The 138,179-nt window shown below is 41.3% G+C and overlaps 2 protein-coding genes across 3 annotated transcripts; both read left to right on the top strand.

Annotated features, from left to right (window-relative positions):
* Nucleotides 1-20,781: 20,781 nt before the first annotated feature.
* On the top strand, nucleotides 20,782-64,717 carry atp6v1ba (ATPase, H+ transporting, lysosomal, V1 subunit B, member a). The gene is given in 14 exon segments (NM_001141746.1): nucleotides 20,782-20,942; nucleotides 41,345-41,400; nucleotides 41,888-41,986; nucleotides 42,071-42,164; nucleotides 42,749-42,826; nucleotides 44,087-44,226; nucleotides 46,894-46,995; nucleotides 54,145-54,242; nucleotides 54,465-54,588; nucleotides 60,571-60,721; nucleotides 61,226-61,308; nucleotides 61,486-61,590; nucleotides 61,757-61,886; nucleotides 63,729-64,717. Coding segments are annotated over 14 exon segments (1,509 nt in total). The 5' UTR covers nucleotides 20,782-20,836; the 3' UTR covers nucleotides 63,872-64,717.
* A 1,535-nt stretch (nucleotides 64,718-66,252) lies between these two features.
* shtn1 (shootin 1) lies at nucleotides 66,253-110,184 on the top strand. Of its 2 annotated transcripts, XM_045700773.1 has the most exons (18): nucleotides 66,463-66,481; nucleotides 70,763-70,815; nucleotides 71,654-71,714; nucleotides 76,085-76,179; nucleotides 90,407-90,481; nucleotides 92,768-92,936; nucleotides 93,649-93,746; nucleotides 94,156-94,237; nucleotides 95,093-95,187; nucleotides 98,070-98,216; nucleotides 99,004-99,157; nucleotides 99,682-99,799; nucleotides 99,980-100,062; nucleotides 103,285-103,391; nucleotides 104,245-104,295; nucleotides 104,518-104,638; nucleotides 105,366-105,524; nucleotides 109,165-110,184. In XM_045700773.1, the coding sequence occupies exons 6-17, from the start codon at nucleotides 92,804-92,806 to the stop codon at nucleotides 105,473-105,475; spliced, it is 1,299 nt and encodes a 432-aa protein (XP_045556729.1). In that variant the 5' UTR covers nucleotides 66,463-66,481; nucleotides 70,763-70,815; nucleotides 71,654-71,714; nucleotides 76,085-76,179; nucleotides 90,407-90,481; nucleotides 92,768-92,803; the 3' UTR covers nucleotides 105,476-105,524; nucleotides 109,165-110,184. The 2 variants fall into 2 exon arrangements, with proteins under 2 accessions (XP_014009948.1, XP_045556729.1); XM_014154473.2 differs by lacking the exon at nucleotides 90,407-90,481 and having other exon boundaries at nucleotides 66,253-66,481.
* Nucleotides 110,185-138,179: the final 27,995 nt, after the last annotated feature.

Below are 138,179 nucleotides of genomic sequence, written 5' to 3'. Positions count from 1 at the left end.
CTAGGCCAATTGAGGAAAGCCGTGAGTGATCAACAGTATCGAAAGCCTTTGACAGGTCAATGAAGAGGGCAGCGCAATGTTGCCTTTTATCCATAGTTAACCACTTCGTTTATAACTAGGGATGCAACAGATATAGTGCTATGACCTGGTCTAAAATCCGACTGATGGGTTAGGTTAGTGTTGTGGTTAGGTTAATATTGTGGAGTAACTACAATTTTGTTGACGAATCCTCAGTTTTCTCCTATCACAGCCATTAAACACTGTAACTGTTTTATAGTCACCAATGGCCTCATGGTGAAATCCCTGAGTGGTTTCCTTCCTCTCTGGCAACTGAGTTAGGAAAGATGCCTGTATCTTTCTAGTGACTGGGTGTTTGATACACCATCCAAAGTGTAATTAATAATTTCACCATGCTCAAAGGGATATTGAATGTCTGCTTTTTATTTGTTTTACCTATCTACCTCCCTGGTCTTTGTGGCTGAATCTGTGTTCGAAATTCACTGCTCAACTGAGGGACTGTCACGATTCCCTCCGACGGTGTCGCCCCCTCCTGCTCGGGTGGCGCTCGGCGGTCGTCGTCACCGGCCTATTAGCTGCAACCGATTCCCTTTTGCTTTTCCCTTTTTTTATTTTAGACACCTGTGGTCAATTAGCCATTAGAGGAGCTATTTAGTTTAGCTGGCCCGCTCCTTGTCGTGCGGGATTAATTGTTGTATTCGACTGTCTAGTTCATGACGGCTTGGCATTGTCGTACCTTATATTTATTCCCCTGTGTTTGGGAACTTTGTTTTCTTCTCTCAAAGTGTTATTAAAAAACAACACTCCCTGTGCTCGTTGCTTCCTGCGCCTCATTCCTAACAACACGACTACCAACGCCGTTACAGAATCCCGCACCACTATAAAGGCATGGAATCAGCGGAAGCAGCGGGCACTCTGCCCTCGATGGAGGAACGCGTGCTCCACCACACGACAGTCCTACATCGCATCGGATCGGCAATGGACCAGATGATGGAGAGGATGGACCGATGGGAGAGAAGTGGTATCCTCTCTCCACCTCCACCTCCCCCGATACAGCCATCTTCGCCTCCCATGACGTCTGGCTCTGGCGCACTTCGTTTGGCGCTCCCGAGGGAGTACGATGGTGCGGCGGCTGGGTGCCAGGGGTTTTTGCTCCAGCTTGAGCTGTACCTGGCCACCGTCAGACCTGCTCCCACGGGGGAGGAGAGCGTGAGTGCCCTCGTTTCCTGCCTGACGGGCCGAGCTCTGGAGTGGGCTAATGCGGTCTGGAACGGTCCAGACTCGGCGAGGGACCACTACCCAGAGTTCACCCACCGCTTTCGGGCCGTGTTCGATCACCCTCCAGAAGGAAGAGCGGCGGGTGAATGGCTGTTCCACCTCAGGCAGGAGACGAGGAGTGCTCAGGACTTCGCGCTGGAGTTCAGGACCTTGGCTGCTGGGGCGGGGTGGAACGACAGGGCCCTCATAGACCACTACCGCTGCAGTCTCCGGGCGGACGTCCGCAGGGAGCTGGCCTGTCGGGACACAGCTCTGTCCCTGGACGAGCTGATAGATATGTCCATACGTCTGGACAATTTGCTGGCTGCCCGCGGGCGTTCGGAGAGGGTCCTGCCCGTTCCACCCCCGTGCACCCCCGCCCCAGCTGTGGTCAGAGAGGACACACGGCCGACCGGTGCTGGAGGAGCCAGTCTGGGAGTCGAGATGGCAGGCAGAACACTTCTCGGTCACCTCAGGTGAGTCAGCACCAGATTCACCCAGAACCCCCTGTTGGTCACGTGTTTTTACCTGTTTTGTTTACTAAATTTTTTCCCTCTTCCCAGCATAGGGCGCTAGTCGATTCAGGCGCAGCTGGGAATTTTATGGACCGTGGACTTGCCATTAAGCTGGGCATTCCGCGGGTGCCGATAGATTCCCCTTTCCCCGTGCACTCCCTAGATAGCCGACCATTAGGGTCAGGGCTAGTCAGGGAGTCTACGGTGCCACTGGACATGGTAACGCAGGGGAATCATATGGAACGCATTAGTTTTTTCCTTATTGATTCGCCTGCGTTTCCGGTGGTGCTGGGGGTCCCCTGGCTAGCTGGTCACAATCCCCGTATTTCGTGGAAACAGGGGGTTCTCCAGGGGTGGTCAGAGGAGTGTTCAGGGAGGTGTCTAGGAGTTTCCATAGGTGCCACGTCGGTGGAAAGTCCAGACCAGGCGTCCACCGTGCGCATTCCCCCTGAATACGCCGATTTGGCGATCGCTTTTTGTAAAAAGAGGGCGACTAAATTACCACCCCATCGACAGGGGGATTGTGGGATAGATCTCCAGGTTAACGCTGCGCTTCCCAGGAGTCACGTGTACCCCTTGTCACAGGAGGAGACGGCGGCTATGGAGACATATGTCACGGAATCCCTGGGACAGGGGTACATTCGGCCCTCCATCTCACCCGCTTCCTCGAGTTTCTTTTTTGTGAAGAAAAAGGAGGGAGGTCTGCGTCCGTGCATTGATTACCGAGGTCTAAACGCTATCACGGTGGGGTTTAGTTACCCACTACCTCTCATCGCTACGGCGGTGGAATCATTTCACGGAGCACAGTTCTTCACAAAACTGGATCTCAGGAGCGTGTATAATCTGGTGCGTATCAAGAAGGGAGACGAGTGGAAAACCGCCTTTAGTACCACATCAGGCCATTATGAGTACCTCGTCATGCCGTATGGGTTGAAAAATGCTCCAGCCGTCTTTCAATCCTTTGTTGACGAAATTCTCAGGGACCTGCACGGGCAGGGCGTGATTGTCTATATCGATGACATTCTGATATATTCCTCCACCCACTCCGCACATGTGTCCCTGGTGCGCAAGGTGCTTGGTAGACTGCTGGAGCATGACCTATACGTTAAGGCTGAGAAGTGTGAGTTTTCCAAACTAGCCGTCTCCTTTCTGGGTTATCGCATTTCCACCACGGGGGTGGTGATGGAGTGTGACCGCGTTAAGGCCGTGCGTAATTGGCCGACTCCAACCACGGTGAAGGAGGTGCAGCGGTTCTTAGGCTTTGCCAATTACTACCGGAGGTTTATCCGGGGTTTTGGCCAGGTAGCGGCTCCCATTACCTCACTGCTGAAGGGGGGGCCGGTGCGTTTGCGATGGTCGACGGAGGCGGACGGAGCCTTCAAGAAGTTGAAGACGCTGTTCACCGACGCACCCGTGTTGGCGCACCCGGACCCGTCTTTAGCGTTCGTAGTGGAGGTAGACGCATCCGAGGCTGGGTGGGTGCCGTGCTATCACAGCGCTCGGGTACGCCATCGAAACTCCGCCACTGCGCTTTCTTTTCGAAGAAGCTCAGTTCGGCGGAGCGTAACTACGATGTGGGGGACAGGGACTTGCTAGCGGTGGTCAAAGCTCTGAGGGTGTGGCGGCACTGGCTTGAGGGGGCTAAACACCCCTTTCTCATCTGGACCGACCACCGAAACCTGGAGTACATCCGGGCAGCGAGGAGACTGAATCCACGTCAGGCGAGGTGGGCCATGTTCTTCGCCCGGTTTAGGTTTACCATCTCCTATAGACCGGGTTCCCTGAATACTAAGGCCGACGCGCTGTCCCGTCTCTATGACACGGAGGACCGGCCCATCGATCCAACTCCCATCATTCCAGCGTCTAGGCTGGTGGCACCAGTGGTATGGGAAGTGGACGCGGACATCGAGCGGGCATTGGTGTTGGAACCTGCGCCTGCATCGACTTCTTGACAGATCTTCCCCCCTCTCAGGGGAACACGGCGATTCTGGTGGTTGTGGATCGGTTCTCTAAGTCCTGCCGTCTCCTCCCATTGCCCGGTCTCCCTACGGCCCTGCAGACTGCGGAGGCCCTATTTACCCACGTCTTCCGGCACTACGGGGTGCCGGAGGACATTGTCTCTGATCGAGGTTCCCAGTTCACATCCAGGGTCTGGAGAGCGTTTATGGAGCGGCTGGGGGTCTCGGTCAGTTTGACCTCCGGTTATCACCCCAAGAGCAATGGGCAGGCGGAGAGGGTGAACCAGGAGGTGGGCAGGTTCCTGAGGTCGTATTGCCAGGACCGGCCAGGGGAGTGGGCGAGGTATATTCCCTGGGCTGAATTAGCCCAGAACTCACTTCGCCACTCCTCTACTAACATATCATACCTTTCAGTGTGTGTTAGGTTACCAGCCGGTCCTGGCACCATGGCACCGGAGCCAGACCGAAGCTCCTGCGGTGGAGGACTGGGTCCAGCACTCCAAGGAGACCTGGAGAGCCGTCCAGGACTCACTAAAGGAGGCCAGTGCGCGGCAGAAGAGGAGTGCTGACCGCCACCGCAGTGAGGCGCCCGTGTTCGCACCGGGAGACAGGGTCTGGCTCTCGACCCGGAACCTGCCCCTCCGCGTGCCCTGCCGGAAGCTGGGGCCGCAGTGTGTGGGGCCCTTCAAAGTCCTGAGGAGCATAAACGAGGTGTGTTATCGGTTGCAACTCCCTTCCTATTACCGCATTAACCCCTCGTTTCATGTGTCTCTCCTCAGGCCGGTGGTAGCTGGTCCCCTTCACGAAGATGAGGTGCCGGAGGTCCCTCCGCCCCCTCTGGACATCGGGGGGTCCCCGGCGTACAGCATACGGGCCATTCTGGACTCGAGACGCCGGGCGAGGGGCCTGCAGTACCTCGTGGACTGGGAGGGGTACGGCCCGGAGGAGAGGTGCTGGGTGCCGGCGGAGGACGTCTTGGACCCATCCATGTTGAAGGATTTCCATCACCTCCGTCCGGATCGCCCTGCGCCTCGCCCTCCGGGTCGACCTCGAGGCCGGTGTCGGCGCGCTGCGGGAGCCGCGCGTCGGGAGGGGGGTACTGTCACGATTCCCACCGACGGTGGCGCCCCCTCCTGCTCGGGTGGCGCTCGGCAGACGTCGTCACCGGCCTATTAGCTGCCACCGATTCCCTTTTGCTTTTCCCTTTTTTTATTTTAGACACCTGTGGTCAATTAGCCATTAGAGGAGCTATTTAGTTTAGCTGGCCCGCTCCTTGTCGTGCGGGATTAATTGTTGTATTCGACTGTCTAGTTCATGTCGGCTTGGCATTGTCGTACCTTATATTTATTCCCCTGTGTTTGGGAACTTTGTTTTCTTCTCTCAAAGTGTTATTAAAAAACAACACTCCCTGTTCTCGTTGCTTCCTGCGCCTCATTCCTAACAACACGACTACCAACGCCGTTACATGGACCCACTTTACAGATAATTGTATGTGTGGGGTACAGATAAATAAATTGTGATAAACACTGTTATTGCACACAGTCCATGTAATTTATTATGTGACTTGTTAAGCACATTTTTACTCCTGAACTTATTTAGACTTGCCATAACAAAGGGGTAAATACTTACTGACTCAAGACATTTCAGCTTTTCATTTTAAATGATCTAGTAAAAATGTCTAAAAACATAATTTCACCTTGACATTATAGGGTATTGTGTGTAGGCCAGTGACATTTGTGTGTAGATGGGTGAGAACCATTTAATTCAGGCTGTAACACAACAAAATGTGGAAAATGTCAAGGGGTGTGAATACTTTCTGAAGGCACTGTATATGAAGGCCTCCACTCATAAGCAAGCTAGAACCACTGGGGTGGGCTATCAGCTGATCATACTAAATCTAATCAAATCAAATCAGAGTTTATTTGTCATGTGCACCGGATACAGCAGGTGTAAACAGTAAAGTGAAATGCTTTGCTGTAGCTCTTCCTCAACGTTGCAGTAATACTAAGTCATATAAAAGAAATACACCACTAAATATACACTATATACAAGTTCAACATCAGTACCAATTAGTGAAAGGGATACTGGTGAAAGTTGTGTAATCAGGGTTAAAGTTAAAGTGATTGAGCAGCAGGATAAATATAATAAATAGTAGCAGCAGCGAATAAGGTAATTGTGTGTAGACGTAAGAATACTTTTGGGGTGTTTATATTTGTTCTGTTACACACAAGTGTGTAATGGAAATGTGTTTCTTGTATATCCCAACTCTACCTGAGACACCTGCAGGGAGTGGGGTCACAGCCAGGGTCACTATTGTCCAGCACTCCTAGAGCAATTGGGGTTAAGTGCCTTGCTCAATTGCACAGCAACATATTTTTCATCATGTCGGCTCTGAGATTCGAACCAGCGACCTTTCGGTTACCGGCCCAACGCTCCAACCTCGAGGCTACCTGCCGTGTGGTTGTGTGTGTGTAGTGTGTGAGTGAATGTGTGTGTGTATGAACTTCAGTTTGTGAGTGTGCATGCGTGTGTGTGTGTATGTGTGGGGGGATGCGAGAGTGTCAGTGTATGTGCCTGTGAATGTGTGGGTAGAATCTATGAGTGCGTATAGCATACAGGAGGCTGCTGAGGGGAGGAAGGCTCAAATTACAGGTTGGAATGGAGCAAATGGAATGGCATCAAACACATGGAAACCATTAAGATGCCACCAACCTCCTGTGGTATAGCGCATATAAATCAATCAGCTAGTTAGCTCGTTAGATATGCTGTTGAAACAAGCTACCTAGTCTTTACTTGTTTTAAACTTGTTCTGCTGCTGACATCTGCCTCTTACTAATGAACAGTTGAACTGTCAATGCCCCCCTTCCCTTTCCCTGACCTTGAGATGACACATGAAACTCCCAAATGAACCTACTATTCAATTTTAAAAACGCTAGTGGTGTTGACATGCACACTAGGTGTCATATCTCATGGGTTTCATAACCACATCTTTATAGCAATTCAATAATGATGAGATGGGAGACAGGAATTCAGTTCAACTATTTATCTAGAACCTGATCATCTCAACACACATAATCCCCTTGATGCTCTGCGGCACAACCCCAATACATAACTCCTCCCCTCCTACACTCAGCAAAAAAAGAAACGTCCTCTCACTGTCAACTGCATTTACTTTCAGCAAACTTAACATGTGTAAATATTTGTATGAACATAACAAGATTCAACAACTGAGACATAAATTGAACAAGTTCCACAGACATACAGTGAGGGAAAAAAGTATTTGATCCCCTGCTGATTTTGTATGTTTGCCCACTGACAAAGAAATTATCGGTCTATAATTTTAATGGTAGGTTTATTTGAACAGTGAGAGACAGAACAACAACAACAAAAATCCAGAAAAACGCATGTAAAAAATGTTATAAATTGATTTGCATTTTAATGAGGGAAATAAGTATTTGACTCCCTCTCAATCAGAAAGATTTCTGGCTCCCAGGTGTCTTTTATACAGGTAACGAGCTGAGATTAGGAGTACACTCTTAAAAGGAATGCTCCTAATCTCAGTTTGTTACCTGTATAAAAGACACCTGTCCACAGAAGCAATCAATCAATCAGACTCCAAACTCTCCACCATGGCCAAGACCAAAGAGCTCTCCAAGGATGTCAGGGACAAGATTGTAGACCTACACAAGGCTGGAATGGGCTACAAGACCATCGCCAAGCAGCTTGGTGAGAAGGTGACAACAGTTGGTGCGATTATTCGCAAATGGAAGAAACACAAAAGAACTGTCAATCTCCCTCGGCCTGGGGCTCCATGCAAGATCTCACCTCGTGGAGTTGCAATGATCATGAGAACGGTGAGGAATCAGCCCAGAACTACACGGGAGGATCTTGTCAATGAACTCAAGGCAGCTGGGACCATAGTCACCAAGAAAATAATTGGTAACACATTACGCCGTGAAGGACTGAAAACCTGCAGCGCCCGCAAGGTCCCCCTGCTCAAGAAAGCACATATACATGCCCGTCTGAAGTTTGCCAATGAACATCTGAATGACTCAGAGGACAACTGGGTGAAGGTGTTGTGGTCAGATGAGACCAAAATGGAGCTCTTTGGCATCAACTCAACTCGCCGTGTTTGGAGGAGGAGGAATGCTGCCTATGACCACAAGAACCCCATCCCCACCATCAAACATGGAGGTGGAAACATTATGCTTTGGGCGTGTTTTTCTGCTAAGGGGACAGGACAACTTCACCGCATCAAAGGGACGATGGACGGGGCCAGTCTCCAGACCTTAATCCCATAGAAAATCTGTGGAGGGAGATGAAGGTTCTAGTTGCCAAACGTCAGCCTCAAAACCTTAATGACTTGGAGAAGATCTGCAAAGAGGAGTGGGACAAAATCCCTCCTGAGATGTGTGCAAACCTGGTGGCCAACTACAAGAAACCTCTGACCTCTGTGATTGCCAACAAGGGTTTTGCCACCAAGTACTAAGTCATGTTTTGCAGAGGGGTCAAATACTTATTTCCCTCATTAAAATGCAAATCATTTTATAACATTTTTGACATGCGTTTTTCAGGATTTTTGTTGTTGTTATTCTGTCTCTCACTGTTCAAATAAACCTACCATTAAAATTATAGACTGATCATTTCTTTGTCAGTGACATTCCTGTCTTGCAGGAAATCATGCACAGAATGAGCAGTATGTCTGGTGGCATTGTCATGCTGGAGGGTCATGTCAGGATGAGCCTGCAGGAAGGGTACTACATGAGGGAGGAGGATGTCTTCCCTGTAACGCACAGCGTTGAGATTGCCAACAATCTCAGTCCAATGATGCTCTGACACACCGCCCCAGACCATGATGGACCCTCCACCTCCAAATCGATCCCACTCCAGAGTACAGGCCTCCATGTAATGCTCATTCCTTCGACGATAAACGCGAATCCGACCATCACCCCTGGTGAGACAAAACCGCAACTCGTCAGAGAAGAGCAATTTTTGCCAGTCCTGTCTGGTCCAGCGACGGTGGGCTTGTGCCCATAGGCGACGTTGTTGCCGGTGATGTCTGGTGAGGACTTGCCTTACAACAGGCCTACAAGCCCTCAGTCCAGCCTCTCTCAGTCTGAGCACTGATGGAGGGATTGTGCGTTCCTGGTGTAACTCGGGCATTTGTTGTTGCCATCCTGTACCTGTCCAGCAGGTGTGATGTTCGGATGTACCAATTTCCGTGCAGGTGTTGTTACACATGGTCTGCCACTGCGAGGACGATCAGCTGTCCGTCCTGTCTCCCTGTAGCACTGTCTTAGGCGTCTCACAGTACGGACATTGCAATTTATTGCCCTGGCCACATCTGCAGTACTCATGCCTCCTTGCAGCATGCCTAAGGCACATTCATGCAGATGAGCAGGGACCCTGGGCATCTTTCTTTTGGTGTTTTTCAGAGTCAGTAAAAGGCCTCTTTAGTGTCCTAAGTTTTCATAACTGTGACCTTAATTGCCTACTGTCTGTAAGCTGTTAGTGTCTTAACCTCCCTGGGCAAGCGTCCCACCTTGTCAACAGCCAGTGGAATCGCGTGGAGCGAAATACAAATACCTCATAAATGCTATAACTTCAATTTCTCAAACATATGACTATTTTACACCATTTTAAAGACACGACTCTCGTTAATCTAACCACATTGTCCGATTTCAAAAAGGCTTTACAGCGTAAGCAAAACATTAGATTATGTCAGGAGAGTACCCTGCCAAAAATAATCACAAAGCCATTTTCAAAGCAAGCATATATGTCACAAAAACCAAAACCACAGCTAAATGCAGCACTAACCTTTGATGATCTTCATCAGATGACACTCCTAGGACATTATGTTATACAATACATGCATGTTTTGTTCAATCAAGTTCATATTTATATCAAAAACCAGCTTTTTACATTAGCATGTGATGTTCAGAACTAGCATACCCACCGCAAACTTCCGGTGAATTTACTAAATTACTCACGATTAACGTTCACAAAATACATAACAATTATTTTAAGAATTATAGATACAGAACTCCTTTATGCAATCGCGGTGTCAGATTTTAAAATAGCTTTTCGGCGAAAGCACATTTTGCAATATTCTGAGTAGATAGCCCGGCCATCACGGCTAGCTAATTTGACACCCACCAAGTTTGGCCCTCACCAAACTCAGATTTACTATAATAAAAATTGGATTACCTTTGCTGTTCTTCGTCAGAATGCACTCCCAGGACTTCTACTTCAACAACAAATGTTGTTTTGGTTCCAAATCTATCCATAGTTAAATCCAAATACTGCCGTTTTGTTCATGCGTTCAGGTAACTATCTGAAGGGTGACGCGCGAGCGCATTTCGTCACAAAAAAAATCAAAATATTCCATTACCGTACTTCGAAGCATGTCAAACGCTGTTTAAAATAAATTTTTATGCGGTTCTTCTCGTAAAATAGCGATAATATTCCAACCGGGCGACGTTGTATTCATTCAAAGGCTGAAAGAAAAAAATGGAGGATTCTCATGAACGCGCATCTCCAGTGTCACTGTCCCCAGCCTGACCAGTAACAAACAGAGCTGCTGTACTTCACCCAGCAACAGAAGGATAACAAATTGTCAGACAGGGCACTTCCTGTATGGAATCTTCTCAGGTTTTGGCCTGCCATATGAGTTCTGTTATACTCACAGACACCATTCAAACAGTTTTAGAAACTTTAGAGTGTTTTCTATCCAAATCTACTAATTATATGCATATTCTCGTTTCTGGGCAAGAGTAGTAACCAGTTTAAATCGGGTATGTTTTTTTATCCGGCCGTGCAAATACTGCCCCCTAGCCCCAACAGGTTAATGACTTTTGCACAGGTGCATGTTCATTAATTGTTTATGGTTCATTGAACAAACATGGGAAACAGTGTTTAAACCCTTTACAATGAAGATCTGTGAAGTTATTTGGATTTTTACGAACTATCTTTGAAAGACAGGGTCCTGAAAAAGGGAGGTTTCTTTTTTTTCTGAGTTTACACTAACTGTTGGGAGGGTCTGTCTACAAGTCCAAACATCTAGGTGCCCACCTATCTCTTGTAGGCGGTCAACGTGACTCTCAACAATGCCTTTAGACTGCGGCGTTGACACAGGTGTAGGCATGCGAGTTGCCTGTGTCACAGTCTCGCCACACACCTGTGTTGGTGCGTCTGAGCTGGTGTCCTGAAAAGGTGACTGTGAGCCACTAGATGACAACCGCTGGGTCAGGGCATCACCCAGCAACAGCTCCAGACCACTCACAACTGGTGGTCCTGTTGTGCATTTACTCAACAGTAACTGATCTGTGTGCCTTTTCCAGATGATGTCCTCTGCAGTTTGGACAGTGTCGGACACAGGACCAGTCTGAGCAATGACTGTAGCAGGAACCCACATTGGTCCTTTGAGGTAGTTCCTAGCTAAGACATTTTATCCAGGATTGAAAGCTCTATCCTTTGCTCTCAGTTCACAATGTTTGACTTGACTCTCCTGTTGACATCGCACTCCTTTGCATTCAGAGGTTTGAGTAGGTCGAAGCTTGTGCATAGCTCTCTCTTCATGAGTAGCGATGCAGGCAAAGCCTTGGTTGTAGTGTGAGGTATGATCCTATAGGATAGCAGGAAGCTGTTCAATCATTGGTGCAGTGTCCCTTGACCCTGAGACGCTTTTAAGGCATGTTTCATGGTCTGTAGAAACCTCTCCACCAGCCTGTTGGTAGAAGGAGGATATGGTGCGGACCTGATGTGTTGTATGCCATTCACCTGTAGGAAAGTGACCATTTCTTGGGACACTAGCTGCATTCCGTTGTAGCTAACGAGTTGGAGTGGCGATCCAAACCGACTTAACACTTCTCCAAGCTTCTCTGCAGTAGTAGACTTCCTGATGGCAACCTCTGGCCACTTGCTATGAGCATCCACAAGTTCGACAAACCCCTACTTTGTATTCTGCCTGCAGCAAGTGACTAAATCCCAGTATGCTGTCCAAAAATGCTCGTCAGTGGACGATGATCTGTAAGGAGGGGGAACTTCCTCCCGTACAGATACTGGTGAAACTTATGTACTCCAAAAAACGAAGCCTAGGTCTTCTCGTTCTATGTGTGCGTAGTTACTTTCTGCTTTGTTTAATGTCCTCGATGTGAAAGTAATAATCGTTTCTTCACCGGAATGTATGATATGGGACATGACTGCTCCCACACCATATGGACTAGCATCAGAAGAAGCTAGTTGGATGGGCAATGATGGGTTAAAGTGTGTAAGTGCCTCAGATTTGAGGAGTGTTTCCTTGGTTTTCACGAATGCTTCCTTGCATTGTTCTGTCCACTTCCATGTTTTGTCCTGACAAAGCAACTCATGCAGTAGCTTCAGCTTCGTTGCTAAGCTCGGGATAAAGCGTCCGTAGTAATTCAGTAACCCAGGAAAGAACGTAGTTGGCTGATGTTCTGAAGAGCTGGGACCGTCTAAGATAGCCTTGACCTTGGATGGAGCCTTGTGAAGGCCTGTGGCATTAATGACGTGTCCGAGGTATTCAACCGATGATTGGAAGGATGCACATTTGTCATTACGAACTCGAGTGCATAGTTGTTCAATCTCTTTAAGGTTGCATCCAGGTGGCTACTGCAACCTAAAATCGTCCCTTGCATTTCTAACACATCGGCCCATTCTTTGCTTTGAGGCCCCCACACTGGCCCCCATTATTAGCCAGATAATGATACTTTGTGAAAGAAAAAAAAAGTTAGACAGGCGCTCTGGACTAAAAATCAAATGGCCCTCTTAATCTTTTCCAGTAACTTGGATGTCATCCAGGTAGCAATGTACTCCTGGTAATCCATTCAAGATCTGGTCCATCACCCTCTGGAACAGTGCTGGCACACTTGTGATTCCAAACGGTAGACGACAGTACCTGAAAAGACATTTGTGTGTCACGATGGTCAGGAGCTCCTTTGACTTTTCATCCACATGCATCTGCAAGTAGGCTTGCAGAGGTTGTTTTTGTGGAACTTTTGACCCCCAGCTAAGCCCGCGAAAGGTTGTTGATGTGTGGTAGCAGATACTGCTCAGCCGACAACACAGGGTGACCTTAAAGTCCCCACATATCGTGATTCCACTATCCTTGTTAAGGACTTGTACGATCGGTGTTGCCCATTCACGCAAGCTGACCAGCTCTTTTTCTTTCATTGGAATGTCTCTTTCTTGTTTTCAGTCTTTGACGTTTTCTCTGACCTCTTTTTGTTTCTACAGGCTTGTTCAACGTGGCACTTTCTTACCACAGGCTTGGCAATCCATGTCCTTACACTAGCATGTAGACACCTGATCTCCCGCTATGCCACAGCAAAAAGCATGTACCTTGATTTCCCTGTGTCTGATTTTCAGTTGCAACTCTGTGCACTCGTCCTGATAAACTCAAATGCTGAGCCTCTTTAACAGCTAGTTTCATGGACACACTGACTTCAATAGCCCTTGCCAAGGTCAGATTACTTTCTGTCAATAGTCTCTTGTGTAGCTTCACTCTGTAGCCTACATATTAGTCTGTCTCTGGTGTCATTTAGTAGCCCCTGGATGTAACCTTAGAACAGTGCTCTGATAGTTTCTTTAATGTAGCAGCAAACATTGACACTGATTCTCCCTCTTCCTGATTCATTCTGTGGAACTTAAACCTTTCAGCAATAACTAGTGGTTTTGGTGAAAAGTGTCCTTTAAGTACACTACATGACCAAACCTGCTCGTCAAAAGTCAAAATTCCAAATTCATGGGCATTAATATGGAGTTGGTCCCCCCTTTGCTGCTATATCAGCCTCTACTCTTCTGGTAAGGCTTTCCACTAGATGTTGAAACATTACTGCAGCTATTTGCTTCCATTCAGCCACAAGAGTACAAGAGCACCACCATCGATAAGAAACAATACTGTGCAGCCGTATTCATTGACCTGACCAAGGCTTTCGACTCTGTCAATCACCACATCCTCATCGGCAGACTCAATAGTCTTGGTTTCTCAAATGATTGCCTCGCCTGGTTCACCAACTACTTCTCTGATAGAGTCCAGTGTGTCAAATCGGAGGGCCTGTTGTCCGGACCTCTGGCAGTCTCTATGGGGTGCCACAGGGTTCAATTCTTGGGCCGACTCTCTTCTCTGTATACATCAATGATGTCGCTCTTGCTGCTGGTGAGTCTCTGATCCACCTCTACGCAGACGACACCATTCTGTATATTTCTGGCCCTTCTTTGGACACTGTGTCAACAACCCTCCAGACGAGCTTCAATGCCATACAACTCTCCTTCCGAGGCCTCCAACTGCTCTTAAATACAAGTAAAACTAAATGCATGCTCTTCAACCGATCACTGCCTGCACCTGCCCGCCCGTCCAGCATCACTACTCTGGACGATTCTGACTTAGAATATGTGGACAACTACAAATACCTAGGTGTCTGGTTAGACTGTAAACTCTCCTTCCAGACTCACATCAATCATCTCCAATCCAAAGTTAAATCTAGAATTGGCTTCCTATTTCGCAACAAAGCATCCTTCACTCATGCTGCCAAACATACCCTTGTAAAACTGACCATCCTACCGATCCTTGACTTCGGCGATGTCATTTACAAAATAGCCTCCAATACCCTACTCAATAAATTGGATGCAGTCTATCACAGTGCCATCCGTTTTGTCACCAAAGCCCCATATACTACCCACCACTGCGACCTGTACACTCTCGTTGGCTGGCCCTCACTTCATACTCATCGCCAAACCCACTGGCTCCAGGTCATCTAGAAGACCCTGCTAGGTAAAGTCCCCCCTTATCTCAGCTCGCTGGTCACCATAGCAGCACCCACCTGTAGCACGCGCTCCAGCAGGTATATCTCACTGGTCACCCCCAAAGCCAATTCCTCCTTCAGCTGCCTCTCCTTCCAGTTCTCTGCTGCCAATGACTGGAACGAACTACAAAAATCTCTGAAACTGGAAACACTTATCTCCCTCACTAGCTTTAAGCACCAGCTGTCAGAGCAGCTCACAGATCACTGCACCTGTACATAGCCCATCTATAATTTAGCCCAAACAACTACCTTTTCCCCTACTGTATTTATTTATTTATTTAGCTCCTTTGCACCCCATTATTTCTATTTCTACTTTGCACTTTCTTCCACTGCAAATCTACCATTCCAGTGTTTTACTTGCTATATTGTATGTACTTCGCCACCATGGCCTTTTTTTGCCTTTACCTCCCTTATCTCACCTCATTTGCTCACATTGTATATAGACTTATTTTTCTACTGTATTATTGACTGTATGTTTGTTTTACTCCATGTGTAACTCTGTGTTGTTGTATGTGTCAAACTGCTTTGCTTTATCTTGGCCAGGTCGCAATTGTAAATGAGAACTTGTTCTCAACTTGCCTACCTGGTTAAATAAAGGTGAAATAAAATAAAATAAATAAATTAGTGAGGCCGGGCACTGATGTTGGGCGATTAGGCCTAACTCGCAGTTGGCATTCCAATTCATCCCAAAGGTGTTCGATGGGGTTGAGGTCAGGGCTCGTGCAAGCCAGTTAAGTTCTTCCACACCGATCTCGACAAACCATTTCTGTATGGACCTTGCTTTGTGCGCGGGGGCATTGTCATGCTGAAACAGGAAAGGGCCTTCCCCAAACTGTTGCTACAAAGTTGGAAGCACAGAATCGTCAAGAATGTCATTATGTGCCATAGTGTTAAGATTTCCCTTCACTGGAACTAAGGAGCCTAGCCCAGACCATTATTCCTTCTCAACCAAACTTTACAGTTGGCACTATGCATTTGGGCAGGTAGTGTTCTCCTGGCATCCGCCAAAGCCAGATTCATCCGCCGGACTGCCAGATTGTGAAGCGTGATTCATCACTCCAGAGAACGCATTTCCACTGCTCCAGAGTCCATTGGCAACAAGCTTTACACCACTACAGCCGACACTTGGCATTGCGCATGGTTATCTGAGGCTTGTGTGCGGCTGCTCGGCCATGGAAACCCATTTCATGATTCTCCCGAAGAACAGTTATTGTGCTGATGTTGCTTCCAGAGGTAGTTTGGAACTCGGTAGTGGGTGTTGCAATCGAGGACAGATGATTTTTACACGCTACGTGCTTCAGCACTCGGCGGTCCCATTCTGTGAGCTTGTGTGGCCTACCACTTCAGGCTTAGCCGCTGTTGCTCCTAGACGTTTCCACTTCACAATGACTGCACTTAGAGTTGACTGGGCGGGGCAACTCTAACAGGGCAGAAATTTGACAAACTGACTTGTTTGAAAGGTGGCATCCTATGACGGTGACACGGTGTGTTCATCTAGGTCACAACGATAGACAAACACAGTCTGCTTAAATGAATAACACACAAACAATTATACGTTTTCATGTCTTTATTGAACACACGTGTAAACATTCATAGTGCAGGGTGGAAAAAGTATGTGAACCCTTGGATTTAATAACTGGTTGACCCTCCTTTGGTAGTAATAACCTCAACCAAACATTTTCTGTAGTTGTGGATCTGACCTGTGGTCAGGAGGAATACACGATTGTTTCAGTTCAGCAATATTCTTGGGATTTCTGGTGTGAACTGCTCTCTTGAGGTCATGCCACAGCATCTCATTCAGGTTGAGGTCAGGACTCTGACTGGGCCACTAACATTCTCATACAAAATGTGTTGATAAACTTGGGAATTCATATTTCCTGTGATGATAGCAAGCTGTCCAGGCCCTGAGGCAGCAAAACAGCCCCAAACCATGATGCTCCGTCCACCATACTTTACAGTTGGGATGAGGATTTGATGTTGGCGTGCTGTGCCTTTTTTTCCTAAACACATAGTGTTGTGTGTTCCTTCCAACAACTCAACTGTAGTTTCATCTGTCCACAGAATATGTTGTCAGTAGCGCTGTGGAACATCCAGGTGCACTTTTGCAAACTTCAGATGTGCAGAAATGTTTGGGGGGACAGCAGTGCCTTCTTCCGTTCTTCCGTGGTGTCCTCCCATGAACACCATTCTTGTTTAGTGTATTACGTATCATAGACTCAACAACAGAGATGTTAGCATGTTCCAGAGATTTCTGTAAGTCTTTTGCTGACACTAGGATTCTTCTTAACCTCAAAGAGCATTCTGCGCTGTGCTTTTGCAGTCATCTCTGTAGGATGGCCCCTCCTAGGGAGCGTAGCAACAGTGCTGAACTTTCTCCACTTATAGACAATTTGTCTTACCGTGGACTGATGAACATCAAGGCTTTTAGAGATACTTTTGTAACCCTTTCCAGCTTTATGCAAGTCAACAATTCTAAATCTAAGGCTTCTGAGATCTCTTTTGTTCAAGGCATGGTTCACATCAGGCAATGCTTCTTGTGAATAGCAAACTCAAATTTTGTGAGTGTTTTTTATAGGGCAAGGCAGCTCTAACCAACATCTCCAATCTCGTCTCATTGATTGGACTCCAGGTTAGCTGACTCCTGACGGCAATTAGCTTTTTGAGAAGTCATTAGCCTAGGGGTTCACATACTTTTTCCAACCTACACTGTGAATGTTTAAATTATGTATTCAATATAGACCAAAAAAATTACAATAATTTGTGTGTTATTAGTTTAAGCACACTATGTTTGTCTATTGTTGTGACTTAGATGAAGATCAGATCAAATTTGATGACCAATTTATGCAGAAATCCAGGTAATTCCAAAGGGTTCACATACTTTTTCTTGCCACTGTATTTTTGTATATATATTGTATTTCCACAATATCCCCATACATCTTATTACATCTGGCCTGTCTGGGTGTAGCAGGCTGCGTAGTAAATTAAATGTCTTTTGTGCCATTACACTAAAACATGTTGGCACAATTTTGTCCTTATCAATGTTATTTGCAAGAAAATAATATTCAAAGTGTTCTGTATATGAGTTCAACAGCTCAATTCTTTCATCAAACTGTCCAATGTTTCCAACAATTCCAGCCATTTTTCGTTCCTCAAAAGGCTCCTGATTGTCACTCATTTCAATATTTTCCTCAACATGGTTACGTTCTGTTCTGCCACAGCAATATTTTCCTCAGTCACATGATCTTCATTCACTTCACTCACTTACGTTTAATCCTCAAAGGAATTCAGTTCAACCATTTATCTAGAATATGATCATCTACACACACATAACCCCCATGATGCTCTGCGGCACAATCCCAATACATAACACTAGCGTCGCTAGCAATCAGTCCGTGCAAAGCCAGCTGCAGCAGACCCACGTTTAGAAAGTTACAGCGACTGTCAACCCAATACCTTAGCCATTAGCCCTCCTGATGAGGTCGCTAGGTGATGGGTTAAGGTTGTTACAATATAACTAACACCTCACAAGCTTAGTTCAACTGTCTTACCCTATCAGAACCCATAATATAAGCTTGTTTTTACTATGATGTTTGTAAACAATGTAATTGTAAACAAACACTGTATAGCTTCAAAACGGTTTGCCGTTTTTACAATCCCGGATTGCCCCTTTAAGTGGCCTTACTTGAAACAATAACAATTGAATTGCAGTATTTACCAATATATGTACTGACAGTATGTCATTCTTATATAAAGGCATTCTGTAGGCATGATGACTCAACCTCAAGTAATGTGTTTCAAAGGGCTTTTACATTTTTCGAGGATGTGGGAAACGATCTAATTTCGTGTAGGTCAATTGTCCTTGAGATACAAGATTATAGAAATCTTTGTGTAGTCATATCAATACATTTTAGTCATATTAAATAATACAAATGTAGCCACTAACAGCCTGATAAAACAATAGGCCTTTATTATTTTATCCATTTGTTGGTGGATCTAACATATCAACGAACACCAAATGTTGTTGGACCTAACATATCAACTAACACCAAATGTTGGTGGACCTAACATATCAACTAACACCAAATGTTGGTGGACCTAACATATCAACTAACACCAAATGTTGGTGGACCTAACATATCAACTAACACCAAATGTTGGTTGACTTAACATATCAACTAACACCAAATGTTGGTGGACCTAACATATCAACTAACACCAAATGTTGGTGGACCTAACATATCAACTAACACCAAATGTTGGTGGATCTAACATATCAACTAACACCAAATGTTGGTGGACCTAACATATCAACTAACACCAAATGTTGGTTGATTTAACATAACAACTAACACCAAATGTTGGTGGACCTAACATATCAACTAACACCAAATGTTGGTTGATTTAACATATCAACTAACACCAAATGTTGGTGGACCTAACATATCAACTAACACCAAATGTTGGTTGATTTAACATATCAACTAACACCAAATGTTGGTGGACCTAACATATCAACTAACACCAAATGTTGGTTGATTTAACATATCAACTAACACCAAATGTTGGTTGATTTAACATATCAACTAACACCAAATGTACAATGGCCTCACCTTTACAGTAACACAATATTCCAAGTAGCTTAGGTAGGTAGTAACAAGGTGTTTGTGTGAAATCATATCCTTTGAACTCATTTGAAAATACTCAGGAAAAAAGCTGATATTTTTTAAATGAGGGCAGTGCTCCTGTGGGCGGGAGCCCTTCAGTAGCATCAATTTGCTATTTTTTGCATGCAGTCTGAAACGTTTGGATAGGCTCTCCAGGGACTACGGGAATGGGTTGTGTCGTCAGCTTCACCGCTGCAGTGCTTACCCACTTCAATCTGTAGTGCTTTTTCTGCCATCAGAGAGCTGGTGTGTATGTGTGTGTGTCAGTTGGGTAGGGGGCACCAGTTCAAAACCATCTTCAAACATTCGCTTACAACCTATTGTGCTGGACGTGCTGCTTCAAGTGAGACAGGATCAGTGCCGTTTTTTTTCCTGTCACTCAAAATAAGTGATAATGCACTCACCAGGACATTGTGTGAGTGTGAGGCACATGTGATTTCAGCAATCTGGAGCCAGTAGGCTACTACTGTAGCTCAAATGAAGGTCACGATGCACAAGCAGATCACCGATTGTGACAGATCACTATCTCGTACAGTATACCAATGTGATGTATTGCAGCAATAAGCTATGTGGAATACAATGTAATATTTCAGACAAAGCACCTCTCTTTTGCCAGAAATTCCATTAAACTAAATTATAAAGTGAGAAGTCATGATTTTCAGTTATGAGATTCCAGTGGGAATTGCATACTGCTGTTCTCTCATAATTTGCTAATAGTGTACCTGAAACCACACAACTTCATAAGTTCAAAAGTTCAAATAAAACACATTTTCTGCAATAATAGACACGGAAATAGATTTTTACCGGACCACTGGCAGTGTGAGAAGTCATCCAATTTGGGCCTTCTCTAGCCCTGTTCAGGTATTCTAACTGAAGTAGCCTACTTTCAAGGACCTTTAAAACTGTAGGCCCTCAATATACAAGTACCACTATAACCAAAAGGCGTACATACTGGGAGAATGTCCATCTCTAGATAGGCTACCGCCTGAAATGCAATCCCCACATGTGCTGTGAAAGACAATCTAGATAATCACATTTTCATTTGGCATTATGAAATCTATTAAGTGTGTGTGTGAAAATGTTCACCTATTTCCTCCATTTAATCGGTTGAGTGTCGTGTTAATATGATTACATAGCATAGGATCGGTCTTGTAGGCTATCCCATATTCACTGTACACTCAGAAAGATGATTGTGCTGAGGCGTGCGCATCTAATTGATAAACAGCGGCGTGCGCATCCAACTGAAGACCTTGTCTTCCTGTACATTCAAACATCCCGTCGTCACTAATTACCACAGCCACAAAGTCATAAACCCCGTCTATTTATACAATTCATCTTCATAACATCTGGATTTTAAACCTAACGACAATGATAAACCTTATGCATAAGCCTAACCTTAAATTTAGACCAATAAACCATTTATTTCATAAAATTTTTGCTATAGACAATTTTTACTTTGCGTTTGTAGTAACTAGTGGAATCCCAAACATCCGGTTTCCAAAGTCATATGACTAGCCGCCAGCGCAGTGTCATTTAATAGCATCACAGCTAGCAGCACACTGTAACGTAGCAGGTAACCAGTGAGTTTCGTTAATTTAACCATGGCAACATTGGTGGGAAACAGGACAATGGACATCAACGGACCTGCTGCGGCAAGGACACACACACAGGCTGTGACCAGAAACTACATCTCACAACCAAGGCTGAGTACGTACCTAGCCAGAACAAATGTTGATTTTTCCATAGCTTGGTAACGTTAGCGAGAAAACAAAAACTTAGTGTCTGAAATATCCAATATAAAACTTGGCCGACTATCACTGTAGGCGACATAAGTCAAATGCGAAAAGGAGTGAAATGACTAGTTAGCAAGCTAACATTAGCTTATGGGCCCAATTGTTAGCATTAGCAAACCTGTACAGTACGCGGAGCTGTTTTGCAAAAGTCTAAATCATCTTTGCTTGTATGTTATATGCAATTCTATAATCAGAGTTTAATAATCGTTACATGCATATGTTTAAAGCTATGTACTCTGGTGGACTAAATCAAGTGTCATGCGAACATTAGCTAGTTAGTTTAAGCAAATTCAACTATCGTCAGCTGACTGTTCCTGACTGAATAACCGTGAAACGGTAGCGAAATATATCGCGTCACACATTCAACGGCTTTAGCTACTTTTTTTTAATACGCTGCTGCATTTCTTGGAAATTGTAACTATCTAGGTAGCTAACTAATTGTATTGTGGTGTGGAAATGATAGGAAGACATGAATAGTAACAGATGGGTTGATTATCCCACTCATGTGACGTAATCACGTGAGCGGCTGCAGGAGAGGATGTGTCATGCATACAGTCATTTTTAATTGATTCATTCCCTATCCTAGCTATAATTTACATACATATCTTTAAACATGTTTGACTGACATTGCAAAGAGTAAAACTAATAGCCAGTCGGTGCCCCATTCTAAAATGTAAGGGTCTTTCCTAGTGTGCGGTGCCTTTCATGACCCCCTTATTTAGTGTAAAATGTGGAGTCTAAAAAGATTCAAATACAATTTCAGGTGTCCTTTACCTTAACACAAAAATATGGATCTTGAAAGTGAATTTTATGCATTTTGAACACTTTATTTGCTTTCATTGGATGTACGTGTTTGTTTTTTTCCATGTCCAAGGATGTTATTCATCAACTTCTACATGAAATAAAAGCCATCAAATAATACATTTAAAATCTCTCATCAAAAAACATTTTTTTTCATGAATATTGTATGAATACATGTTCTGAGTCCCTGATATCACTTTCCACCCTTTTAGTTTGTATTAATTCTCCTTTTAAGTAAACAGCCCCTTTCCACAATGACATCACATTCAGGAAGTGTCATTGTTTGTTGAGAAAACAATGGTGCAAAGCTAAATAAATATTAACACTCGGTTTTATGTTTTTACATGTTTCATGATGCTAGTCTGTCTCACTCATACATTTCCACCCTCTTAGGCTAAATTATAGAGAAAATTAATCAAATTCTAAAATGCATTTAATATAGAAGTTAAAATCCTCAAGTATTTACCATTATACTATCTTAATCTCAATCACCCACAGAGCTATGGATAATTTAGTCTCCACATTTCCACCTTGTTAGGTTCCACCATGTTGGGAATATGCAGTGACTGTATGCGATTATGCACCTTATGTACCTAACAGGGGTTTAACTGCCTGAGTGAGCCAATATGTTTTTCTGAAAGTCAAACATGTCCCTTTTTCTGATAGAATACAAAAAAGAAAAATTATATTATTTTTCCCTCCAGAAGTTGAGGTCCAAAAGGCACCGGATTGTAGGAATGAAATTGGCTCCCAAGATGTAGCCTAGCCATCAGCAGTTGGAAAATTTGACTAACGTTAGCATTATCAACGTACTCAGATTAATAATAACAAATTAAGACCAGCTTTATCAATTAAACTGGAGCTTGTAATGACTTTTGCTTGTCAGACAAAATACCTGTCTGCATAGAATTTAATGTTGCTAAATTTCTAATTAGCGTCCTTAGCTAATAGTCTCTTTTTGCAGCTCAGATTCATACATTTAAAGTAAAAACAATTTGTTTAAACACTTCAGCAGCGGCCAAAATAATTCATACAGGTTTATATGAAAGAGAACATGTAGAGAAATCATATCCCCATGTTATTATTTCAAGGAACAGTTAATGGAGTCACCATCCATCTGTGATATGCCTCCATCTCGGAGGCCTTTTAACAGTGGTGTATTGGGAAGAGGGTGCCTTTCAGCCATCTTTTCTTCACCAGGATGTGAAAATAGGCATGGCCAACATCCAGCTGTGGTGTGGAATCGGCTGTCTCTGATTCCGGCTAAAGGCAGGACTTTAGAACCATATTGTAGTCTGAATTCAGCCTCTATCTGCTCTTGGTGACATATGTGGAAGGACATTTGATGTAGGCATATATTGTATGTTTTGAGTTTGAACATAAAATGGTAGCCCATAGGCCTGCCTGTCAACATAACAAAGGAGTATACCTATGTACATCTCTGTAAAGGACAAGACGCAGCATAATGAGCAAAACGAGTGACCTAAGCGACTGAGTGTTGTATGATTGTCGGTGCCCGGCGCGCTGGATCCAGTATCTTAGAAACGGCCACCCTCCTGGGCTTTTCACACGCAGTGTCTAGAATTTACGAGGAACAAAAAACATCCATTCAGCGGCAGTCCTGTGAGTGAAAACAGCTCGTTGATAAGAGGTTGAAGGAGAATGGCAAGAATTTTGCCAGCTAACAGGCGGTCCAAAAACAGACAAATATTGGCGCAGAACGACATCTCGGAACGCACAACTCGTCAATCCTTGTCACGGATGGGCTATTGCAGCAGATGACCACACCGGGTTCCATCAGCTGAAAACAAGAAGATGCGGCTCCAGTGGGCACGCGATCAGCAACACTGGACAATTGAGGAGTGGAAAAACGTCGCCTGGAACATGAGTTAAGTTTACTTGAGTGGCATGAGCAGTTCCCAGACCTCAATTCTATAGAGCATCTTTGGGATGAGATGGAACGGGTTGTTAGCAGCATGAATGTACCGACGTCCAATCTGCAGCAACTGTGTGATGCCATCGTGTCAGCATAGACCAACATCCCTGTGGAACTTTCTGACACTTTGAAGAATGTCACAAAGAATTCAGGCTGTTCTGGAGGCAAAGGGGGGTCTGACCCGGTACTAGATGGGTGTACCTAATACACTGGCTAGTGAGTGTACATGTATGTTAGTTTATGATGGAAAGCGGCAATTGTTCATGATCCATTTTAAGTGGCACTTTCAGGGTGGGAAATGAACACCTTGTGCCATTCTTGTGATGTTGCTAATCATTGTAAATGTTTGTAGGCCTATGTAGCCAAATTGTATCTGATCGTATGCTATCCATTTGTGTTTTATATGTTCTATTTATATCTGTAAATTAACCAATGTTATCAAGCCACACCCGGCCATGATTATAGACACCTGTGTGTCCTTTGACACTATATAAACTAGTGACCCGTGTTTGTTATACCCTGATGAAGACAGCTTGTCTGTCAAAATGTTGGTCATTAGGTTATTAAATTATTGCGTGTGGCTCATTTTCTTTTTCAAGGGAAATGAACACCCGCCAAATGCAGGTAGATTTTGGCATTGGCAGGTAAGAATGTCCTTTTCACCAGTCACGTTGGCGGGTGGTCAAACAGAATTTGGGAACATTTGAAACACATTTTTTTAATCCAAAGCCCAAATGTTGGTTGACTTGACCTGAAAGACCTACTATCTGTCCTTGTGCTTCTTGGCTAGTTGCATCATTTTGTTCACATGCTAAGTTGTTTTCCAATATTAGTTAGTTTTCTACAACAGAGATTCCAGTCTCTGAAAGACACGGAGTGCCATTACCATAGTAAAGGCCCTCCCCTTAAAGGGGCAGCTGAAAATGTCTCACCTGACTGACTCATATTTTTGTGAGTACGTTGTGCTTGATTGACCGTGGAACACTCCAAAAACCTTTTATTCATGAACTTTTAGTCATTTCTTATCATTAAAACACGAAAATAATTTATTTGTGCTCATAAATGTACTTTTAAGCTTCAAGTAATAGCCCAGGCATTTATTTGCTTAAATCACTGAACAAAAGGCGCTTAGAAGACAGGCTTCCATTTGAGCCAGGTGTCCATTTCCTTAATGCACACAGCTTTTGCTCATTTTTTTTTTTTTAGTTAATTGTTTAATTCCTGCATTCACTACCAGCATTTCAATGTCTTTATTTCCTGCACTGTGTGATCATTTACACACTGTCATGTTTCTTTTGTCTTAGTATGCCTCTATTCAAAATAAAGCTTTTTGCCAGTTAACTAGAAGTTCTCAGTGGCCTATTTTTTTTTTTTACCAGTCATTACTGAGTTATTTAATGTAAATAAACCTTGTAAACATTCATGGTAACCTCGTAAGCAATTGATTTAGACCCAATGTTTATTTAAAACTGGTGTTTATTTGCTGAAATGTGTGCCGTTGCCTGGCTATTAAAAGGGACAGGCAGCTATTTCAGATTCGGCGTTTAATTTTATGGTATTTGTGCGCACCTAAATATCAACTTATGTACTCCTTGTAAAAAATGTCAGCATTTGAGCTGTGAAATAATAATAATAATAATAATAATAATAATAATAATAATTATAATAATAATAATAATAATAATAATAGCATTCACAGCATTTTGTGGCAGGGCAGGCAGTTGATTCTTGATGTTTAGTTTATCTGTTTTTACTATTGTCTAAATTATATCTTTTAGCATGTTGGTTATAAGATTTGGGTCACAAAAATGAAATTGAATTGAGCAATATACAACATTTACTTCTTACTAGTAATATATTTTTTATCTTAAACAAGCATGCTCATCCGGTACTTGTGATTTTTGGTGTAATTATGCCAAAAATATTTTGATTTTATAACCCTATTTCCCTCCCATCCTACTTTTCAAATGTCCCCTCTAATGTAGGCATGCCAGATTGAACCATTTTTCATCCAACATCATACTGAACAGCCGCCATTCAATGCATGCTTATAGTCCGGGCAGCAATTTCAACAAATAATATTTTAGAAAGCAGTTTAGCCTTCTCTCTGTTACTTTAATGGTGCATGAGCTGGCACATGTTTTTCATAAGAAGGCGTCCTGTTTTTCTTCTTTTTTTAAAATGTTTGAAACTGGTATGAAAATAGTGACAAACACCCTTTTCATGAATAATTTAAGATGGTACGCATTGAACATCTTGCGTTCCATCATAGTAATGAGTTGGCATCTTTGCAGTACCATGCGTGCCATAGACCCAACTTTATTGGGAGAGGTTGGTGAGTAGCCCATAACCTGTACTTTCAGAGACTTGGTTCAAAGAAACCATTTTCCTGGGGTAGCTATATGAATGCAACCTAGGCTATAGGATCACAATGTACCAATGCTTTGTGGTACATCAGTGAATCAACAGGCGTCTGAGTGAGGCAGTGAAAATATTCTATGAAATGGAGGAGAAATTAAGAGGTGTACAGCAAGTCTTTGACTTTAATTGTATAAAGGTCCTTTGTTGAAATTGACATGAGACAAAGGTAATTAACCCAGTGGATGGCTTCCCATTGTTTTAGTTGGACACAGTCAGTGTTGTAAAGGCATTGCACAAGGCAGACTATTTCTTTGTAATGATGTAGTAGGCTAATGATAAGCAAATGCCTCCAGATGGTACGTAGAAATCATTTTCAATGTACAAAACCCGTCCTAAACTTATTTCTTTGAACAATTCTATAGTGTTCATTATTTATCTCTGCAAGTATTTAAGCAACTGGCTTGTCAGAGAAATAAATACTTTCTGTGGACGTTTGTCTTAACATGAAAGAAAATGAACATGCCACATTTATTTTTGTATGAGGAGAAATCAATCCAAGTTGAGTTGAGACATTTCCTTAGCTTGGTGTTTTTCACATTTCTTCACGTCTTCCTTAGACTGTAGTGAGCCTTATGGAGAAGTGAGAGGCCAGTTTATTTTCCATGTCAAGAAATCTCCTCTGTTGCTCCATTGATCACTTCCTCCAAGATCAGAGTAGTGATTTCCCCTTTTCAGATACAACATACAGTAAGTGGCTACCCTTTTTAAATTACCCAGTGAATTACTAGAATTTGTTAAAATTGAAAGTACTATAATTTACTTAGCAAATATTCAGTGCATTTCATGACTGAAATTGAATTGAATTCAACCTTCCTTTGCTCCTGCCGACAATGAGGGACCCAAACTGAGCCATCTCTAGACAGGTTAGGCTACCAAGAGAATGACGAAATGCTTCTCGCCCCTGCAAATGGCTCTTAACTGTTGCTGTGGCATCCTTCTTGTTTCAATCTGTTATAAATGCACCACCTTTGCAGATGGGCTCTGGGGTTAACCAGCTGCCTCTCTGTATAGGTGTCCCCCATCAGTATGCTCCCCACCAGCAAAACTACCCCACAGATTAGTGTTCCCACCCTGCTAGCCAATTCTCCCCTGGTCCGAGCCTGATTACATGCTTCCCAATCAATGCAGTCAGGTGGGGAGTCCTTTTTCCATATTGGGGCCATCTACCTGCAATGTTAAAAGCATGCCCATTTGATGGGGTTGTCATCACTACGAGGAGCATTGTTAGAAGAGCTGTATGTTAGAAACAGTGGTGAGTAGGAGGTACTGGCAAATTGGACAGCATCCCCATTTTTTTGTCAATGCCCCTGTAAATAACTTTTATCAATGTAACCTATTTGTACTAATTGATACCTGTCTTTGAATCATGTGCGTGCTTACCTTTATGATCACTGTTGTAATATTTCAGACATGCATTTCCTCCCCCCCTCTATACATGTGACATTCTATTTGGTTTTAAATTTGGCTTCTCAGAAATGTGACACTTTTTTTTATATACATATTGAGTTTCTGCCATTTCAACAAATTATTTACGAAGTCTGTAACATACCAATGCCTGTATGCAGGCTTTTATAGCATTAACAGTGTTTTCAGGAAGCAGGCTGATTAGGCTATTCAATTCCTTATTCATCAAAAATAATCCTGCTCAGCTGTCCTTGTACCATAGTATATACACTATCGTTCAAAAGTTTGTGGTCACTTAGAAATGTCCTTGTTTTTGAAAGAAAAGCAAAAAAAAAAAGTATATTTAAAATAACATCAAATTGATCAGAAATACAGTGTAGACATTGTTAATGTTGTAAATTGTAGCTGAAACGGCAGATTTTTTTTATGGAATATCTACATAGGCGTACAGAGGCCCATTATCAGCAACCATCACTTCTGTTTCAAAGGCACGTTGTTTTAGCTAATCCAAAAGGGTTTTCTAATTGATCATTAGAAAACCCTTTTGTTAGCATAGCTGAAAACTGTTGTGCTGATTTAAAGAAGCAATAAAACTGGCCTTCTTTGGACTAGTTGAGTATCTGGAGCATCAGCATTTGTGTGTTCGATTACAGGCTCAAAATGGCCAGAAACATAACTTGCTTCTAAAACTCGTCAGTCTATTCTTGTTCTGAGACATGAAGGCTATTCCATGCGAGAAATTGCCAAGAAACTGAAGATCTCGTACAACGCTGTGTAGTACTCCCTTCACAGAACAGCGCAAACTGTCTCTAACCAGAATAGAATGAGTGGGAGGCCCCGGTGCACAACTGAGCAAGAGGACAAGTACGTTAGTGTCTAGTTACAGACTCCTCACAAGTCCTCAACTGGCAGCTTCATTAAATAGTACCCGCAAAACACCAGTCTCAATGTCAACAGTGAAGAGGTGACTCCGGGATGCTGGCCTTCTAGGCCTCTGTCCAGTGTCTGTGTTCTTTTGCCCATCTTAATATTTTATTTTTATTGGCCAGTCTGAGATGGCTTTTTCTTTGCAACTCTGCCTAGAAGGCCAGCATCCCAGAGTCGCCTCTTCACTGTTGACGTTGAGACTGGTGTTTTGCGGGTACTATTTAATGAAGCTGTCAGTTGAGGACTTGTGAGGCATCTGTTACTCAAACTAGACACTAATGTACTTGTCCTATTGCGCAGTTGTTCACCGGGGCCTCACACTCATTCTATTCTGGTTAAAGCCAGTTTTCGCTGTTCTGTGAAGGGAGTAGTACACAGCGTTGTACCAGATCTTCATTTTCATGGCAATTTCTCGCATGGAATATCTTTAATTTCTCAGAAGAAGAATAGACAGACGAGTTTCAAAAGAAAGTCTTTGTTTCTGGTCATTTTGAGCCTGTAATCGAACCCACAAATGCTGATGCTCCAGATACCCAACTAGTCCAAAGAAGGCCAGGTTTATTGCTTCTTTAATCAGGACTGCAGTTTTCAGCTGTGCTAACATGATTGCAAAAGGGTTTTCTAATGATCAATTAGCCTTTTAAAATGATAAACTTGGATTAGCTAACACAACGTGCCATTGGAACACAGGAGTGATGATTGCTGATAATGGGCCTCTGTACGCCTATGTAGATATTCCATTAAAAATCAGCCGTTTCCAGCTAAAATAGTCATTTACAACATTAACAATGTCTACACTGTATTTCTGATCAATTTGATGTTATTTTAATGGACAAAAAAAATTTGCTTTTCTTTCAACAAGGACATTTCTAAGTGACCCCAAACTTTTGAACGGTAGTGTATTTTTATAAATTGGTTTCCATTTGTGATCTCTCTTACACTGGTTTTAGAAGCAATTGAGATTTTATCTGAAGGTTGCTTTAATTCAGTTTAGCATTGTCCGTCTTATTTTATTTGCGCTGTGGTAGAAATAGGTTTATTTTCTACCACCAGCCTGAAGGTTTGAATAGTTAAACAATTAGGCCAACATCTTGTCGAAATGGCACCATTAGAAACAGTTAGCCTAATGAGGATAGTTAAGGTATTTTGACATCAGTATGGTAATGCCTGTCTACAGTACTTGGGCTAATCTTTGGAACTGTCATATTTGAACACCGCCATCATGATCCTTGTATGACTTAATCACCCCTACTATCCAGAGATCCAGCAGTATTCTGTTCTACCTGATAACTAATTGTATCTACCTGGTGTCCCAGGATTAAAGTAGCTGTTTCCAGATTTCTATGAAATATGATCTATAATGAATTACTATCGGTTTCCTTCTGAATTTATTTTTTATCAAGTACAGTTGAAGTGAGAAGTGTACATACACCTTAGCTAAATACATTTAAACTCAGTTTTTCACAATTCCTGACATTTAATCCTAGTAAAAATTCCCTGTTTTAGGTCAGTTAGGATCACCACTTTATATTAAGAATGTGAAATGTCAGAATTATAGTAGAGAATGATTTATTTCATCTTTTATTTCTTTCATCACATTCCCAGTGGGTCAGAAGTTTACATACACTCAATTCGTATTTGGTAGCATTGCCTTTTAATTGTTTAATTTGGGTCAAACGTTTCGGGTAGCCATCCACAAGCTTCCAACAATAAGTTGGGTGAATTTTGGCCCATTCCTCCTGACAGAGCTGGTGTAACTGAGTCAGGTTTGTAGGCCTCCTTGCTCGCACACGCCTTTTCAGTTCTGACCACACATTTTCTATGGGATTGAGGTCAGGGCTTTGTGATGGCCACTCCAATGCCTTGACTTTGTTGTCCTTAAGCCATTTTGCCACAACTTTGGAAGTATGCTTGGGGTCATTTTCCATTTGGAAGACCCATTTGCAACCAAGCTTTAACCTCTTACATCTAGACGTTCCGCTAGCGGAACACCTGCTCCAATATCCAATGATAGGCGTGGCGCGAATTACAAATTCCTCAAAAATCCCAAAACTTCCATTTTTCAAACATATTGACTATTTTACACCATTTTAAAGACAAGACTCTCCTTTATCTAACCACACTGTCCGATTTCAAAAAGGCTTTACAGCGAAAGCAAAACATTAGATTATGTCAGCAGAGTACCCAGCCAGAAATAATCAGACACCCATTTTTCAAGCTAGCATATGTCACAAAAAACAAAACCACAGCTAAATGCAGCACTAACCTTTGATCTTCATCAGATGACACTCCTAGGACATTATGTTATACAATACATGCATGTTTTGTTCAATCAAGTTCATATTTATATCAAAAACCAGCTTTTTACATTAGCATGTGACGTTCAGAACTAGCATTCCCACCGACCACTTACGGTGAATTTACTAAATTACTCACGATAAACGTTCACAAAAAACATAACAATTATTTTAAGAATTATAGATACAGAACTCCTTTATGCAATCGCGGTGTCCGATTTTAAAATAGCTTTTCGGTGAAAGCACATTTTGCAATATTCTGAGTAGATAGCCCGGCCATCATGGCTAGCTATTTTGACACCCACCAAGATTGGTACTCACCAAACTCAGATTTACTATAAGAAAAATTGTTTTACCTTTGCTGTTCTTCGTCAGAATGCACTCCCAGGACTTCTACTTCAATAACAAATGTTGGTTTGGTTCCAAATAATCCATAGTTATATCCAAATAGCGGCATTTTGTTTGCGCGTTCAAGACACTATCTGAAGGGTAAAGAAGGGTGACGCGCGTTTCGTGACAAAAAATGTCAAAATATTCCATTACCGTACTTCGAAGCATGTCAAACGCTGTTTAAAATCAATTATTATGCGATTTTTCTCGTAAAAAAGCGATAATATTCCGACCGGGAAACCCTGTTTTCGTTCAAAGACGAAAAAATAAAAACATGGAGTCGTCTCGTGCACGCGCCCCCAGTCTCATTGTTCTCAGATCGACCACTATCCAAATGCGTTACTGTTTTCCAGCCATGGCCTGCAAAGTCATCATTCAACGTTCTGGCACCTTCTGAGAGCCTATGGGAGCGTTAGAAAATGTCATGTTACAGCAGATATCCCCTGTTTTGGATAGAGATGATCAAGAAGGCCAAGAAATAGTCAGAGAGGGCGCTTCCTGTTTGGAATCTTCTCAGGTTTTGGCCTGCCAAATGAGTTCTGTTATACTCAGACACCATTCAAACAGTTTTAGAAACTTTGAAGTGTTTTCTATCCAAAGCTAATAATTATATGCATATTCTAGTTTCTGGGCAGGAGTAATAATCAGATTAAATCGGGTACGTTTTTTATCCGGCCGTGAAAATACTGCCCCCTATCCATAACAAGTTAACCTGTTAGGGCTAGGGGGCAGTATTGACACGGCTGGATAAAAAACATACCCGATTTAATCTGGTTACCACTCCTACCCAGTAACTAGAATATGCATATACTTATTACATATGGATAGAAAACACCCTAAATTTTCTAAAACTGTTTGAATGGTGTCTGTGAGTATAACAGAACTCAAATGGCAGGTCAAAACCTGAGAGATTCCTTTACAGGAAGTGGGCTGTCTGACCATTTCTTGAACTTCTTTTCCATCTCTATCATTTACTAAGGATCTCTGCTCTAACGTGACACTTCCCACGTCGTCCATAGGCGCTCAGAGCCCGGGAAAAAACAGAATGTCGTCATTCCAGCCCCAGGCTGAAACACATTATCGCCTTTCTCAAGTGGCCGATCAAGGGACACTGGCCTTATGCGCGTGACCCCGACCGCCCCGCCTTTGGGATTTTTTTCCTCTGTTTGCCGAAAAGGAGATTCCCTGTCGGAATATTATCGCTTTTCTACGAAAAAATGTCGTAAAAATTGATTTTAAACAGCGGTTGACATGCTTCAAGTACGGTAATGGAATATTTAGAATTTTATTGTCACGAATTGCGCCATGCGCGCGACACTTCTTTACTATTTCGGATAGTGTCTGGAACGCATCGAACAAAACGCCGCTATTCGGATATAACGATGGATTATTTTGGACCAAACCAACATTTGTTATTGAAGTAGCAGTCCTGGGTGTGCATTCTGACGAAGACAACAAAAGGTAATCAAACTTTTATAATAGTAAATATGATTATGGTGAGTGCTAAACTTGCCGGGTGTCTAAATAGCGAGCCCGTGATGCCTGGGCTATGTACTTAGAATATTGCAAAATGTGCTTTCACCAAAAAGCTATTTTAAAATCGGACATATCGAGTGCATAGAGGAGGTCTGTATCTATAATTCTTAAAATAATTGTTATGCTTTTTGTGAACGTTTATCGTGAGTAATTTAGTAAAATGTTAGCGAATTCCCCGGAAGTTTGCGGGGGTATGCTAGTTCTGAACGTCACATGCTAATGTAAAAAGCTGGTTTTTGATATAAATATGAACTTGATTGAACAAAACATGCATGTATTGTATAACATAATGTCCTAGGGTTGTCATCTGATGAAGATCATCAAAGGTGAGTGCTGCATTTAGCTGTCTTCTGGGTTTTGGTGACATTATATGCTGGCTTGAAAAATGGGTGTCTGATTATTTCTGGCTTGGTACTCTGCTGACATAATCTAATGTTTTGCTTTCGTTGTAAAGCCTTTTTGAAATCGGACAGTGTGGTTAGATTAACGAGAGTCTTGTCTTTAAATGGCTGTAAAATAGTCATATGTTTGGGAAATTGAAGTAATAGGATTTTTAAGGTTTTGAAAATCGCGCCACAGGCTGGCAGTGGCTGTTACGTAGGTGGGACGCTAGCCCATAGAGGTTAACTTCCTGACTGATGTCTTGATGTTGCTTCAATATATCCACATCATTTCTATTCCTCATGATGCCATCTATTTTGTGAAGTACACCAGACCCTCCTGCAGCAAAGCACCCCCACAACATGATGCTGCCACCCCTGTGCTTCACGGTTGGGGTGGTGTTCTTCGGATTGCAAGCCTCACCCTGTTTCCTCCAAACATAACGATGGTCATTATGGCCAAACAGTTCTATTTTTGTTTCATCAGACCAGAGGACATTTCTCCAAAAAGTATGATCTTTACCCCCATGTGGAGTTGTAAACCGTAGTCTGGCCTTTTTTTATGGCGGTTTTGGAACAGTGGCTTCTTCCTTGTTGAGCAGCCTTTCAGGTTATGTCGATATAGGACTAGTTTTACTGTGGCTATAGATACTTTTGTACCTGTTTCCTCCAGCATCTTCACAAGGTCCTTTGCTGTTGTTCTGGGATTGATTTGCACTTTTCGCACCAAAGTCCGTTCGTTCATCTCTAGGAGACAGAACGCGTCTCCTTCCTGAGCGGTATGACGGTTGCGTGGTCCCATGGTGTTTATACTTGCGTACTATTGTTTGTACAGATGACCATGGTACTTTCAGGCGTTTTGAAATTGCTCCCAAAGATGAACCAGACTTGTGGAGGCCTACAATTTTTTTCTGAGGTCTTGGCTGATTTTTCTTTTGATTTTTCCCATGATGTTATGCAATGATACACTGAGTTTGAAGGTAGGCCTTGAAATACATCCACAGGTACACCTCCAATTGACTCAAATGATGTCAATTAGCCTATCAGAAGCTTCTAAAGCCATGACATCATGTTCTGGAACTTTCCAAGCTCTTTAAAGGCACAGTCAACAGTGCATGTAAACTTCTGACCCACTGGAAATGTGATACAGTGAGTAATTGTTGGAAAAATTACTTGTCATGCACAAAGTAGATGTCCTAACCAACTTGCCAAAACTATAGTTTGTTAACAAGAAATTTGTGGAATGGTTGAAAACGAGTTTTAGTGAGTCCAACCTAAGTGTATGTAAACTTCCGACTTCAGCTGTGTTAAAAAGCAGATTTTCTGTCGTTTTTGAATGGTGTGGGCGTACCCAACAACAAAATGGTGTGGGCATAGCTGTCAATAAAAAATATTAATGACAAGTAAATAGCTGGTTTGCTAGCTCAGCCAATGAAACATCCTGGCCAAAAACATGACGTCATCCTCTGAGGAAATGGCAAGTGTTATTGAAATGGTCTGTTTGAGATGGGGTTTTTAAGTGTTTTTTTTGTTGTTGTGCGTTTAAAAAAAGATTTATGCTTTGGCCACAAATGCAAGTGTAGAACGAGTCAATAACATTATTTGGGTATGAGCTTTTAAAAGCGAGATTTTCACTGGACAGTTACTTAAGCAATAAGGCATGAGAACTCGGGGACAATCGGCTGATAACTCTGGGCTGTTCTTAGGCCCAAGGCGGGAGTTATTACACGATAATTCCCGAGGTCGAGGGCCTTTATGGGTTTTATAAAATGGTTGCCAATGTGTTTAAAAAAAAAAAAAAAAAATGATACCTTTTTTTTTATTATATTTTTTCACCCTTCCTTCCACCAGATGATATAGTCCAGGCAAAAGCCAATTAGTTCTGAAGTTGCAAACCAAACAGGCTGGTCTTTAATTCCTTTTTCATGTTTTGACCCAGTCGTTCATTCTATTCATTCCACGTTGCTATGCTAAACAAATCATTGGCATGTAACTAGCTAGCAGAGGTTCAATGATGACTAGAGACAACTTCATTAAATCATTATTTAATAGATAATGTCTAAATGGTCAACAACGAGCTGATTGTCGACTAAATAATATAGTTCTGGAGGATAGCTGGCTAACGTTACTTCACCATTGCTAGCCAACTAAACCTAACACACACACATCAAGCAGCTGAAAAAACAGCAAACTGTACTTTTTAGTTTGTTTTACCTTTGTTTCTATTGCCAATCCTTCGCATATATCCATTATAATGATCCTGGATAGCACAAAAAGGAACATCCCTACCCTAAACCTTTACCCAGGGCTCATGTTAATGCAGAATTATGCAACAACAAAAAATAACGCATAAACGGACATCTAAAATGCTTCTTATTGTAATTTCTGCTAGCCTCAGACTAATTTTGTGCTTGAGTTGCACTTCTCCTCCACTCGGATCAGAATTCACAAAGGGGCTTTCTATCAGCAGACAGCGCTCTGACTGATGTGTAGCTCCTTTTCTCTAGTACTTTTCTCTGGTTATATGCATGATTAACTTCATGCAAAACATTAGGAAATGTAGCTGGCTACATTCTTTCTATGATAAACATTAGAAATATGATGGCTGTAGCTTTTGTAAAGAAGACCTTGCTTTTTAATTGTAAGCACTAATGTGTATATATATATATATATTTTAAGGGGAACTATAGATGCACGCCCATGATCACTCTATTGAAGCAAAAAACAAGACTGACTTTCAATATACATTCAGGTGAAATGGTTTAAAATGCAGATTTCTGAACTCTAACGCAACCCTTGCCTTACCTACCATTACATTTACATTTTAGTAATTTAGCAGACGCTCTTATCCAGAGTGACTTACAGTAGTGAATGCATACATTTCATACATTTTCTTCCCCGTACTCCCTTACTCAACCCTAACACTAATCGTTTTAAATTTCAACTTCAATGGGGTGACGTCAGTTGGGACATCCCATGGAACCTGTTTAGACTTAATTTTTTTGGGGTGGAGTGGGTTTGTTGGCTAGTTGGATGTTTTAGTATGAGGAGGTTCCCTGGTTTCAGGCTTGGGCCAATTAGCATTCCCATCTCCTGGCAGCCTGTGAGAAGCCCCCTGTCCATGCTTGTGGTCGGGTAGAATGTGTGATTGTGAGCCGCACATCACTGTTACCACTGCTTTGTACCATTTTATTCAGCATTCAAATGATGATGCACCCCATCTCCATCCCAGCACCCCCCAGATCCCCCTCTTTCAGCAGGGAAATTGAATTGTGTTGGAATGCTCTGTACCTCTTTTCTCTGGTACTTGAATGGGCCCTTTAGTATTTCACACCAAGGTGTTCTTCAGGGTGCGAGGTCAGGCTACAAAAACAGCTTCTAGTGGCGGATTAGGACCAATTAACATCTTTGTACACAAAGGGCTCTGGCAGCTGAACAGGCCGGAGGGTGACCCACACTGCCGTTGCATGCCAAGCCAGGGGACCGCTGCACTTGAGCTCAAGTAGCAAAAGAGGTGCAGAAAGTTTTTCAAACCTAATGGGAAATGTTGCTACTTCACACCATATGAATGTATAGCCCATTGATTTAATCGTTATCTTGTGTAATAAGTGGCCTACTATATATTTTTTTTTTGTAGTGTGCAACTGTCCCAGAGGATGCCTTTGAATTGTTTTTCATTATTATAAGTTCTGGTGGGCCTTGTCTAAACCATAATTGCAACAATGCGTTTTATTTGTTTTGTTGGAATTACTTTTTGGGGGGTATTTTAGGAGAGCACCATCCACCAGATGCTGCAAGAATAATTTTCTTTCTCACAATAAATGCGTAGATGAAGTCTCTGAAAATAGGCCCGTCTTGAAATTGCGCTTACGTTCCCATTTGTTTTCATATATTTTCCATTAGAGCTTTGTGGACTTCTGAAAAGATTTTAAGAGGTTCATGTACAATTATACAGCTGCAATTTTCTTGCATCATAATTATAACCCTTCAGTAAATAGCCATATGAATCTCCTTTTTAGAAATATGGACGATTTGTAGGGTAAGTGTAGCTATTAACTCCATAATAGGTCTAAACACGACCAACCAATGTACATTCTGCAATTTGTCTGAGGGGGAAAAAGGGGTGAAAAAAATAAATAAATCTAAAGGGAATATCCAAGATTTGTTGGAGGCGAAAGCATAATCCTGTCAGTTATGAGGTTAATCTTTTATTTAGTGCAGCCATGATTGCAAAGACTGAGCTTGTGGGCTAATAGAAGTGACATATTTTTGTTGGCCTTCACTACACTCATTGTGGGGATATTTGCAGTGGTTCTGCATATTTCTGCATTCATATTATTGTATTTTTAGTTTTGGGAACCATTTCGAGTGGAAACTCAAGGGCTTTAGGCTATGAAAGGAGTCCTCAGAGAGGAAGTTGAATTTTGCCAGATTTTAGATGCGAGGTCAATTACAAGGTTTACATAAGGTTTTTGGTTTGAGGATATGCCATCAGTGACCCCTAACCTAAATAAGTAAATTCTAATAAAGATGGGCATATATTGTTTATCAACAGGGTAGAATGGAAACTCAAATGCTAGGCTATATTATGATGCACCATAGTTAATAATTTAGGCTAATATCTCGAGTCAAGATATCATCAAGGCTAGCCTAAATCATGATTATCGCCACCGCATGCTTATATTTAATTCATATAGGCCTACTTGCAGATTTGAGTAGTGACACGTTCTGAATTAAAGTTACGAAATAGAGAGAACCAGGATTCATAGCTAATTAGGGGATCATTTCATTAAGTGTTGAGACTGAGGCGATCGTGGGCTCGCACTGAGGCTTAGCAGTGTTAATTAATGCTAGACAACTCATTAGCCTACATACAAGGCCTGTGCCATAGGGTAGAGGGAGGCAAAACAGGGAATCAATCAGTGACTTTGTAATTTCCTTTGTATGGGTAGGCTCTGTATCTGGTTCAGATGAGGTGCTGCAGAATTGCATTGTGGATTTTAGAATCTTAAATAGTCTATTTTCGACTCGACAAATGTCTTTACTCCTGGTGCAGGGGGTTGATAGTCAGAGCAGAGGCAGTTTATTTGGTGAATGAAGGGCAACTAGCACCCCTCTGTTGTGGTGGTTCTTTTTATCACACTTGAGTGTGCCATCTGTCTCTCACACTCTTTCTCCCCCCCCCTCTCTCTTACGCTGGGTAATAGGGGTTGAAATGCAGGTGTGTGTGTGTGTGTGTGTGTGTGAGAGAAATGGCTATAGCGCATTGACAGGTTATTTGTTGGCCGCTGCCTAATTAGTGGCATAGTGGATGCACCCTGCCAGGCTTTAGTACTCAGTGTTAGAACCAGTCTGCTCTAATTTCCTTGCAGCTTTGATATTGGCCAAGAGATTGACGGTCCACACAAAAAAAAGAAACGAGGGCATGATGGAAGACCTGGTGGAAACAATGCCCCCCCCCGTACGGCCCTTCTCCTCGCCTTCACATGCTACAGATGTGCGAGAAGAAGCAGGCGGAGGCGCACGTTTTTACATACACTGACAAATTGGCTCCAATGTCAGCAGAGGTAATGTTTTCCCAAAGAAAGTAAGAGGACAAAGTTTGGACCACAGTCATGCTCTTCTGTTTGTCTCTACTTGGGCCTTTAATGACAGTCTCCAGGCCCGCCTCCACCTATTCATCCACCTGTATATTTCCCATGACACTGACAGCTTGGGCTCCTCAATACACAGTGTGGTGAGTTTGGCTAGTTAACCCTATCAGTCCTGAGACCCCAGAAAAAAATCAGCTTTTCATTTATCTCACTTTAATTCATCTGCATGTCTACCCCTTATATTTAGCCTCACAATGAAGTGTTTTACCATTTTATTTTCAGGACAACCTGGGCTACAAGTAGAACACAAACCAATTTGACATAAACAGTTGCATTCATGAGTTTTATTTACAACTGTTAATAATAATGTCAGCTAAAGCGAAAGCCTTGATTAAATGTATATGAATGCTGTAAGTACAGAAAGTCTTTGCTCAGTGGGATAAACAACTAGTCAGTGACAACTGTTCGGAGTTTGTGACCACAACTTAGTTTATTACAGTATTATAGACACTATGCCCTAGGATTTCCTATTGTCTTCTATGTAGAAGAACTGCTTACCTTCTAACCAGTCTTGTGTCATAAATGTTCGTGAGGGTGTCAGCTTTTTAATAGTTTGTAGCTCAAACCGTTCGGACTCTACAGACAGTTTAGTAAAAAGGCCGGGATCCACCCTTGTCTCACAAACATCACTGTAGCTCAGCCCCCATTAATCACATTGACTAATGGTTGGCATCTACGGATGCAGATGAACACGCAATGTTTAAAAGTGGTTAGAAGTCCAAAACGCACAGGCATTACGGTGAGACTCATTGGGTTAAAAGTCCTAGTTCAGATTTAAACATCCACCAAAACATATTTTTTATTTTCTTGGGTATTTGTTAAAACATGGTTGATTGCCTAGTTTGCCTTGCCTTGTTTTGTGATCATTTTGATGGGGTGTGCGTTTTGGTGTTTTGGAAGCAGGAAATGGGCCCATGCACCCATGCTATAGTAGAAAGTCAGTTTGGGAGGGCTTTGAGCACTGTGGTTGTGTAGAACTCCTGGCCCTTAGGGGCCACATCCCTCCCTAAGGCGGTTAGTGCTCTAATATGTGTATTTACAATGAGGTTTAGGGTCTCGGGACCAAGTGAACACAAAAGAGTGCTGAATCCTTGATCCACCTTAAACGGATGTTTTGGAGATGGGTGAAAGTCATTTTAAGCAATTAATAATTAGGCTAATTGCTTATTGCACAGACAAAAGAGATGGTTGGAGCCAAAAAACCTAACAAGCTTGCAAAAGTGGAGACACTGGGGTGAATGTGAGTACAGGGAATGAATTAATGAATGGATTGTGCTAAGTTATAATTCTACGAAATTCACTAATTCCCATAACAATCGCCTTTGCATGTCTGTCCTATTGTTTAAGAAATTGTAGACTTTGGTCTAGGTATATACAATTTTCCCCTTATGTTCAAAGTGCGTATATTTCATGTATTTTCCTTTCCATTTGCCTGGCCTTGACATTTGGCCATGAAATGCATGAAAGCCATTTAAACCCCTTTACGAAAGGTCACTTTGCAATTACTAACATAGGTATCCTTAAACACTAGCCTACCATATGATTGTTGGCTTTCATGCAAAAAAAGCCATGCCCCTTTCTTAACCTCCGTCACTATTGCTTTTAACATTTTGGTTCAAAGGTGTCGCATCTCTTGTCTAACATTAAGCCCACTCTTGGGTCTGGTGGACATGTTTTTCATGTCTCCCCCCCCCTATACTGAAGGTCATGGTTTTGATCTACTTGCAAGCGAAACAATTTTGCCTATATAGCTAGGTTTCCATCCAATTAGGAACAGATTTTCATGTGAATATTCAAAATCTGAATGAAGAAAATATTGCGTTTTCCCACCAATGGTGTGTTTCCACCAAACTGATTTGTTGCGGTTAAAAATCAGTGCTTGGTAACAGTGCACACACACACTACTTTTTCGCTGAAGTTTTTTTCAGAAGTTCAATGCGTTTCCACTGCATTTTCAACTCTACCCGATTTTAGTTTTGTCACAAACGGTTGCGTTAAATAGAAAATGTGCCTACTCTGGCATGTGCTCTAGCCATCAGCTTGCAGATGCTGTGCTGGAAGGCTAGTCTACGTGAGATTATTATGCATAAGAGCGAGAATATTTGTCAAACGACAGTCAAGCATCGACCATGTCACCAGAATAAGACCTTGACATTTATTTGAAAGGTGCATCAAGCTCATCACTGTCCGCTTTAACACTGTGAAGTTCATCATAGTTGATTTAATCTGTAGCCTAATAAACTGCATGGATTCCCTGGTGGGTGGAACACACACCATATCATCGTGACTTCAAGTTTACTTCGATGTGATGGTTATTATATCAATATTTGCACATAAAGGAGTTTCAACTGACATTTCTCGCATTATTAATTTTAGACACAAAGATCCCACCGTGTCAAACAAACAAACATTATCTGTCGGCATATGAAGTTGTACCGTAACTTCCTGTTTCCATCACAGCTGTCGTGATTTTTTTAAATTTCTCCATACGGTACGACTTGACTCGCATAACTGTGGATTAAAATGTGGTTCGTGATGCAAAACAAATTGACTGTTCTTCTCCATTTCAGCTTATTCTACTGTGTCTGGAGTGAATGGCCCCCTGGTGATTCTGGATAATGTGAAGGTGACTGAAAACTTAACATTACTTCTCGCACGTAACATAACTGGTATCGTAACGTCTGTCAACAGGCTGTGACTGATAATGAGGAACTTTGTTCCGGTATGCAGATTGTTTGTCACTGATCATTTGGACTAATCACGATATCTCAATGCTCGCATCATTTGAATTTCGGGAAGGGGAGGGGACATTTGGCCCATAGACTTGCCTGAAACTTGCAGAGTTTCTGTTAAGGGGGGGTGGAGACTTTGCAAATTGCGTTTATCTTCCTTTTAACGTCGCCACCCCCCAGAACTTAATCGAGCATCTGATGCAATTATGCCAGATTTTTGGGGGGGGTTTCCAAGATTACTCCTGTATAATAATTCTGGCTTGCTTATTGATATTCTTATTTTCTGCAGGGTTATCCTTATTGATGGCTGTGTATGTTTCCTGTTTTGAAAGACTGTAAGAAACATGTTTGTTAAATGTATGTTTTTCCATCTTGTGGCAGTTTCCCAGGTATGCTGAGATTGTGCATCTGACTTTACCTGACGGCACCAGGAGGAGTGGCCAGGTGCTGGAGGTGATTGGCACCAAGGCTGTCGTACAGGTGAGCCCCACCCCCCACACACACACACACAAACGCGTACACACCACAAACGACTGAACATTCCTGTTTTAATGTCATTTTCAGGTGTTTGAGGGGACATCTGGTATTGATGCCAAGAAGACGGCCTGTGAGTTCACCGGTGACATCCTGCGCACACCCGTGTCTGAGGACATGCTGGGTAAGATGAGCCCTCCAACAAGCTGAGTAGCATCCCGTGGGTGCTAGGCAGGAGGAAGCATGAAATCCACCACTAAGACTTAATTAGGCTGCTCTACGTCTGTTTTCATCAATCTGTATAACTGTTTCCTACTCCCCCTTTCTCACACAAAGAAGAACATACCCTGGAAGCTTTACTCTCTTAGTGTGCTTAATACAATTGTTCTGCTCCATTTTTACCTCACCTCTGTTAATTCCTCAATTTGAGTCCTGCGTTGAGTCTTCCCCGAACGTGACTTAGGGGAACAAAACATTGAAGAAAATCTGAGGCTTGAATGACCTTTTGTAAATGTCAAACCACATCATTGGGTCTCAAGGTCAGGTGTATTTGAATAGTAGAGAGTGAACCATTTGTTGCTAGAGTATTCTGATTAATGGGCCTAAAATGAATGAACATGTTAGATACAGTATCTCCACTATTGGCTGAAACCTGAAATAACTGCTCATATTTATTAAGGAATCAGAGGCAGAGAGAATTATGTTGATGGCAATCCATGTGCTATGAAATGAAACCAATAGAGAATGTCTTACGCTTTTTCATTTCAGGACGTGTTTTCAATGGCTCAGGCAAGCCCATTGACCGCGGCCCCACTGTGCTGGCTGAAGACTACCTGGATATCATGGGTAGGACGGAGCTATAGTTCAGTTCATTCACCGAGTGAAAAAATATTCCTAGATAACATTGTCTGTGGTGAAATTAAATTGACCCTGACATGATAAAAAAAATATTTAAAAAAATAGAACCATGGTACCTTGACGATAATCATAATATACTGAGCTCACAACGGATAAGCGTCCATCTCTATTCTGCTAGTGGATCTAGATGTGAAGCTATATTTTAGCTTGTATAGTGTGATTTCAGTCTTTAGTTGTATCTCTGCCACAAGGCCAAACTCTCTCTCTTTTATTGACTGTTGATCCCATCCCCCGAGTCCCTTTTCACATGTAGCGTGCCATCGTGTTGGCATGGCATCCCAATGAATAGATGACCTGAAAGAGGGTCATGAGTCTGCCATCTTAAAGGCAACAATGTGTTTGACCCTGATTTCCGTTCTGACCTTTTTGTTCCATCTTCCCACCATGTATTGATTTGAAACCTTTTGGGGATTTCCTACATCTCCCTCACGTGTACTTATTTCATTTTATTTTCTAAACCATAGTTTACTTGTGTGCAACTACACATAGTTTAAATATCTGAATTTAAACTATTATGAGGCCAACTCTACCATTTATATCCATTACAGTGCCCTCCACTAGTATTGGCACACGTGGTTGGATCTTCCAACAGGACAATGAGCCAAATCACACCTCAAAATCAACACAAAAATGGTTCACAGACCACAGAATCAAGGTTTTGCCATGGCCATCTCAGTCCTTTGACATAAACCCCATAGAAAACCTGTGGGATGAGTTGAAGAGGAGAGCACATATTCTTGGGTCTTTCCCATAGTGATGGATGACTATGGGAACTTTGCCTGTGTGTCACCTCATATTTATACCCCAGTGAAACGGGAAGTCATGGCTTACCACTTAAGTGTTCCTCATCACTCAGGTGAACTTAAAAATGTAAAATATGAATGGGAATATACTTCAGTTAGATTTTACTCATAAGAATTTCTTGGGTGTGCCAATAGTTGTGGCACACGTATCGGAGAAAAATATTTTTTACATGTATTTACTTCAATTAAAGGTTCGATTTTTGTGAATATTTTGAATGAAAGACCAGGAAGATAAACAGCAAAGGCATTTTTCACAGCCCGTTTTGCTCATAATTATCAAAGGTGCCAATATTAATGGAGGGCACTGTATATTACTTCTACCTGGGTTGGAAGTGGCTTACCCTCTGGTTTGTGTTTCTGAACCTCTGCTTGTGACCTGTCCCAGGCCAACCCATCAACCCTCAGTGCCGTATCTACCCTGAGGAGATGATCCAGACTGGTATTTCTGCCATCGATGGGATGAACAGCATTGCTCGAGGTCAGAAGATCCCCATCTTTTCTGCCGCTGGCCTACCCCACAACGAGGTACGATGGAGACGCTAGCTCTGACAAGGCTAGGCCACACAAACAAATAAGCTATATGTGCCTTGGGCTGCATTTTGCCATATTCTAGCCTCAGTCAATAGCATTGGAGAGGACCTTCGAACACTAGCAGAACAATGTGATCTGTAACATGAGGCAGTTCATTCTGTTAGACACCTCAGCTATTTGCATTATCACAGCCAGGCGATTCTAATTTAGTGTCATCCGTTTTGGTTTGTAGTAATCTATTCTTCTGTGCTTTATTTTTTTCTGTCAAACACCCCTTGTGGAGTGTGCCCGCACTTAAGTGTGCAAGTGAATGCATGTATGTGTGCACGTGTGTTTAAATGATTAGTGCTAATGGGCTGAGAAGATTTTATTGTTTTGGCCCTGTGGTGCAGGAACTGGCAGAAACAGCGAAGTGGGTCAGGAGGACATCTCAGAAATCCACTTTGACATTTTACTGCCTGTGGAGGGCATTTTCTTATTTCACACAGAGCCTTGCCTCACCCTGTCTCCATCTCTACACACAGGACTCCAGAATGCCAAACACATTTAATCATTTTACTGCCTACATATTGGACTACTTGGAGTCAATTGAGAGCATAGGTCTTGTGTCCTGTGTGGCTCAGCTGGTAGAGCATGGTGCTTGCAGTGCCAAGAGGTGTAGGTTTAATTCCTGCTGAGGCCACCCATACATAAAAATGTATGCACTGCTAAGTGGCATACATGTTGTTTTCGCACAATCATGTGCCTGTCACATTTGATAGTCTGTGTATCAGACACACTGTTAACTAGATGCTTGTTCTCCATTTAATTTTAGGCTCATATTAACAGCCTATTTAGTCAATGGTATGAACACATTAAACCTACTAAAGAGAAACCTGAAGGTGGCATAATACCATATACGTAGGCACTACTTAAAATCTTTTGAATCTGTCAGATTTAGTTTTAAGTTGACGTTGTGTCATGAAAGCGTGACTCAGATCCATGCCTCTGTGTCAGTGTGTTAGTTATCGGCACATGGCAGCCATCTGGACTTCCGAATCTAGTCTAAAAATAGAATTGACCAACCCCCCCCGAGTTCTTCTGGTGCCTTGAAGTATTTCATTAGGATTTGGATAAATGAGAGTTGAAACAATTTGCTTATCTGATTCATTGGAATAGTTATCTTATTGTTTTAAAGCGACAGTTAGCCGACTGAGTGAACTCAAATTAATAGGAAGTTTAGCAACTCATGGAGGACAGTGGAAGTTGATAAATGCTTATTTAGTGTTAAAACTAATGTATTGTAGCCTTCATCAGGGTTTTACCTTTGACTGAACCTGAAAAGAGAGGAATGAAAAATATGTTGGTCATTGCCAGCTTGACTTTTTGTTCATCTAACTCAATCTTGTGATTTATGGCACGACATGGGGACAAGGTGCGGGGCAGTGTCAAGGAAGTCCAAATCTTTCTCCATTCCAACATGTTCTCATTACAAGCCTCGCTCTGTGTTAGTTTGATCATTCTCTACTAACCTCTCCACTAAATCTCAGGGACAAGATGAGAAATATCAGTGTTAAAGGACTTACCAAAAAAGTCCAGACCACCAAACTATTGCACATTTGATTTGGAAACGAGATTAATAGTTTCGATAGTTCATATTGTCATATCAGACAGTGGCCATGGTTTTCCATGACTGAAGGGAGGCTATTTTCTAAGGTCTTGGAGAGAGAGCTGATGCCCCCTGGTTGAACTGGGAAATGAATTAAACCAATAAGACAATGATGGCGAGAGGGGATTAGGCGATCGTGTGAAGGGCACTGATTAATATAGGATCGGTAGCCCAGCCATGAGGCCCTTAACGCTTGAGGTGGCTGTCCTCTCACCAGCCATCACAGTCTGCAAACAGCCTCATTATGACCTTCAGGCCAGACAATGGAGGCCCAACACTTGAGTTTTTTTCTGTGTTCACAGAAAGCCGTGTTGTTGGTCAGGGCAGACTGCCAAACTGAAACATGCGCGATCAGATTCTGGCGGAGGGGGAGCCTCAGTCAAATGCATAGAATCCCACTGAAGCAACAGGATGACACAGATTTTGGGTGTTGTGTATACATATTTTTTTTAAATCCGGTCCCTTGATTAGCAACTGTTTTGAATGGGGAATAAAATAATTATCCTCCAATCTGGAAGTGCATGATCAAAAGAGGGCAGTTGGATAGAGAGCCCACTGTAGTGTCCCACTGTACTAAAAACAGTGAACAGGGTACTCCTTGTCTGACTAATGATGCTGGTCGACTTCTCGCGTCACTGGAATGCTATAAAGCGCTTCTCGTTTCATTAAACAGATGTCATGGGGTCATTTTTGCCATGGTTCTCTATGGGCCAGGTGTCTCAGCTCAGGGTGCAATGAGAGGTCAGCCCTGATCAACAGGTGGCAACCATTACATTAAGTGTGAAATTCCTCCCCTCTCGATTCCTAATCAGAGTTGTTCTTCATGCATACCCAAACACCCCACAAACATGCATACTCATGCGCGCACACACACAAACACACGCACCGCTCCGGTAGCTAGCTGGATGGGGCGCTCGCTGATGTCCAGTCATTTTTAATAGACTAGCTGTTTTATCAACGTGAATGTTTCAAGACGTCATCATTTTTAATCCTGTGTATGTTTTGATTCTCAGATTGCTGCCCAGATTTGTCGTCAGGCTGGCCTGGTGAAGAAATCCAAGGATGTGATGGACTACAGCGACGATAACTTTGCCATTGTCTTTGCTGCCATGGGGGTGAGTTGAGCGGCACTAGATGGACAAAATATTTCTCTATCTGATCTGTTTTTTTCCCTCTAGTGTTAGGCTAATCCCTCCTCTTAACCCCACCGTGACAATCCCCCTCTCTTCTTCTCGCTCTCATTCACCAGGTGACTTAGCGTTTAAGTCCCCTGTTACTTCTGCTCCTCTGAGCAGATTCTGGCCATGCCGGTTATTATTCAGCAGTCTTGAACACATTTAGCTAGCCAGTATCAAATTCTCTCCAGTTCAGCTGCTCTGCTCTTGACTATTTAACACTGTGTGGGGAGTCTTCTGTGACCTGTGGCAGAGATGTTAGTGACCCCCACCTCTGCTCCTCTGGCCCCCCTTATCCTCTCCCTGCTGATGGTTAATTCACACACCCATTGAGGGCTTTGTAACATAAGCACTAACTCTCTGAAAGGGTAGTAGAAATGCAATGCGTACTGGCAGATGGGTATGAAAAGGGATTAAGACATTTTAAATCGTATGTATTCATTGAGAAGAAGTTTGCAATTTAGGAAAAGGACACAGTGTAAAGAACAGTGTATTAAGCCTCTAACATCAGATTTTTAAAAATGTATTTGACCTTTTATTTAACTAGGCAAGTCAGTTAAGAACAAATTCTTATTTACAATGACGGCCTACCGGGCAAAACAGTGGGTTAACTGCCTTGTTTAGGGGTAGAACGACAGATTTTTACCTTGTCAGCTCGGGGTTTTGATCCAGCAACCTATCAGTTACTGGCCCAATGCTCTAACCACTAGGCTACCTGCCGCCCCTTTAATATTTAAAGTCCCTGTCTCTCAAACTATTGCATTTTTCCCCCATACGAAGTCCAGAAAAAAAACGAATTTCCGATTTTGATACACAAAACCATTCACACCAAGTCCGATGCGTTTCCCCCCCACACTTTTCTGAAATATTCACACAACGTCACATACGTCAACATCGATGACAGTTTGGAAACTGGTAATATACACTGAACAAAAATATACACGCAACATGTTGGTTTCATGAGCTGAAATATAAGATCCCATAACTTTTCCATGTGCACAAAAATCTTATTTCTCTCAGATTTTGTGCACAAATAAGTTTACTTTCTTGTTAGGGAGCATTTCTACTTTGCCAAGATAATCCATCCACCTAACAGGTGTGGCATATCAAGAAGCTGATTAAACAGCATGATCATTACACTGGTGCACCTTGTGCTGGGGACAATAAAAGGCCACTCTAAAATGTGTAGTTTTGTGACACAACACAATGCCACATTGTCTCAAGTTTTGAGGGAGCGTGCAATTGGCATGCTGACTGCAGGAATGTCCACCAGAGCTGTTGCCAGAGAATTGAATGTTCATTTCTCTACCATAAGCTGCCGCCGATTTAGAGAATTTGGTAGTACGTCCAACCGGCCTCACAACCGCAGACCATGTGTATGGCTTCGTGTGGGCGAGCAGTTTCCTGATTTCAACATTGAAAGGAATGCCCCATGGTGGCAGTGGGGTTATGGTATGGGCAGACATAATATATGGAAAACAAACACAATTGCATTTTATCGACGGTAATTCGAATGCACAGAGATGCTGTAACGAGATCCTGAGGCCCATTGTTGTGCCATTTATCCGTCGCCATCATGTTTCAGCCTGATGATGCACAGCCCCATGTTGCAATGATCTGTACACAATTCCTGGAAGCTGAAAATGTCTGTTCTTCCATGGCCTGCTTACTCACCAGACATGTCACCCATTGAGCATGTTTGGGATTCTTTGGATCGACATCGTGTTCCAGTTCCTGCCAATATCCAGCAACTTCGCACAGCCATTGAAGAGCGGGACAACATTCCACAGGCCACAATCAGCAGCCTGATCAACGCTATGTGAAGGAGATGCATGAGGCAAATAGTGGTCACCAGATACTGACTGGTTTTCTGATCCACGTCCCTACTTTTATTTTTTTCAAGGTATTTCTCAATAACTGATGCATATCTGTATTCCCAGTCAAGTGAAATCCATATATTAGGGCCTAGTTTATTTGAAATGACTGATTTCCCTTATATGAACTGTAATTGTTGCATTTCATATTTTTGTTCAGTATTTATAATTTTTTTTCAAATAATGAGAAGCCTATGACCTGAATAGCCTTCCATATTCTTTTGTCCAAGTGTTTTAGCCTTCGATAGTTTTGCGTTTCCCCTCTTTGAGCAACATTGCCGCTGAGAATGACCGCAGAAAAAGCGTTTGTATGGAAGGCCGTTCAGGTTATAGTCGTCTTGTTATTTTACGTGTCATAACACTAGTTAAAATGTACTAGTTTGTCTGGACTCCTTCTCTTTGATCAGATAGAAGGAACAACTATATGGTCGTTCCACAAAGTGCCTTTTGCATCCCTTTTTTATAATGTAAGTAGAAATTGTTCGCATACAGTATATTTGATAGGGTAAAAGCAGGTGAGCTGATTCTATTTTTGGCAATTTTTTTGCTGTTTTGTGGTGAAACTAGGTTGAGCATAACGCGTCACGCTGAAAATGTTTTAACAATGTAAAACATTTATTTTTTACTTTCATTCAATTGTCGCTCCCTGCACCCAACACTTTTTTATTTTATTATTTTTCTCCCCAATTTCGTGGTATCCAATTGGTAGTTACGTCTTGTCTCATCGCTGCAAATCCCGTACAGACTCGGGAGAGGCGAAGGTCGAGAGCCATGCATCCTCCGAAACACAACCCAACCAAGCCGCACTGCTTCTTGACACAATGCCCATCCAACCCGGAAGCCAGCCACACCAATGCGTCAGAGGAAACACCGTACACCTGGCGACATGGTCAGCGTGCACTGCGCCAGGCCCGCCACAGGAGTCGCTAGTGCGTGATGAGACAAGGATATCCCTGCCGGCCAAACCCTTCCCTAACCCGGACGACGCTGGGCCAATTGTGCGCCGCCCCAACAATCAAACCTCTTCCGAGTAGGGTTGGGCCGATATGATTCACTTGAATATTTGGCATTGATGATATATCGTGATATGCAAGACTTTACTCTATTTGAACTTAAAACTGCATAGTTTAGATTTAATCAGTTAAGGCTGTATCAATATGTTGAAAATGAAGTCTAAATGAATTAACTAAGCCTTATTATTTCGCCATTAATGAGAATGAGACTATAATAGCATAAATAAGCACATAAATGACACAGTCTGGAATTATTCAGTAATTAACGCCTCAAAACGATTCTATCGAATTTGGAGTAGGAGCTGGTAGAAGAGGTCTCCCCAAATATCGGTCAACCCTAGTTCCGACTAAATAATTGACGGGTTGCAGCAGGACGATATTTTGCAATTGGAGTGAAAGGCGTCAAACAAGATGTGCTCTTATTTCAGGGATTCTTGAAAGTTGGGACAATCCTTGTCCGGCAGGGAAACTTTTTATTTTAATGCATTTTGTTTAATTATTTGAGCTTAAAATGACTTTTAGGGGAATTTTATAAGGGAAAATATCTGTTTTTGTTTTCTAGATATTAGTTTGTATTATTCAGTTCCATGTCGGCTCTGTGCTAGGAAATGTCTATGTCCGGAGCGAAGGATCACCATTTCAAACTCTCCCAAAAAGTTTTTAAAATTCTGTATAACTGACAAATGATCCCGTGACTTTAAGGAATATTTTTCTCTGGAGTTTCGGTCAAGTCCGTCAGTTTTGTCAAATCCTCAATTAATAAGAAATGAGTAGGGTTAGCTACTGAGGAAAACCAAAATTGCTACGTAGTATACGGTAGCACTTGAATAAAGAAGACAAATATGCAATTTTTCCATGAAATGAAATTCCAACAGTTGGTGTAGTTTTAATTTTGGTTTAAAAAAAAAAGTGTTTATTCCTGAGTCATATAATGTCTGAGCGCACAATCAGGAATAACACTTTGAATTCTTAAATTAGACAATTACTCAACAACACTAAAATAAAGTGAAATATGTGTAAAATCAATATGTAAACATGGCTCAGACATTTGTATAAGCCACTGTTTCCCAAATTGGAGGCCATGACCCCATTTGGGCTTGTCTGATTTCAACCTGGAGTCATGAGAGAAACTCTGGGGAGAGATCGTGCTTGATTGATAGAACTGGGGTTACGTCAGTAATAAACGGTTGAAATAAACAGTCACATTTGTAGGAAGAAAACGCTTTATCTTTTGAACTGTTTTTAAGCTACAAAATATCCCTGAAAGATTAATGCCAGGAACACTGTGTCTCTACAATGCCCACAAGCTGCACAGGACTCATTAGAACAGAGTGGACAAGATCAGGCACATAATCAGACTTGGGGGGGGGGCACATTGTCAATTGTTATTTTCTACACAGAAGATCATACCAAATTATTACCTTTCTGATGTGTTTGTCACTTCAACTTCTTTGAGATTGAAATACTGTCAAAAGTACTGTCAAAATGGGGTTATGGGCCAAAAGTTTGGGAACCCTTGGTATAGGCCTATGCTATAATGTTTTCTTACACAGAGAAATATATGCATGCTTGTGTGACTCTCATAAAGAGGGCATGTCTGATGCACGGTACTTCACTGTTAAGTAGCTCTCTGTAGCCCTGGAGGTCCATCCATCTGTAGTATTTGAGCATTTTATTAGGATCCCCAATTAGCTGCTGCCAACACAGCGGCTACTCTTCCTTGGGTCGAAACAGAAAACAAAACGTATAATAAATAGAATACATAATATACAGAACACAACATGATACAATACATCATGGGTAGGCAACCTTGGTTCATGTTTTTGATTTAACCGACCTGGAAGACCAGGTGTTGAATGGAGGGAATCATTGAACTGATCAATTAGCTCAGTTGGTCAGGTGTGGTGCCTAGTTGGAACAAAATCCTACAGTACCTGCAGCACTCCAGGAAGGGGTAGCCTACCCCTGCAATACATAATACAATACAAAATATATAAAAATGTCTCATCACAGTCCCTGTCGTGCTGTACGTTTTTACTTAATTTATGTTTTGGTTTTTTTGCTCCCTTGAGTTAACTGGGGTGGCAGAGTGCCATGTAGTCATGGCTCTATTTTAATACTGTGCATTTCCCAGCCTCTGTTCTGTACCTGGGGACTGTGAAGAGACCTCTGGTTGCGTGTTTTGTGTGATACCGATGAGTGTCTGAACTTGAACAGACAGTTCGGTACCTTCAACACCTCGCACAAAGGCCAATAGTGATGTAGTCAGCCTCTCCTCAACTTTGAGCCAGGAGAGATTGACATGCATGTCATTGACATTCTCCCTCCTTGTGCAGTACGTGCTGCTCTGTTCTGGACCAACTCCAATTTTCCTAGGTCTTTTTTTTGCCACAGGTGATCACACAACTGGGCAGTAGTCCAGGTGGGACAAAACTAGGGCCTGTAGGACGTGCCTGGTTGATTGAGATGTCAAGAAAGCAGAGCAATGCCATATCACGGACAGACCTCTTCCCCTTTAGCAACCACTGAGTCTATATGTTTTGACGATGACAGCTTACTATCTAGGATTACACCCAGCAGCTTAGTTGTCTGAACTTGCTCAATCGTCACATTATTCAATAATAGATCAAGATGAGGTTTAGCGTTGAGTGAGTGATTTGTCCCAAAATGATGCTTTGATATATTTAGCACCAGCCTATTGCTAGTCACCCATTCTAAAACTGACTGGAGCGCTATGTTAAAGGTGTCAGTTATTTTACTGTCAAAGCCGACATGTATACTGTTGAGTCGTCAGCTTACGTCGACACAGGCTTTATTGAAGGTCAGTGGAAGGTCAATAGTAAAAACAGAAAACAATAATGGCCCAAGACCTGCGGTACACCACACTCAACCGAATTGGCATTGGAGTCTTCCATTATAGAAAACCCTCTGTGTTCTGTTAGATAAGTTAATCCATAAGGCAGAGGATGTAAATCCATAACACCTACATCTTTTCATCAATAACATCAAAAGCTGCACTGAAGTCTTAACGAAACAGCTCCCACAATCGCGTTATCAATTTTTTTCAGCCAGTCGGTCATTTGTGTCGGTGCAGAGCATGTTGAGTGCCCTACCCTATAAGCATGCTGAAAGTCCGTTGCCAATTTTGTTTTCTGTAAAATGACATTGTATTTGGTCAAACATTATTTTTTTCCTTAAAGTTTGCTAATAAGCACTGGTAAGACTGAGTGCTTGGCTGTTTGAACCATTAAAGGGTGCTTTGCTATTCTTTGGCAGTGGAATTGCAAAGCACAACACACGATGCATTGGCCAATTAATTGACAACTTTAGCTTGCTTAAATAGAGCGGGTACTACCTGTTTACTAAAATGGATGCGAGAGGGTGAAGTTTGTAACGTGGCTCGAGCACTTTCACGAGGTAATTCTTCTCAACCACCGAGGATCGGCGCATATCTGCAGCTATAAACAAACCGGTCAGAATCGGCTGCGACCGGCTGCTTGAAATGTTGCTGCTTAAATGTTGCATTTCCCGTCTTGCTCCGATGGTAGGAATACTGGGGTGATGTCGGTGTTATCTCCTCGGAAACCAAATTTTAAGATTAATTTTGGTTACAAAGCGCGAGTAGGCTCTAGTTGTTTTAATGGAATAGCCTGACATCTTTTTAATCAGATTTACTCAAGTGGTGTCTGATGGAGTTGCCATAAATCCAGTTAGGTGCATTTTATGAAATAAGGTTTTAATTAGGTGGGTGTTCCTTTACATTGTGTGATAGCTCATACTTTGGTCTATATTATTATTTGAAAAAATGTTATCCCATCTTTCAAGAATCCCAGATGTATTTTTATTCGAAGGGGGGAAAAATCGGACTTGGTGAGAAAGGGCCATAACACTTAACCATGTTTTCACATACGATCAGAGCATGTAAAATTACCCTGAGTAGGATGGAACTGATCCAGTAAGCTGCAACATAATTTGCAGTACATTGCTCTTTGTATAGTGTTTAGGAAGAATTTGCCTTCATTTCTTGTGATAATTGCAGACTGACACTCATTTTTCTGATATAGGCGTGTGTTTTTTTTTTTCTTGTCCGTGGGCGACTTATACAGTATATTCTTGCTTTTGTTGAATGTTCAAGGCCTTCTACTATCAACTTAGTATGTAATCATGAACCTACCTTTTTTTCCCCTAACCTATCTTTTCAGGTGAACATGGAAACTGCTCGCTTCTTCAAGTCGGACTTTGAGGAGAATGGATCCATGGACAATGTTTGCCTGTTCTTGAACCTAGCCAACGACCCCACGTGAGTTTGTTCATAAGCTCTGTGCACTAGCTCCCTCCTATAAATAATGCTTTCATGGTTCATCTAAGGAGTCAGGAATTCAAGGCAATAAGGTGTCTAAAATATTGCTGTATAAAGGCAAGCCTGTCATTTTCACCTTTTCAACAGAGTATTATTAGTCTATTTTGTCTTTCCCTACCTTTATGTTAATGGTGGAAACCTTTTAATTCCCTCCTTTCTCAGTATTGAGCGCATCATCACCCCTCGCCTGGCTCTGACCTCAGCTGAGTACCTGGCCTACCAGTGTGAGAAGCATGTCCTGGTCATCCTGACTGACATGAGCTCCTACGCCGAAGCTCTGAGAGAGGTGGGCAACCAAACTAACTCAAGGAATTCGGCTGTTTACTCCTGGGGGAAAAAAACTCATACTTTCTTTTTGTGAAGTGACAGACTTGCACCTTAATTCTGTATACATTTGAGAGCCATAACTTTTCTTTTGATTATGGTGTCGCAAATTCAATGTGCCAGTTAGTGTAGTCAGTACGGCCTACATGGATGTGGTATTGAACACCTCCACATCCCACAAAAGCTGACCTTGACACAGTAAATGAGGTGCGGAAGGTGGGACATGTGCTTTCCACACCAAGGAAATACATGGGGGGGGGAATAACAATCAAGGTTTTCAACCTGAAAGATGTTACATGGCCTCATTTGTATGACCAAACAGTATTGTTAATAGTCCTATGCAGGTTGTTAACAGATGGGTACATTCTGTAAAGATTATGGTCCTCCATATACTGGCCACACTACCACCTTCCAAACCTTCAGTGCTGCCGTCTATTATATTGTTCCTCAATAGTGGAAAGATAACCTTCCTTAAGCAATAACTCTTATTATAATTCTTACAGTCAACTAGAGTATTCTTCGTAGAACTATTTTGATAGAATGAGTTCCATTGAACCACACTTCCTGATTGTGCGTACATGCGTGTGGCATCTTATTAGAAAAATTAATCAGTTCTTGGTATGTCAGTCAAGGACATCTTAAATATAATAATTCCTAATAATTATTGATTTAACTTGTAATCTGAAAACGCATAAAAAAACAAAACTACTTTTAAATTGAGATGGTAGAGATGGAGAGTGAATGTCTCTATTTGGCTTCGGATGAGTTGAGGCAGTTTGGCTTGGAAAGGCAGCGAAGCTTTAGCGGAGGAGGCGTCGATGGTACAGTCAGAGAAACAAAGACAGTCTGACAAACAGGCCCGGAATGCTTGATTAGTGCACCACATCTGCTTCTCCGATGGTCAGTTCCTCCATAGGACCCGCTCTTCCATAGGTACTGGTCCTCCATTGCCGAACATGAGGCACCCATCTGGGTGATGCCACGGCTGCTGAAAGCGTGCGAAAAGCCACAATTTTGGCAGTGGTTAATAACAGTCCCTGAGCCTCTGCTATCTCTGGACACAGCATGCAGTACTTGTTGTAATTCTTCCCAACAGATAAAACCATAAAGCCTGGGCTGCATTATTTGAATATGAACAGACAGCCTGCTAGCAAGCTATAAGTACATTTTTTTTATTGATTTTTTTATATATATATATATATAGAATTGTCATCCCAATTCTGCAACTCTTGAGTCAAGACCATGAGATTTGTAAGTGATCAGACCAGTCAAACCCCAAAAGATAATGAATTGGACTATGGAGATGATATAACCGTTCTACGAAATATATTCCCAAATAAATACCATGCCATTTAAAACAAAACCAGACAACTCCAGAGTAGTTTACCTAGTTGTGTGTTCTATGCGGGATAATAAAAAAATACAAATATTATTTTAACCTTTTTATTGAACTAGGCAAGTCGGTTAAGAACAAATTCTTATTTACAATGACGGCCTAGGAACAGTGGGTTAAATGCCTTGTTCAGGGGCAGAACGACAGATTTTTACCTTGTCAGCTCAAGGATTCGATTTAGCAACCTTTTGGTTACTGGCCCAACGCTCTAACCACTAGGCTACCTGAGGGAAACGTATTTTGACAAGCAGTCAATGCACAACAATTCTTAATGTATTTGTGGGAAAACACTTTTGAAAGCAGTTTTGGCAAATGTATTTTGAAAGCAGTTTTGGATCCCAGTTTTATATTGCTACCATGTTTATTTCTGTACTCTTTTTTTTTTTTTTTTTATTGCACGTGACATCGTTTTACAAATGCAGTTTTACGAGTTTCAAGCGTGGTTTGGACTGGAATTGGTCAAACTCTGTTTAATACATGTACAAAATTATCCTCGATCCGTAATGATGATCATAACCTCCCTTTTCATGTAAGAAAGTAAACTTGGCCGCAGACAATCGATTTGAGATAGACTTAAGTGTCACTCATGGGATTTTTTGTTGTTGCTTTAACCCCTGCACATATGTTGATAACTAGCACAGAATCCCCCAGCAATAGTAACACTATTTCAAGAGGAAGTAGTTTGGACTACCAAACTTTGGCTCCTAAACATCTCAGGAGGTGTTGGCCAATTGATGAACTCTCTAATGTCTCCTTGTGTTCTCAGTGAAAGACAGGATAATGTGGCCTTCAGGGAATGCCTTGACTTAATTCTCAGAAGCTTAGTGGGAAGCTTTCTGTGGTGAGACAGACCTTCTCATCTCTTATGCCTGTAATATTCCTTATGTAGCAGAACATGTTCTGATGTTTCAATATTCTAGCCGCACAACAAGAGTTTTAAATGTTTTATGTTCATCTGAAAACATACCCCCCCTCCCTTCCCTCGTTGTCTGCCTGAAACCTTGGGCACACGTGCTGTTTCAATAATGCCTCGGCTAAGACTCTGGCTTTCAGGGTATTTAACCACTTACAAAGACTGACAAGGGGCATGAACATTTAACTTATTTTCCCTTTCACCCGCTCGAAGGTCGAGTTTTGAATTTAATTCACAGTTCACAAGTGTTGGCTATCGCCGTCCTCTGGAGCTCAGGATGAATGCAAGTGCCTTTCTGCTCTGAATTCAACTAACTGAACAATTTGAACAGTGCTTTGGCCTGGGTTCTGAGTCATTTATTTTATACTTTGTCTGCTGAGAAAATGTCAATTCTTGACCTCCTTTTGGTGATTTTGAGTAACACTTCACAACGGGTGATTTAAATGAGAATATAGTACATGTTATTAGTCAAATCCAATTCCTATTATTTTGTCCTCCTTTAGAGAGAGTGTGTGTGTGTGTGTGTGTGTGTAAATTCAGCAAAAAAAGAAACCTCCGCTCACTGTCAACTGCGTTTTTTTTCAGCAAACTTAATGTGTAAATATTTGTATGAACATAAGATTCAACAACTGCGACATAAAATGAACAAGTTCCACAGACATGTGACTAACAGAAATGGAATAATGTGTCCCTGAACAAAGGAAGGGTCAAAATCAAAAGTAACAGTCAGTATCTGGTGTGGCCACCAGCTGCATTAAGTATTGCAGTGCATCTCCTCCTCATGGACTGCACCAGATTTGGCAGTTCTTGCTGTGAGATGTTACCCCACTCTTCCACCAAGGCACCTGCAAGTTCCCGGACATTTCTGGGGGGGAGTGGCCCTAGCCCTCACCCTCCGGTCCCAGATGTGCTCAATGGGATTGCGATCCGGGCTCTTCGCTGGCCATAGCAGAACACTGACATTCCTGTCTTGCAGGAAATCACGCACAGAACGAGCAGTATGGCTGGTGGCATTGTCATGCTGGAGGGTAATGTCAGGATGAGCCTGCAGGAAGGGTACGACATGATGGAGGAGGATGTCTTCCCTGTAACTCAGTGTTTAGATTGCCTGCAATAACAACAAGCTCCGTCCGATGATGCTGTGACACACCGCCCCAGACCATGACGGACCCTCCACCTCCAAATCGATCCTGCTATAGAGTACAGGCCTCAGTGTAACACTCATTCCTTTGACGATAAACGTGAATCTGACCCTTTTCCCCCCATTTTTTTATTTCACCTTTATTTAACCAGGTAGGCCAGTTGAGAACAAGTTCTCATTTACACCTGCGACCTGGCCAAGATAAAGCAAAGCAGTGCAACAAAAACAACAGAGTTACACATGGGATCAACAATTGTACAGTCAATAACACAACAGAAAATCTGTATACAGTGTGTGCAAATGAAGTAAGGAGGTAAGGCAATAAATGGGCCATAGTGGTGAAGTAATTACAATTTAGCAATTGACACTGGTATTATAGATGTGCAGATGAGGATGCAGAAGTACTGGTGTGCAAAAGAGCAGAAAAAAACCTATGGGGATAAGGTAGGTAGTTGGTTGGATGGGCTGTTTACAGATGGGCTGTGTACAGCTGCAGCGATCGGTAAGCTGCTCTGACAGCCGACGCTTGAAGTTAGTGAGGGAGATATTTCTCCAACTTCAGTGATTTTTGCAATTCGTTCCATTCATTGGCAGCAGAGAACTGGAAGGAAAGGCGGCCAAATGAGGTGTTGGCTTTGGGGATGACCAGTGAAATATACCTGCTGGAGCGTGTGCTACGGGTGGGTGCTGCTATGGTGACCAGTGAGCTGAGATAAGGCGGAGCTTTACCTAGCAAAGACTTATAGATGACCTGGAGCCAGTGGGTTTGGCGACGAATATGTAGCGAGGACCAGCCAACGAGAGCATACAGGTCGCAATGGTGGGTAGTATATGAGGCTTTTGTGACAAAACGGATGGCACTGTGATAGACTGCATCAAATTTGCTGAGTAGAGTGTTGGAGGCTATTTTGTAAATGACATCGCCGAAGTCAAGGATCGGCAGGATAGTCAGTATTACGAGGGTATGTTTGGCAGCATGAGTGAAGGAGGCTTTGTTGAGAAATAGAAAGCCGATTCTAGATTTCATTTAGGATTGGAGATGCTTAATGCGAGTCTGGAAGGAGCGCTTACAGTCTAACCAAACACCTAGGTATTTGTAGTTGTCCACATATTCTAAGTCGGAACTGTCCAGAGTAGTGATGCTAGGCGGACGGGCGGGTGCGGGCAGCAATCGGTTGAAGAGCATGCATTTAGTTTTACTAGCGTTTTTAAGAGCAGTTGGAGGCCACGGAAGGAGTGTTGTATGGCATTGAAGCTCATTTAGAGGTTTGTTAACACAGTGTCCAAAGGGCCAGATGTATACAGAATGGTGTTGTCACCCCAGGTGAGACAAATCCGCGACTCGTCTGTGCAGAGCACTTTTTGCCAGTCCTGTCTGGTCTAGCGACGGTGGGTTTGTGCCCGTAGGCGACGTTGTTGCCGGTGATGTCTGGTGAGGACCTACCTTACAACAGACCTACAAGCCCTCAGTCCAGCCTCTCTGTCTATTGCGGACAGTCTGAGCACTGATGGAGGGATTGTGCGTTCCTGGTGTAACTCTGGCAGTTGTTGTTGCCATCCTGTACCTGTCCCACAGGTGTGATGTTCAGATGTACCGATCCTGTGCAGGTGTTGTTACACATGGTCTGCCACTGCGAGGACGATCAGCTGTCCGTCCTGTCTCCCTGTAGCGCTGTCTTAGGCGTCTCACAGTACGGACATAGCAATTTATTGCCCTGGCCACATCTGCAGTCCTCATGCCTCCTTGCAGCATGCCTAAGGCACGTTCACACAGATGAGCAGGGACCCTGGGCATCTTTCTTTTGAAGTTATTTGGATTTTTACAAATGATCTTTGAAAGACAGGATCCTGAAAAGGGGACGTTTCTTTTTTTGCTGAGTTTAGAATGCCAGGAGTCTGCAAAGCTGTCATCCAAGGCAAAGGGAGGCTACTTTGACGAATCTCAAATGTCAAATTAAATTTGATTTTTATAACACTTTTTTTGCATGCTACATGATTCCCGTATGTTATTTCATTGTTTTGATGTCTTCGCTATTATTGTACAATGTAAAAAAAAATATATGCATGCATGCATGCATGCATGCATACATACATACATACACACACAAAATCTGAAAAACCCTTGAATGAGTAGGTGTGTCAGCTTTTGACTGGTACTGTGTGTGTCTCTCTCCTCGGGACTCCAAGGGGTGCATGTTTTGGTTTTTGCCTGAACACTACACAGCTAACTCAAATGATCAAAGCTTGATGATTAGTTGACTGTTTTTGAATCAGCTCTGTAGTGCTAGGGCAAAAACCAAAACGTGCACCCTTTGTGGGTTTCGGGGGCTGAGTTAGGGAAACCCTGCTATAAATGAATGAATGAGTTCATGCTCATTGATTCAATCATACGCTGTTAGAATTAAATGTTCAGAAGTGGAGTAGTTTGTGTTCGGGGTCCCATCTTTTATACCCTGGTTCCACTTATGGCTCACTTGTATGTCCCATGTCTCCCCAGGTGTCAGCTGCCAGAGAGGAAGTCCCTGGCCGTCGTGGTTTTCCCGGTTACATGTACACGGATCTGGCTACCATCTACGAGCGTGCCGGCAGAGTGGAGGGCAGGAACGGCTCCATCACTCAGATACCCATTCTCACCATGCCCAACGATGGTAAGACATGCCGGCTTTTCTCAGAGGAAAAACAACCTAGATTTTTATTTTTTTTATATTTAAATATATTTTTTTATTTATTAACTTTTTACATGAGCAATTCCGTAGAATCTCCTGTTTTCGTCTGGGTTTGACGAGCACAAAAAAGTTATATTTGTTATGTTTGCCGTTACTATAGCGACTTCTGTGATGGGCCTCCAGTCTGTTTTCGAATGGGAGTCCCCCCTTTTTAACGTCAGAAAACATTTGTGCCAGCATATTTTAGAGCACTAAAATTGGGGATGTAGATCAAAACACTTGTTTTAATGTCCTTAAACTGTAAGTTGTAGTCATTTAAAGTGTATGCCTGGTTCCTGACATTTCTTTTGGGCAAAGTGATCTAGGACTGTGCTCAGTGCATGTGTTTGATTGTGGGCGTGTATCGGTTTGATGAAGGCCCCTGACTTGGCGTGACTTGAATCCTGGATATTATCTCTTGACTTCCACGTAAACTGTGTGTTCCAGATATCACCCATCCCATTCCTGATCTCACTGGGTACATCACTGAGGGACAGGTCTATGTGGACCGACAGCTGCACAACAGACAGGTATTCCCATTCTCGCTTTTCGTCTCCGAACAACCCCTTGGGACCTCGCTATTAAATAGTGTCTCTAGCTATTGAGTACTGTCATTCTCTCTCCTGACAATTGTCCAATGATGATTTGTTTACTATTTCTTGGTTGAATATTGACTTGACTTCTCTTATTTCATGCTTTCCCTTCAGATCTACCCACCCATCAATGTGCTGCCCTCTCTGTCTCGATTGATGAAGTCCGCCATCGGTGAAGGAATGACCCGTAAAGACCATGCTGATGTCTCCAACCAGCTGGTAGTTGTCACTCTGCACACTGCCACAATATCCTCTATAACCAAGCTTAATTTCTATTGAACCACAATACACATTAATTGTTTGTTGCATAGAACGACTTCAACTTTCTGACCTCCCCCACTCTTCTCTCTCTCTCTCTCCGTCCCCGTGCCTCTGTCCCTCTCAGTATGCCTGCTATGCCATTGGTAAGGACGTGCAGGCCATGAAGGCCGTGGTCGGAGAGGAGGCCCTCACCTCCGATGATCTGCTCTACCTGGAGTTCCTGCAGAAGTTTGAGAAGAACTTCATCGCTCAGGGTAAGACACTGAAAAAAACGGATGAGACTCGACCTATGACAGTAGCACCACATGCAGAGCGCATGGCTATTGAAACTATTTGAACATTTGAACCAGTTAAGTCATTGAGAATACACTTCTCTTTTACAATAACAACCTGAAATTCTGGTTGTATGAAATCAAAAGGTGAAAATGGGAGCACAGCAACCGCGCTGTATGTGACATTCCCCCGGGGTCAGGTATTTGGTAACAGAATAAATGGGAGTGTTGGCAGTCTTTTCACACCGTTAAGTGGGAGGCATTTTGCTGCACTCGGCCAGGTCATTGACACTCGCATGCTCTGAGATCTTGTATGGTGGTTTTATTTACTTGTCTAAATACTGTTACATTTAAATATGAGATATTATACCTTTGCCACCTTGGCTTCTCCTGTATCTTATGTTTATGCTACCTTCATTCCTTGAAATCGTGACCCATTTTGTGTTGCCCTAGGTCTCTGACCTTATTACCAGAAATCCACCCTGCATAGCGCTATCATTAAAGTGTGATATTAAAATTGAGATTGATTTTGCCCAATGAATTATAAAAAAATAGTATTATTGGATTAATAATCTTATTGAATATTATAAAATGTTGCATAGCTTGATTTTTCTAGAAAAAAGAAACGCACACCTATAAAGGCGAGGTGCTGGCTAGCGGAGTAGAAAACTAAAGGGAAAGCTGAACACTAAGAGCTCAGATGCAAAAATGTAATAACCTAATAACCAATGTTTCGACAGCAAAGCTGTCTTTATCAGGGTATCATCACAAACACTGCGAGATGAGTCATTTATATAGTGTCAGAAGACACTAGCTTGATTTTGAAATATATTTTACTGCGATTTGACAGATCTTAGCTCTAACAAAGGACAAGATATGTCCTATTTGGCATTGCATGCTGTTATTGCTACTTCCTGAAGTACATTGAGTAGAAATCTAGTAAAAGTTATTTTCAATGCCTTCAGGCATGATTATTTTTCACCAGCAAAACCAATGGCAAACTTCATGTCAGACACATACTGTTGGTCTTTTTCAACACCTTGGTGTCAGATGCAACAAGTCATTCAGCGACGTGTGTCATCAAAGCATTATGCCGTACTTATTCTCACACTTGTCCTTGGAGTGATGAGATTGCTAAAGCAAGGATTTGTGAGCTTTTCCATCCAGCCTAGTGTATAGTGAGCCTGAATATCCTTGAGTCAAAGCTTAATGCGATCCATTAAAATTAGAATCTCATTAGAATTGATGAGTCTACTGAATTAAATTAAAATACCGTGAAACGCAAGTGTCGTCTCAGACTTTTGCATCTTGTCTCTGTTGAAACAGAGACAAATGGAGCCATCTTTTCGGCAAAGAACAAGCGCCTGCCGTTCAGTCGTCTTGTCCTTCAGATGATTACAAGCGTTTCGCTACACCCGCAATAACATCTGCTAAATATGTGTATGCGACCAATAAAATGTGATTTGATAAGATTGAAAAGTAGGGATTGCACTACTGTAGGCTATGCATCATAGGGATATACTGCATTTAAACCTGTTGTGGCACCATATGATTGACTTAATATCTAGTCTATCAATATCTTTCCCGACAGAGTAAGCTGTGAGGTAGGATGGGGTGCATTTCAGACATGTTAGCGCCATGACCTCACGTTGACTTGAGTCGACTACAACAAGTGTTATGAAAAAGATCTCAATCACTGAGGGATATTGTATTTATGCTCCTATTTAAACTACTGAATGAGTCAATTGTCAACTAGTCGTCATAAGGAATATTGTCAAATGTCGCAGCATTCGAGACCTAAAATGCTTTCACCTCACCCCTCAGGCCCCTATGACAACAGGACCGTCTATGAGACCCTGGACATTGGCTGGCAGCTGCTCCGAATCTTCCCCAAAGAGATGCTGAAGAGGATTCCCCAGAGCACCCTGGCCGAGTTCTACCCGAGGGAGTCTGCCGCTCGTCACTGAGCGCCTTCAGCTGCTCTGAACCCCCCCAATCCGCGCACCCCCTTAGACAAGTGTTGACCCCCCCCCCCCGACCACTCAGAGAACAGAGCAATGATCTCAGCTCCCTCTAGATGTATTCTACTGTATCTGTGTCCAGAAACTCGTATGGATAGTGTCTGTGATTGTATCTCTACATTTTGTTCAGAGATGTGAACTTGCCCTTAAATCAAAGAATGATCCTGTTATTTATTGGGGTATTTTACTGCTAGGTTTTGTTTATTGAATGTTGTCCCCACCTAAACTAAATTCAACCTTCCAAAAATATAAAAACATCCTATACATTAGAGCTTGACAGGAATTGTTATGTTCTCTTTTACATTTCAATGGTTTGAATTTGTCTAATATGTTTGTCACCCTGAAGGTAGCACTTATTTCAGATAGGGGGAAATTACTTCTTAACCATATCTGAAATTGTAGGACTTCACCAAACACCCAGGAGGTCAAAGTGTCATGACGTACTTTAATGTATTAGACCGAACATCATTGGTACTTAAATGTTTACTTTTATAGGCGTGAGGTAAGGGTTTCGATATTCGACAAACTTTTGGGCCACTTGAAATTCTGTTGTAGATATAGACCTTTGTATGAACTGTGATTGATTATTTCTTTTTGGCCTCTGTTGCTTGGTGTAATTACTATCGAAAGAAAATGATGTTTACATTGTTTGCTGTATGTGTGTGCTGTTAAAAGAAAAATGATACTAAACATTCCCCTGTTGCATTGCTAATTCTTTGTTTGCAGAAATCGGATCTGTGTGTGCATGATTCCTGTGTTTTCCTGTCCATAAATAAATGTATTTTAGAATTATGAAGGGTGACATGTTTGTAATCTCACCAGATACACACACCTAATATTGAGGTTGGTAGTTTCTCACACACAGCCTACATTATTTGTAATATTAATTGCCCAAGACATAGACCATATATACAATGCATTTGGAAAGTATTCAGACCCCTTGACTTTCCACATTTTGTTATGTTACAGCCTTATTCAAAAATGTATACAATTATTTTTTCCCCCTCATCAATCTACACACAATACCCCATAATGACAAAGCGAAAACTTTAGAAATTGTTGTGAATGTGTTTATATAAAAATGTAAACAGTATTCAAACCCTTTGCTATGAGATTTGAAATTGAGTTAAGGTGAATCCTGTTTCCATTGATCATCCTTGATGTTTCTAGGATAATCAATGGAAACGGGTCAATTCATTTGATTGGACATGATTTAGAAAGGCACACACCTGTCTATAAAGTCCCACATCTGACAGTGCATATCATAGAAAAAAACCAAGCCATGAGGACGAAAGAGTTGTCCGTAGATCACCGAGACAATATTGTGTCGAGGCACAGACTTGGGGAAGGGTACCAAAACATTTCTGCAGCACTGAAGGTCCCCAAGAATACAGTGGCCTCCATCATTCTTAAATGGATGAAATTTGAGACCAAAACTCTTCCTAGAGCTGGCCGCCCGGCCAAACTGAGCAATCGGGGGAGAAGGGCCTTGGTCAGGGAGGTGACCAAGAACCCAATGGTCATTGGCAGAGCTCTGGAGTTCCTCTGTGGAGATGGTAGAGTCTTCCAGAAGGACAACCATCTCTGCAGCACTCCACTAATCAGGCCTTTATGGCTGTGGCCAGATGGAAGCCACTTCTTAGTAAAAGGCACGACAGCCCGCTTGGAGTTTGTAAAAAGGCACCTAAAAGGACTCCCAGACCATGATTAACAAGATTCTCTGGTCTGATGAAACCAAGATTGAAGTCTTTGGCATGAATGGCAAGCGTCACGTCTGGAGGAAATCTGGCACCATCCCTAAGGTGAAGCATGGTGGTGGCAGCATGCTGTTGGGATGTTTTTAAGCGGCAGGGACTGGGAGACTAGTCAGGATCGAGGGAAAGCTGAACGGAGCAAAGTACAAAGAAATCCTTGATAAAAACCTGCACCGGAGCGCCCAGGACCTCAGACTGGGGTGAAAGTTCACCTTCTAACAGGACAAAGCAGGAGTGGCTTCGGGACAAGTCTCATTGTCCTTGAGTGGCCCAGCCAGAGCCCGGATTTGAACCCGATTGAACATCGAGAGAGACCTGAAAATAGCTGTGCAGCGACACTCCCCATCCAACCTAACAAGAGCCTGAGAGGATCTGCACAGAAGATTGATACCCAAGAAGACTCCAATTTGTACAAATTTCTAAAAACTTGTTTTTGCTTTGTCATTATGGGTATTGTGTGTAGATTGATGAGGGGAAAAAACGATTTAATAGATTTTAGAACAAGGCTGTAGCATAACAAAATGTGGAAAAAGCCAAGGGGTCTGAATACTTCCCGAATGCACTGTAGTTCCAAGTCAACAGAAACCGTTGATCAAGGGAAAAAACAAGCATTCGAAGCCTAGATCAGATTTAACAATGGCCAAAGGTGAGATTTGTGCACAGGTGTGTCAAGGTATCAAGGTATTTCCTGTTGCACGTAATGTGTAACCACCTCGATGTGTACTGTAAATGTACTTTCTCACAATGGCGGCCCAAGAGGAACTATTTCAAATGAAACGTATTACAGAGCTGTCCAATCAAGGTAAGAGTTATTCATAGTCGCATGGCTAGGTTAGAGTGAAGGCTGTAGCTTTCTGTTCGAAATATTCGTTATGTATTTGCAGTTCGATGACTCCAGCTCTTTCATAGCCTGCACTGATGTTAACCGTTGACATTAAACATGGATACGCAGCCAATTTTCTTCGGGGGTTCGAGGCATGTAAATAACACGTCTTCAACTCGAATGTAACCTAACTTGAATTAAACGTATGACTTTTTCTGTCTTCATTTGTGTCTGTACAGTTTAGTACTCATTAGTTAGAGCGCTGTTGCGTTCAGGACAAGGATACATTGTGTAAGGAATAATGTAGCCTAGAACTTTATCTGAGGGGTCTTATATATGTTTTCAATGTTTTTTTGTTTATTTTGCACACCTTTTTAATTTGCCCTTGCTGAAGAAAGACCTTGCCATGTCTATTGAATAACAATAGTAGACTTCTGAGGAAGTTCTCAGGCGTCATTATGGGTCTTTCTTTAGCCATATATATATAGAAGTTCCTCAGAAGTTCTAGGCTTATTTCTCTCACCACAAAACAGACATGAATTCACAACGGATGGTCATCACACTTGATTTAAACTGTCTTTCTGTTCCTCATATTTCTTAATTCAATAAATGTTTCCAGACACATCGTAAGGGGGAATAACAAAAGGTGCATACGAGGTCAGTGTAGTCTGAGGTGCCCTCTGAATCACCTGCATATTATTTGGAACACCATATGAATACACATTGAGTGTGCAACTCCAGCAAAAATGAATCACTACATTCAGAGTGTGGAGGCGTTGGGGGTAGGGTGCGGTTAGCCAGCATGATGTGGTGTTAGAGCAGCAGTGTTGAGTATTCACGTGACCTGAATGTTGTACCGTAAAGGAAACAGTACTTGACCAGGTTTTCAGATTTAAATATGAATGCGCAGTGCCTCACGGTAGGGTATCTACTAAGCAACCAATGCTGATTATGTTACATATACACTGAACAGAAATAGAAAACCCAACATGGTTTCATGAGCTGAAAAAAAGATTCCAGAAATTGTCCATATGCACAAAAAGCTTATTTCTCTCAAATTTGGTGCACAAATTTGTTTACATCCCTGTTAGTGAGCATTTCTCCTTTGCCATTATATTCCATCCACCTGACAGGTGTGGCATATCAAGAAGCTGATTAAACAGCATGATCATTAAACTGGTGCACCTTATGCTGGGGACAATAAAAGGTGCAGTTTTATCACACAATGCCACAAATGTCTCAAGTTTTAAAGTAGCGTGCAATTGGCATGCTGACTGATTTCCCTGTTGCCAGGGAATTGAATGTGAATTTCTCAACCATAAGCCGCCTCCAACGTCGTTTTAGAGAATTTGGCAGTACGACCAATCGGCCTCACAACCACAGACCACGTGTAATCACGCCAGCCCAGGACCTCCACATCTGGCTTCTTCACCTGCAGGATTGTCTGAGACCAGCCACCCGGACAGCTGATGAAACTTTGGGCTTGCACAACCAAAGAATTTCTGCACAAACTGTCAGAAACCGTCTCAGGGAAGCTCATCTGCGTGCTCGTCGTCCTCAACCGAGGTCTTGACCTGACTGCAGTTCGGCGTCGTAACCGACTTCAGTGGGCAAGTGCTCACCTTCGATGGCCACTGGCATGTTGGAGAAGTGTACTCTTCACAGATGAATCACAGTTTCAACTGTACCAGGCAGACGGCAGTATGGCGTTGTGTGGGTGAGCAGTTTGCTGATGTCAACGTTGTGAACAGTGTGCATCGTGACGGTGGGGTTATGGTATGGGTAGGCATAAGCTACGGACAACAAACACAATTACATTTTATTGATGGCAATTTGAATGCACAGAGATACCGTGACGAGATCCAGAGGCCCATTGTCATGCCATTCAATCGCCACCATCACCTCATCTTTCAGTATGATAATGCACAGCCACATGTCGCAAGGATCTGTACATAATTCCTGGCAGCTGAAAATGTTCCAGTTCTTCCATGGCCTGCATACTCACCAGATATGTCACCCATTGAGCATGTTTGGGATGCTATGGATCAACGTGTATGACAGCGTGTTCTAGAGGTCGACCGATTATGATTTTTCAACGCCGATGCCGATTATTGGATGACCAAAAAGGCCGATACCGATTAATCGGCCGATTTATATTTTTTATTTGTAATTATTTCCCCCCCCTTTTATTTTATTTATTTGTAATAATGACAATTACAACAATACTGAATGAACACTTATTTTAACTTAATATAATACATCAATAAAATAAATTTAGCCTCAAATAAATAATGAAACATGTTCAATTTGGTTTAAATAATGCAAAAACAAAGTGTTGGAGAAGAAAGTAAAAGTGCAATATGTGCCATGTAAGAAAGCTAACGTTTAAGTGCCTTGCTCAGAACATGGGAACATATGAAAGCTGGTGGTTCCTTTTAACATGAGTCTTCAATATTCCCAGGTAAGATGTTTTAGGTTGTAGTTATTATAGGAATTATAGGACTATTTCTCTCTATACCATTTGTATTTCATATACCTTTGACTATTGGATGTCCTTATAGGCACTTTAGTATTGCCAGTGTAACAGTATAGCTTCCGTCCCTCTCCTCGCTCCTATCTGGGCTCGAACCAGGAACACATCGACAACAGCCACCCTTGAAGCAGCGTTACCCATGTAGAGCAAGGGAAACAACTACTCCAAGTCTCAGAGCGAGTGACGTTTGAAACGCTATTAGCGCGCACCCGCTAACTAGCTAGCCATTTCACATCGGTTACACCAGCCTAATCTTGGGAGTTGACAGGCTTGAAGTCATAAACAGCGCAATGCATTGCGAAGAGCTGCTGACAAAACGCACGAAAGTGCTGTATGAATGAATGCTTATGAGCCTGCTGGTGCCTACCACCGCTCAGTCAGACTACTCTATCAAATCATAGACTTAATTATAATATAATAAACACACAGAAATACGAGCCTTAGGTCATTAATATGGTTGAATCCGGAAACTATCATCTCGAAAACAAAACGTTTTTTTTCTTTCAGTGAAATACGGAACCAGTCCGTATTTTATCTAACGGGTGGCATCCTTAAGTCTAAATATTCCTGTTACATTGCACAACCTTCAATGGTATGTCATAATTACGTAAAATTCTGGCAAATTAGTTCGCAACAAGCCAGGCAATGAACGCAATAATCGGCAAATCGGTGGCCAAAAATACAGATTACCGATTGTTATGAAAACTTGAAATCGGCTCTAATTAATTGCCCATTCCGATTAATCGGTCGACCTCTAGCGTGTTCCAGTTCCCGTCAATATCCAGCAACTTCTCACAGCCATTAAAGAGTTGTGGGACAACATTCCACAGGCCACAATCAACAGCCTGATCATCTCTATACGAAGGAGATGTGCCGCGCTGCATAAGGCAAATGGTGGTCACATCAGGTACTGACTGTTTTTTTGATCCATGCCCTTTATTTAAAGGTATCTGTGACCAACAGATGCATATCTGTATTCCCAGTCATGTGATATCCATATATTAGGGCCTCATTTATTTGAATTGACTGATTTCCTCATGTGAACTGTAACTCAGTAAAATCTTAGAAATTGTTGCATGTTGCATTTATATTTTTGTTCATTGTAAGTCAGTTATCCTCAACTGTAGTAGTTAAGGTAGGGTAGTAGACTTTTATCATACCACTGTGTAGGAATCTATTATTGTTATGCCTCCTGAGAATGAAACATAATGGACCAAGGGAGAGATTCCACATCAAATGATGATAAAAATAATGCATGTTTTGTTGAAGTTGTCGATCTCCTTTCACAGTGGCTATACATTCCAACATCCAGTTCTTTGTAAAGATCCAGGCATTCATAGATGCAGCTTTATGGAGCGAACCATACATAAGCCTGCCCAGACCTTGTAAAAAAGCTCGCTCATGAGGCCCTGATGATCTTGACAAACAGCTGGGTTTGGAACAACCTTTATTCCATGTCTTTCTATATTGGTAAACATTATTTTGTGTGGTTTTAATCTAAACTAACTCAAGTATATGTAGCAGAGCATTGAGATAATTGTTAAGGTGGGTGTGAGTAATAGTCATGTTTCACTTAGCATGTGAGGCAGCCATTGGGTTGGAATTAATAGATATGTTTCCACATGGTTGTTCTGTTTTAAGAAACCCAATAAGAGTTCAAGTATGTTTCCTCTTATGGGATGATGAACAGTTGAAGATGACTGACTGGAATCCTTTGGTCCCTACAGCTGCCCATGAGTATGAGGGTCTTCAGAGGGAGCATGAGAGAGCCACCATGGAGGTCAGTGTTGTACAAGGCTTGTTATAACTGTTCAGTTAATGTGTATAGGTATCCATGCAACAGGTCTTGGGGAGGTGTGCGTAATTTCAACTGTGTTAGCACTTAATGATTGATAGTGATTAATGATGAAAGAAAATAAAGGTTTGCTTATTTTTTTAAATGATTGTATGTGTGAAAGAGAGACTATGTGTGTGTGTGTGTGTGAGAGAGAGAGAGAGAGAGAGAGAGAGAGAGAGATGCTTTATTGTGGTGCTATAGCAGGGCTTAGAATCATGGCAGACATGGCTTGGAAAACCTGGAGCCAAATTCAATCAGTGCCATTTCCCTACAATTCTCCAGATAGGGGTTATTTTAGCATGGCAGACAAAACAAATGAACATAAACTGCCCTGTACATAGTATACTACTCAGGACTCTTTGAACTAGCCAGTACTTTCACTGCAATGGTTTCAACAGAGAAAAGAGCTCATTAATTGTATCATATCAGATTTGCATGCTGTTGTGATAAACGTTCAATCTCATATCATATGTAATGTATGCATTGTGCCTCGGAGATATGAATGTCGTCTGGATTTTGGAGGATTCTGCTTTCATCATTTCACTTTCAGCTATGTGGTGGTGGTGGTTTATGTAGCACTTGTTAAGGTTCACATAAGGTTCATATTGGGAAGCCTTTTTACAGAGTCCATCATCTTCATGACCTCAGCTGTACTCCCACTGAAATGTCGTTCTCAGATTGAGTTCAAGTGGAGTATGATCTTGCATAGACTGGCTCAATGAAGGTAGGACACCAATGTAAATAAATACAATTGTTCTCTTTTGTGCTTTGGTCATATCAGTGTCAACGGATGCAGGCAGAGAGAGACGAGGCAGTCAAAAGGCTTGAAGAGTTTCAAAAAGGTGAGAACATAAAAAAAAATATATGTTTTAGTCAAATCCATCTTTCGTCAAAGATGAATGATCTAATATTGATCTGATATTCTTACATACCAGGTTGCTATTGTTTTCCTCCTGGTAACATATGCATCATTGGAAACTAGTCAGGGATTGTACAGGAGGGACTATAAACACCTACAGTTCTGTTATGTAATGTTTACCACAGCATTCTTTTCATGCTATCAAGCACACTAGCTCTGCTGCTGTAACCTTTGAACCCTGGACTCACTATGAACAATGTGTGTTTGTCATTTACCTTGGGTAAAAGGCACACCCTTTAGGCGGTAACATGGCTTGGTTTACTCTTATGCTTGCCACTTCTGTCAATGCAAATTGATTAACCTTTAGTTATATCAGAGAAACGTACAGTCATATGATTTTCTTTTGTAAATACTAGTCTTCAGAATGCAAAATGACACTTAAAGCATCTTCTCTGCTTCTTCTCCACTATTACTGTTTCCTTCCACACATACAAATGTGCTTGAAATACAATGCATTTCTGTGTTTTTTTCGCAGGGATTTTTTTTCTTAAAACCAAAATGCGTCACACAAACCACTCAAGCCAGTAATTTGATCTCTGGAATTTTAGAAGGTATAAATATGTCAGAGATGGTTGAAATAGTTGTTCTTTGTAATCACGTCAGTCGAAGGATTTTCATCTGAATAAATGTGCCTTCTGCTCATACATCTAGTATTTCTCCAGCCAAAAAACACATATTTTGTTTGACTTCCAATTTAATAGAGGCTGCCTTGCTATGCCAAGCAGCTGCATATTAGGACCTATTACGTGATTTCATAGCTCTGAGAAAATTGCTCCTATTCACAAAGAAACGACGGGACGAAGAGGGAGAGAAAAAAAGCCCCCAACACACAATCACGTCTTTTCAATTGACGATGGCAAGGTTGATGACAACATGACCATTGTGTTATAATGATAAGACCACAAAGGCATCTGCCCCCTCATCAAGGCTTCAGTACGGCTGCAGATACAATTTAATTCACTGCTCTGTCTGCTCGCTGATACCATTATACCACACGTCAGCACAGGGGTAATCACTGTCTTCCCCGACAGGAGGGGAAAAAGAGGGGAGAAAAAGATGGAGCGATGATGGTGAGGCCGAAACGTACAATTAAGACTGCCAATTCTGACATGTCAGAACCCCAGTCGCCCCGCACTTGTACACTTTCCACTTCCAGGCCTGTTTATTTACCATGTCTACCAGTAATTACAATTAACGTGTAATTTATTTCAAGGCGTCCTTTGCTGGTGTTGAGTGTGTTGGGCATTATGAGTCTGTGAAAGAGCGGAGCCACAGAGATGCTGGGATGAAACTGTCAGCTAAGTGCTATTGAATGACTTATGTGGAGAGGGTGCAGGAGGAACTTTTGATATCGCAGGCACAGACGTTCATCAAGTTTCAATTAGGTGTCATTGGGAAGGGATAGGCCTGTGTTAACGGCATTAATTCCTATTTTTCCCCTTCGACCACAATATTTAATTAGTTAAGTGGCAGTAAGCCCGTTCTCTTTTTGTGGGGTTTGTGATTACGCCTGCAAATGAAGTCAACGTTTAGAACATTAAGTGTGTCTCTGAAAGTTTGTTTTTTTTGGCTAAAGGGAGCTTTTATACTTCACAGTTTAAAAAGTCTTACATCAGGGGCTAGATAATGGTCGCTAAATGTTTATATTTTATCCTACAGTCAATCTCATGCCCTTTTGAGTTTCCATCAGCAATTTCCATCAACAAACACTAACTAACCACTCTGGTGAAATGATCCATTATGGTTCTATAATCAGTTGTCATGTCTGACCATGAACACACAATGACATTAATTAAATTGTAATCAAATGCACCCATTGTTTCAGGGAGGTTGTTTTCTTCGACCTTCCTGTAGTGGTTTTACATAGTCTCAAATGTGTTTTCATAGTTCCACTGATCTTGTGATTTTTCCCGGAAAGCAGAATCAATAAGACCTCAGTGGCATTAGTAATATTAGTTAACTTCTTTTTAAATTGAAAAGAGAATATATGTGGTTCATGGCAAATGTCTGACACAAAAGAAAACAGAAACATACATACTTACACCACCGTTCAAAGGTTTGGGGTCACATAGAAATGTCCTTGTTTTTGAAAGAAAAGCAATTTTTTTGTCCATTTAAAATAACATCAAATTGATCAGAAATACAGTGTAGAAATTGTTAATGTTGTAAATGACCATTGTCGCTGGAAACGGCTGATTTTTAATGGAATATCTACATAGGCGTACAGAGGCCCATTATCAGCAACCATCACTCCTGTGTTCCAATGGCACATTGTTTTAGCTAATCCAAAAGGGTTTTCTAATTGATCATTAGAAAACCCTTTTGCAATTATGTTAGCATAGCTGAAAACTGTTGTCCTGATTAAAGAAGCAATAAAACTGGTATTCTTTAGACTAGTTGAGTATCTGGAGCATCAGCATTTGTGGGTTCGATTACAGGCTCAAAATGTCCAGAAACAAATAACTTTCTTCTGAAACTCGTCAGTTTATTCTTGATCTGAGACATGAAGGCTATTCCATGCAAGAAATTGTCAAGAAACTGCAGATCTCGTACAACGCTGTGTAGTACTCCCTTCACAGAACAGCGCAAACTGTCTCTAACCAGAATAGAAAGAGGAGTGGGAGGGCCTGGTGCACAACTGAACAAGAGGACAAGTATATTTGAGTGTCTAGTTTGAGAAACAGACACCTCACAAGTCCTCAACTGGCAGCTTCATTAAATAGTACCCGCTAAACACCAGTCTCAATGTCAACAGTGAAGAGGCGACTCCGGGATGCTGGCCTTCTAGGCAGAGTTCCTCTGTCCAGTGTCTGTGTTCTTTTGCCCATCTTAATATTTTATTTTTATTGGCCAGTCTGAGATGGCTTTTTCTTTGCAACTCTGCCTAGCATCCCCGAGTCGCCTCTTCACTGTTGACGTTGAGACTGGTGTTTTGCGGGTACTATCAGCCGTTTCCAGCAACAATAGTAATTTACAACATTAACAATGTCTACACTGTATTTCTGATCCATTTGATGTTATTTTAATGGACAGAAAATGAGCTTTTCTTTCAAAAACAACGACATTTCTAAGTGACCCCAAACTTTTGAACAGTAGTGTATATTGTCAAGTGTTGTGACCTTGTGTTGACATGAGTATATTTCTTAGTAAATGTAGAAAAAGTATCAGATTCCACAGTAAGTGTGTCAACAGAAATGCTAATGTTTATCTTGTTTAGCTTGTTTTGTAAAGAGCGCATAAGAAGTGCACAATTCCCTAGTCGTCTCATCCTTGAGGTGTAACGTTACCTCTAACCTTGGGATGTAAAGCTAATTGTAAAAGCAACTAAATATTTCCAACCAAAGACATGTAAAAAAAAATCTTTATGATATTCAAGACTGAAACATAAAACAACATAAAGATATGAGCTCCGATAGAGTTCCACAGTATGAGTCATAATACCCATAAAACCTAGAGGTCAATCTTGGTTCCAATCTTTTTTCCACCATTCATTTTTTCCCATAGGGGTTTTTACAAACACTTAAAATAAAGGCTGTGTTTTGTGTACGCTTATCCTGGTGTGATGTTTTGATAACTGTGTAAATCTCTCTAGGAGAAGGTGACTTTTATAAATATATTCATCTGTATTTACCCCCAAAAATGAAATCTGAATTAGCTGCTAATGTGGCTATCATAAAGAACTACAAATACCATGATGATCTGGACGAGACTGCCGAATCGAGGAAAAGGTAAGAATCTCAGAATTCTAATGTTAGCTAAATGTGGAAATGAATAAATTGGCAACATTTCTTACACACTGTCATGTGTGAGTTTTAAATTGACACAATACCTGTTAGCAAAGGTGTCAGCTAGAGATGACATGCAGGAGCTCGCAGGGATTTCAAATTTTTCTTTGCATGATTTAAATAGAACCGAATATATTGCTAAAGTAATCTTGTCCGAGAGAGATTTACACGGTTAACAAAATGTCACGCCAGGGTAAACCTGCACGAAATACAGCCCTTATTTTAAGTGTTTTTAAAATTCCCAATGGGAAAAATGATTGGAACCATTTCCCTGTTTGACCGCTATGTTTTATGGGTATTATGACACCTCCACTGTGGGGCTCTATAAGGTGAACCTTAGAATCAGACCACATGGCAAAAATGTTTTTTTAACTCTGTTATTGATAAAAATAGATAAATGACTTAGGCCCCAATTCAATCAATCGCAGATAAAGAAAAAAAAGTACTGCACAATGTTTACGCTGGATTGGAGGTGTTCAACAGTGTTGTTTCTGTCACTCTCCTACAGTGTCCCACATGGTAATTGAAGAGGTCAACAGCATTCAGGATAACCTGGACATAGAGAGGACATGCAGACAGAGTGTGGAAGCCCTGGCCTCCAAGGTGGGTCAGCCTAATGAGCAATGAAGGACTTTGCCCATTGTATGCTTCCAATTCTTCCCTTGAAACAAATATTGCACCTAATTTCTCTGTAGACACCATCATTCTTGGTGCAAAAAACTTTACTAACATTTTCTGTACAAAAATTGGTCCTGTAATCCAGTGTACAGTTATTTTGTGAAATGCTTGCCAAATGTCTAGGTCTGATTCAGAGTGGGCAGAGTGATTTCTCAGCCCGCTGAAGCTGGACTCATCACTCTAATCATTACACACACAATTCTTTGGACAGAAGCCCTCTGCTTCCACCTGGCAGTTCTGCCAGGGTTGGGGAAGAGCTTCTGTACAATACCTCCTCCTCCCAACAATCCAGTCCCAGCCAGGCATGGCTGGCCACATGCAGCTGTGCTTTCTACACATATGAATGTTTTTGCTATAACGTTTATCTCTTCAAAAAAAAAAAAGATGTTCTGGGGAGAACTCTGATGGTGCACTTTCAATAAGGATTATTTGATGATATTACAGTTGCTATTGGGCATCCATATGGCCATCTATGTATTTGCATATTTTGTCATGTTTGAAATGCTATTCGATTACAGTTTTATTTTATTGCTTTAGTGCAATTTTCACAAGTACAGTATGTGGTACATTTTCACAACTCTTACTACAGTTGTTTCAAAACTCTAAGCACATTTTCAATTGACTAAGTACAACACACAAACTCATACAGTCACTTTTTCATCTAGAAATAATAATGTTTCACATTGCAATGCATGTTCATATAAAGTAATTGCCTTTCACAATGCAATGCGGCAGGTAGCCTAGTGGTTAGACCGTTGGACTACTAACCAGAAGGTTGCAAGATTGAATCCCTGAGCTGACAGATGTTGGAACATTGCTGCAGGGGTTTGCTTCTATTCAGCCACAAGAGCATTAGTGAGATCGGGCACTAATTTTGGGCAATTAGGCCTGGCTCGCAGTCGGAGTTCCAATTCATCCCAAAGGGGTTCGATGGGGTTGAGGTTAGGGCTCCATGCAGGTCAGTCAAGTTCTTCCACACTGATCTTGACAAACCATTTCTGTATGGACATCGCTTTGTGAACGGGGCATTGTCATGCTGAAACAGGAAAGGGCCTTCCCCAAACTGTTGCCACAAAGTAGGAAGCACAGAGTCGTCTAGAATGTAATTGTGTGCTGTAGCGATAACATTTCCCTTCATTGGAACTAATGGCCTAGCCCAAACTATAGAAATAGCCCCAGACCATTATTCCTCCTCCACCAAACTTTACAGTCGGCACAATGCGTTCGAGCAAATAGCGTTCTCCTGGCATCCGCCAAATCTAGATTCATCTGTCGGTCTGCCAGATGTTGAAGCGTGATTCATCACTCCAGAGAACACGTTTCCACTGCTCCAGAGTCCAATGGCGGCAAGCTTTATACCACTCCAGCCTATGCTTGGCATTGTGCATGGTGATCTTAGGCTTGTGTGCGGCTCGCCCACGAACAGTTATTGTGCTGACGTTGCTTCCAGAGGCAGTTTGGAACTTGGTAGTGAGTGTTGCAACCAAGGACAGATGATTTTTGCACACTACGTGCTTCAGCACTCAGCGGTCCTATTCTGTGAGCCGAAGTCAGCCCGTCAGTTGAACGGTGTTTCCTCCGACACATTGGTGCGGCTGGCGTCCGTGTTATATGAGCAGGTGTTAAGAAGTGCGGTTTGGCGGATCATGTTTCGGAGGACGCATGACTCGACCTTCGCCTCTCTCTCGAGCCCGTTGGTGAGTTGCAGCGATGAGACAAGATTGTAATATCATGAAATTGGGGAGAAAAAGGGGAGAAAATTACACAAAAACACAAAAATAAATACAAAAATAGTCACTGAGCTTTTCAGTAAGGTCATTCTACTGCCAATTTTTGTCTATGGAGATTACATGGCTGTGTGCTCAATTTATACACCTGTCAGCAACAGGTGTATAAATTTAAAGGGATTTTGTTATTTTATTTTTATTTCACCTTTATTTAACCAGGTAGGCTAGTTGAGAACAAGTTCTCATTTACAACTGTGACCTGGCCAAGATAAAGCAAAGCAGTGCGACACAAACAACACAGAGTTACACATGGAATAAACAAGTGTACAGTCAATAACACAATAGAAAAAAATCTATATACAGTGTGTGCAAATGGCGTGAGGAGGTAAGGCAATAAATAGGCCATAGTAGCAAGTAATTACAATTTAGCAAGTTAACACTGGAGTGATAGATGAGCAGATGATGATGTGCAAGCAGAATACTGGTGTGCAAAAGAGCAGAAAAGTAAATAAAAACAATGTGGGGATGAGGTAGGTAGATTGGATGGGCTATTTAAAGATGGGCTATGTACAGCTGCAGCGATCGGTTAGCTGCTCGGATAGCTGATGTTTAAAGTTAGTGAGGGAAATATAAGTCTCCAGCTTCAGCGATTTTTGCAATTCGTTCCAGTCATTGGCAGCAGAGAACGGGAAGGAAAGGCGGCCAAAGGAGGTGATGGCTTTGGGGATGACCAGTGAGATATACCTGCTGGAGCGCATGCTACGGGTGGGTGTTGTTATCGTGACCAGTGAGCTGAGATAAGGCGGAGCTTTACCTAGCAAAGACTTATAGATTACCTGGAGCCAGTGGGTCTGGCGACGAATATGTAGTGAGGGCTAGCTGATTAGAGCATACAGGTTGTAGTGGTGGGTGGTATATAGGGCTATGGTGACAAAACGGATGGCACTGTGATAGATTGCATCCAGTTTGCTGAATAGAGTGTTGGAGGCTATTTTGTAAATGACATCGCCGAAGTCGAGGATCAGTGGGATAGTCAGTATTACGAGGGTATGTTTGGCGGCGTGAGTGAAGGAGGCTTTGTTGCGGAATAGAAAGACGATTCTAGATTTAATTTTGGATTGGAGATGTTTAATCTGAGTCTGGAAGGAGAGTTTACAGTCTAGCCAGACACCTAGGTATTTGTAGTTTTCCATATATTCTAAGTCAAAACCGTCCAGAGTAGTGATGCTAGTCGGGCTGGCCGGGGGCGGGCAGCGAACGGTTGAAGATGCATTTAGTTTTACTAGCGCTTAAGAGCAGTTGGATGCCACGAAAACAGTGTTGTATGGCATTGAAGCTCGTTTAGAGGCTTGTTAACACAGTGTCCAAAGAGGGGCCAGATGTATACAGAATGGTGTCGTCTGCGTAGAGGTGGATCATGGAATCACCTGCAGCAAGAGCAACATCATTGATATATACAGCGAAAAGAGTCGGCCCGAGAATTGAACCCTGTGGTACTCCCATAGAGATTGCCAGAGGTCCGGACAACAGGCCCTCCGATTTGACACACTGAACTCTGTCTGAGAAGTAGTTGGTGAACCAGGCGAGGCAGTCATTTGAGAAACCAAGGCTGTTGAATCTGCCGATAAGAATATTGTGATTGACAGAGTCGAAAGCCTTGGCCAGGTCAATGAAGACGGCTGCACAGTACAATCTTTTATCGATGGTGGTTATGATATTGTTTAGTACCTTGGTCGTGGCTGAGGTGCACCCGTGACCAGCTCGGAAACCGGATTGCACAGCGGAGAAGGTACGGTGGGATTCCAAATGGTCAGTGATCTGTTTATTAACTTGGCTTTCGAAGACTTTAGAAAGGCAGGGCAGGATGGTTATAGGTCTATAACAGTTTGGGTCTAGTGTCACCCCCTTTGAAGAGGGGGATGACCGCGGAAGCTTTCCAATCTTTAGGGATCTAAATACGAAAGAGGTTGAACAGAGTCGTAATAGGGGTTGCAACAATCGCAGCGGATAATTTTAGAAAGAGAGGGTCCAGATTGTCTAGCCCAGCTGATTTGTACGGGTCCATGTTTTGCAGCTCTTTCAGAACATCTGCTATCTGGATTTGGGTGAAGGAGAAGCTGGGGAGGCTTGGGCAAGTAGCTGCGGGGGGTGCGGAGCTGTTGGCCGGGGTTGGGGTAGCCAGGAGGAAAGCATGGCCAGCCGTAGAGAAATGCTTATTGAAATTCTCGATTATCGTGGATTTATCGGTGGTGACAGTGTTACCTAGCCTCAGTGCAGTGGGCAGCTAGGAGGAGGTGCTCTTGTTCTCCATGGACTTTACAGTGTCCCAAAACTTTTTGGGAGTTAGAGCTACAGGATGCAAATTTCTGTTTGAAAAAGCTAACCTTTGCTTTCCTGACTGACTGCGTGTATTGGTTCCTGACTTCCCTGAACAGTCGCATATTGCTGGGACTATTCGATGCTATTGCAGTCCGCCACAGGATGTTTTTGTGCTGGTTGAGGGCAGTCAGGTCTGGAGTGAACCAAGGCCTATATCTGATCTTAGTTCTACATTTTGTAAAAGGGGCATGCTTATTTAAGATGGTGAGGAAATTACTTTTAAAGAATGACCAGGCATCCTCGACTGACGGGATGAGGTCAATATCCTTCCAGGATACCCGGGCCAGGTCGATTAGAAAGGCCTGCTCGCAGAAGTGTTTTAGGGAGCGTTTGACAGTGATGAGTGGTGGTCGTTTGACCGCGGACCCAAAGCGGATGCAGGGAATGAGGCAGTCATCGCTGAGATCCTGATTGAAAACAGCAGAGGTCTATTTGGAGGGCAAGTTGGTCAGGATAATATCTATGAGGGTGCCCATGTTTACGGATTTTGGGTTGTACCTGGTGGGTTCCTTGATAATTTGTGTGAGATTGAGGGCATCTAGCTTAGATTGTAGAACTGCCAGGGTGTTAAGCATATCCCAGTTTAGGTCACCTAACAGAACGAACTCTGAAGATAGATGAGGGGCAATCAATTCACATATGGTGTCCAGGGCACAGCTGGGAGCTGAGGGGGGTCTATAACAGGCAGCAACAGTGAGAGACTTATTTCTGGAGAGATTCATTTTTAAAATTAGAAGCTCGAACTGTTTGGGCATAGACCTGGAAAGTATGACAGAACTTTGCAAGCTATATCTGCAGTAGATTGCAGCTCCTCCCCCTTTGGCAGTTCTATCTTGATGGAAAATGTTGTAGTTGGGGATGGAAATCTCAGAATTGTTGGTGGCCTTCCTAAGCCAGGATTCAGACATCAGGGTTGGCGGAGTGTGCTAAAGCAGTGAGTAAAACAAACTTAGGGAGGCTTTTTCGGTTACAGAAGTCAACAAATGAGAGTGCCTGGGGACACGTAGGGCCGGGGTTAACCTCCACATCACCCGAGGAACAGAGGAGGAGTAGGATGAGGGTACGGCTAAAGGCTATCAAAACTGGTCGTCTAGTGCGTTGGGGACAGAGAATAAAAGGAGCAGATTTCTGGGCGTGGTAGAATAGATTCAGGTCCTAATGTACAGGCAGAGGTATGGTGGGGTGTGGGTACAGTGGAGGTAAACCCAGGAATTTTGTGATGATAAGAGAGGTTGCATCTCTGGACGTACTAGTTATGCTGGGTAAGATCACCGCATGTCTGGGAGGTGGGACAAAGGAGGTATCTGAGGCATATTGAGTGGGACAAGGGGGACTAGTACATAATGTACATACTTTTGTACTGTGCATTCGGAAAGTATTCAGACCTATTTACTTTTTCCACATTTTGTTAAATTACAGCCTTATTCTAAAATTGATTTCATTGGCTGCAATTTCTAAGGCTGGTAACTAATGAACTTATATCCTCTGCAGCAGAGGTAAATCTGAGTCTACCTTTCCTGTGGCGGTCCTCATGAGAGCCAGTTTCATCATAGCGCTTGATGGTTTTTGAGACTGCACTTGAAGAAACTTTCAAAGTTCTTGAAATTTTCCAGATTGACTGACCTTCATGTCTTAAAGTAATGATGTACTGTCATTTCTCTTTGCTTATTTGAGCTGTTCTTGCCATAATATGGACTTGGTCTTTTACCAAATAGGGCTATCTTCTGTATACCACCCCTACCTTGTCACAACACAACTGATTGTCTCAAACGCATTAAGAAGAAGAAAAAAAATCCACACCTGTTAATTGAAATGCATTCCAGGTGACTACCTCATGAAGCTGGTAGAGAGAATGCCAAGACTGTGCAAAGCTCTCATCAAGGCAAAGGGTGGAATCTCAAATATAAAACACTTTTTTGGTTACTACATGATTCCCTATGTGTTATTTCATAGTTTTGATGTAGAAAATTGTAAAAATAAAGAAAAACCCTTGAATGAGTAGGTGTACTGTAAATATTCACACAATACAGGTTAGAATCACCTTTGGCAGTGATTACAGCTGTGAGTCTTTCTGGGTAATTCTCTAAGAGGTTTGCACACCTGGATTGTACAATATTTGCCCATTATTCTTTTCAAAATTATTCAAGCTCTGTCAAATTGGTTGTTGCTCATTGCTAGACAACCGGTTTCAAGTCTTGTCATAGATTTTCAATCTGATTTGTGTCAAAACTGTAACTCGGCTACTCAGGAACATTCACTGTCCTCTTGGTAAGCAACTCCAGTGTAGATTTGTCCTTGTGTTTTAGGTTATTGTCCTGCTGAAAGGACATCTCCCAGTGTCTGGTAGAAAGCAGAATGAACTAGGATTTTGCCTGTGCTTAGCTCCATATTATGTATAAAAAAAAATATCCTGAAAAACTGGCCAGTCCTTAACGATTACAAGCATACCCATAACATGATACATTCAGAACAATGCTTGAAAATATGGAGAGGGGTACTAAATTTACATTTTAGTCATTTAGCAGTGCAATTATTTCAATCCAGACCTATGTCAGGCATGGATTCGCAATGGCAAAAGGTTTTTCCCCAGGTGCATGAACAATGAGGATATTTACTGCGATTTCAATGAGAACCTATGGCCAAATGCTCAAGACATGCTTGATGCAAACTAGTGCCTGCTAAACATTGTTAAACATGATCACACCTTTGATCACACATGGGATAGAAATGATGGAAACTTGATTTTCAGTCAATTTTAATAGGTAGTGCAAATGTATTGCCTAATGTGAAAAAAGTGTAATATAATGTAATTTACAGTACTCATAATTTACATTCAAAGGGCAATTTTGAAAAATGTATCTTAAATATTTTGCTATTGGTTTTTGCTGGTTGTTAAAATAACTAAATTGAGAAGATATCAATATGTTGTGTTTTGGTGATTAAACCAATGTACTCATTATACAGTATTTCACAGTAAACTTATATTTTGGATCAATGATTGTGTAGTGAAAGATGTCTACAAACAAAATGAATTCACAATGAAAGATTACAATTTAAGACTTGGTGCATTGCAAGTGTTACCAGTTTGGAGTTTTATACTAAGAGTTTTGAAAATTCACCACATGTGTGTGAAAATAGTAAAGAATGTGGAACACATGATACAAATGAATTGTTGTGGACAACAACCACTTGGAAATATTGTACAGTTGTCCAGGGAAAAAGTGTAAATGTCAAATAATGGGCCTTCCCTTTTTCTTGTAATTGCGCATTACTTTCGGGAAGTAACTAGAGCACATTGTAAAACTTTTCCGTCTAAATGTACAGCATTATACTGATAGTATAGTTGCCAGCTAAATACTTTAATTTTGCTTCACACAGGGATGCTGTAAAATGTTTTACAGTAAGAAACACAGTGCTGTATTATACAATACAGCATTATACTGTAAATGAATGAGCCTACTGTAATCATTACACCAACACAGCATTATTATACAGCAGTATTATATAATTACAGTCATTTGCTGGCAACTCCTCTGCCAGTATAATGCTGTAAATTTACAGTACAGCATGTTACAGTAATCCGTTTTACGGTACTAATACACTTAATGTAATATTTTTTCAGTAATTGTAATGAATGGATGAATGAATAAATTAATTCTATTAATTGAAGAGGTTTGTATTTTACTGTAATTGAATGGGATTGGTGCAAGCATATTACAGCATATCAAATATATACACTACTGGTCAAAAGTTTTAGAACACCTACTCATTCAAGGATTTTTCTTTATTTTTACTATTTTCTACATTGTAGAATAATAGTGAAGACATCAAAACTATGAAATACAGTGCCTTGCAAAAGTATTCATCCCCTTTGATGTTTTTCCTATTTTGTTGCATTACAACCTGTAATTTAAATTGATTTTTATTTAGATTTCATGTAATGGACATACACAAAATAGTCGAAATTGGGGAAGTGAAATGAAAAACAATAACTTCTTAAAAAAAAAAAAAAAAAAATGATTTATGGAAAAGTGATACGTGCGTATGTATTCACCCCCTTTGCTTTGAAGCCCCTAAATAAGATCTGGTGCAACCAATTACCTTCAGAAGTCACATAATTAGTTATATTGCACACAGGTGGACTTTATTTAAGTGTCACATTACCTTAGTATATATACACCTGTTCTGAAAGGCCCCAGAGTCTGCAACACCACTAAGCAAGCGGCACCATAAAGACCAAGGAGCTCTCCAATCAGGTCAGGGACAAAGTTGTGGAGAAGTACAGATCAGGGATGGGTTATAAAAAAATATCCAAAACTTTGAACATCCCACGAAGCACCATTAAATCCATTATTTAAAAATGGAAAGAATATGGCACCTCAACAAACCTGCCAAGAGACGGCCACCCACCAAAACTCACGGACCATGCAAGGAGGGCATTAATCAGAGAGCCAACAAAGAAACCAAAGATAACCCTGAAGGAGCTGCAAAGCTTCACAGCGGAGATTGGGGTATCGGTCCATAGGACCACTTTAAGCCGTACACTCCACAGAGCTGGGCTTTACGGAAGTGTGGCCAGAAAAAGACATGCTTAAAGAAAAAAAGAAGCAATCATGTTTGGTTTTCGCCAAAGGCATGTGGGAGACTCCCCAAACATATGGAAGAAGGTACTCTGGTCAGATGACACTAAAATTGAGCTTTTTGGCCATCAAGGAAAACGCTATGTCTGGCGTAAACACAACACCTCTCATCACTCCGAGAACACCATCCCCACAGTGAAGCTTGGTGGTGGCAGCATCATGCTGTGGGGATGTTTGAAGGAATGATGGATGGCGCTAAATACAGGGAAATTCTTGAGGGAAACCGGTTTCAGTCTTCCAGAGATTTGAGACTGGGACAGAGGTTCACCTTCCAGCAGGGCAAAAACCCTAAGCATACTGCTAAAGCAACACTCAAGTGGTTTAAGGGGAAACATTTAAACGTCTTGGAATGGCCTAGTCAAAGCCCAGACCTCAATCCAATTGAGAATCTGTGGTATGACTTAAAGATTGCTCTACACCAGCGGAACCCATCCAACTTGAAGGAGCTGGAGCAGTTTTGCCTTGAAGAATGGGCAAAATCCCAGTGGCTAGATGTGCCAAGCTTATAAAGACATACCCCAAGAGACTTGCAGCTGTAATTGCTGCAAAAGGTGGCTCTACAAAGTATTGAGTTTGCGGGGGTAAATAGTTATGCAAGATCAAGTTTTCTGTTTTTTTGTGTTATTTCTTGTTCACAATAAAAAATATTTTGCATCTTCAAAATGGTAGGCATGTTGTGTAAGTCAAATGATACAAACCCTAAAAAAATCTATTTTAATTCCAGGTTGTAAGGCAAAAACATAGGAAAAATGCCAAGGGGGTGAATACTTTCGCAAGCCACTGTAACACATATGGAATCATGTAGTAACCAAAAAAGTGTTAAACAAATCAAAATATATTTTGTATTTGAGATTATTCAAATAGCCAGACTTTGCCTTGATGACAGCTTTGCATTCTCTTGGCATTCTCTCAGTTAGTCACCTGGAATGCATTTCAATTAACAGGTGTGCGTTATTAAAAGTTAATTTGTGAATTCCTTTCCTTCTTAACCTCTTTCATCTAGACGTTCCGCTAGCGGAACACCTGCTCCAATATCCAATGATAGGCGTGGCGCGAAATACAAACTCCTCGAAAATCCGAAAACTTCAATTTTTCAAACATATGACTATTTCACAGCATTTTAAAGACAAGACTCTCCTTTATCTAACCACACTGTCCGATTTCAAAAATGCTTTACAGCGAAAGCAAAACATTAGATTATGTCAGCAGAGTACCCAGCCAGAAATAATCAGACACCCATTTTTCAAGCTAGCATATAATGTCACAAAAAACAAAACCACAGCTAAATGCAGCACTAACCTTTGATGATCTTCATCAGATGACACAACTAGGACATTATGTTATACAATACATGCATGTTTTGTTCAATCAAGTTCATATTTATATCAAAAACCAGCTTTTTACATTAGCATGTGACGTTCAGAACTAGCATACCTCCGGTGAATTTACTAAATTACTCACGATAAACGTTCACAAAAAACATAACAATTATTTTAAGAATTATAGATACAGAACTCCTTTGTGCAATCGAGGTGTCCGATTTTAAAATAGCTTTTCGGTGAAAGCACATTTTGCAATATTCTGAGTAGATAGCCCAGCCATCACGGCTAGCTATTTAGACACCCACCAAGTTTAGCCCTGACCAAAGTCAGATTTACTATTAGAAAAGTTTGATTACCTTTGGTGTTCTTCGTCAGAATGCACTCCTAGGACTGCTACTTCAATAACAAATGTTGGTTTGGTTCAAAATAATCCATAGTTATATCCAAACAGCGGCGTTTTGTTCGTGCGTTCAAGACATTATCCGAAGTGTAAATAAGGGTCACGAGCATGGCGCATTTCGTGACAAAAGATTTCTAAACCGCTGTTTAAAATCAATTTTTATGCCATTTTTCTCATAAAAAAGCGATAATATTCCGACCGGGAATCTGCGTTTAGGTAAACAGACGAAAGAAAACAAAGCATGGGGTCGACTCGGGCACGCGCCTAAGTCTCACAGTACTGTAACCAGCCACTATCCAAACGCGCTACTTTTTTTCAGCCAGAGCCTGCAAAGCCATGATTCAGCTTTTTGCTGCCTTCTGAGAGCCCATGGGAGCCGTAGGAAGTGTCACGTAACAGCAGAGATCCTCTGTAATGGATAGAGATAATCAAGAAGGGCAAGAAATTGTCAGACAGGGCACTTCCTGCATGGAATCTTCTCAGGTTTTGGCCTGCCAAATGAGTTCTGTAGGGATGGTATTCAGAAGATAGCCCTATTTTGTAAAAGACCAAGTGCATATTATGGCAAGAACAGCTCAAATAAGCAAAGAGAAATGACAATCCATCATTACTTTAAGACATGAAGGTCAGTCAATACGGAACATTTCAAGAACTTTGAAAGTTTCTTCAAGTGCATTTGCAAAAACCATCAAGCGCTATGATGAAACTGGCTCTCATGAGGACCACCACAGGAATGGAAGTCCCAGAGTTACCTCTGCTGCAGAGGATACATTCATTAGAGTTACCAGCCTCAGAAATTGCAGCCCAAATAAATGCTTCACAGAGTTCAAGTTACAGACACATCTCAACATCAGCTGTTCAGAGGAGAGGAATTGCTGCAAAGAAACCACTAATAAAGGATACCAATAAGAAGAAGAGACTTGCTTGGGCCAAGAAACACGAGCAATGGACATTAGACTGGTGGAAATGTGTCCTTTGGTCTGGAGTCCAAATTGGAGATTTTTGGTTCCAACCTCCGTGTCTTTGTGAGACGCGGTGTGGGTGAACGGATGATCTCCTCATGTGTATTTCCCACCGTAAGGCATGGAGGAGGAGGTGTTATGGTGTGGGGGTGCTTTACTGGTGACACTGTCTGTGATTTCTTTAGAATTCAAGGCACACTTAATAAGCATGGCTACCACAGCATTCTGCAGCGATACGCCATCCCATCTGGTTTTGGCTTAGTGGGACTATCATTTGTTTTTCATCAGGACAATGACCCATCACACCACCTAGCTGTGTAAGGGCTAGAAGGAGAGTGATGGAGTGCCACATCAGATGACCTGGCCTCCACAATTCCCCGAACTGAACCAAATTGAGATGGTTTGGGATGAATCGTACAGCAGAGTGAAGGAAAAGCAGCCAACATGTGGTCAGCATATGTGGGAAATATTTCAAGACTGTTGGAAAAGCATTCCAAGTGAAGCTGGTTGAGAGAATGCCAAGAGTGTGCAAAGCTGTCATCAAGGCAGTTTGAAGAATCTCAAATATAAAATATATTTTGATTTGTTTAACACTATTTTGGTTACTACATGATTCCATATCTGTTATTTCATGGTTTTGAAGTCTTCACTATTATTCTACAATGTAGAAAATAGTAAAAAATTAAGAAAAACCCTTGAATGAGTAGGTGTTCTAAAAGTTTTGATCGGTAGTGTATACATATTTGGTCTTTAATATCACTTGCACTTCTCGAGGCCATAACAAAGGCTTCCGAACTTGTAGTGGCTTCAGTGAAAAACAGACCAAGGACATAGCAAATACTCAACCATTAAAGGTTTGAGGCTTGTTGCAACTCCAATATGTCCCTATACACATTTAATTGTTGTGACACTATTACCACATATCAGTTCAATTGGTACAGCATTGTCACTCACGGGTGCAACAAATGTAGCCTCTTACAAGGCACTCCACAAAATATGCTAATGAACCAGAAACAACAATATCATTCACCCACTAGTGCTAAAAAGTTTTTGGACACTCCAAAAATACAGTATGGTACTGTATTCTGTGGGGTGGAATTACAGCACCATTCTAAATACAGTACTTCTTTAGAGTAATGTATTTTTAAACCAAAGTTTAATTTATCATTTACCAGTTATACTTAAAATCACCAAGAATGCATTGCGATTTACGGCTATTTACTGTAAATAATGAATATTATTGCTGTTTTATTATATAATTCTGCAAAAACAACAAGATATTTTTTACAGTGTACCTATTAGCTGCTAAAAATATTCCACTTCACTGCCGTTTCAAGAAGATATTTACTAAAATAGTCTGAGCTTCAGGCGTCTCACCCAACAGCATGAGGTTGGTGCCTGAAACTGAACATTTTAATCTACAGTATGCACAAGTTATTATTGTAAAGAAATACAGTATGTTAGAGTAATTTTACAGGAGGCTTCCAACTACAGTTTATAACAGTATTTTTCAGCATTTTGCCCATAATGCAGTGCCATCTACAGCATTTATTATGTGAAAGACATTGAAGGTATTTTACTGTTCATTCTACAGTGTTTTACTGTTTACAGAAAAGTCTTAGAGTGCAGTGCTTCTCAAACCTCTTCTCAAGGACCCCCAGATGTTTCACAATTTTGTTGTAGCCCTGAACTAACTCATCTGATTCACTAATCAAGGGCTTGATTATTAGATCAGGTGTGGTAGCTCTGGAATAGATCTCCTAAGGCACCTCCTACCTTCTATGGTTTTGTGATATGTGTACACCATTTTAGTCTAATGACCAGATCAGAATGAAGATGTAGACTTGACTTAGACCAGGGGTCTTTAAAAAAAAATGTGCCCAGGGACCCCTTCCCAGGAAAACCTGTGACCCAGGGACCCCCATCATATGTTGGCGAAAAATATGTATTTTCACGTCATGTCTTATCATTAGGTGAATTAAGAAATAATCAACATTTATAAATTAATAGATTTGGTTGATTGTTTTTCATTATTTTGACCTTCCAACATGACATGGAAACAATGTTGATTCAACCAGTCTGTTCCCAGTGGGTTAACTGTGATTACTATGCTTGTTCCCAATCCCATTTTGCAGGCACCTGATCATGAACTTGTTTTCCTACTGACTCATCACTTAGACACTAATATGATGCATCACAGGTGTTTCCCAACAAGTAAACAATGGAATCAGGCCATTGCCTTAATATCAGTCAAGGTGGCTGTGTCATTGGAAGAGGAAGTGTACACTCTAACTTAAGCCTATTAACTAGAAAGGTAACTTCAAACACATTTTTGCTACTACAAGATTCCATATGTGTTATTTCATAGTTTTGATGTCTTCATTATTTTCTCTTCACTATTATTCTACAATGTAGAAAATAGTAAAAAAATAAAGAAAAACCGTTGAATGAGTAGGTGTTCTAAAATTTTTGCCCGGTAGTGTATTTTGGTAGGTTTCAAGTAAAAAGAAAGCTTTATTGACCCTCGTGAAAATTTGTTTAATTTTCTTGAGCCCAATGCTGCTAATTTTGCCTGCCAACAGCACACAAGGAAAGTCAGAGAGAAAAAAAGTTGAAGAAAAATCGTAAACGCTCCAACATTTTGAATTAAAAAGCAATAATAGCGTGAGCCTGCTATTTGTCGCCAGTCAAATCAGATGTTTTGTGTTGATGTTTGCTCAAGGAAGATGAGGGGGCTGTGACTTTGTAATCGTGACCTCTGAAGCGCCGCGGATAGCCTTCCTGCGAGCCTGCCTGAGTATGTAATTTCATACATTCACTCTCATCAATAGTAGATTATTATCAAAGACTATGATTCTGTGTTATGAATTGTTGATTGCATTTTTAAAAGATGCACTTTAAAGGGCATCATTAGAAAATGGAATTGCTGCATTCTGCACTCACTAGGATGTCATTAATACATGCCTCTTTTATAGCTCTGCTTTTCTTTTCTCCTCACACTTTCCGTCTGAAGTCACATCAACAAATGTGCGTCATTTTCATCCATCGTCTTGCTTTAGGCTTCATTATTCTTTACTTAGTAGTAGTAGTATGCCTAAATTGGCACATAGGATGTCTTGATGATAGAACCAAAAAATGTGAATGTTTCATACTGACAGTTCAATATGGACGGCTTAGGCTGAACTGATCAAATTTGGAATTTGTACAGAAAAGGGATACAAAGTCCAGCATGCCATAGGAATGAGGGATGTACTGTAAATGGATGCATTTCATAAAATACTGTGATTGTGTCTAAAAGCAGACATACATTGTCGTCAGGCCTTTCCCCTGGCTCTTTGTAATGCGATGGCTGATTATTGCTTGTGCATCCTTCCTCGATGCCACTTACAGGCACAGTGTGATTGACGGGACGATGAATGAGGAAATCGGACCAACATTTTATCTGACATATCTTGCGCCACATTTCCTATTATCTGTGCATGGCACTTTACTATAATACAACTATAATAGTTTGACTGTAATTGCAGCAGGTTGATGTTTATTTGGATAAGTCTGTCCTGGAGGCAGAAGTGAGTGATTTCCGCTAGATGGGCCAGCTGCAAAATCAAAATTGGCTATATTGTAGAAATGAATGGAAACAAACTGCATTTTTGGTGTTAAAGGGGCAATCTGCAGCTTGAACAATAACGAACCCCACCAGTAATTTGGTAAACAGCTGAGGGATGCGGCTGGAGAAATGTAACTAAACTCATGGACAGAGCTATGGATACAGGGATTGACCATCCAATTATAGTTTGAACCATGTTTTGAGGCTATACATAGTTTTTTTAACATTTACATTGTTTACAAACAAAGGAGTAAAAATAGCCTATATTTGGGTTTCTAATGGGGTACAGCTAAGCTCAATGTGTGTGTGTGTGTGTGTGTATATAAATATATATATATATAATTTTCCATCCTCATGATGCCATCTATTTTGTAAAGTGCACCTTACAAAATAGATGGCATCATGAGGATGGAAAATGATATGGATATATTGAAACAACATCTCAAGACATCAGTCAGGAAGTTATAGCTTGGTCGCAAATTGGTCTTCCAAATGGACAATGACCCCAAGCATACTTCCAAAGTTGTGGCTTAAGGACAACAAAGTCAAGGTATTGGAGTGGCCATCACAAAGCCCTGACCTCATCCTATAGAACATTTGTGGTCAGAACTGAAAAAGCATGTGCGAGCAAGGAGGCCAAGAAACCAGATTCCGTTACACCAGCTCTGTCAGGAGGAATGGACCAATATTCACCCAACTTATTGTGGGAAGCTTGTGGAAGGCTACCCGTAACGTTTGACCCAAGTTAAACAGTTTAAAGGCAATGCTACCAAATACTAATTGAGTGTATGTAAACTTCTGACCCACTGGGAATGTGATGAAAGAAAGAAATCATTCTCTACTATTATTCTGACATTTCACATTCTTAAAATAAAGTGGTGATCCTAACTGACATAAGACAGGGAATGTTTACTAGGATTAAATGTCAGGATTTGTGAAAAACTGAGTTTAAATGTATTTGGCTAAGGTGTATGTAAACTTCTGACGTCAACTGTATGTGTGTGTGTGTGTGTGTGTATGTATATATATATATATATATATATATATATATATATATATATATATATATACTTTAAAATACTAATATATATTTATATAATTTAAAATACTAAAATTGGAAGAAGCAACTGCAGATTGCCCCTTTAATTTAAGGTTAGGGTTAGGCATCAGGGTTAGCAGTGTGGTTGAGGTTAGGGTTAAGGTTAGGTTTAAAATCAGATTTCATGACTTTGTGGTTGTGCCAGCTAGTAACCACTCTGCAGATCTGTCTCCAGAACAAGATTCATGAAAGCGCTAACCTGCATAATTGCATGCTAATGACAAAAGAGGAAAAAGGCCAATTATAGTAAATCCAATGCACCACGTTCTCTCTATGTGAAAGCTCTGAAAGAGTTCAGTCAGCCTTTTTTGCATCTGTTTTTCATAAGGTCATAAGGTGATCCATTTCTCTCCCTCTCGCTCTCTTTCTTCCTCCAGTTGAACCGGCAGAACTGCTCCTTGAAGAGGAAGAGTATGTTGTACCTGGCCCACCTGGGGCCAGAGACCATTGCTGAGATCGGTCTGGAGGATGAAGAAGAGGAGGAGAGTGGGGACACCCAGGTAGAAAAAGAGTGCTTCTCAGCCCACTGCCAGAGCACCATCACAGGTACTAGATGTCACCCTGCTGTCCCCTTTCCCACATATCCACAGCAGCTGTTCCAAATAGTGTCCATACCACTTTGGCTCGTACACTGATATTACACACAGATTTCAGATCTATCACAGGTTGTCTTAGATGGAATTCCTGATGAATTTATTTATTTCACCAGGTAAGTTGACTGAGAACACATTCTCATTTACAGCAACAACCTGAAGAATAGTTACAGGGGCAAGGAATGAATGAGCTAATTGTAAACTGGGGAGTATTAGGTGACCATGATGGTTTGAGGGCCAGATTGGGAATTTAGCCAGGACACCAGGGTTAACACCCCTACTCTTACAATAAGTGCCATGGGATCTTTAATGACCTCAGAGAGTCAGGACACCCATCACAGGGCAGTGTCCCAATCACTGCCCTGGGGAATTGGGATATTATTTTAGACCGGAGGAAAGAGTGCCTCCAACACCACTTCCAGCAGCATCTGGTCTCCCATCCAGGGACTGACCAGGACCAACCCTGCTTAGTTTCAGAAGCAAGCCAGCAGTGGTATGCAGGGTGGTATGCTGCTGGATAAATGAATGGAAGAGATCTCTTATGTTGTTACTTATTTGACCGATAGACCTGGCCCTATTGGAATTCTTTACGCTCTCGTACATACAACATGATTGATCATTGATTGCAAGATTGAGTGTACTTCTTTTAAATTTTCATGGGCCAGAGCTGAAGATAAAATTGGAGTTGACACTGGAGGAGAAAAAGCAAGCCACCATTGATCATGAGGCTACAAGAGAGGAGCTAAGGGACATCAGAGAAGAAGTAAGTCTGAATATAGATTTGGGAGTTGTTTAAAAATACTTTTTGTTGCTATTAGTTCCAAAGAAAAGCTGCACACTACTCTTGCTTCTATCACTTATTTAAGCTTACGTGTCAGCCTCTTGGCCTTTTGTCAGAGCTTTTTTTTGTTGCTATTTTTCTCAAAATCCGAAAATCTGTGTTGATCCTCTCAGTGAAACAGATGAATCATGTGCAATGTCCTTATTATGTTATCATAGTGTAGGCCTATGCACATTCATACAATTAGGACAAAGAGTACATTGAAACCTAGAATGATTTCCATCTACAGTATTCTAACAGTAGTGTCGCAATTCAGTTATTTGAGAAATCAATTAACAGCACAATCAAATCAACTCTCTTCTGTCTTGTTCTCTTCCTCTCTTCACTGTAGTTGCTGAAAGAAAAACATGATAATATGGTTTTGATTGCTGAGACAGTCCGACAAAAGAAGCTCTTGGCGAAATACAACAGAGGTCAGAGTCTTCTCCACTGCAATATTTTGACTCCAAAGAGACTAGTGTAACATCCGTGTCCACCTTGCAAGGCAATTAAGGTGTCCTAGTCTCTGTGGCTTTTTGTGCAGCGTAACCTTGAGTGGGGTTACATTTGACAGAAATAAAAGTCAAGTGAAGCCTGTACCCCCTCACTATGCCGTGAATGCTGGGTGATCCTTAGTGACTGGAGGCATATTTCTTACAGAAAATGATCAAAAAACAAAATCACTATTAATTTGGTCCTGGTTGAATGGCTTGCTTTTCAGGGAGCATGTTGGTTGTGAAAAGTGAATTCCCCCTCCCCCTTGAGTTTCAAGGTTTTCCATAACGTTTTATACTGCCTGCTAATTACAGTGAGGGAAAAAAGTATTTGAGGGGTAAAATAGTTATTTCCCTCATTAAAATGCAAATCAATTTATAACATTTTTTACATGTGTTTTTCTGGATTTTTTTGTTGTTATTCTGTCTCTCACTGTTCAAATAAACCTACCATTAAAATTATAGACTGATCATTTCTTTGTCAGTGGGCAAACGTACAAAATCAGCAGGGGATCAAATACTTTTTTCCCTCACTGTACAGAATGTAAAAGTTTTCATTTATATTTTAGGTTACCAGTTTGCAGATTAAGGTTAGGGATTAAGACTAAAGTTAGGGTTGGGATTAAGGTTAAGGTCAGTGTTAAGATTAGGGCCAGCTGACCAGATAAAAGGGATATAGGGAAATATGCAAGAAAGCTTGAACTACACATGAAATATGCAGGTGAAACAGGTGCGCTGTAAGCAGATTTATTTGCGCCGTTTTACATGTTCTGATTAGATATTTAATGCTTCCAGTGTCGCTGTTTGCCGTGGAGGAGTACGAGGCCCTGCAGGAAAACCTGGATCTGGAGAAGGAGCTGAGGGCAGAGGCAGAGAAATTTGCACGAGAGGTGAGCTCTCTCGAGGCACCCATAATAGGCTTAGCAGCTTTGGATGGGTATTTCTGTCAGCTCAACATGTCTCCTTCCCACTGGGCACAGACGTCAATTCAACTTCTATTCCACGTTGGTTCAGTGTAATTTCATTGAAGTTACGTGGAAACAATGTTGATTCAACAGTGTGGTCCCAGTGGGTTAACTGTGATTAATATGCTTGTTCCCAATCCCATTTTGCAGGCACCTGATCATGAACTTGTTTTCCTACTGACTCATCACTTAGACACTAATATGATGCATCATTGGTGTTTCCCAACAAGTAAACAATGGAATCAGGCCATTGCCTTAATATCTGACAAGGTGGCTGTGTTAATCTGCTAAAGGGTTGTTTCCGACTTAGGAAATTTACGCCTTTCCTACTCACTACTCTGTAGTCGGTATTTAGACTTACCTTACACAGGTGCATAATGGGCTTTGCAGGCATGGTTCCCTTGCGTGCGCTGAATACATTTAATTAAACCGCTGAATACCCTCCCAGTTGCTGCCCAACAGATTTTCTTGTGGAGTTTTCATTCAATAGGATTTTCAATACATTTATCTTAAGACATCCGTTTAAATATGGTGTACCTTTAATTAGAATTTTGTAGACAGACTACATAGAGAGAACGGGTTCAGAATATAGGGATCAATGAAAGAAAGCCATCTAAATATATGCATTTCAGCCCCAACTGGTAGATTTTTAAATTATTTAGGCAAATTTGGGGGTTAGGAAAGTATGTATGAATCATTCTTTTTTTAAAGTTTGGAGAGCCTTTATGCATGGAATATATTGATGATTTAAAAATACAGTGGTTTGATTCATCCAGAAAGTTGTCATGTAAATGTACAATAAGGTTGAACAATAGTCCTATAAATCACCCCTAATCCTCACTAATCATGGAACAGTGATGACAACGGTCCAGTCGTGGTGAACTGTGCTCCAGGTTTAAACTGCTACGTATGGTCTGAGTCCCATAACGATTCAAATAGGCTACATGTCCCAAATGATTGCACAACATTACCCTAATATGATCCACTAATGCAAACGACCCTCAGGGACAACTATACAGGCGTAACAGAGGAAAGCGGGGACAACTACACAGACGTGACAGATGAAAGCAGGGACAACTACACAGACGTGACAGAGGAAAGCAGGGACAACTACACAGACGTGACAGAGGAAAGCAGGGACAACTACACAGACGTGACAGAGGAAAGCAGGGACAACTACACAGGCGTGACAGAGGAAAGCGGGGACAACTACACAGACGTGACAGAGGAAAGCAGGGACAACTACACAGACGTGACAGAGGAAAGCAGGGACAACTACACAGACGTGACAGAGGAAAGCAGGGACAACTACACAGACGTGACAGAGGAAAGCAGGGACAACTACACAGACGTGACAGAGGAAAGCAGGGACAACTACACAGACGTGACAGAGGAAAGCAGGGACAACTACACAGGCGTGACAGAGGAAAGCAGGGACAACTACACAAACGTGACAGAGAAAAGATAGGTATACGAAATGGAATGGACTGATGCAAAATGTAAGCTACAAATTGAAGAACACTAACACTAAAGTGACAGTTATAATTATGTGGGTATAACTTACGGTGGCTCCCGATAGTGGCTAATATTTAATATGATACAAATTGTAAAATATAACTGAGACAGGGCCGGGCATATAATTAAAACATTCTAAAGCACATACAGTACATCAACTCCGCAGGTATAGCCCTACAGTACCCTCAAAAGTTTACCCACAAATTATGAGGGCACACAATTATTTCAGCAAGTTAGGAGGGCACACAATTACAATTCTGAATAGCCTACTTCACTGTGGAAAATGGGGCGCGATACATGTCATATGATATGATTTTCAGTTTGCTTCCATATGACTGGTTTCAGATCATCTCCAGGGATTATAAGGAAAGGTAATCTAAAACAATTGCTGTGTGTATTTACAATCCCTTCTCCGAACTGATTACTCATTTACCTAGCTCTTATTAATAGCTTATCAATTTATAAATTACAGTGCATGGAGAATGCTGTTATTTCCATCATGAAAAGAAAGTAGAGGTTTGCGAGACCTTATTCTTGTTTTCCTCGCACGTAAAGTTGGTGGAATTATGATGGAATTAAGCCAAACTCAGAATAAGACGTATCTGTAGACACACCTCAGCCTCAGCTTCATTTATTCCATCTCCACCCCAAACCAATAGCGGTTGAATAGCATGCTATTCTCATGCTTAAATTCAAGGTCAGAATACGCATAGAGAGAAAAGTGCATAAAAAGGGAATTACGTTCCATTTACGCTCGCTTAACTCGGGTCAGAATCGTTCCCCATATGAATTATGAATTTGAGCTGTAACATTGGACACCAGTATCCAATGGTATACTGTTTTGAGAATATGTGATGCCGCTGTGTTTAAGATGTGGCATGAATATCTTAGAAGTGCCACATGATTGTATGACATGTATGTTCTATATGGTGTCCAGATTAGTACTCTTCCCCCTTGCAATCTAATCAGTATTCAGGAACACTCTATTCATTATGTGTTATCACCAGAGATCATTTTTGAGAACATATGTAGCTAAATGAATCACCACCCTATGCATGCTGCATAATGAGACCTCAATATACCCCCTCTCTGCAAACACACATTTTGAATAGCCTCACTGGTTTCTATACATGCTCAGGTGCTTTTATCGGTATACTCAAATATTTGTTTATTACACTAAAACCACAGGTATGGTTAATTTACTGCTAAAACAAATGTCACATGCAGTAATGTATCAACACTGTTAACACTTATTGACAGCTTCTGTCCCTTGTGTAAATCCTCCCATGCAGATGCTGGTTGAGCAGAAGAAGCTGAACAGACAGAGTCAGATTCTCCTAAAGAGCTCATCACCCAGTGAGGCCCTGCAGGCAGCCCTCACTGATGTCACCAGGCTCACCCAGGCCCTGGAGAGCCAGAGGCTGGAGCACCAACAACAGGTCACACATCAACATTAACACCACATCACCAACAACACAACGCTTCTTTAGTGTGATGAAAATTGGGTCTAGAATCTAATGTCAGCCAAGATATTTTTTCCCTCATAGTCAAATATTGCATTTTTTTTAAATGACAAAATATGACCTCATCTGAAAAAGATCTACTCCAGTTTTGCACGTGGAACAAATATGAATGTGTATCTGAAAAAGACTGAAAGTCAATTAGCTCATCAATTAAACTGTGAGATGTCCTTTTGAATGACAATTGTCACATGGAGCACTTAGGGCAGCGACTTTCTGTGTCCATACTGATAAGGAGTATCAGAGACACCATTCACTCTCAGCAGGATTTGGATGGGTGAAAACAATTAGGAAAGAGTGGGATCACTGATCTCTCCTGGTCTAGGGCGGAGGTGAGCCATACCCTCCATTTAAAGAACAATTAACACATTATTTGAGGAGCAGAGAATTTTTTTGGGACTGGCACCTATCCAAAGCTACTTATCAGCAATTATCACCACAGGAGCTGTTTTGTGGTGCAGGCTCTGAGCAGCTTACGTTTTGTTCCGTTGTTTTGTGTCCGTGTGCGTGTGTGTGTTTTAAAGCAGCACCACTTATCACTATTTTTGCCTCAACCTTTTTATGTCTGTAGTGAAGAACCACTGTTTGCCTTGTAAAATCATACTCTTTATTTCCTAACGTTCACTTCAAATTTAGTAAGAATGTCCCCGGTACACAGCATATCTTGTAGGATTGTGAGTGAATGGGTAATGTTTGGTGGTAACAGATGAAGGGGATTGAGGAGCAGCTCAGGGGTTCAGAGCTACATAAGGAGGTGCTGGCGTTACAACGTAAGCTAGAGCTCCTGGCAGAGGAGAAGAGGGAGCACGAGGAGAGATGTTCCAAGGCTAAGGTGGAGGCCAAGGATCTCAAGTTTACTGGTGAGTGGAACAGCAGAATTGGAGGACTGCCCACAGTAGCTGCACTTCCCAGCAGGGAATGAGTGGGCTTTGTCAAAAGGTTGATGTTATTCTCATGGTTTTACAATGGGATTTCTACATGTATTCAACTGAAGCCAACCTTGGGTTTTAACTATAGAGAAATGCACAGAACCCCATTCATTTGTTAGCAAAAGCAATGGACTGCAAAGAAACATTTTCATTAGAGCACTTTATAATGCATTTGTAGGTTAATCATCTCAACCTGCAGTTCTCTAACCATTTTCTGAGCCATTTCCATTCATTTCAAGTGTTTGTAATGTTGAGCCTTGGATGATGATGTACATCAGAACATTCTTCAGTCATTAACAAAAGAAATGGACTAAAAACAGTGTTTCATGGAGCAGTTCAGAATACATTTTTGGGTTAATATTCTCCATTTCCATTCAGTTCGTAATATAATGTATTTTACACCTCCCTTAATGAATGGATGCTGATGCTACTTGTCCATTTGTCCTATTGAGCAGTTGAGGAGCTGCAGAAGAAGCTCCAGGCCCTTTCTAACCCTCCGCCTGCTCCAGCCCCTCCACCTCCGCCCCCGCCACCCCCTCCTCCACCACCAGCCCCACTCACCAACCCTCTCGGGTGAGATATGAACAAATGGGAATCATTTACAATGTACGTTTTACATGAACTACATCTGCTTGAAGTAGTCATACTGGGGACCAGGCTTACTTCCTGGTCAGGTCACATGGTTAGGAAAAACTCCCTATAGGGCCCTATATATGGTCCAAGGTCAACTCACTCTTTTCTGTTTCTTTACAGTTCACTGCTATTGATGATTCGCAAAAAGAAAAATATCAGTAGGGATATTCCATTAGTTGTCCAAGATTCAGCAAAGGAGCCAGGTACAGTAAACAGAAAAATTCTAAAATCTATATTTTAAGAGCTTTAACAAAATGTTCTTATAACCTCTCTTTGGTATGTCGTCAGTTGTAGTGTTTAACTGCAAGCACTGTATGACCTTATACTATTTATTTTATTGTGCTGGCTCTGAACATTTGGACAGTAGTTCAAGGGTGTCGTCATACAGCTCCCCCTTTTCATGTAAACTACAGTGCATTCGGAAAGTATTCAGACCCCTTGATTTATTCCACATTTTGTTGCGTTACAGCCTTATTCTAAAATTGATTAAATCGCTTTTTTCCCTCATCAATCTACACACAATACCCCATAATGACAAAGCAAAAACAGTTATTTTGAATTTTTATTTTGCAAATCTGGAGGGGGAAAAAACTACTGAAATATTACATTTGCATAAGTATTCAGACCCTTTACTTAGTACTTTGTTGAAGCACCTTTGGCAGTGATTACAGCCTCGAGTCTTCTTAAGTATGACGCTACAAGCTTGGCACACCTTATTTGGAGAGTTTCTCCCATTCTTCTCTGCAGATCCTCTCAAGCTCTGTCAGGTTGGATGGGGAGTGTCGCTGCACAGCTATTTTCAGGTCTCTCCAGAGATGTTCGATCGGGTTCAAGTCCTCTGGCTGGGCTACTCAAGGACATTCAGAGACTTGTCCCAAAGCCACTCCTCCGTTGTCTTGGCTGTGTGCTTAGGGTCGTTGTTCTGTTGGAGGGTGAACCTTCGCCCCAGTCTGAGGTCCTGAGCACTCTGGAGCAGGTTTTCATCAAGGATCTCAATGTACTTTGCACCGTTCATCTTTCCCTCGATCCTGACTAGTCTCCCAGTCCCTGCCACTGAATATCATCCCCACAGCATGATGCTGCCACCACCATGCTTCACCGTAGGGGTGGTGCCAGGTTTCCTCCCGGCGTGACACTTGGCATTCAGGCCAAAGAGTTCAATATTTGTTTCATCATGAGAGTCCTTTAGGTGCCTTTTGGCAAACTCCAAGCGGGCTGTCATGTGCCTTTTACTGAGAAGTGGGAAGAGTCTTGATGGTTCCAAACTTCTTCCATTTAAGAATGATGGAGGCCACTGTGTTCTTGGGGACCTTCAATGCTGCAGACATTTTTTGATACCCTTCCCCAGATCTGTGCCTCGACACAATCCTGTCTCGGAGTTCTTTGGACAATTCCTTCGACCTCATGACTTTGTTTTTACTCTGACATGCACTGTCAACTGTGGGACCTTATAAACACAGGTGTGTGCCTTTCCAAATCATGTCCAATCAATTGAATTTACCACAGGTGGACTCCAATCAAGTTGTAGAAACATCTCAAGGATGATCAATGAAAACAGGACGCACCTGAGCTCAATTTTGAGTCTCATAGCAAAGGGTCTGAATACTTATGTAAGTAAGGTATTGCTGTTTTTTCTAACATGGCTCTTATTGATACAGTACCTAGACGTCCACATTCAGACTTTGTACAACCTGTCCCATCCACAATCTCATCTGTTTCTCAGTCCATCCTCATAGTTTGACTGTTTAGAGTTTCCACTCTCTCTTATTTCAGGTTTCACTCAGGTAGAATCACCTTCTCGCGGTCTAATCTTGAATTTTGTTGAAATACCATGTGCTCTGACCTTGGTTTTCTTGCAGTATCCATAATTGAAATTCAAATGTTTTATTGTTTTCTCATTTAAAACTGCATACAAGACATTTTTCTTTCACAAATGTTCCCCTCCTCGATGCAATGTGTAGAAATTCCTCAGTGGAATTGAATGGCAGCTCGACTTAATTGAGGGCCATAATTTAACCCAAAATTTAGGTTGCTCTCAAAGTAATTTCTATTTTCCAGAATCACTATGGGTCAGTTGGGTCACTTTTGTATGAGGAATGTAGACATTAATAATTGAGTAGTCGAAGGACACCAGTCTGTGCTTTATGAGCATTTATTGGGGATGCATTGGTCATTGACGGGCCATGTTAGTTAAAGGCCCAGTACAGTCAAAAAATAGATTTTTATGTGTATTATATATATTTCCACACTATGAGGTTGGAATAATATTGTGAATTTGTGAAAATTATGATAATGTCCTTTTAGTGTAAAAACTGTTTAAAAAGACCACCTGAAATTTCAGCCTGTTTTGATGGGATGGAGTTTTTGTGCCTGCCTGGCGACATTACCAGACAGTATAAGTTAATAGACCAATAACAAAGACAGTTTTAAACCTCTCTGCCGATAACAGCTAGTTTTCAGGTTACATATCCCTCCCATTAGGCTCGTCCAATTAGGCCCCTCACTCGGACCGCTCCCAGACAGTCCTAGCAAAATTCTTGCATGAGAAATTGCTCTTTGAAAGAAGCAATTTTTGTTTCCTTTTGACAATTTTTAATTGAAAACAGTCACGGTAAAGTACTTCATTGTTACCCAGAAATGATTTGATACTGAGATAAAAATGGCTGCATTGGACCTTTAATAAAGTTACGTTCTTCCATTTGCATGAACAAAAAACAAACCTTGAATAGTTAGTGGGTGATACATTTGTATGTATTTCTGAACATAAAAATATCCTTGTTTTGTTACCAGTCCTTCATTTTCTGTGATTTTCTGTTATTGGGCACTCACTACTGTATCTGGTTGCCCCTAGAGGTAGAAGAGAATGGCTTGAATACCGTCATCAATGATATTTTTCATTGGAATTAGAATGTTTGAATAAAAAAAAATATTTCTTTAATACTTTGAATATTTATTGGAATACTTTGGAGGACAACATTTTCATAACAATGTGAGTTGTGTGCCAGCTAACATTGGCTTTATTGTATAATCTTAATTGAAGGTTACAGGGTGATTAGGTTTACCCATTCAATTGTTGGGAGCATAGAGTGTGCAACGTTCTTACATTTCTTTCTACAAGCTGTTAAACGAAATATCTCCCAACTTTTGTCAGCTGCATATAACTTGTATTTTCTTGCAGAATTTGCTAAACTTTTCTTGTTGAACTGAATAAAAACATAATGGTTGTTGAAGGAGTACCAAAGCCATTTGTAAAGACCACTGTATGAACTGTTGCCCGTAATGTTTGCCCGCAATACTCACCGTATAGACAGCAATAGAGGAGGATGGAGGTAATGTTTTTTATTAAATCTCCAAGTAAAGTTGTACTCTAGTATGGATCAAAATCCAATAAATAACCCGTGTGCTCTTTGTGTGTTGACTCCTAGAGATGGACATCAGGCAACAAGCTGTGGATGAGATGATGCAGAGAATCAAAAGGGGGGTTAACCTCCGACCCGTTGGCCAGGCCCCCAACAAAACCAAGCCCGTCCAGGTACATGCAGAATATACCTCACAAAGGGTCACCAACATTGTACCACTTCAGCTCAGAGAAGCTGAGTTTCTACATAAATGCACTCTTTTTCCTTGTTATAGGTGAAATGGCTTTATGACCTGTGCAATCATGTTCATGAACCCGTGTCCTAAGAATAGTGTATGTGGTACTGAAGCGAGCTTGTTTTTGTACGTTGTAAGATTTCTAAGTCATGTCGACATGGAGCTCTGTACAGTATGTTTACCTTAGAGAAAAGCTGTGTTTCAACAGGAACACAGTGAAAGGCTTACTGACCTGTCGAAATCATGTTCACGGGCCTGTATGTTTCTTAGTAGCATAGCGTCTCTGACGGAAGAAAACCTTGTATCTCCATAATTGAAACTTCAGGAAATGTTAAAACTGCTCTATTTTACAAATAAGGTCCACACGACTATGTAAACTTCAGAAGCTATTTTGAACACATTGTCACATTCTAACAGGGATGACAGTGTGCTGCCGCATGCGCTTGTTTTTCTTATGAGATCTCTAAGACATGTCAACATGTAGCACTCTGCCCACAGTTCTCTCAAAATTGGAGACCATTAGGACCTATACTTTACCCAAATTATTTTATAATGCGTAAATTGTCTGTTTGCATGGGAAATTAAATAATTATACACTATGTGGACATCTTTTTATTTTTTGACCCTGTTTTAACCCGTATTCTGGTCTCTGTGGTATGAAGAGTGGTCTAGAAATACACTACAATGCTAACAGGTTCTGTAGGCTGAAACAGTGATTGGGATAAATGTGTCAAATATGTGCTGCTTATTTACCAAACCCATCTTCCCATCTGTCCTCATCCTCTTACCAGCGAGAAAGGGTACCCTCTAATTCTGCCATTCAGGAACTTAAAGGAATTCTGGTAATGGAACCTTTTAATAATAGCAGTAGTCCTTTTTGAGGTACTTTTCTTTTCCAAAATGTTGTTATTTGTTGTTGGTGATAAAACCATGATTTGTTAGACACTACAGTATACAAGCTACCAGAACAAACTATATTTTATAATACATAGCTACTTAAGTTGTTAGAGGTTATTCTCAAAAACATACCAGAATCTGTTTCCCTTTTTGTTCCAACTGTACAGGCCACTTTCAAAAGGCCCTCCCCCCACCTTAAAGTTGGATCTCCATCAACAAACACTGAGTCTGAGCTGGAGAGAGTTCTACAGAGACGACGGGGCGCATTCAAGACCTCACAGGAAAGTTGTGAGTTTTGTCTCCTTTAAAATATATACAACTAAAGAATGACAAGCCCATACTTACTCTGGAGGGGGTTTCAGTGGTCGTAAAGATGACAAACGATATTGTATCACTTTTTGTCAATTTAGACAAAGGCAGTCTTATGTCCTGCTAATAGTTTAAGTATGAATAGCTAAAGGATGGGATCATGGAGAGAGTCTTGTGTAACAAGGAATAGGTAAGATGCCATCCGTAGTAGAGTATCATAACGGAACATTTCTTGTTTTTGCTTTATTGTTAATATTAAATTAAACAAGTAATTTTACATTTAGGAGACTATATATATATGAGGCATGTTCAAATTAATTTCCAGTAATTAATGCAAATATACGGTTTGCAAATGATATCAATCATTTGCAAACACATGTTCTAATTATTTAATAATTATTTAGTGAAACAACATATTGCAAATCTCAAAATATGACATCTCATCTTCCACACAGCCCACCCATGTTTTGTAGTATGGACACCACTTCCTGCTTTGCTGAGGAGGTGGTTCCTGGTAGTTGATCTAGTTAAATGTTACATTATTTTACACTCCTCTGCAAACATACCTACAGAATAATATCAGTTCTCTGTCATTGCAGATCCTACCATCAGACAAATAGGTAAACATACTGTAGGCCTACAGTAGCAATTTCCAACTGTTGAATGTAGAAATATTGTGGATCTATATGTGATTGTGTTTGTGAAGGTTCGCCGTCGTCACCTCGTCCCTTCCCCAGCAGTGTTCTGGATGTCACCAGGGTGAGAGGGGACCAGCCTCAGACCAAGCAGAACTCCCAGGACTCTGTCCCGCTCTAGGCCCACTCAGCTGACCTGAGTCCTTGCCACTAGCACCCCAGGGCCCTGGGTAAGTGCGCCTCACAGAATGTCTCAACACCTGGAATCACTGCATGATTTACAATGAAGTTTAAGTCCCAAGACCCAACTGATCGAAAATGAGAAACCTACTTCTTTCTGTAAGATAAATCTCCTAGAGTAAGAACCAGTCTGGCCCTAGTTGTTTCTGATGATTACAGGAATAATTAGAGCAGCTCTTGAGATCCAGTGCACCATGGCTTCATGTTTTATTAAGCTGTGATGTTTTCACACTGCTGCTTGTTTTGTTTTGGGGAGGGAGTGCACTACTGTATGAAGGATTACCATGGGGCGATTGATTTAGGTGAAATGAAATACTTTGTTCCCACAACCGGAGGCTTTGTTAAAATTTCTTTAATGGTGAAGGTGAAGCCCACATTTTTGACACAGTCTTTGTTTGCACTGAGAGGATCCGTCAGCCGGCTTTTGTAGCCTTGAACATTTGCCAAAGCAAGTATGTCTTTAAATTGGTCTGTCTAGACCAGTATTAACCTTGTAGCCTCCCAGTGAGCAATTACAGGGCACTGTGGCAGATTTTGTTTCCACTACTCCCCTCGCTCGATACTCCCCCAGTCTTTCATGGACCAAGATAATTTTTTTTTGTGCAGGTGTTATTTGAAGGCATTATTGTAAAGATTTTTTGTAGCAGAATCTATTTCATGACTAAAGAATTTCAAGCATGTAAATGCACATATAGCATCGTAACTGGTAGTACTGGAGCTTTAGATTTTAGTCAAATGCTTGACATGTCAACTACAGGTTAAGCTGTTCTGCTAGGTGTTTGTTACGGAACAATTGGATTGGGATCAACTTGCTCTCAGAACGCCACAATGACCATCACGCTTAGTTGACCATGAGGATGGGCTTTTTTCACTCACCTGCACAAATTCGTTGGACTATTTCTGAAGTGAGGGGGGAATGTGAGAGCCAGAAACAGGAGTGTGACGTCCCGTAGCCATTGTGTGGGGCACTAATTGAGGATTTGGGTCTCATTTGTCACTAAGGCACAATTTCCACTTGGAGCACAGTTGAAAGAAAGGGTCAAATCCCCCAAGATTGTGGAGGAAATTCAATTTGAGTGACTTTTCTTTCTGCCATCTTGTTTACATGTATACTACTTACCCCCAAAAGCCTGTTTGAGGATAAAGTGTCTTATGTTAGATTTATCTTCCAGGCGCCTCAAGGGGCTCAGACTTCATCTTAAGACCTATTGGCTCTGCACATTCATTCATCAGCGGACTGCTGAAAAAATACAGACAGGGCTACAACGTTGTTGGAAGAGGAAGTTACTTTGTCATTTTATTTAACAGCAGAATTCCCCTCGACAATGGCCTTGCAGACAGAGGGATCAGTGGACAAGGGGACGTTGCTTGCACCAAGGACTCGGAAATGACTAATTGTGCAGACTGACATGTTTTTCTTATGGCCCTCCATTTTCTCATGTTGAAGGAAGAGGAGGTTAACTAAGACTAAACTTAGATAACGTCCAAGGAGATGAGAGTGTCATTGAGCATCACACATTGCTTGAGTAAGCCACTCTACGTGTTGGACAGACAGAAAGCGAGACAAAGAGAGAGAGAGAGAGAGAGAGGGAGAATACCTTAGTAATAATGGAAGTTATAGCAGGAAATGGTACCACCGGCTGGGATTCAAACACAGATAAACAACCTTCGCGCTGCGATCCTGATTCATAAATGTAAAATATTGCCTTGATTCCAACTGTGTTAACTGTCAAAATGCTAATAGAACTGGTACATCATTTGATTCAAACAGAAAATTAAGCATGCTTCAAGGGAGAAAACATTTTCATTGATTTGATGGCAGTTACTGCGGTTCCACCAAGTGCAGTGCGATGTCAGTAATCTGCGTTTCTTTGAATCCTGGCCTCAGTCTCTCCTCACCCTCTTTGAAATGATTGCACTTAAAAAAGTATGTCATTGTAGGTCTTCAGTATTTCGTACGGAATCTGATTCTAGAAGTCACAAACAGTATCACCGACTACGGCCAGCTGATGCTTGCTCTCCTTGGAGCTGTTGTTTTCAGCCCATGGACATCTCAACAGCTCAACGCTGAAACAGAGTCCATGACCTGGCCTTTCCCTGCTTCCTCTTTAGCGATCTGCCGTCTGACATTGATTGACAAGCAGTAAAGATTCTGTCAATCACGGCGACAATGTAATTATCCAGAGGCATGCAGTGTCCCTTTTTATTTTGGTGAGAGCCATCTTTACCGCTCTCTATTTCTGTCGCCATCAGCCAATACAATGCAACGTTTTGTTGTTTTTTTCCCCCCAGAGGGATTGGCAATTAGGAAGCCTCTTTTTAGTGTGTCTGGGAAACACTTAATTTAGCCTATTTTGTTAGTCATTCCGTTTATTTTCCAAACAGAGTAATTGCCTGGTGGGGAACCATGGCTGCTCAGGGCCAATTCACACGGCTGCTTTCTCTCTGCCCGCTACGTCTGGCGATCCACACTCATTGATTAGAGGATGTCTGTAGATCCAGTGAACTCCCTAGCTCTCTCTCTCTTTCTCTTCTTCCTTGGCTTGTTTGGATGTTAAGTAGATGGCTATATGAACACAGAATATTCTCTCATCTTTATCAACAATGTTGTATTATATACCATAGTAGTTGAGGCAATGCCGAGCTAAGCACTTTAAAACCAAGTGAAATCCAGTCTATTATGATGCTTACAATCTTTAGTAAGTTGATATTCCAATTAAAATGCGAGTTTACTCATGCTAAAATGTTGTAACGACGCAGGTATTCTTGATAACAGGAGTAATTGTGCTTTAGCCATGTTCAGCTTTTACTCAGATAGAATGATATGCCTACGTAAGCTACGATAAAGATAAGCCAAGTTAAATAAGTATGGAAAAACTATCCTTAAATCATAAATCAAGTAAATTGATAGGTTAAATACAGTAATTAATGGATAAATCAATGTTGCATTTTCAGTTGAAAAGAGCATGAATGAAGAACTCCTTTGACAGGCCCATTGAGGCAGGCCGTAAGTGCTCCAACACAGCTGTGTGGTGGCTCTCCCTGTCTGTTGGTGCACAAAGCACCACTGAACCGTCTACTTCCCACTGGAACAACTGCCCCCTCTGTTACACTGACGCAGGGCATGCCGCGACTGTTTAGACCGCTGGTTTTGTCTTTAAAAAGGGCTACATAATCATTTCCTCTAGGAACTGTGTTTTGGAGCCGGATGAGGATATGACAAATTATGAAGGGGCCCTTTCTCAGTGTGTTGGCTTTAATCGGTGGTCAGCATTGATTCGCTGTATGCTTTAGCCTTCTTTTGTGTCGGCTCTTTCAGATCCATCTGTCATCCTGTCAACATTGCTTAAAAATAGGACGTTTCCTAAACAATAACTTATATCAGCACTAACATGTTACACGAAGATATTGATTAATAATCAGTTCCACTAATTGAGTAATAGGGAGTGCCACTAATATCAAATATTTTTCTGTCTGTATCAAACTATTCCAGTACTTTGGTGGATTTCTAATCAAGGTCGATTTAAAATTGCTTTACACGCAAATGCTTGTTAAGATGGATGAGTGTATAAATTGTTGGTCTTGCTCAGTGTTTCACATCTATGTTTCTTTTCATCTATTTCTCTTTAGACAACAGACCTGCACCTGTCAATGCTGCAGTCAGCTCTCTGGTGAAGGAAAGAAGACCTCAGAGTACAAAGCCTGCCTGCTGTCCCCACTGCACTACACAGGGTTGGGGAGTAATGAATTACATTTTGCAGTAGGTTGGTGGTAGTTGAACTTATTCAAATCTAAGTAGTGTTTTCAGTAGTTAATCATTTTTTTGCCATGTAGCGGTGTAGCTAACTACTGGAACTACACCACTAATTTTTTCCAAAATGAAAAGATAATATGGGTGAAGTAGGCAATATTTTCCTTTCTTTTTCGGCATCAGACCTGCCTAATTCTCACTTGAAACACAGTTTTTGTGTTTAATAGGCTAAATTACACATTCAGATGTACATATGATACTTTTTCAAAAAGTCGTTTGGATGTAGTGAACTCCTTTTTCAAAGTAACTTCAGTTAATTCAACTATATTTTTCTTAAGGCTAGCTTTAGTTTAGCTTAAATTCTTTCAGTGTGAAGTAATTGGTAGCTTGGTAAACTATCTTCTCAGAGTAGCTTCCCCAACACTGGCATTATACCAATAATGGAAATGTAGTCATAAACCACATAAAAATAGTGGTTATTAAATGGACAGGTTTATTCAAAATAATCGTGACCACAGTGTCTTACGTAATCTTTTTTGTATGTGTGTGTATTTTTTATTCTTTGGAATTTGCAAATATATGTGTAAATATCATGTTCTGTTTATTCCAGAGTATGTGATGCCAAATTATTGTGATTCCTTTATGTGGTCATTTTGATCAATTCACTTTTGTTTCCAAGGAACAATACAGATCAACGCTGCATTTGGTTAGCGTGAAACCTTTTTGCACTAAGTGACGACTGAAAATTCATTCATTTTAATATGGGAAGAAATGTAATGGTGTATAATTTAAATAGATTGTATGAGCTATTCATTTTAAGACTTGTAATTACATTAGATTGACGTAAACATAAATAGAAAATGTCATTTTGGAATAAAAACACTATGGTATTCATTTAATCCTTGCCCTCAAGAATATTATGTAAATGACTGCTCCTCCGTTTCTCCAACAAAGAGCGAGGATGTGTCTTTTCTTAAATCTGCAGACAGAAAACAAGTGAAATAAGTTGAATGGACAACAAAGGCTTTAAAAAGGCCAAAGCGAAACTAGCCCCTGCATGACAGTCTATTGAACATGTTCTGTAGAGGTCTGTGCACATTGAACATGTCCCTCCTCGCTCCAGGCCCCTCTATTCTAGGTCTGTGATGATTTCTACTGCTGTGACAGCACTAAAAATATATATATTCCACATAGCCAGAGCCAAACGATATACAAGAGTCCTGTATATGCAATTGGTGCAGAAGTTAATTCTTTATTTTATACAAAGATGAACTCGCTTTTCAGTAATTGCCCAATATCCCTGTCCCTTTTTTTGGGAGGCGTAATTAGGTGGCCAATTAACAGAACCAAGGTAGGGGTTTTTCGCCAGCTCCTTTTCCCCCTCTTCATGATTCCTGACACACAGTTTCCTTTCACGTCCAGGGAGAAATGTATTCTCACCAGCCCAGCCATTACTGCCTCTCCTACCCATAGCTTTGTCTAGCCCCCTCTTTCTACTGGCTGAAAAGGCGAGAGGAAAAAGCCATACCCAGTATTCCATGCTGGGCCAATTCTTCCTCTATAGAAATCCGACGGTTGTATTTAGTCAGCCGCTCTCCACGACTCAGACCTCCCAGTTTGACATACCCAACTCCCAGGCCTACGACCTGAGGGAGAGAGAGAAACGCACAATGACAAGAGTTTACGGGTGCCGAGTGCCAACGTGCGACGACTGCTCATCGCCAAGGGACGGAGAAGACGCCGTCACTTGGCTTTGTTTTGGTGTGAGTACACAATGACAGGCAAACTGTTTATTATATCACTTCAATAGAGGTTCTTGGGCCTTGTAAATACAGACATTTGTATTATAAAACTTGTACAGAGCAGAATACATACATAAGTGATGCAATGGATTGTCAGACTGAAATGTGCAGATTTTCAGTCCAACACATTACTAGATAAAGACAGACAGAGAGAGGGATAGACATGTAAACATATAGATCTAAAGAGAATGACTAAGCCTCACCACATCTGAGAGTGAGTTGTCACTGCAGGGCTCACCACATGTCGTTCCAATTATTACCTCACCTGACATACAAAAAGACACACACACACACAGAAGTAATGTATTACCAGGTCAATGAATCAACTCTTTACACCAGGGATGGGCAACTTTTGAAGGGCCTCGGATCAACCCCCCACTCTTAACTATTTTTATGTCAGTCACTGTTAGTCAGTCAATTAGCCCATGTCAGCTAAAATTTTTGGATTGTAAAGTTAGTTTAGCAGCCAGCTATCTAAACTTGTCGAATTACTGGCCGGGGGGCCCCCCATTGATTTTATTAGTCAGTTTCACTCAGATATCATTGAAAACTGCAAACATTTCTCCCACCCTGTGGCAAAATGAGTAGAATTGCAGCAAACGTGCTTCAAAACGGCAACATTTTCTCTACAACCCATGGGAAATGTGTAGAATTGCACAAAATTAACTCTAAAACGTTTATTTTGTATTTTCTTTTAGCTCTGCTGTCAAGACGGGGCTCGCAATGTGACCCACACCCTATCAAAGCTGCCCATCCCTGCTTTACACTATCTGTCATTACAGGGGTTCCTCCCAAAATAAGCATGAACAAACTAACAAACCATAGTTTCATATAGAAGGACATTAATTTGAGTGAGATTTTAAGAACAAAGGTTATCTCGGACACCAGAACTAAAATCTTGCGTAATTGCATCAGATGCTCAGTTGAGTTCAGGGGGAGACAGGTTAGAAAATATACTAATGAAACTAGCGAAGTCTCCACCCCTCTAATCGTAAACTCTCTGACAGTTCAAGCAAGTCTATTGGCCAAATGTCCCCTCCCATTCAGAAATTCAAAAGATGCGAGCACCTGCGGAATCATCATTTGCCCAAATGATCAGTGGCGAAAAATTTGCATACCGGAAACAAAGTTCCTCGTTAGTCATCGCATCCCAGTCTGTAGACAGATAATACTACCATTTATGCTACATGCATCTGTCCATGAGAGATTAGGACAAAGATAAACCGACTGAACATAATTTTGGGTCCCATGACCTTTAACAGTAGAAGTATCATCGGGTTGTGTCATTCGATCGATACATGGCCCACGCGGGCATTCATTTGGCTCCCTGTGATAAAATGTTCGATTCAGCACCACTCAAATGGGAAAATCTTCATTTGGAATTCATCCAACTGAATCCATCAGAGGAACCATGTAAGTCGGCGTGTCTCACACGTCACCTATTTATTCCAAAATATTTATACTGTCGTGTTCATACTACTGTTTCTATTCACAGTATTGATGTTGTGATGGCAATTATTTGAGGTCAATCTGGCCAATATAACGGCTTATTCCCCTAGCATGGATTTGACCCCCAATTTGTCTTGACATTCCATCAATAAAATGATGCACACTGTACATTTGACCTACATTAGCACAATGAGTCATGTATTAGTAAACAATAGCTCTATGTAAAACTCCATCAGTGGATTCCCTTTGTGCTCTGTGGTGACGTAGGTCAGGTCGGTGACTTTATTGGTCTGATTCAGGATGTACCCCTGGAAGAGATGGGGCGTCTTCCTGTGAGCCGTAACACTGGGGCTTAGAGGAGATGTCAGAGAGCAGGCTGCAGGAGGCTCCAGCCACACTGCTCAGTCTCTCCTACTGCTCCTTACACATCGGGTCACACACACACCATGAGTTTCTATACGCACACCAACGCATGTCTTTCGTTTACTGTGGATGTGTGTTCGGAGGGGTGTTCACATCTTACCTCTTTTCACAGAGGATTGATCAGGGCTACGACTGCTGGGTATTTACTAATCAAAGCCTCATCCACTAGTTCATCTGGAGACTTGGGGGTTCCTGTAATATCTTCATACTTTCCTTTTGGCTGTAGAGGAGCAAAGAGAGAGAAAATAAAATCTAACTTCAAAGTAGATATTTTTGCAGCTTATATTTTGTTTTGAATAACTACAGTATTTTAACATCAAATTCTAATTTTAACTAACGAAATCATTATTGAAGGTTAAACATTGGTTTCAATGGGAAATCAAATCAAATGTTATTTGTCACATGCTTACTTAAGGGCCCTTCCCAACAATGCAGAGAGAAATAAATTATAATATAATAATAAGTAATGATAACATGGCTATATACAAGGGGTACCAGTACTGAGTCGATGTGCAGGGGTAGAGGGATTTGAGGTAGATAGCTACATATTCTGTAACTAAGAATAAAGTGCCTAGGCAACAGGATAGATAATAAACAGTAGCAGATAGTCCGGGTAGCTATTTGGTTAACATTTTAACTAACTAATTATCAGTCTTATGGCTTGGGGGTAGAAGCTGTTCAGGGTTCTGTTGGTTCCAGACTTGGTGCATCGGTACCGCTTGCTGTACCCGCATATAGAATTGTACGCAAGGACACACTGTGCGTGTTTTAACGTTCTGTTTACATACATAGTCCATCATGTCGTGAGCAGCACAGTTTACTGCCAAATGGATCTCCTTTCCAAGTGCCAATCCAAGATTGTTAGATGCTTCCGTAATTAGATCTAGAGGCTGCTTAGGACTCAACAACTAAGGCTCTAGAGTCAGACAGTGTTGGCAGTACAGGTTGGAAAGAGAAGGAATGTCTAGTCAGCCATCATAAATGTACACAGTGTCATCGTTAATAATATGCATATATCTGTGGAAAGAAGTGCTGGATCATATTGTATGTCAGGGATTCTACATTTCCTCCTGCAAAGCTACTGGGTATGCAGGCTTTTGCTCCAGCCCTGCTCTAACACACCAGATTCAGCTCACCCAGTAATTCTCCAGGAGGAGGGGTTGCCACCTCTAATGAACGTTAATGATATTTAAAATGCATGTACTTTAATTAGGTTAGCGGGTATGAATAGGATTTAGACGTTCCTGTTTCCAAAGCTTTTGAAGGTATTACATGGAATATATTTAACCCACCATCAATAATATTGTAAATCCTATAAATGTAGGCCGCAAGCTGTTATCGTCTCATCTTGTGATGTCCATCACATAATAAAATAGGGAAAGGGATTTCCTATCGACAACCTTTTATCTCTTTGCAGTTAGATAGTGCTTCTAGTGCTAAACACAGGACGTTGCTGAGGTGAGGACGGCTCATAATAATGTCTGGAATGGAGTCAATGGAATGGTATCAATCCCATGGAAGCCATGTGTTTGAGGAGTCCAATGTCATTCTAATAATTCCGTTCCATCCATTACTATCAGCCCATCCTCCCCAGTTAAGGTGCCACCAACCACCTGTGGCACTGCTAAACCATAGACAGACGGCATTGAATTGATTCTAACTTTGAAGAACGTAACTACAACGTTGAAATTGTGATATACTCAAAGAGTTGTCATGTAATGTATATATTCAGTCTTAAAAATAAATCATAAGCTCCCTATACTGTACAGTAGATCCACTATACCAGGCTCTGCCGCAATGTTCCTTATCCCTGTTTTTGAAGCAATGTTCATTATTTGAATCATCTCCTTTTGAAGCTTGAGGACCATTGTGATGATCTGTTGGGGGAGTTCACAGATCGTTTTAGGTAAATGTTTCTTTATACTATGTACAGTGCCGTGCAACATTATTTGCCCTCTTTCTGATTTTCTCTATTTTCTTGTGCAAATTTTTGAAACTAAATGTTATCAGATCTTCAACCAAAACCTATTATTAGATAAAGGGAACCTGAGTTTACAAATTAAAAAAATGGATGCTTATTTAATTTAAAGAGCAGTTATGCAACACCCAATTCCCCTGTGTGAAAAAGTAATTGCCCCCTTACACTCAATAACTGGTTGTGCCACCTTTGGCTGGCTGTAACCAAATACTTCCTGTAGTTGTTGATCTGTCTCACATCGCTGTGGAGGAATTTTGACCCACTCTTGCATGCAGAACTGCTTTAACTCAGCGACATTTGTGGGTTTTAAAGCATGAACTGCTCATTTCAGGTCCTGACACAATATCTCAATCGGTTTAGATATGGACTTTGACTAGGCCATTACAAAACTTCAGATTTGTTGCTTTTTAACCATTTTCATGTAGACTTGATTGTGTGTTTTGGATCATTGTCTTGCTGAATGACCCAGCTGCGCTTCAGCTTCAGCTCACAGACAGATGGCCTAACATTCTCCTGTATAATTCTCTGATACAGAGCAGAATTTATGGTTCCTTCTATTAAGGCAAGTCGTCCACGTCCTGAGGCAGCAAAGCATCCCCAAACCATCACACTACCACCACCATGCTAGACCGTTGGTATGAGGTTCTTACTGTGGAATGCAGTGTTTGGGTTTTCGCCAGACATAATGGGACCCATCTCATTATTATGAGATGGGTCTGTATTCCACCTTTTACCAATGGTCAAGCATGGTAGAGGTAGTGTGATGGTTTGGGGATACCCATATCACCTCCCTGGTCAAGGCCCTTCTCCCCTGATTGCTCAGTTTGGCCGGGTGGCCAGCTCTAGGAAGAGTCTTGGTGGTTCCAAACTTCTTCCATTTAAGAATGATGGAGGCCACTGTGTTCTTGGGGACCTTCAATGCTGCAGACATTTTTTGGTACTCTTCCCCAGATCTGTGCCTCGACACAATCATGTCTCACAGCTCTACGGACAATTCCTTCGACCTCATGGCTTGGTTTTTGCTCTGACATGCGCTGTCAATTGTGGGACCTTATATAGACAGGTGTGTGCCTTTCCAAATCCTGTCCAATCAATTGAATTTACCACAGGTGGACTCCAGTCAAGTTGTAAAAACATCTCAAGGATGATCAATGGAAAGAGGATGCACCTGAGCTCAATTTCGAGTCTCATAGTAAAGGGTCTGAATACTTATGTAAATAAGGTATTTTTAAAAATATTTTTTTTATACATTTGCTGAAATTACCAAACTAGTTTTCTCTTTGTCATGAGGGAAACAAATTATTTAATACATTTTATAATAAGGCTGTAACGTAACAAAATGTGGGAAAAGTGAAGGGGTCTGAATACTTTCTGAATGCAGTGTAGATGCTTCTACATCTGCATTGCTTACTCTGGGGTTTTAGGCTGGGTTTCTGTTTTTTTTATATATAAAAAAATGTATCCTTTATTTAACTAGGCAAGTCAGTTAAGAACAAATTATTATTTACAATGACTGCCTACCAAAAGGCCTCCTGTGGGGACGGGGGCTGGGATTAAAAATAAATTCAATAAAAATATAGGACAAAACACATCACGATAAAAGAGACAACACAACACTACAAAAAGAGAGACCTAAGACAACAACATAGCATGGCAGCAACACGAGACAACAGCAGGGTAGCAACACAACATGACAACAACATGGTTGCAGCACAACATGGTAGCAGAACAACATGGTAGCAGCACAACATGGTAGCAGCACAAAACAGGGTACAAAAATTATTGGGCACAGACAACAGCACAAAGGGCAAGAAGATAGAGACAACAATTCATCACGCAAAGCAGCCACAACTGTCAGTAAGAGTGTCCATGGTTGAGTCTTTGAATGAAGAGATTGAGATAAAATTGTCCAGTTTGAGTGTTTGTTGCAGATCGTTCCAGTCGTTAGCTAGAGCGAAATGAAAAGACTAGCGACCCAGGGATGTGTGTGCTTTGGGGACTTTTAACAGAATGTGACTGGCAGAACGGATGTTGTATGTGGAGGATTGATTGAAGATGGTCAATATTATTATTAAAAACTTTTTTTTACTACACGCTACATGTTTCATATGACAACTAGATGAAATAGCCTCCCTTAACATCCACACATATATCTGGCATTGCCTTCAAGCAAATCATTCCTGATCAATGAACTACATCACATTGCATAACATCGCATGGTGTGTGTCAGTGTGTGTGTGCGTGCTCAAAGGGGAGCTCACTGACCTGTTTTTTCCTCCAGAACGGTGCTGTACTTGCAGTAGAGCCCCAATCTTGGCCACAGCCATGGACACTGAACCAATGGCCATGCTGCCAGGCAGGACCGGCTTTGGAGGCGGGATGGGCTTCTCTGTGCTGCTACTTTTTTTGCCTGGAATACCAGAAACAAACTTAATCTGCCTCAATGTTGTTACACAACTTGAGAGGAAGAACAATTTCCAAAAGTGACTGTCTGAGAGGCCAGCCCTCCCACAGGGACTCTCTTACAAGACAAGGCTTTATCTGTCACTAGAGAGAGGGGAAGAGGAGGAGGTTTACCTCAGGGGACCACTAGGGAAATAAGCCAGAGACATGAGTGCATTGGACCAGCGCTTCAACCGAGATTCTCTGTGGAGATGGGACCTAATACTTGCAGAGCTAGCTCTTCAAATAACACCTAAAATAACACCTCTCGATGTGTCTCCCAGGTGTAAACTTCAGAGGCACACTTAACCTGCACATGACCTCTTTACTCATACTTAAAACACATGGTCCCTCTGAGGTATTTTATTGAGAACAAGCTAATGTTTTGAAAGGAAAGCATCCAGTGGTAATGTGATGTCAGAAATCTGTCATGCTGGCCCAGGGGAGAGGTTGTTACCTTTGTCTTCACCCTTCTTGTCAGCATGCTTGAATGACAGTATGGGGTTGATAAGGACAATGGTTTCTTCTACCCTTGAATGAGCCATTGTATAATAGGAGAACTTGGACATCGAAATGTCAGATATCGACCAAAGAGGTACTGATGGAGAATGGAACATAGTCCTTGTGTCTAAATTACTATCGGCCCGTAGCACTCACATCTGTAGCTCTGAAATGCTTTGAAAGGCTGGTCATAGATCACATCAACACCATCATCCCTGACACCCTTGACCCACTCTAATTTGCATACCGCCCCAACAGATCCACACATGATGCAATCTCCATTGCACTCCACAATGACACCTGGACAAGAGGAACACCTATGTAAGAATGCTGTTCATTGACTACAGCTCAACGTTCAACACTATAGTGTCTTCCAAGCTCATCACTAAGTTCAAGACCCTGGGACTGAACACGTCCCTCTGCAACTGGATCCTGGACTTCCTGACGGGCCGGCCCTAGGTGGTGAGAGTAGGCAACAACACATCCGCCACGCTGACCCTCAACACGTGGGCCCATCAGGGATGCGTGCTTAGTCCCCTCCTGTACTCCCTGTTCACCCACGACTGCGTGGCCGCGAACGACTCCAACACCATCATTAAGTTTGCTGATGACATGACAGAGTAGGCCTGATCACCGACGATGATTAGACAGCCTATAGGGAGGAGGTCAGTGACATGGCAGTGTGATGTCAGGACAACAACCTTTCCCTTAACGTCAACAAGACAAAGGAGCTGATTATTGGCTACAGGAAACGGAGGGCTGAGCACGCCCCCATCCACAGGGCTGTAGTGGAGAGCTTCAAGTTCCTCGGTGTCCACATCACTAAAGAATTAACATGGTCCACACACACACACCAAAATAACAATGCCTCTTCCCCCTCACGAGGCTGAAAATATTTGGCATGGGCCCTTATATCGTCAAAATGTTCTACTGCTGCCCCATGGAGAGCATCTTGACTGGCTGCATCACAGCTTGGTATGGCAACTGGTTGGCATCCGACCGCAAGGCGCTACAGGAGGTAGTGCAAACGGCCCAGTACATCACTGGGGCTGTGCTGCCTGCCATCCAGGACCTCTATTCTGGGCGGTGTCGGAGGAAGGCCCTAAAGATTGTCAAAGACTGCAGCCACCCAAGTCATGGACTGTTTTCTCTGCTACCGCACGGCAAGCAGTACCATTGCACCAAGTCTGGAACCAACAGGACTCTGAACAGCTTCTACCCTCAAGCCATAAGACTGATAAATAGTTAGTTAAATAACTGCCCGGACTATCTGCATAGAACTCTTTTGACTCATCACATACACTGCTGCTACTGTTTATTATCTATCCTGTTGCCTAGTCATTTTACCCCGACCTATATGTACATCGACTCGGTACTGGTACCCAGTGTATATAGCCAAGTTATCGTTACTCGTGTATTTATTCCTCGTGTTATTTTATTTTTCTATTATCTTTCTATTTTTCTCTCTGCATTGTTGGGAAGGGCCTGTAAGTAAGCATTTCTCTTCTAGTCTACACCTGTTGTTTACAAAGCATGTGACAAATACAATTTGATTTGATTTTATGTGACACCAGAATGACCAGATCATTGCATTTGAGAGAGGACAGCAAACTATGTTATGTCTCTGCTAGCACAGAGCCTTCAGAAAAAAAATCTCAAAATAAGCAGGATTTCTAATTATTTCTGAATTAGGGCTAATGCTAGGCTATTTCTATTAGATTTTTGGGGGGCTTAGTAAGAATAGAGATGGAGGTACAGAGTAAACAAAACTTGCTTGATAAAATAACTTGCTTGACTAGGTATTTAAATACAAATCACAGGGTCTTCTTTTCAGTCGATATGTTTTAAACAAGTAGGCTAATATTTTTGTCATGTTAAACCACTAATCTACTGTCTTTATGATTTTAACAAACAGGAGGCAGGAGGCCCCAGTCCATCCAAAATGATGTGCAAAGGCAACCCTGCTGTTACTTCAATGAAATAGACTAGGTTGGATGACATTTCCCCTCCGAACAATACCAATAGGACACTCATAGGCCATCTCTGTTGGTTCATGTAAGGATGGTACAAAGGGACCAATAAAAAGACCCAGTGCACTGTAATCATACGATTGGCTCTGACAAGCACAGAGCTTTTCTTCCCTGCGTGCATGACCTCACTCTGCAAGGTAAACAAACAGTGAGCAAAATATTTGTTACTAAAAAATAAATAATGTTTTACCCCTTTTTCGTGGTATCCAATTGGTAGTTACAGTCTTGTTTCATCGCTGCAACTCTCGTATGGACTCGGGAGAGGCGAAGGTCGAGAGCCGTGCGTCCCCTGAAACACAACCCAACCAAGCCACACTGCCCACTTAACCCAGAAGCCAGCCACACCAATGTATCGGAGAAAACACCGTACACCTGGCGACCGTGTCAGCATGCACTGCACCCGGTCCACCACAGGAGTCGCTAGTGAGTGATGGGAAAAGTACATCCCTGCCGGCCAAACCCTCCCTAAACCCGGACGACGCTGGGCCAATTGTGCGCTGCCCCATGGGTCTCCCGGTCGTGGCCGGCTGCAACAGAGCCTGGACTCGAACCCAGAATCTCTTGTGGCATAGCTAGCACTGCAGTGCCTCAGACCACTGTGCCACTCGGGAGGCCCCACAGTGAGCTAAATTTGACCACATCTGTGCACAGATGAAGGAGACCCATTGGTGGATTTTCAAAGAAGTTTTGGCAAATAGGTCTATGAAGTGACATTAATAAAAACATCTAACCATCTTGCTGAATCATTTTACCGCATGGTGATACACTAATGAGAGAAATAAAAAGGCTAGACACATTCAATAACTGTTACTTGGACTTTGGTTGAATTGCACATTATTGATATACTGTATATATACCAAATCAAGACTGCTTCAGAAACAACCAAGATGAAAGTTTGATGACTTACATGTTCGTGTCACTAACGCAATCCTGTCTAGGCAAGGGTATCTCATCAGATATTGCAGGTCTGCCAAGATGAGAGGATGACGGCAGTTCAGCAGAGGGCAATACCACGCTAGGCTTTGGCATCCTGGCACAGTCTGCCCTGGGGGCAGGGGTAAAGCTAAGCAGTGCCCCCCACCTCCCTCTAACCCAGTGCCCTTGTGACTCCAGAGGGATGCCAACACCACCGCTTAACTCTGTGAGATCATATCATGGGACCATCACAGCTAATGTTGCCACTTGGAGAAGCGCCATAACTTTCAAATAATCTAATGGGCGTGCTCTGTTATCCTCTTAAGGATCCACCCCTTTAAAAAAAAAAGATTTCACCTAAAATAACATACCCAAATCTAACTGCCTGTAGCTCAGGCCCTGAAGCAAGGAGATGCATATGGTTGGTACCATTTGAAAGGAAACACTTTGAAGTTTGTGGAAATGTGAAAGGAATGTAGGAGAATATAACATAATAGATCTAGTAAAAGATAATCCAAAGAAAGAAATAACATTATTTTGTATTTTTTTGTACCATCATTTTGAAATGCAAGAAAAAGGCCATAATGTCTTCTTCCAGCCCAGGTGCAATTTAGATTTTGCCCACTAGATAGCAGTAGTGTATGTGCAACGTTTTAGACTGATCTAATGAACCATTGCATTTCTGTTCAAAATGTTGTATCAAGACTGCCCAAATGTGCCTAATTTGTTTATTAATAACTTTTCATGTTCAAAATTGTGCACTCTCCTCAAACAATAGCATGGTATTATTTCACTGTAATAGCTACTGTAAATTGGACAGTGCAGTTGACCCGATCCTGTAGGTTCATGCTCTACAACATTCGCAGAGTACGACCCTGCCTCACACAGGAAGCGGCGCAGGTCCTAATCCAGGCACTTGTCATCTCCCGTCTCGATTATTGCAACTCGCTGTTGGCTGGGCTCCCTGCCTGTGCCATTAAACCCCTACAACTCATCCAGAACGCCGCAGCCCGTCTGGTGTTCAACCTTCCCAAGTTCTCTCACGTCACCCAGCTCCTCCGCTCTCTCCACTGGCTTCCAGTCGAAGCTCGCATCCGCTACAAGACCATGGTGCTTGCCTACGGAGCTGTGAGGGGAACGGCACCTCCGTACCTTCAGGCTCTGATCAGGCCCTACACCCAAACAAGGGCACTCCGTTCATCCACCTCTGGCCTGCTCGCCTCCCTACCTCTGAGGAAGCACAGTTCCCGCTCAGCCCAGTCAAAACTGTTCGCTGCTCTGGCACCCCAATGGTGGAACAAGCTCCCTCACGACGCCAGGACAGCGGATTCAATCACCACCTTCCGGAGACACCTGAAACCCCACCTCTTCAAGGAATACCTGGGATAGGATAAAGTAATCCTTCTAACCCCCCCTTAAAAGATTTAGATGCACTATTGTAAAGTGGTTGTTCCACTGGATATTATAAGGTGAATGCACCAATTTGTAAGTCGCTCTGGATAAGAGCGTCTGCTAAATGACTAAAATGTAAATGTAAATGTTAAGCTTTCTGCCAATATCAGATATGTCTATGTCCTGGGAAATGTTCTTGTTACTTACAACGTCAGACTAATCGCATTAACCTACGTTAGCTCAACCATCCCGTGGAAGGGACACCGATCCCGAAGACAATTTATACAAGTCTTGGCACTTTGCCATCTGACAGTTAACCAACTTGGAGAGACAAACCTGAAAAATATCCCTCTAAGACGACTGGAATTTGGAATAAAGATTTGCTGGCTGGAGATTCAAGTTCTTTATTAATTCAAAACATTTTCAGGGAACATTTATCAGGCATTGATATAGCACTAGGTTTTAGAACAAGCTACTTTTTATCTGCAGTCCCTGCAACTAGATTAAAACAACAAACCTGTTTCATCTACATCAAAACAACAAACCTGTTTCATTTATAGTAGATCAAAACAACGAACCTGTTTCCCTACTTCATGTGGATTGTTAGGGATTTTGTTTTTGTCTTTTGCGGCATTCTATAAAATAACTAGATAATACTATAGTTAATTAACCAGATACTCTTAAATATTTGTAGCCATGATAAACTGTCTAATTACATTTTTACATTAGATACTTTGTGGTCACCCACAGGCTCCATTGAATCAGTGCATTTCCTTAGTTATAGACTAATTCTGTTTTGATGATTGCTGTGATTCATCCATCACTGACCTTGGCTTTAATTTAATTGATCTGGGAGTCTTCGGGCATGCTTCTTTTTATAGTTAGTAGTTACATATCCAACAATACCTTTAAAAAGCAATGATTTCTGCAGTCTGCAAAAAATCTAGAATTTTACTTGTACTATGTGATAATCATTAATCACCAATATCTTGACTTTCAGTATTGGCAATTACTTGTTTTGCGAACATTTCTATCCACAGAACTTTAGAGAGGATGCGTACCTAAGTATTTTGTCCATTCCTCTCTGGTCACAAGGATCAGAGCCCTTTAGGATTGTACTCAGTGATGCATGGATCAAGTGGAGAGTGGCCATCACAGACTCTCTCCTCTTATCATTGTTGATAATGGTCACACCACTTGTGTCCTGGAAATTGTCTTTGAAGACCTCACTGTGGTCTAAAATAAATCTATGGTCCCTCCTCCATTACAAACCACAGGAGGTTGGTGGCACGTTAATTGGGGAGGACGGGCTCACTGTAATGGCTGGAGCAGAATAAGTGGAATGGTATAAAATAGATCAAACACATGGTTTCCATGCCATTCCATTCACTCCGTTCCAGCCATTATTATGTGTCGTCCTCCCCTCAGCAGCCTCCACTGTTACCAAGAAATGCTTACCATATGTCTATTCAGATGGTCAATAAACAATAGAGATTGTTTTGGTACAGGGGGGGAAGAATGAGAAATGTAACCAGGGTGTTACAGTGTAATAAGGCAAACAAAACAGCAGACGTCAAAAGCATTGCACTCTGCACTGAGTTAATGGCCCAATGTGTGAAACAATGAAGTTATTGGCGGGGCAGTGAGATAAAGGTTTGTTTGGATTTGCTCTTCCCTCTGCCATCTTAGAGAGGGCCCAAACTGTGATGAGCACTAAGGCAGGCATCGCTGACGCAGCCATCTCTCACTGACCTGAAGCCAGCAGCATTGTTAGGAGGTGGAGTATCTGAGTTAATATCCACTTTCCTCTCTCTCTCCCTTTAGGTTCAACCACTAGCCTCGTTGTTCCCTGTCATGGCCGATTACCATCAGCAATCTCACTGTATCTGCCAAATGGGTGTGGTAATAATCCTCGAGCATCACTCTACTAAAGGCTGATAAAGCCAGTGTGCTGTCCCTTATGCTGACTGTGAGAGAGGGACTGCTGTGTCGGATCTAAAACTGCTGGCATCAGCACAGTCTGTTACACATGCTGAGATTATGTAAATGAATGCCCGGGTGATGTAGAGGCGACTGTTTAGTAAAAGCTGTCATTAAGGCAAAGGGTGGCTACTTTGAAGAATCTAAAATATATTTTGATTTGTTTCTTTTTTGGTTACTACATGATTCCATATGTGTTATTTCATAGTTTTGATGTCTTCACTATTATTTTACAATGTAGAAAATAGTCAAAATTAAGAAACACTCTGGAATGTGAAGGTGGATCCAAACTTTTGACTGGTACTGTATGTATTATTAGCTTGCTAGCTACAGTAACTCAAATGAGCTGCTAACGTAATGTTAGCTAGCTAGCTAACTTTACGTACTGTATAGTTAGCTAGCTGAGTGAATTAAATATCACCAGCTAGCTGACTTCACTCACATAACAGAGGACAAAACAGAAAAAATTTATCTGCAGATGAAGAGTCCCAATGAATGTCCCAAGAGAAGTGTAAAAATCACACCAATGTATAAAATAGGGATATTAACGGTTAAATACATTTGACCGGTCATGCTTATCGTTCTATAGGTTAACTTGCATAATTTATATATATATATTAGCATTAGTCACTGTCTTCAGAAAGCATTCACACCCCTTTACTTTTTCCACATTTTGTTGTGTTACAGCCTATAAAATGTAGATTGTTTCACTGATCTAAACACAATACTCGAATTATGTTTTTAGAAATGTTTACAAATGAATAAAAAATGAAAAGCTGAAATGTCTTGAGTCAATTAGTATTCAACCCTTTTGTTATGGCAAGCCTAAATAAGTTCAGGAGTAAAAATGTAACTTAGCTTAACAAGTCACATAATAGGTTGCATGGACCCACTTACTCTGTGTAAAATAATAGTGTTTAACGTGGTTTTAAATGACTGCCCCATCTCTGTACCCCACACATACAATTATCTGTAAGGTCCCCCAGTCGAACAGTGAATTTCAAACACAGATTCAACCACAAAGATCAGGGAGGTTTTCCAATGCCTCGCAAAGAAGGGCACCTATTGGTAGATGGGTAAAAAAATAAAAAGCAGACACTGAATATCCCTTTGAGTATGGTGCAGTTATTAATTACACTTTGGATGGTGTATCAATACACCCAGTCACTACAACGATACAGGCGCCCTTCCTAACTCAGTTGCCGGAGAGGAAGGAAACCACTCAGGGATTTCACCACGAGGCCAATGGCGATTTTAAAACAGTTACAGAGTTTAATGGCTGTGATTGATTTTATTAGGATCTCTTTTAGTCCTCATTAGGACTAGTCTTCCAAGAGTCCTTTAACATTAAAATACAGGAGGATGGATCAACAACATTGTAGTTACTACACAATACTAACAGGGTGAAAAGACAAATATTCCAAAACATGCATCCTGTTTGCAATAAGGTACTAAAGAAATGCTGCAAAAAATGTGGTAAAGAAATTAACTTTTAGTCCTGAATACAAAGCGTTATGTTTGGGGCAAATCCAATATCACACATCACTGAGTACCACTCTTCATATTTTCAAGCATGGTGGGTATGGGTATGCCAAGATATGGGTATGCTCGTCATCGGCAAAGACTAGGACATTTTTTTTAGGATAAAAAGAAACGGAATAGAACTAAGCACAGGCAAAATCCTAGAGGAAAACCTGGTTCAGTCTGCTTTCCAACAGACACTGGGAGGCAAATCCACCTTTCAGCAGGACACTAACCTGAAGCACAAGGCCAAATATACACTGGAGTTGCTTATTAAGACGACATTGAATATTCCTGAGTAGCCTAGTTACAGTTTTGACTTAAATCGGCTTGAAAATCTATGGCAAGACTTGAAAATGGATGTCTAGCAATGATTAACAACCAAATTTTCAGAGCTTGAAGAATTAAAAAAAGAATAATGGCCAAATATTGTATAATCCAGGTGTGCAAAGAAAATAAAGACTCACAGCTGTAATCGCTGCCAAGGGGGATTCAAACAGGTATTGACTCAGGAGGTTGAATACTTATCTAATCAAGATATATTTTTCATAAATAAAAAATATAATTTCTTCTACTTTGACATTACAGAGTATTTTGTGTGGACCGTTGACAAAAAAATTACAATTAAAGCTGCAATATTCAACTTTTTGGCCGATCTGACCAAATTCACATATAAATGTGTGTTATAGATATGTCATTCTCATTAAAAGCAAGTCAAAGAAGCAGTAGATGTGTTCTATGTGCGCTATTTCTATGCTTCCCATTGTTAAATTTCGTTTTTGCGTCTTTTACTTTCGGTTTTGTACACCAGCTTCAAACCGGTGAAAATACAATATTTTTGGTTATGGAAAATATATTTCACGGCGGTTAAGATGGTACGATGATTCTCTACACTATACTTGCTTGTTTTGTCACATAAACTGAAATTAAACAAACTATTTGAATTCCATTTTAAAGTCAAGGGGCACTGCATCTTATTTATCACATGGGCACAGCATACAGAGCCTAACTTGACGAGCATAATGACCTATCACCTGCCAGACAGCTCGAGAGCAGTTCCTCAAAAAGATGGTACTGAAGTGAAACGTGCCTTTATAGGGTACCACAGTATGAGTCATAATACCCATAAAACCTAGCGGTTAAACAGGGAAATGGTTTCAATCATTTTTCCCCCATTAATTTTTCCCATATGGGATTTTAGAAATGCTTAAAATAAAGGCTGTTTCATGTAGGCCTACCCTGCCGTGACATTTTGATAACCATGTAGATCTTGGCAGGACAAGGTGACTTTTATAAATATATTCGCCTGTATTTACCCCCTAAAAATGAAATGCTAATTAGCTGCTAATGTGGCTATCATAAAGAACTACAAATGCCATGATGATCTGGACGAGACTGCTGAATCAAGACAAAGGTAAGAATCTCTGGATTAAGTATCTAATGTTAGCTAAATGTAGAAATTAATAAATTGGCAAAATTATAAGGTGTCTTATATAGTGGAGATCCCTACAGTATTTTCTGTTGGTCACGTCATTTTACTGTTTAGGAAAAACATAGCAGTTTGTTGACCGGTTAATGAGGGACGGTTAGTCAAAATTTGCATCCTTAGTGTAAACCTTTTACAACTGGAGCAAGCCAATCTTGCTGGGTGTGCAGGCTTCTGTTCCAGCCCAGCATTAACAAACACCTGATTCAAGTTATCATACCTAATTAGATGATAATCAAGTGTGCTATTGCTGGGATGGAATAGAAGTGATAAAAAAGTAGATCAGTAGAGCGAGGTTGGTCACCTCTGGTATAGAATTTTTTTTTGTTCACCTGAATTTATGCGTTTAGTAATAATAGCCTACTTGTTACTAAGATGTCTAACCTTTACATATGAGTTGTACACTTGTGCACTTTGAAATTATATGAAATAAAGTGTTGATTCTTTGAAGTGAAGTGTTTAAACTTGTTTACATTTTTGTTACAAAAAATATTATCCAAGACGATCTATTGTCAATGTTGATTAATCACAGATCACAATCCTGCAATAAAGAGGGGAAGGGAATCTGTCTCTAATTTGTCTGTGTTTCTGTGTTGTATTCTCAAATGAAGGTTACCTTATTGTTCAGTTGTAAACTCTTCAATTAGTTTTATTTGATTGTCACTCTCTCTCAAGATATCAGCCATGTGAACACATTTTGCAGCTCGTAATGGCACGCATCGCCAATGCAGCCATAGGTCTACAGTATGATGGCTAATGAGGCTAATGCCTTATTGGCATTTGCAATGCACCCCTTGACATTGTGCATCTGAAGCAGAGAATAGCTTCACTCACACATTATTTGCATATTATTGAGCTACAGTACAAATCAAAAGTTTGAACACACCTACTCATTCAAGGGTTTTTCTTTATTTTTACTATTTTCTACATTGTAGAATAATAGTGAAGACATCAAACGATGAAATAACACATGGAATCATGTAGTAACCAAAAAAGTGTTAAACAAATCTAAAAATAACCACCCTTTGCCTTGATGACAGCTTTGCACACTCTTGGCATTCTCTCAACCAGCTTCACCTGGAATGCTTTTCCAACATTCAGTCTTGAAGGAGTTCCCACATATGCTGAGCACTTGTTGGCTGCTTTTCCTTCACTCTGCGGTCCAACTCATCCCAAACTATCTCAATTGGGTTAAGGTCAGGTGATTGTGGAGGCCAGATCATCTGATGCAGCACTCCATCACTCTCCTTCTTGATCAAATAGCCCTTACACAGCCTGGAAGTGTGTTGGATCATTGTCCTTGGAAAACAAATGATAGTCCCACTAAGTACAAACCAGATGGGATGGTGTATCGCTGCAGAATGCTATCATAGCCATGCTGGTTAAGTGTGCCTTGAATTCTAAAGAAATCACATACAGTGTCACCAGCAAAGCACCCCCACACCATCACACCTCCTCTTTATAATATAAAGTAACCCAATAAAATAACAATAAGGAGGCTATGTACAGGGGGTACCGGTACCGAGTTAATGTACAGGTTAGTCGAGGTAATTTGTACATGTAGATAGGGGTGAAGTGACTATGCATAGCTAAAAAGGGAGTAGCAGCAGTGTAAAAACAAATGGGGGGGGGTCAATGTAAATAGTCCGGTGGCCATTTCATTAATTGTTCAGCAGTCTTATGGCTTGGGGGTATAATATGATCATAATGAAAATGTAATGAATTGCATAATAAGAATACAAATAATAATAAGAATACAAAAAAGAAGAAGAGCCTACTTGAGCTTAAGAAAAGACATTTCCTATCATTCATGATTTATTGTGATTATCATTAATATCAGAAACAGCAGCAAGAGCTGAGGCTTATACACTGAGTTAGGAACACCTGCTCTTTCCATGACGTAGACTGACCAGGTGAATCCAGGTGAAAGCTATGATCCCTTACTGATGTCACTTGTTAAATCCACTTCTATCCGTGTAGATGAAGGGGAGGAGACAGGTTAAAGAAGGATTTTCAAGCCTTGAGACAATTGAGACATGGATTGTGTGATTGCCATTCAGAGGGTGAATGGGCAAGACAAAATATGTAAATGCCTTTGAATGCTATGGTTGTAGGTGCCAGGCGAAGTGGTTTGAGTGTGTCAAGAACTGCAACGCTGCTGGGTTTTTCATGCTCAACAGTTTCCCGTGTGTATTAAGAATGGTCCACTACCCAAAGGACATCCAGCCAACTTGACACAACTGTGGGAAGCATTGGAGTCAACATGGGCCCGCATCCCTGTGGAACGCTTTCGACACCTTGTATCCATGCCCCGCTGAATTGAGGCTGTTCTGAGGGCAAAGGGGGGTGCAGCTCAATATTAGGAAGGTGTTTCTAATGTTTTGTACACTCAGTGTATGTCTTAAAGGGTCAGAAAATAATGGCTACGGTGTTCATAAGCCATGCAGCTGAGACTGGTATCACTGCATAGAGAAACCAAATCCCCAAATATTACAATAACCTATTGGCTCCCATCGTTGGAGAAATGACTTTGACTAAACGCCCGCACAGAGCTGGAGACAAATGATTGAATAAAGGACGACTATTCTGATCCCAACCACACAAAAAAATCCTACATCTTTTTCTTCTACCATTGGTATTTCACTCAGACCTCCACTAAACTGTAGATAGGAGATAAAGCATGGTCGGAGTAGGCTATGCCTATGCCATTGAACACATTAACTCAGTGTTACGTACAGTTTCAGCAAAGACCCTAATGTTGTATTAGGCTCATTTAAAATAACAACAAAGGAACATTTCAAGATGATTGGTCGATGATCTTTGGAATTCCCATTCTCACGTCTGCTATTTGACCATCGGGTAACTGTAGCAATAGCCTACATACGTCGGTATAATGGCCAATAATCTTTAACATCATTCTGCTTTCCACATCTTTATTTTAGACTGCACTGCATTCCACCTTGCCTGAATCTTACAACTAACTGGCTTTAAGTTTGTCAAGAAATATGGCAATATCTTTGCATTATCCAAATGTATATATAGGCTATAATATTTATTTGATAATAACTCAGGTCAGAAGAGAAGGCTGTATGCATAATTATCTGGGGTCAATCTGGTGTTTCATTGAGGTTACCTGGCTAGATTATCCATAGACAACAGTAAAAATGTGATATGGGTTTCCAACCCAAATGTAATTTTATGTAAAAAAACAAAACAAAAAACAAGCAGACAAAAAAACTGTGCCTTCGCCGTATTTACAGAAATGATCATGCTAGGCATTTGAACGCTGCTAATATTCATTCTCAACAAACACTCATTTTGTTTAGCCTATAGGAGCAACAGTTCATAGTTGCATGGCTTGAGTCATGGTTGATAACAATAAATCGAAAAGTTTAAAAACAGAGGTTGATGGCTGTTTAAATACAATTCATAGCCAAATCAATTTTTCTATAAAAAGTAAATGCCTAATGACTGGCCTAGAGGCAGACATCAATACACCTGGTTTAGCTGCCAATGTAATACCCTTCAACAACTAGGCCTATCTCTAGGCTAACCATCACTGTGGAATAAATTAGATTCATATTTGAATCTTCCCCATAGAGGCTATATCCATATGAAATACGTTTCACTTCATGCTGTAAGGATGAGAGCATTCCACTTTGTCTTTCCTTTTAAAAATGTTTGTGACCTTAAAACCTCTTAAGGATCCGCCCCCTTTTTTCAATTTTCGCCTAAAATGACATACCCAAATCTAACTGCCTGTAGCTCAGGCCCTGAAGCAAGGATATGCATATCATTGATACCATTTGAAAGGAAACACTTTGAAGTTTGTGGAAATGTTAAATTAATGTAAGAGAATATAACACATTAGATCTGGTAAAAGATTGAATCACTTGGGGTACAGAAGGCATACCAAGGTGAACTTCTGACCATCTATTTTAAACCCTGTTAGAGGATAATGGACAAGCCTATCTGGTATGTAATTATATTGCAGTCCAGTCTTGTGTTGAAGTCACAAACACTAGTACACTATCGTAAGTGAGAACAGGACTCCTACATTCTGTTTTCATAGGGGTGCATTGGAGTATGAGGAGCGCAATATGCACAATTCAGGAATACTCTTCTAATTGCCAATCACTTTTCCCAGCTTGGTCCTTATAGAGAATTTACAGTCAATTACAATATCCCCAATATGCGTAAGGTTGTTTAATCTGCATTTTTATATTTACTACATCCATTTCTAATAATAACACCTGGGCATTCAGGGTTGGCAGAATGCCAGAGTTCAATCCGGCAACACAGGGTCAAATAGCGGGCAGAGGTGAGATTAACACCAATGTGGCCATGTCTCGTTTAGTCTTCTATCAATAATCATGTTCGATATTAAAATGCTCACTTGCCAGAAGCTGAGGCTGCAACCTGGACTCAGGGTTAGACATAACATAATAAAGGGAAATCCGGGACACTCCACTTAGTATGATATGTTATGTTTTGTATGGTATGCATTCATTTTTGGAAGTCCATCATCCATTTCGTCGTATGATATGGTACGAATTACAATTCATCTCATATGTTCCGAATATGCAAAATGTATAATATGTTACAAATTCCAATTTGTTCTCGCTAACATTAGCTAGGTTAGGATTAGCTAACATGCAAAGTAGTAAGTACTGTAGTTGCAAAGTTGTCTGTAATGAGATTCGAACACACAACCTTTGGGTTGGTAGACGTTCCCGTTAGACACACAACCAACCACCCTACCTTAAGTAACCTTCTGTCTTATGTAATCACACCAAACATAAAATACTGTATCATACTAATTTGAGTGTCCCGGATTTACATGTATTATGTTATGAGACAAGGCTGGAAGAAAACGCGGCAGTCACATTTGGCACGCTGAAATGTATAGAAAATGAATATGATTAAAGTTGAACAAATAAGAGATGTTGAACATTTTCCATCCTCTTTAAATTCAACATTTACAGAAAAGGTCTACTGCTCCACAGCCTAATTCTGTTTTTGTAAATATATTCACATCTTGGCAATATCTTTATTCGATTTATAGGCTGCATTTGGTCCAAATATATGTTTCAATTCATGCACCTACATATTAGCCTACAAGCTGGGTTGAGGGTAGTTTAATCATTTGCATCTTTGAAATTCTAATTTAAGTATATGTTTTAGTTAAGCCTATGTTTTATTCGTCTTTATATACCCCCAAGACAATATAAATCATTGGTGGAAGAAAGCAAAATAATACATGGGAAATATAGCACTGCATAATTTGGGAACATACGCGCATAAAATCAAGGCATCTGCTAAAAACTGTAATACGGCCATGGCTACATTGTTTCGACATTAAAACAAACAAGCAATGTTGCTTGGAATGTGCCTCTACCTAAAAACTATGCAGCAAACTGTTCACCCCTCCCTTTACCCAAATTAATACTGTGGCCTATGCTAAGCAGTCCTAAAACCGCATTGGATGAACAGCCACACGTGTATCAGCTCAAGCTTAACCAGGGTTCACTCAAAGGGCAGTTTGCTCCAGGACAGGAAGTCAACGAGGGCACCAGCGTCGGCAACGTCACGAAATCGAGCGCATTCATTGGCTAGTATCCAGGTTGTGGCTGGGTATGCAGATGCCACTGACACAACAAAATCTGTTTTATGTAAATACAAGCCCATCTCCATCACATTCACATAGAGCATGCACATTGGGTTGTTTTATATAGCGAAAGCACAAATTATCGATCTAACAAAGTAATTTTCCCTGATGTGACTCCAGTGAGAGTAATTTTACGGTTTAGTTAACTGTATCGGGAGACTAATTATCCTGATAGTTAATACATGATCAATCACTGTTCTCAAGACAAAACCGTTAACTCCCTTTCCTTAAGAAATAAATGGCCTATAATTAATTGGGGGAAATGTCTTATTTGGATAACCGGCAGTGATTATAAAATTGGTCCAAAGCCAAACAGTCAATGCTATTAATTGTTATGCACATTTAAACATGTGTATTATTAATGATATATGCATGATTATTAGGTCATGTGGAGGTTTATACAAATAGTATGATTGCTTGTTACTGCCGCCATCGCCTGGACATAACATGAAGTAGTCATTGTACAGCCTTTTTATGATTTCAATATTCATAAACACAGGGGCGGACTGGCCATCTGGCATTTCGGGCCAATTCCAGATGGGCTGGTCCATTTTTAGCCCAGTGGGCCTGTCTAACTTTTTTGGGGGGCGCAAAATTATTATTGGTGACGAATGGAGACCTCAAGGTAAAAAATATGCCAGTGTGGGTGTCTCAAGGAATAAAATGAGCTGGTGTGTTAGAAATACCAGGGCTGATTTCTGGGCCCGGTCCTCCCCTGCATAAATACTTTAACCTTCAGGTATATAGAAATTCCATCTACCATGTGTCATTATCACTCTAAAAAGCTTCCTGGAGGATCCTTAAGATCATTTAACGTTAAAAAAAGGAAACTTTAGGTCAATGATCATCAACCTGTAGGTTCATTGAAGAACCCATACTCATTTAACCTTTGCAGATGTAAAAGGATGCTTTCAGGAACCCTTTTCAAAGAGGGGTTCATTTTGGAACCAACAGGACGCTCGTGCGTAAAATCCGAATATCCAAACGGACGCTTTAAAGGCCATTATACACACAAAAAATAATGATAGTTCTAAATAAGGGTTCTTTGGCTCGTAACGATAGCAGGATCCATTTTGGTGCTATATAGAACCTTTTTTGGAAGGTTCTATAAAAAACCATGCTCATAAAGTTTTGGGCTCCTGAGTGGCGGAGCGGTTTAAGGCACTGCATCTCCGTGCTAGAGATGTCACTACAGACCCTGGTACTATTCCAGGCTATCACAACAACTGGCTGTGATTGGGAGTCCCGTAGGGCGGTGCACAATTGGCCCAGCATTGTCCGGGTTAGGGTTTGGCCGGGGCAGGCTGTCATTGTAAATAAGAATTTGTTCTTAACTGAATTGCCTGGTTAAATAAAGAACCCTTTCCTAAGGTTCTATAAATAACTATTAAAAAAAGGTTCAACATAGCACCAAAAAGGTGGGTACAACCCATGGTTATATATAGAACCCTTTTTAATGGTTCTTTATAGAACCTCATTCTCAAAGGTTCTACAAATAAACTTTTGAAGAACCATACAAATTCCATAGGTTTTGTTATTGTGTTAATTGACTATTTGAATCAGGTGTGCCACTGATTCAGTCAACAGTTCTCAATTGATGCAAGGCCATATGTGAGTCTTTCACAGTCACTGGCCAAAGTCATATTTAAAGAGATTCTCTGGTACTTTTGTATACTAAAAAGTATTAGCTAGTAGTTCTGAAAGTAGCATTCACGAGCATTCACGAGCCAAAAGTGGTTGTGAAACATTGTGTACTAGGTTACATATGTGCAAATATGCTGTGTCCACTGAGCCGTTGGGCCCGCCCTGCAACCTCATTGGATAACACTGGCCAGGCATCTTGCTAGCTGTCACTCAAATGCAATGAGGCTGAAGCTCATAGGCTAGAACTCGAATTGCTAGGGGGCTGGCCCACGTGGGGGGAAATGTAGGGAAAATGGCGCGGCACAGCTTCAAGAAAACAGTCGCTTTCAAACTAAGGATTTTGTGGTTAATTGAGGTAAAACAGTAATTCTGCTCATAGATTCTGCATTTATGAACTACAAATTGACACTTCCAACCCAAAGCAGAAGGTTTAAAAAACACTTTCTTAGTCGCCAAAGACCGGAGCATGTTTTTAACATGTAATGGCATAACACAAGATATTAGATAAAATGGAATCCCACTCCCACTTATGATTGCACAAAAAGAGTTGTGAGTAAAAAAACATTTCTGAACTGTAAAGAACCATTGAAGGGCTCAAATGATTCTTTGGGTCAGTATGGTTCCACAGAACCATCATCCTTCCCAAAGTACCCTTTAGGAACCCTCTTTTCTTAGAGTTTACACAGGCAATGTTTTGAGGCTATACTGCAGAGCAATATTCCCAGCAATGGTTGCTGCAACCTTTTCCATTGAAAATGAGCAACTTTTTATTATCTGGTGAAATTTGATTGGAAGTGGCACCTAGTTGGCAAATTTGTGGGATCTTCCAATCAGAGCGCAGATATTAGCATAGTCATGTGATCACCATTCAAAAACTATTTAGAAACATGTCAGACGTTTTCTGAGTTGAAGCTAGAGAAAATCAACTCTGTCTTTGGAGTGAAATGTTGCATGTTTGTTAGCTGATACATTTAAGTACAGCTGTGGCAGTCAACAGCCAATAACAAACTATAAGAAACAACAGATGCTTGTGCTTTTCTTTCTTCTGTATTATATATCTATATGGTTGTCAAGGTGTATGTCAAATGTAATTCAACTGTAAAGGAAACAATAAAATTACAATTGGACTAAATGTGTTTCTGAACACTTGTAAATGCATTACAGAGACACAAATATGGCATCCCTATGATTAGTAATGGCTGGGAGGTTTCCCACTGGGCAAAAACTGTTTTAACATCATTTCAACAACAACAACAAAAAATACATGTGATGACATTGTGGGAAAGTGATTGGACTTGAAAAAAGTCATACTTTTTTTCATTTTATTTTTTTACCCAACTTTTAACCTTAATCCATTGACATGGTGACATCTTTTGTTGATTTCACGTTGAATTCATGTTAGTTGACAACTCAACCAAATATAAATAAAACTAGACGTTGAACTGACATTGTGCCCAGTGGGTTTTCTTTAGTCAGAAGTTACATGTTGGATAAATGCAGGCGTGGCAAAACAAGAGAAGGAACATAAATTCCCCACAAAAAAACCCGAAAAGGATTGAAAGACATAGATAACAATTCATCAAACAGCACAGCACGAAAACAGTACCCAGCACTCCGTTTGTCAGCCATTGTAAGAAGACAAAAAGTATAATAGAAATAAATGGTTAAAAAAATAGCACAACCATGCGCGTAGCCGGGTACTCAATAGTCCCATGAAATCATGTGCCACAACATGTATCAAGTCCCAAAACGAATTCAATAAACAGGTTACACTAATAGGATGGCATAAAAAAAAGGTACAGATTTTGGACTTCCCTTTGTTGCCTCTCAGTGAAAATAGCAATAGACCTACCTGTGGGGGGAAAGAAAGATCAGTTGCATTTTAGACCAAGCATATACGTTTGCTAAAATTGCTGACAACATATATTTTTTTTTTGAATAGGTTATGACAGCATTACCAGTAAAGCCATCACTTTAAGTAGCCTTACTTGAGAAGCAGAAATCGATAAGTGATTTTCCACAAAAATACCAGCCCCGTCTCCCCAACCCCTCCTTGACATTGAATTCGAGGCTGCATTTGAGGCCATGGGCAATTTTGGGGGCATGGGCAATGCTGGGGTGCCTATAGACTTCTAAAGCGAAGGCTACACCATTTCAATGTAGGGCCCTAGGCTATTTCATTAGACTTTTGCTTGTCTTTCTGAGATCGTTTTTTATTATGCAGCGCCTATTATGAATTTGGTGACATAGGCCACTTGAAAAATGAATAGGACCTGTTTTTCGAATCGGCCAATATAGGCTATGAATCTTTGAGAATTATGCGCATTATAGGAAAGGCCTTTCAAGATAATGTGGAGAAGGTGGCGCGAGCAAGACTGTGTAGTCTATATTTATACAGTGGGGAAGATCACCTGTTGTTCAGTTACATGTCACGTTACTTGACAGCTATTTTTATTATTTTAATGTCATCCCTATTGGCTACAGCTCATCCCCAAAGAAATTATAGCAATTGTTATAGGCCTACGCGTCTGTGATTGTCAGGCCAACCCAAGAAGGGTGGTTCATTTGCATTCACACGTTTTAATTGTTTAACTAATAATGTTAAACAGCTTGTCAGGGGTCTTGGTGAGGTCACATGGAAAAGTAGCGTTTCTACCTAATTAGTGCGTCTTTTCCCAACCTTAAGCCGCCAAATGCACACCCAAGGAGAGGTTGTCATCTTTAATTGCCCCTAACTGAAATACCCGCATAGTCATGTTTTCAAACTTGACCAGGTGTTTGCTGAATTGGGTATTGATGGTCTTTAAACATGTTTTTCCAATCTAATGTTTTGCTCTTAACTGAGAATAATATGCTACATTCTTGAAGCTATATTGTGGAGAAACCTTCCTCAATTTCTTTCCACCTTGGAATAATTATTTGTCGACAGTAAACTACTATATATATATATATCGACAAAGAATGATTTTTATGAAATAATATGTGTAGCCTATATAGAGCATGTAGCCTAGACCTGGGCAGTTTAGTTCGAAGTCGGTAAAACAACAGGCATAGCTATATATATATATATATATATATATAATACAAATGCTGCTAAACAAAATGTCCAATTCAGCACAAATTGGATGGTTGCTTGTGAATATTCAATAAAATAATACAATATTTCAACTAGGCAAATAGGTTGATTCTTCAATCGTACTTGTTTTTAACTGACTTGCCTAGTTAGAACATTTTTTTCAAACTTAACTCCATTATCCGAACTTGTTTTCTTTCAGTTCAACTCTTAAAATACAGGTACAACTCAATGAAAAGGTATGTTCAAGGACTTTAATTGTATTAAATTGGCTGTTTGACTACTTTGTTACTGATTTGATATGCCATCACATGGGACTTGTCACAACATTGACAGAATCCTTCAGCTGATCAAACCTTTTGTATAGGATGGTCACCTAACTCCATTAAAACAGTTTAAACAAAAATGTTTCTCATTGCCAAAAGGTGAACTATTGCAAGTCCCTGAAAAAGCCGTGGATGCCATTTAACTGAAACGCATGTAAGCTATCAAATGTTGAAGGACCTAGTTGTTTATCACATGATATTCGCCTTTCTATTGCCCTTGCCCCTTCCCCTATCCATTAGATTATGTTTGACAGCTATGCTACG

The sequence above is a fragment of the Salmo salar genome, chromosome ssa18 (assembly GCF_905237065.1).
Source record: "Salmo salar chromosome ssa18, Ssal_v3.1, whole genome shotgun sequence".
NCBI classification, from domain to species: domain Eukaryota; kingdom Metazoa; phylum Chordata; class Actinopteri; order Salmoniformes; family Salmonidae; genus Salmo; species Salmo salar.
The sequence above is the reverse complement of the archived record's forward strand: the minus strand, read 5'-3'. Positions and strand labels throughout refer to the sequence as shown.

What these genes read in the sequence shown, in the direction of transcription:
- shtn1 (XM_014154473.2), top strand. Translation starts at nt 66,409, where the DNA reads ATGTACTTTCTCACAATGGCGGCCCAAGAGGAACTATTTCAAATGAAA. An exon ending in GGCTGGAGCACCAACAACAG is followed by an intron (nt 98,217 to 99,003) that starts GTCACACATCAA and finishes TGGTGGTAACAG; the next exon opens with ATGAAGGGGATTGAGGAGCA. An exon ending in ACAAAACCAAGCCCGTCCAG is followed by an intron (nt 103,392 to 104,244) that starts GTACATGCAGAA and finishes TCCTCTTACCAG; the next exon opens with CGAGAAAGGGTACCCTCTAA.